The 119,099-nt window shown below is 40.7% G+C and overlaps 2 protein-coding genes across 3 annotated transcripts; both read right to left on the bottom strand.

Moving 5' to 3' along the window:
• Positions 1–11,471: 11,471 nt before the first annotated feature.
• Positions 11,472–98,718, bottom strand: LOC306976350 (uncharacterized protein). 2 transcript variants are annotated; one of them, XM_079574270.1, is made up of 5 exons: positions 73,036–73,084; positions 62,516–62,833; positions 61,969–62,423; positions 57,891–58,005; positions 11,472–12,522 (listed from the first exon to the last, which is right to left on the bottom strand). In XM_079574270.1, exons 1-5 carry the CDS (start codon positions 73,056–73,058, stop codon positions 11,517–11,519), a joined length of 1,917 nt encoding a protein of 638 aa, XP_079430396.1. In that variant the 5' UTR covers positions 73,059–73,084; the 3' UTR covers positions 11,472–11,516. The 2 variants fall into 2 exon arrangements, 1 of the variants encoding a protein (XP_079430396.1); XR_013793765.1 differs by lacking the exons at positions 11,472–12,522; positions 57,891–58,005; positions 61,969–62,423; positions 62,516–62,833; positions 73,036–73,084 and adding exons at positions 94,510–95,091; positions 98,602–98,718.
• On the bottom strand, positions 20,350–24,122 carry LOC306969209 (uncharacterized protein; the record flags this gene model as incomplete). The annotated part of the gene is made up of 4 exons (XM_079564809.1): positions 24,087–24,122; positions 20,927–21,272; positions 20,512–20,835; positions 20,350–20,404 (listed from the first exon to the last, which is right to left on the bottom strand). The coding sequence occupies exons 2-4, from the start codon at positions 21,235–21,237 to the stop codon at positions 20,350–20,352; spliced, it is 690 nt and encodes a 229-aa protein (XP_079420935.1). The 5' UTR covers positions 21,238–21,272; positions 24,087–24,122.
• Positions 98,719–119,099: the final 20,381 nt, after the last annotated feature.

Below are 119,099 nucleotides of genomic sequence, written 5' to 3'. Positions count from 1 at the left end.
AAAGGTTTTCTCACAGGTCGGGCAGCTGTAAGGTCTCTCTCCTGTGTGTGTTCTCTCGTGTGTGTTTAGATGGCCTTTATGATTAAATGTTTTCTGGCAGAAAGAACAACTGAAGGGCTTCTCTCCTGTGTGAACTCTGACGTGGTTTTGTAAATGCTGTTTCGTATCAAATCTCCTTTGACAAAACGGACACGGGTGCTTCTTCCCCTCCTCTCCTGACATTATGTGGACAGTGGTCTCTGGTGCCGCCTCGCTCTGGTTGTGCTGGTCTCCATCAGCCTCTGTCTCCATCTGTGTTAACGGTCCCCAGTCGTCGTCATTGTCGGTGTCAGACGAGTGCTCAGTGTGTCCCTCATGTGTCTCTGAGTGGAAACGTGGCTCTGAGCTGACGTCCTCTTCCTGTGTGGACTCTTCAGTCTTGACACAGACAGAAATATACTCTGGGACAGACCTGAAAAACAAAATCAGCATCAGTTTGTGTGAGTGAAATGTGTGACGTGTTTAACCCCTTAACTCCCACCTGAACCGAGCACATTTTCTCCAGTTTGGCTTTACCCCAGTCCAAAAGCTTCTGGACAAAAGGTGAGAAAATAGCGACAAAACTGAGACGAAAACAATGATGGAAATGTGACAAAAAAGTGACGAAAAATGTACAAAAATGTGACCCAAAAAAATGACAAATGTGATAAAAATTGACGAAAAAATGACAAAAACGTGACAAAAAATGTATGAAAAATTTGACAACAATGTGATAAAAATTTGACAAAAAATTTACAAAATATTTACGAAAAAATGACAAAATGGGACAAAAATATGACAAAATGTGACACAAATTTGACAAAAAATGACAAAAAATTGACACAAATTTGACAAAAGACAAAAATTTGACGAAAATGTGACAACATTTTGACAAAAATGTGACACAAATTTGACAAAAATGTGACACAAATTTGACAAAAATGTGACAAAAATTTTACAAAAAATTTACAAAAATGTGATAAAAAATTGACGAAAAAATGACAAAAAATTGACGAAAAAATGACAAAATGGGACAAAAATATGACAAAATGTGACACAAATTTGACAAAAAATGACAAAAAATTGACACAAATTTGACAAAAGACAAAAATTTGACGAAAATGTGACAAAATTTTGACAAAAATGTGACACAAATTTGACAAAAAATGACAAAAAATTGACAAAAATGTGACAAAAAATTTACGGAAAATGAGATGTGAATTCCGGAGAAAAAAAAAAAATCTGATGACGTGAGGAAAAAGATCCTCTTGGTTCAGGCGGGAGTTAAGAGGTTAAAGTGCTGGAACCTACACTGGCAGCTGCTCTTCCTCCTGTTTGACGCTCTGTTCCTCTGGCTCTTCTTTAATCACTTCCTGGTTCAGGCCGGGACCAGGACTCACGGACGGGTTCTGGACATTCCCTCGGACCAGTTCGACTCTCGAGTGGAGCTGCTGTTTCCTCTGGTTCTCCTCTTTGGAGCGACACAGTTCCTCCTCATACTCCGAGATCGTTCTTTCGATCAGCACAAATATCTCCTCAGCCGCCGCAGCCAGACGCTCATTCACCAGAGCTCTCAGTGTTTGGCTTTTAGACATTTTTACAAAGTCAGACCTGAAGAGAGACGGAGAAAAGCTTTGATAATTTACGTTTTTTAATTGACTTTCAGGCTAATAATAAACAATCAGCCATTACATACTTATCACACTGTCAGATGGCAAATCTTTATTACGTTTCCAACAAGATTCCCCAAATTCTAATCCCTTGCAGTGTGTGGATATGAAGCATGATATAAATATAGTCTTTCTGTTGGAGTTACTGCCTCTTTACAACTGAGAAACAAGTTCAGGGGAAATAAATGTACATAAAAGACTCTAAAATGTAAGATTCAATGATTAATCCCCTCTATGGAGCTCACTCACATTTATTTGACTTTTGTGCCTTGTTTTGAACGACAGAACATTTGAATGTACATTTCTATAGTTTTTATTGTTTATTGTTGGTTCTGGATCTAGAAGAGACGAGCAAATTAAATACGCATTACATTATAAGAAGTATTTTGTTTGTTTGTTTTTTTAGGAGTACATTTCTTTAAAAAATAGTAAAGCTAATGAAAAACACAAACATGACTTTATGATAAGTGTCCCCCGCTCCTGGGGTAAAATGAGCCACAAGACTTTTTTTTTTTTTTTTTTTTTAAAGACAAACATCTTTAACCCTTAACTCCCACCTGAACCGAGCACATTTTCTCCAGTTTGGCTTTACCCCAGTCCAAAAGCTTCTGGAAAAAAGGTGAGAAAATAGCAACAAAACTGAGACGAAAACAATGATGGAAATGTGACAAAAAAGTGAGAAAACTTAGACAAAAAAAATGAAAAAATTGGACAAAAATAGACCAAAAAAATGACAAAGGACAAAAAAATGACAGAAAGTGACACAAAAAAATGATGAAAAGGTGGCAAAAATGTCACAAGAAATTGATTTAAAAAAAAGACAAAAATGCCAAAAAACTTCTACAAAAATGTGACAAAAAATTGACCAAAAAATGTGACAAATGACAAAAAAATGACCAAAAAAAAAAAGTGAAAAATTTGCTTAAAAAAAAATGACAAAAATTTACCAAAAAATGACCAAAAAAAGACAAAATAAAATATGACAAAAAAGTGAGTAGAAAAAAATGAGTTGAATACCCCAAAAATAAAGGATGGAAAAAAAATCTTATGACGTAAGGGAAAAAGATCCATTTAGATGAGTTTTGTAGATCTTAGCTTTCAAATGAGGCGTTACACTGGCCTACAGGATGTGGGTAAAGCTGAACTGGAGAAAATGCTCTCGGTTCAGGCGGGAGTTAAGAGGTTAAAACCATATTTTTCAGACGATTTTTAAAGATGCAAACAACCAGAAAACACCACAAAATGTGTGTAAATACTATAACTGATAATAATTTATACACAATAATCACCATAGTAAAAAAAAACGTAACGTGACGTGAGCACTGTTGCTAATGCTAACGTTAGCCTTCTAGCATAACACTGGTTTCACGTAAAATTTAAACATGATAGTTTTGTATTTTACCTTGACTTAAAATACTTCAGTTCGGTCTGGATGTGAACTGCCCACATAAACGTCACCCTCACGTATTTAAAAGCGTTTTTCAGACGATTAAACAGAACAAACACTGATCTCCGTGAAGCTAACAGCCGATTAGCTTCTTAGCTTCAGCGTCCACTGGGAGACTTTAACTCCATCAAATATCACGATTACGAGCAACAATAAAACGCCGGGTTCATGAAAACACGCTATTATAACCTTATAAAATACACGGTATGAATTAAACACATCTACTCACCCGAACAGTCTCCCAAATCATCCAAATAACTGAGCCGAACATGAGCCACATTAGCAACAAGAGACCTGACTCAATGTCGCCGCCTGCTGTTTGGATCATGTTACTACAGCGTCCTCAGCACATCTTCTGTTCATCCCATGGATCTATCATAATAACGGTTCATCCAGACTGTGTTTTTTTGTTTCCTGACCATGTTTACACTCAAGAACCGGAACATGTTCAATAAAATAACCACCACAGCGGCTGAAATCATCATCGGTCTGTTTACTCCCAGCCTCACAGTTAAACACCAGGGCAATAACACAGGACGACACCCACTGCACCACTGTCCTGCTCCCACAGCCATCAACGCACTTAAAGGAACAGGTTTTTCCACACTGAGACATGTTCTCGCCTGAGCATAGACGAGTTGATGTGTACCTGTCTGGTCTTTGTGTGCGCTCAGTCACGCAAAGTATTCCTAAAGCTTCAAACACGGTGAAGTTGGAAGACATTTGATCAGCTCATAGTGCAGGGGAAGGCAACGTCAGGCCCGGGGGCCAAATCCGACCCTCCAGCACAGAACCTCTGGCCCTCAAGATGATTTTGAGAAACATTATCACACAAATCAGAGAGTACTTTGAACATTATTAGAGTTAAATGGGAGAAACAAAGGTAGAAATACTGTCAATGCACCCAATGAGGTCATATATTCTGTACAACACTGACATTTGAAGGAAGTGCACTGGAAAAAGAATAATCGTTTTAAGGCGAGACGCTGCAGGTGAATAGGGAAAAAATGTATATTTACTGATATCAATTTGAAACTTTTGCTGTAGATTAACTGACATAAATGTGAGAAAAAAATACATTGCAAGTTTTCTGTCATTTTATCTTTTCATATAAGAACAAGGTGTTTTATGCCTAAAAATGCTCCAAATTTCCCATCTTTTCGGCGACGAAATCTGAATAATGGACAGAGCTACATTCAAATGTATGGTTTCATTTTATTGATGAATGAGTTGCCAAGACTTTTTCACAGAGGATTTTGGATTTCTTGTTTAGTTTTAAAATAAGCTGTTTTTTTGGGGAAAAATGTGTAAAAAATTTAACTTTCGCCTTATTTTTTGACATTTAAAACTCAATAAATGAGGCTTAAGGGATTAAATAATAAAAAATCCCTCTGAAAAAAATCTTCCAAATATTGTTCAGTTCAAGGCTGGAAAATGTGAAGTCTTTAGGTCCGACTGACGTGGACATAGTGTCGCCACAATGACAGAAAAATGTGTTTTGAGAAAAAGTCCCTTGAAATTGTCTTCTCCCATACAAGTCTATGGGGGAACATTGAATCAGCGCAATATTTAAACATGTTATTGTGAAGATTAGGCATATTTTCTGTTTCCGGGTGAAAGCTTATATGTTCAGAGACCAATTTGGCCAAAAACCTGAAAACTGAAAAAATGTAGTTTTGCCTGTAGTGTCTCCCCTTAAGGAAGAAATGACATGAATCTACTTGAATTAAGAGATGATTAAATCTAAGGTTTGAGTAGATTTCGTCTGGTCTGAGATGAGATAAAACCTCTAGTTATTCTCTTAATTCAGATAATTTTGTGTCAATGATTTGTCTGATTTCAAGTGGGTTTTATTCTTGTTCCGTTGGCGCTGTAGCGTTTGTATCTTGGGATTCGTTCAAACCGACTCAAATTCAACATAAAAGAACTTTAATTCAAGCAATTTTAAGTCATTTATCCCATTTAAGATGGTCATTCTTCCAGTGTTGTGCTTTACTTTGGGCTAATAATCAGCGGCTTCGGCCCTCGGTTTGTTTACAATAAAGAAAATCGGCCCCTCTGCCAAGAACACAAGCCTCCCCCTGTCATAGTGGCTTTAAAGAACATGACACTTTAGACACAGTTTGTGCTTAAGCATAGTTCTATTAAACCTGTCTTGTTCACTTTAATGCTGTGTCAAAACATGCAGATACGTTTAGGATTTTTACTCTTTATAAATATGCAGTAGAGTAAAAAAAAACATGTATCTTTAACAAGTGGATTTCCCTTTTGTGAGATCAATAAAGTCCAATCTTATCTTACATAAAGTGACGCTAATGCAAGGAGTCAACAATACAGTAAACAACACACACAGAGGAGTTCATGGTAATGGGTCAACAGTCACCACGAACCTCAGCACTTCAGGACAAGTTCCATCTCTGCCTAAAACATCATGCAAAATATAAAACACGAGATTGAGCAGACATTTATTTCAAATACTGTGAGTGTGCATGTGAACGCTCAGTTGATATTTCTGGGCAAACTCCTTGTTACAGATCGAACAGCTGAAAGGCTTCTCCCCCGTGTGTATTCGTACGTGTCTCCTGAGGGTCGAGGCCTCGGCAAAAGGTTTGTTACAGTAGGAACAGCGGTGTGGTCTCTCTCCCGTGTGGATCCTCTCGTGTGTGTTTAGATGACCTTTATGATTAAATGTTTTCTGGCAGAAAGAGCAACTGAAGGGCTTCTCTCCTGTGTGAACTCTGACGTGGTTTTGTAAATGCTGTTTCGTATCAAATCTCTTCTGACACAAAGGACAGCGGTGCCTCTTCTCCTCATCTCTGTCGGCTGCTGACATCTGCACAATGTGGAAAGTGGTCTCTGGTGCAGACTTGTTGTGGTTGTGCCGGTCTCCATCAGCCTCTGTCTCCATCTGTATTAACGGTCCCCAGTCGTCATTGCCATTGTTAGACCAGGGCTCAGTGTGTCCCTCATGTGTCTCTGAGCTGACGTCCTCTCCCTGCGTTTCCTCTCGGTGCTCAGTTTGTCTTTGTTGAAGCAGTGAGGACTCTTCGGTCTTCACACAGACGGCGATATACTCCGGGACAGACCTGAAAAAACAACACGTTTTTCAAAATCAGCGTCAGTTTGTGTGAGTGAAACGTGTGACGTGTTTAACCCCTTAACTCCCACCTGAACCGAGCACATTTTCTCCAGTTTGGCTTTACCCCAGTCCAAAAGCTTCTGGAAAAAAGCTGTGAAAATAGCGACAAAACTGAGACGAAAACAATGATGGAAATGTGACGAAAAATAGATGAAAAAGTGGCAAAAATGTGACAAAAATATAACAAAAATATTACAAAAAATTGACAAAAAAATGTGATAAAAAATAGATGAAAAAATGACAAAATGTGACCAAAATGTGACAAAAATTTGATAAAAATCTTACAAAAATATGATAAAAAATAGACAAAAAAATGACAAAAATGTGACAAAATGTGACAAAAAATGGACGAAAAAATGACAAAAATGTGATAAAAAAGCTGACAAAAAATTGACAAAAAATGACAATAATGTGACAATAATGTGATAAAAAAGCTGACAAAAAATTGACAAAAAATGACAAAAAATTGATAACAATTTGACGAAAAAATGACAAAAAAAAAATGACAAAAAAGTTACAAGAATGAGTTGAATACCCAACAAAAAATGATGGAAAAAAAAAATCTGATGACGTGAGGAAAAATATCCTCTCGGTTCAGGCGGGAGTTAAGAGGTTAAAGTGCTGGAACCTACACTGGCAGCTGCTCTTCCTCCTGTTTGACGCTCTGCTCCTCTGGCTCCTCTTTAATCACTTCCTGGTTCAGGCCGGGACCAGGATGTATTGACGGGTTCTGGACATTCCCTCGGACCAGTTCGAGTCTCGAGTGGAGCTGCTGTTTCCTCTGGTTCTCCTCTCTGGAGCGACACAGTTCCTCCTCATACTCCGCTATCGTTCTTTCAATCAGCACAAATATCTCCTCAGCCGCCGCAGCCAGACGCTCATTCACCAGAGCTCTCAGCGTTTGGCCTTTAGACATTTTTACAAAGTCAGACCTGAAGAGAGACGGAGAGAACAATGAGATTTAAAGTGGACAACAATCTATGGATAGGGGAGAGTGTGGGTAAGTTGAACCACCGTTTGGCCCTTGTGGGGAGCGGCTGAGCTCGGACTCACTCCTGCTGTGGTCGGGTTTAGCTCCGCCCCCGTTTCTCTGCGGCGCGGTTTAAACCAGAGCCTATGGTCTGACAGGCCCTGGCTCTGAACGCGCCGCCTCACATTTAGAAAACAAAACATTTGATAAAAGATTTCTCCTTTAAAGCACAATCATAGTTGAGGCAAATTTCTTTTTAAATTAATACAACTATTTTGGTCTCTGCTCCATAAGAAACAATGAATGAACAAACTATAGAATTGTTTAATGGACATTTCTGTAGACCATTTAATTGTTTGTAAAGAGTCCCATCTATTTCCATTGTAGCTGTTGTCATAGTAACGATAAACAAATGTCGAACTGTTGTTGGAAATATCAGATAAACCTTATTTTATCGTCTCAAATCTAATTCCTCTGGTTCTTGCACCTTAAGCCACGACAGGACCACATCTTTTAGTTGTCGTTTTACACTTATAATCACTAGTTATTTCTCTTGTTCACTTCCTGCCTCCAGCTGATGTCACTGATGATGTCAGCAAAACAAAACGAAAAAGTCAATAGTTTTTGCATTGTATATTGTAGGTTCTGGGTCTACCAGAGACAAGCTAATAGAGTTCGGGAATGTGATGTCATATCGTTAAGCATTACGGGGTTAGCAGCAATTGTAAACTAATGTAGATTTTAAAAGTTAAAATACTGGAGTTATTGTTCACATTAAAACACTTGGACACCACAGTGAGTTAGATGTTTCTACCAGCAGTAACTCTGCAGCTGACGGAGCTGTTCCACAGCTTTTCTCTCCACTTTTTATACTGTTTTTAGCTAATGTTAGTCAATGGAAGGCGATCCGATGGCGGATCTCCATGGTGACTGTGGAATTTCCCGAACTCTATTCAAATATAAAAATAATTCATAATTGTAATTATTATTATTTTTTTAGAGACAAAATGTCATACTGTGCATCATATGAAAAGAAAAATATGTATTATTATATTTTTTTTTTTCCAGACGATTTTTGAAGATGCAAACAACTAAAAAAAAACATCCCCAACTGTGTGTAAATAGTATAATTTCGTATCTATTTTATACTGCTAATACACAATAACCACCAAAGTAAAAAAAAGGTGTAATTTTACCCCCCTCTCCCTGATATGACGCTCAACGTAACGTGAGCACTGTTGCTAATGCTAACGTTAGCCTTTTAGCATCACACTGGTTTAACGTTAATTGTTAAACATAATAGTTTGTATTTTACCTTGACTTAAAAGACTTCAGTGCGGTCTGAGGGTGAACTGCCCACACAAGCGTCACCCTACGTATTTAAAAGCGTTTTTAAGACGATTAGACAGAACAGAAACACATATATCCGTGGTAGTTTCCTGTGAAGCTAACACCGTTAGCTGCCTCCACTGGGAGACTTTAGCTTCATCAAATATCACGATAAAGAGCAACAACAAAACACGGGATTTATGAAAATGTCCTTAACGACCTTACATGACACACGGGAGGAAATAAACACATTTACTCACCCGAACAATGTCTATAATAATAAACAAAGATCACGGAGCTGAACACATGAGCTACAGGAACAAAGGAAGTACAAGAACTACAAGTGTGTCGCCACCTGCTGTATGGAGTGTGTTACTACACCACTCCCTCGAAACTAAACTGTCCAAATTATTATGCAAATGATATTTCAGTGTCATAAAGGTAAAGAAAAAAAAGAAGGAAATTCATGGATGGTGTTGTGTCTCAGGGCTCTTTTAATCCCTGACATAGATGTTGATGCTCCAGAGGTTCTCAGTAGGGTTGAGGTCTCCTTTTGTGGTTTTCTTTACAGCAGGACATGGTGCGTTGTCATGATGAAGATGATTTTGTTCAGGAAAACATGGCTCTTCTTTTTTGTGGCATAGAAGATAGTTGTCAGTCAGAAACTCCACATATTTTTCAGAGGTCATTTTCACACCTTCAGGGATCCTAAAGGGGCCGACCAGCTCTCTCCCCATGATTCTGACCCAAAACATGACTCCGCCCCCGCCTTACTGACGTCACAGCCTTGTTGGGACATGGTGGTCATTCACCAACCATCCACTACTCCATCCATCTGACCATCCAGGGTCACACGGCCTCATCAGTGAACAAGACTGTTTGAAAATGAGTTTCTGCTTCAGCTTCAATGAACAGTTCAGGGGGGGGGTCGGATAGAAGGTTTATGCACAACTGCAGCCTCTGGAGGGTCCTACACCTTGATGTTTGGGAGACTCCAGAGGCACCAGCAGCTTCAAATACCTCTTAAGCTGATGTATTTGTCTAGTCCAAGGCACTTTTCATCAGCAGAGAGATCCTTTTTCTTTCCCATATTGCTTGAAAATGATGGTCTGCTTAAAAATGTGGATCCTTTTTCAGTAGTTTTTCCCATAACTGGGCTTAACCTGAAAACTAATCATCACAGACACGTTTATAATGTTAATGTTTTACTCTTTATAGATGCAGTAGAGTAAAAAAAACATCCTTTCTGATCTTATTTTACATAAAGTGACTCTAAAGCAAGAAGTCAACACAGATATACAACTGGAAATACAGATCACCAGAAGCTGCACATATGGATTAATGATAATGGCCTCCGTTTACGTAGAAATGTTCCAACTATATTACACTTGAAGTAAATCATCACTTTCTACATATGCCAGTGTTGCACATCAAACACACTGGAATAATGTCCATCGTAAATTAGATAAATTACTTAAAATCGCTTGAATAAAGGGTTTTGAACTAATCTAAGATCAGATAAAAACACCAATGCCAATGGAACAAATAGAAATCCCACTGGAAATCAAACAAATTAACTTTTCTTTATAAAAATATTTATTTTTCACTTGAAATTATACAAAATAATCTGAATTAAGAAAAAACTTGTGCTTGTTCCATTGGCAAGAATAGGTTTTATCTGCTTTAAGGCCAAACCAAATCCACTCCAATTTTAGATTTAATCTCTTAATTCAAGTAGATTAAAGTCATTTCTTAGTATTCGTAGAGTATTCTTTTAGGATTATGGCCTATAAGGGTGCTCTGCCAAGACATTTTAAGGAATTGACAGTATTTTTCACATTTCTAGAGTTCTTTAACAGGCATTTCATCTCTGGTTTGGGTCATAATATTTCTCAAAATCATCTCGAGGGCCAGAGTTTGATGATGGAGCAAGGCCGTGGGAACCCAGGGTGCTGAGGGCGCTGCAGCACCCCCTGGTGGATAGTTTGTGAACTGCAGACAATATTAACCCCTTAACTCCCACCTGAACCGAGCACATTTTCTCCAGCTTTACCCCAGTCCAAAAGCTTCTGAAAAAAAGGTGTGAAAATAGCAACAAAACTGAGATGAAAACAAGGATGAAAATGTGAGAAAAGTGAGAAAACATTGACGAAAAAGTGACAAAAAATGTACAAAAAAATTACAAAAATTTGACAAAAAGTGAGAAAAATTACAAAAATTGACAAAAATTTGACGAAAAAGCGATGAGAATTTGACCAAAAAAATATGAAGAATTTGAGGAAAAAGTTACAAAAAATTTTACAAAAAATTATAAAGATTTGACAAAAAAGTGAGAAAAATTTGACGGAAAATTGCAGAAACATGGACGAAAAAGTGACAAAAAAGTGATAAGAATTTGACAAAAAATGCAAATAATTTGACGAAAAAGTGACAAAAAAGTGATAAGAATTTGACAAAAAATGCAAATAATTTGACGAAAAAGTGACAAAAAGTCACGAAAATTTGACAAAAATGAGACGACTGCCCAACAAAAAAAGTGATGAATAAAAATCTGATGTGAGGAAAAAGATCAATTTAGTTTTGTAGGTCTTTCAAATGAGGTGTTACACTGGCCTACAGGATTTGGGTAAAGCTGAACTGAAGAAAATGCTCTCGGTTCAGGCGGGAGTTAAGAGGTTAATAAATAGGATTTATGCACAGAAAAAGTATTTTGGGGTAAATTTTGTCCTGATGTTGCCTTCCCCTGCTGTAGGTTGAGTGTCTTGCCTAAGAACACAACAACAGCTACTGTCACCACGAACCTCAGCACTAAAGGACAGTATTTAAGTAACTGTCAGTAACATCCATCTCTGCCTCAAACATAATGCAAAATATAAAAGACATTCCTTCTTCCGTCAAACTAAAGTCTGCATTAAATCATACAAACCTTTTTTTTCTTTCACTTCAGATACTGTGAGTGCGCATGTGAACGCTCAGCTGATATTTCTGGGCAAATTCCTTGTTACAGATCAAGCAGCCGAAAGGTTTCTCGCCCGTGTGTGTCCTTATGTGTGATTTGAGGGAACATTTCTGGGTAAAGGTTTTGTCACAGGCTAAACAGCTGTAAGGTTTCTCCCCCGTGTGTATCCTGACGTGCCTCCTGAGAGTCGAGGAATCTGCAAAATGTTTATTACAATACGAACAGCTGTACGGTTTCTCCCCCGTGTGCGTCCTCGCGTGTAGATCCCGGTGGCCTTTTCGGGCAAACGTCTTCTTGCACATTGAACAGCTGTAGGGTTTCTCCCCCGTGTGTGTCCGGACATGTGAATCGAGGATGTTTTTTTGGGTGAAGGTTTTGCCGCACGCTAAACACATGTAAGGTTTATCTCCGGTGTGTGTTCTTATGTGTCTGTTTAGATGTGTGACGTGGACAAAGGATTTCTGACAGGTCAAGCAGCTGTACGGTTTGTCTCCGGTGTGTGTGCTTAGATGTGAATCTCGATTTCTCTTCTGGGCAAATGTTTTGTCACAGATCGGGCAGCTGTAAGGCCTCTCTCCTGTGTGAACCGTGTTGTGTCTTTGTAAATCCTGCTTTGACCGAAATCTCTTGTTACAAACGTGACACTGGTGCTTCTTCCTCTCGCCGCCCTCGGCTCCTGACACGTGTCCACTGTGGACGGTGGTCTCCGGTCCAGACTTGTTTTGGGGGGACAGTTCGGTGCTTCGGTCTCCGATCTGGACTTGGACGCACTGGTCTCCGTCAGCCTCTGTCTCCATCTGTGTGAACGGCCCCCAGTCGTCGTCATTGTCAGTGTCAGACGAGTCATTGTGTCCCTCAGGTTCTGAGAGGAAATGTGTCTCTGAGCTGATGTCCTCTCCCTGCGTTTCCTCTCGGTGCTCGGCTTGTCTTTGTTGAAGCAGTGAGGACTCTTCAGTCTTCACACAGACAGCACTGGACTCTGGAACAGACCTGGGAAATAAGTCAAACATAAATGTATTGAAAAATGTACTGTCAATATCAATGTCAGCTTAATTTACAAAGTGCTTTCACTAAGGGATGAACAACAACGACGAATATCACAATAAAGAGTAAATAGACAAATAATAAATAAAAAATGCAGCTCCATTTGAATCAAACTCCAATGCAAACAGACACGTTTTGAGAGCATTTGGATTTAAAAATGTTTCTAGAGTTGGAGCTAATGTTTTGGAGGAGTCTTTTCCAGAGTTTGGGAGCAGCCACATCAAAAGCCCGATCTCCTCTCGTCGGCAGGAACAGGAGCAGCGGATTAACAGACCTCCCTGATCTGACTGGGGCATAAACAGAGAAGAGTATCTCTCTGAGCACACCAGAGAGATACTCAGGGGAAAGTCCATTAAAGGAATAGGCCACCGTTTTTACATACTGAGATATGCTCTTACCTCACTTTAGCCGAGTTAATATTTCCCCGTCTGGTCTTTGTCCGTGCGCTCTGTCACGCAAACGGAGCACATACGCAGCCTCTCCCACATGTCACATAGCTCCAAAAAAGCTCACGATAGAAGCTACCAAGCTCTTCCACGTGTTCCCTATTTAAATAAAGTTACGTGAAGTGTTTTCATGCGAAGTATATTTACACAGAAATGTAGCATGTCGATTTTATAAGTAAATAAAAAGGGGGACTATATTGTGAGGCGTAATGATACGAGGAGCAAAACGTCCGCGCAGTAACTCCTAAAGACTTCCCCCGCTCACTTCCGTCAATAACCTTTAGGAGTTACTGGGAGGCTGCGTATGTGCTGCGTTTGCGTGACAGAGCGCACGGACAAAGACCAGACGGGGATATATTAACTCGGCTAAAGTTAGGTAAGAACATATCTCAGTATGTAAAAACGGTGGCCTATTCCTTTAAGGGCCTTGAACTACAATAATCCAAATCCTTAAAGAAATCCTGGCGCTGACAGGGGCCAATGTCAGGGCCAACAACGGCAAGTGGAAGAAAATGTCACTTACACGCACTAAGTGACACACAATCGTGCAGTGAAATGAAATTCATATATGATTTAGATTTTTAATTTATAAATGAAAAACTGAAAAGTGTGATGTGCAAAAGTATCTCCCCGTTTTCCTTTTAGTGCAAACAATTGCCTTCAGAAGTCGCCTGATGATTTCTGAATGATCACATGTTGACCTAATGACTAAATAGAGTCGACCTGTGTGTTTCTAATGTCAGTTCAGATACAGCTGCTCTGTGATGGTCTCAGGTCTGTTAGAGACTATTGTGAAGCAGAAGCATCATGAACTCACCAGACAGGTCCGGGATCAAGTTATAAAGCAAAGTATAAAACTGGGTTAGGTTATAAAAACATCTCTCAAAGTACAGTTAAATACACCATGCAGGAATGGAGAGTGTATGAACCTACCAAGACCCGGCCGTCCTCCTCAACTTACTGACCGAACAAGGACAGCACTGACCACAGCTGTTAACAAGAAGCCTATGATGACCCTGGATGAACTGCATAAGAAGTCCTGTTTGCTGTTTGCCAGAGGCCACAAACAGCAAACAGGTTTTCTTTTAAAAATGCCACTCTGTCATAAACGCCAGAATGGTTGTTCTGTGGACAGTTTCCCCCACCTGAGCTGTAAAATAACAGGTGAAATGGATGGATTTCGACTGATCAGATACTCACGATTATTGGGACAGCTGTGGGCTTTTGTATCGGCTTGTTGCACAATGTGGCTACGCTAGTTCCTCTGAGCTGAAGCTGTGGGCGCTAGTACTTCCTGTTCGTATTCATTTCCATTAAGATTAGCTTAGACCAGTGAGTTCCTGGTAGAAATATTTCCATAGAGGAGACGTTTATGTTTGTGAGGATCAGAGAGTTTGTCTTGAAGCTAAAGGCTAATCAAACCTCTTAACTCCCGCCTGAACCGAGAGGATCTTTTTTCCTCATGTAATTTTTGTCACTTTTTTGTCATTTTTTGGTCACATTTTTATTTTTTCATTTTTTTGTCAATTTTTTATCACATTTTTGCCACATTTCCATCATTGTTTTCGTCGAGAAAATGTGCTCGGTTCAGGTGGGAGTTAAGCGGTTAATGCATTACACAACTTGAAATAGTGCCTTTATATATATTTTTTTTTTTATAGCATGTTAGCCTTTAGCTTCAAGACAAACTATCAATCCTTCATGATCACAGGCGTCTCTGATCTGAACTTCATGATTTGAACACAGTAAATGATCGTCTACCGGGAACTCACCGCCCACAACATAATCTTTAGAAAATATGATTTTTATTCCAGGAAAAGAAAACAGACAGGAAGTCCAGGCCCTCACACCTTCAGGTCAGAGGAACTAGCATAGCCGCACCGTGCAACAAGCCAATTGTAATGCTAGCTGTAATGCCGCTTTGATTTTGCAGAGTTTACGTTAATAGTAACATCGTAATATCCTGGATGGACTGAGAAGAGGGCAGGGCATAGAATTGAGCCTTGAGGAACTCCACAGTTTAGGGGAGTCACGCTCAACATGTAAGAACTGGACAGAAAAGCTCCCGTCTCTGAGATAAGAAACAATTTTTGAGGCGAGAGAAACAAATGAGATGATCGACTGCATCAAATCTGTAAGTACTAGAACCACAACGAGAACAAATGTGTGAAATGTTCAGAGTGGTGGAGCCTACACTGCCAGCTCCTCTTTAATCCATGGAGTCTCTGTGATATCCTGGTTCAGACCGGGGCCAGGACCCGCCGATGGGATCTGGACATTCCCTCTGATCAGCTCGATCCTCGGGCTCAGAACCTGGTCCAGGAGCTGCTGTTTCCTCTGGTTCTCTTTTCTGGAGCGACACAGTTCCTCCTCATACTCGGCTATCGTTCTTTCAATCAGCACAAATATCTCCTCAGCCGCCGCAGCCAGACGCTCATTCACCAGAGCTCTCAGGGTTCGGCCTTTAGACATTTTTATAAACTCAAACAGGTGGTGATGATTCAGCCCTAAACAGAGACAGAGAAAACACATCAGTTAATCTCTTAACTCCCACCTGAACGGATCCCATTTTCTCCAGTTTGGCTTTACCCTAATCAAAAAGCTTCTTGGGAGAAAACACCAAAATAGCCACAAAAAATAAGAAGAAAGAAAGGATCTAAACGCAACAAAAAAGTGACAAAAATTCAACAAAAATGTGACAAAAATTCAACAAAAATTTGAAAAAAATTCAACAAAAATGTGACAAAAATTCAACAAAAATTTGAAAAAAATTCAACAAAAAATGTGACAAAAATTCAACAAAAAAGTGACAAAAATTCAATAAAAAAGTGACAAAAATTCAACAAAAATGTGACAAAAATTCAACAAAAAAGTGACAAAAATTCAACAAAAATGTGAAAAAAATTCAACAAAAATGTGACAAAAATTCAACAAAAATGTGACAAAAATTCAACAAAAATGTGACAAAATTCAACAAAAATATGAAAAGAATTCAACAAAAATGTGAAAAAAATTCAACAAAAATGTGACAAAAATTCAACAAAAATGTGACAAAAATTAAACAAAAAATGTGACAAAAATTAAACAAAAATGTGAAAAAAATTCAACAAAAATGTGAAAAAAATTCAACAAAAATGTGACAAAAATTCAACAAAAATGTGACAAAAATTAAACAAAAAATGTGACAAAAATGTGACAAAAATTAAACAAAAAATGTGACAAAAATTAAACAAAAAATATGAAAAAAATTCAACAAAAATGTGACAAAAAATCAACAAAAATGCGACAAAAATGAAAAAAAAAAACAGAAAAAAAAACATGAAAAAGGTGACACAACACAGCAACAACGCGAGGAAAAATATCAGTTTTGTGGGTCTTAGCTTTCAAATGAGGTGTTACACAAACTCCTGTTTTCTTCATCTTTCCAGCTTAGTTTCGTTCTTACTTTATACACGGGGGGAAACATTACAACAGCTTCCACTCTGGACCCAGAAAAGAAGATTCCTAACCTCTGTGGCACTTTCCTGGTTAAAAAAAGGCCCCAAAAATAACATTGCCCGTTTTTAATTCTATTCACAATAGAGATTCAGAAGCTTAAAGATTATATCACTGTTTTCTATCCCAGTAAATATTCCTCCGGTCACTGCTTTTGTAATAACGTGGAACAAACCATTAACCCTGCTGTTGTTGTTGTTATGCTAAATGCTAACCCCCGTGTTAGCCTTTAGCATCGCATTAGCTTCAGGATTTAGCTGCCGCAGAAACCGAGTCGACACCGAGCGAAGCATAAGGTTTAACTCACCGTTTTGGTTCAGGGATTATGGTAACATTTGCAGAAGCATCATTGAGATTTACAAAAGCGCGGCCGTGAGATGAAGCACGGCTAATGTGGCTGAAACACAACTTCCGGGAACTGTGAGTCCCCGCCCCCTCTGGGATTTTTGTTGTAGTTTTTTTTTGTTGTTGCTTTTCTTTTAATTGTCTTTATTGAGCTTCTTTTTCCCCATTGTTTTTTCCCTAAATAAATAAAATAAAATAAAATAAAACAAAAAACAATAAATAAATAAATACATGAATGAATAAATAAATAAATAAATAAATAAATAAATAAATAAATAAAATAAAATAAAATAAAATAAAATAAAATAAAATAAAATAAAATAAAATAAAATAAAATAAAATAAAATAAAACATAAAATAAATAAAATAAATAAAATAAATAAAATAAATAAAATAAATAAAATAAATAAAATAAAATAAAACAAAAAACAATAAATAAATAAATACATGAATAAATAAATAAATAAAACAAAATAAAACAAAACAAAACAAAAAATAAATAAAATAAATAAAATAAATAAAATAAATAAAATAAATAAAATAAATAAAATAAATAAATAAAATAAATAAAATAAATAAAATAAATAAAATAAATAAAATAAAATAAAATAAAATAAAATAAAATAAAATAAAATAAAATAAAATAAAATAAAATAAAATAAAATAAAATAAAATAAAATAAAATAAAATAAAATAAAATAAAATAAGGTCCAAGGTCAGAATATTCATGGATTTCCTACTCACACATCTGCTTGCTTGAATTTGAAAATGTCAGAAATCTCCGATCTTTTCTCGTGCTCGTGATCATTTCAATCCAGTAATAAGAAGAGCTGCAGGAAAATTCTAGTCTTTGTAATACTTGTGTTTTTGTTGATTTTTTTGTTGTTGATTTTTCCATTTTTCACCCTCATATACGTCTTGCTTTTGTCCCTATTTTGTGACAAAGAAGCTTTTAGATTTGGGTGAAGTCGAATTAGAGAAAATGCGTTTGGTTAAGGCGTTGGCATTTCTATGAAAACTGACCCGGCAAAGAGACCTTGCAAGTTGTGAAATGTCTCTTTAAACTCGTCCTGTTAAGAATTGGGACACTACAAATATGTTGGGAAAGTTAGGCATGAGTTTGGATCAGAACTTACATTTCCATTTAGTGGCTTCCTCTTTCATTCTTTGTAACGACATTCACATGATGGACTTTTCAGAGCGTTTCAGAAGACGGTAGGAGATGCTACTCAGATGATCTCATTGTCTATGGTAAAACTGTGGAGGACCTAAAATCTAGATACTAGTGATGCACGGGACGGCTCTTTACTGACCCGTCCCAACCCGACCAAACCGGACCCACCCAATGGTCTTTATTTGCCCACAAAGCCCGAACCCCACACATTGAAAAGCTGACCGTCATTGGGTTTGTTTCTAGTTGCTATAGAAACAAACCCATATCAGTGTGTATCATTTTTACTCTTTATGGAAATGCAAAATACAAAATATTACATTTATCAAACAATGTGAAGCTAAAGCTAAACAGCGACATCAAAGCAATAACATCAGCAGTTTTTTACCATCTGAAAAACATGGCTAAGATCAGAAGAAAAGAGTCAAACCCAGACTTAGAGAGACTTATCCATGTGTTTGTCTCCAGCAGGTTAGACGACTGTAACGGCTGCAGAACATCCAGAACCAGGAAATACGACCACATTAGTCCAGTGCTCCGGTCTCTGCACTGGCTTCCTGTCACTCAGAGAATAGAATTTAAAAACATTCTTTTCATGGTTTAGCACCAAAGTCCATCTGTGACATGTTCCAGCCGTATGAACCACCTCAGGGAGGGGTCTCCTGGTGGTTCCCAGAGTCAGGACTAAACACGGTGAGGCTGCGTTTCAGTTTCACGCAGCTAAAATCTGGAACAGTCTTCATGAGGATGTGAGACAGGCCTCAACTCTGACAATGTTCAAATCCAGGCTGAAAACAGTTCTTTTTGCCCGTGTATGTGACACTGAAAGTATTTTATCTGCACTCTTGCCTTTTACTGTAATTGATTTATTTTTATGTTGTTTTGTTGATTTTATCTGTTTTCTTGTAATTTTATGCAACTGTGAAGCACTTTGAATTGCCTTGTGTACAGTGTTAATTTCGTCGACTAAAATATTTAGTCTTAATTTTAGTGATATTTTTGACGACTAAAATTGGACTAAAACTAAATTAAACGTTTTTCATGAGACTAAAACTATGACTAAAACGTCCAGATATTTTAGTCGACTAAAATAAGACTAAATAAAAATGAAAAGGAGAGACTAAAATCATCCAAACTTCTATTGACCGTCTGAAAAAGCCTCAGATCATTTAAATTCTCTGCCAAATGAACAGGTTTGAGCTTTGTTCACGTGGAGCAGCTCCATGAAGCAGAGGAACAAGATTAAATATGATTATAATGAATATTATAAATATAAGTCGACTAAATTAGTCTTAATTTTAGTCGATTAAATTGACATGCAATTTTAGTCAAAAGACTAAAACTAAAATAAAATATGTTGTCAAAATTAACACTGCTTCTGTATGAATTGTGCTCTCCAAATAAACTTGCCTTGCCTAAAGCAAGAACATAATATGATTCCAACACAGACCTGAGATCATCAGAACTGAGCTTTGGGATTTATGGTAAAGGCAAAATGTCTTTATTTACATTTCATTTTTCAACCTACAGCAGAACTAAGGCTCTAAGCACTTCACATCCAGGAACCGCTCACCCATTCACACTCTCACTCACACCCACGTACGCAGACACTGGAGGCAGCGAGGGTCGTGTGTCTCGCCCCAAAACAAAACAACAGCATTCAAGTAACTTTGTGTCAATAACATCCACCCGTCTTAAACATTACACAAAATATAAAACACATTCCTTCAGTTAATCTTGTGCATAAATGAATAATCCTGCGTCAAACCAAAGTATTAAATGATATAAAAGTGCACACACACTGTGAGTGCGCATGTGAACGCAGATAAAACCTGCTTTATTACAGATTACTCAGGCAAAAGGTTCTCCTCTGTGTGCGCTGCTTTCATGTGTCTCCTGAGAGTAGAGGGATCTGCAAACTGTTTTTTACAAAATGGACAGCTGCATGGTTTCTCCCCTGTGTGTGTCCTTGTATGGAGATCTCGCTGGTTTTTCCGGGCAAACGTCTTCTTACAGAATAAACAGCCGAAAGGTTTCTCTCCTGTGTGTAAATGTATGTGTCTCCTGAGAGTAGAGGAATCTGCAAAATGTTTTTCACAATATGTACAGCTGTATGGTTTCTCCCCTGTGTGTGTTCTTAAATGTAAATCTCGATTGCCTTTTCGGGAAAATGATTTTCCGCATGCTAAACACATGAAAGGTTTGTCTCCAGTGTGTGTGCTCATATGTTTGTGCAGATGTTCTACGCAGGTAAAGGTTTTCTCACAGTTTAAACAGGTGTGTTTTCCAGTGTGTGCACTCAGATGTGTGTCGAGATTACTTTTTCGTATGAATGTTTTTGCACAGATTGGGCAGCTGTAAGGTTTCTCTCCTGTATGAAGCCGAATGTGGTTTTGAAAAGGCAGTATCGTCCTGAAACTCTTGTTACAAAAAGGGCACTGCCGCGCTTTCCTCTCAGCTTTTCCATCGGCTCCTGACAAGTGTCCCGTGTGGACAGAAGCCTCTGGTCCAGTCTCGTTTTGGGGGGGCAGTTTGGTGCGTCCGTCTCTGCTCTGGACTTGGTTTTCATGGTCTGCATCAGCCTCTGTCTCCGTCTGTGCAGCTGCAGAGCTGTGTGGTTCCCAGTCGCCATCATTGTCAGTGTCAGACCAGTGCTCAGTGTGTTCTTCAGTCACTAAGTGGAAATGTGTCTCTGAGCTGACGTCCTCTCCCTGCGTTTCCTCTCGGTGCTCAGTTTGTCTTTGTTGAAGCAGTGAGGACTCTTCAGTCTTCACACAGACGGCACTGGACTCTGGGACAGGCCTGAAAATGATACAAACATAAATATATTTAAAAATCTCCAGTCAGTTTGTGTGAGTGAAATGTGTGACGTGTTTGAAGGGGCGGAGCCTACTCTGGCAGCTGCTCTTCCTCCTGTTTGACGCTCTGCTCCTCTGGCTCCTCTTTAATCCGTGGAGTCTCTGTGATTTCCTGGGTCAGACTGAAGTCAGGACTCGATGGGATCTGGACATTCCCTCTGACCAGTGCGATTCTTGGGTACAGAACCTTATCTGGGAGCTGCTGTTTCCTCTGGTTCTCCTCTTTGGAGCGACACAGTTCCTCCTCATACTCCACGATCATTCTTTCAATCAGCACAAATATCTCCTCAGCCGCCGCAGCCAGACGCTCATTCACCAGAGCTCTCAGGGTTTGGCCTTTGGACATTTTTACAAACTCGAACAGGTGGTGACGCTTCAGCTCTGAACAGAAACAACAGAGAAAACTTTGAGATTCAACTTTAACAAGATCGTTTATATTTCTGAGCCTTGATACTTCCTCGACTGCACATTTCCAGTAACTAATGCTGGGCTCTGAGGTTCAAATGTCAGACAGGCTGTATTTAATATGAAATTAAAGACTTTTGTTTTCGTGAGTATATAAAGTCCATACTTTTATCCATAAAGATGACAACAAAAATAAAAAAAGAATGAAAAACGTGTTTAAGATTTAAGATTAACATCCTCATCTGCCGTGGCCTGTCACAGGTGTAGAGTTGGAACAAAACACGCAAAACCAATTCTGCCTCTTCACAGGCACCAGCGTATTGTTACCAGTGTTGGGAATAACGGTGTTAAAGTACGGCACTACCTTTTCGATAATGGAGTAATTTAATGAAATACTCTCCCCATCGTTACAACGGCGTCATCGTTACAGGGAAGACAAAGTGGCCGGTTACAATTCAGCGGAATGAAGCGCCGCGGTGTCAGCTCAGACCAGAGGGTGGGCGGAGTCTCCACTCACGCTGCCTTTGTTGATGTCCTTCACACCTCTCAACTCAACACGACGGTGAGTCAGTGACAAAGGCAACTCAATTACTGTTTGGCCACCGTTTTTACATACTGAGATCTGTTCTTACCTGAGCTGAGACGAGTTCATTTGTACCTTGCATCTTCACGCGTGCCCTCAGTCACGTAAACACAGCGCAGACGGCGTTAGCATTTAGCCTCTCCCTCTCTCCTCTATAGCTCCAAACCAGGTGAAGATAGAAGCTCCCAAGCTCTTCCACGTTTTCCCTATTTAAAAATGGTTACGTGAAGTGTTACACGAAAAAGTATAATTACACAAGTTTCAAGTTTCAAGTTTAATGGTTTTGTATAGCCCAATATCACAACAGAAGTCGCCTCAAAGGGCTGCAACAAACATCAAGGCAATAAAACACAGCAATAAAAATTAAACAATGTGGATTTTCTAGGCGGATAAAAGGGGGAACTATATTGTAAGGCGTAATAATACCAGGAGTAGTTCGAAATCCACACAGTAAAGTGAAGATATTACTGTGCTAAATGCTAACGTCGTCTGTGCAGTATTTACGCACCTGAGGGCACGAGTCAAGACCAGACAGGTACAAATGAACTCGTCTCAGCTCAGGTAAGAATATATCTCAGTCTGTAAAAACGGTGGCCTGTTCCTTTAATGTTATTTGGTGAAAGTAGCCGGGTCCATTATATCTCCCTCAGGGATCAACATTAGTAACAAATTCCATGTAATTTTAGCCCCTCATCATTGTACGTGTGTATATTCAGCTGGTTGTGCTTTTCATTTGTGTTGTCAATCAGCTGTCCTTTTTTTTTTATTAGATAGTAGGTATGTGGATAACATTTTCAAACTCAATAGAAAGGCAAATAAATAGTTTACGTGGAAAGATGCAGTAACCCCCGACAATATGCAATGAAATGTGTGTTTTTATGTTCAGTTTGAAGAAAGTTACAGCGGTTTCTAGTTCAAAATCAGCATCTCTCTTTAGTCCCGCCCCTTCCATTGAAACGAATGGAGGTCAGTGTGGCCTAAAAAGAGAAACGACCAGAACTTTTTCAATATTCAAGAGTCTTTCATAAAAATGTCAGTAAACATTGATGTAACATATTTCCATTGGTTGTATGTGTTAAAGCATCATTTTATATTTTAGTATTAGTATTTTAGTTCCTTAAGTTCATTTAAACATTGGAGTTTGGTTTAATGAGGCTGTTTTCAGTTGTGTCAGTGCAGAGTAAACAAAACTAACGATCGTGGACAGAAAGTGGGAAAAACGAGCAACAAAAGTGGAGCTGAGTAACTGAATGGTGTTGGCTCTAAGGTTTATCTCTTCCACACGTGCTTTGGCAGGAGTGACAAAAAATGTGGGAAACTTTGAGCAGCAAACGACAACAAGAGCCTCTTCATGTCCAGCTCCTTCTCCACAGTGTCCACAGTGTTTGAAAGGTGTTTATTCAATTCTTGCATATTGAAGTTACAAATACATTTTGAATTTGCTGCTGCGGGAGTAAATGAAGACCGACTCTCTCCGTTTCTGCTCGAGACTGAAGACAATTATCCTGACTACGTGACTAGAGACTTACTGTGGGAATGACCGTCTAATTTCTGCCAAACAGGCCATTTGCCGTCCCGCTCTAACAATGATCAGGGCAAAACCCGGTCACAGATACTGGGGACAAAAATGGCAACTCCATTTTCGAACAACTCCACATACCTATAGATTGGTCCCACTCGTGAAGTATGGCTGGGTCACGATTACTCGCAGCTCATTTTAATGTGATGTTACGTGTAGTAATGCTGAGCCTATGAAGCCAAAACATGCACAACAGGTTAATCTTCCAGCCAGGTGATTCTGGCCATTAGCCTGGCTTGACATCTGGAGACAGATCCCCAGATGCTGCAGAGGACAGATCTCCCTAAGGGGACAATAAAGTAAACCTTAACAAGTGTTTTCCAGCTGACTGTTGTTAAGATATTTTAAAATAACAATAATAACATTTTCATTCCAGACTGTGTTCCCACTGTAGAGGTCTTAACGTCTTCAATTCACATTTTACACATGTTATATTTAGGCCTAACAAAGCTAACGTTGCTGAATCTGTCCTTAAAAGACACGTTACTGCAGCTAACGTAACATTAGAACTGCTGCTATTAGCACTGTTGCTAATGCTAACCCCTTTATAGCATCACGTTAGCGCTCAGGGTTCATCTACAACGGAACCAGAGTCGAAATAAAACAAGAAATAAAAGGCGACACTTACTGTGCTCGGTTAAATAATGTTAAAAGATAAAAATGTGTTTCCGAATTAAAAAAGAAAAGCCAGAACGCGAATGTATTTCTCTTTGTTTTGCCATCATGAATGTGAAACGTCATCTGTCTCTAAACCAATCAGCGTAAACCCTGACTCTGCCCTGGCCAATTACCTTCAGGATAGTGGGCGGGGCCTAATCTTAATACATCTCTGATTGGATGAGAAATGTGTACAGTGGTGAAACAAACCTACGAAAAAAAGAATCGCAGCCGGAACAGGAAGCTCGGCCAATGTTGTGGAAGGATGTGGAGCTCGTGAACGAAGCAGCGCCGCCTCCTGGACTGGAGAGGAACTCGTGTGAAAGAAAATGCAAAAAGTCATTAAAAAAACACTTTTAATTTAAATTGAAAGAGTAGGCTTTCCATTGAAAATACACCATATCTGGGGAAAGAACTAAAAACACAGAGGAGATGTGTATTAAAAGCTCAAACAAATCGCTGAGCAGAATTTTATATCAAATGAAATGTATTTATTCAGCACATTTAAAAACAACTGCTGTTAAACAAAGTGCTTCACAAAAGCTAACCGGGACAGAAACATGACACACAACATACAAGAAGCAAAGCTCAGCTCAGATTTTGGCCATGGTGTGTGCGAGTGTTAAAAGCTTTTGAGTGGAAATGTGTCTTAAGCGAGGTTTTAAAATGGAAACAGGGCAGCTGCATCAGAGGTTAAATCACATTCAACATTAGTGAGATTAGTGCCTGATCATATCAGACATTTAAAGGGGAGTATTTTTAAACCTATTTGTCGGTTTTTTATCTTAAGAAACAAAACAGTTACTATGTTGTTTTATTCAAAATAAAGCCAACACTCCTTGCAGTGACTCATGGCTTGCCAGTCATGAGCCCAGGTCAACGGGCTTTGCCGTCTATTGACTTTTAATGAATCATTTATGCTAATGTGACTTATTATGGCATGTTTGACATTGCTACAAGCCCTTGTGCATTCTTATACGAGTCTGTTATTATGTGACAATATTGTGCAAGTCACAGAACGAACATTCAGATATGATCAATGTATGAATTATATCAACATTTGTTATGTAAGTGTAGCCTCAACTTTTAAATAATTTTATGTTTTATAATTGTTGTTGGCATTATACACCTTGCTCAGGGACAACAGCTGAGAACCAGCTTTGCAGCTAATGCTGACACATTTACAGAAATGTTCATTAATGTGTCCCAGGAAAAAATAAAAAATAAAACAATAAATAACTCTCCATGACCATGTACTTTAAACTAAAGGCTCAGCAGCTCATGAGCTGTGAGTCAAGACCAGACGTGTGTCCAAACTTTTTGTCCTGGGGTGGCCCAGGAGTGGCCCAGGGGTGGCCCAGGGGTGGCCCAAGGAGCGGGGTTTTGAAGCACTTTTTATTGTGATGCACAACGTACGGTCTGACGAAAACCAAATTAACCATTTCAGGTTATAAAACAGCTTTAGGTTCAATTTAATGAATTTTATGTTATGTGCGAAAAAAAAAAAAAAAAAGAAGCACAACAAAGTTAAACATTTTGGTTGGTTCTTATTGAACCAATCAAAATGCAAGCAGGGCTAACTAGCTAATGCTAACAAAGTGGGTTGGATTTCGTCTACTACTAAATAGTTTTCAGCATCAATATTTGCTTAGTCATGTTCATTGTGTCTACTTACATAACAGCATATTCATTTCATTTCATATTCTTTAAAAATGATCACACAACGGTGTCTGCAGACAATGCAAAATATAAAAGGCATTATTAAATTGTATAAAACTGCAAAGGCTGAAATTCACTTGTGACCGTGAACTGCAAAGGTTTCGTCACAGGCTGAACAGCTTTAACGTTTACCTCCTGTGTGGATTCTTACATGTTTCTTGAGAGTAGAGGAATCTGAAAACTTTTTAGCACAAAATGGACAGCTGTAAGGTTTCTCCCCAGTGTGTATTCTGACATGTCTCCTGAGAGTAGAGGAATCAGCAAAAGGTTTTTGACAATATGAACAGCTGTATGGTTTCTCCCCTGTGTGTGTTCTTGTATGCAGATCTAGTTGGCTTTTTCGTGCAAATGTTTTGCCGCATAATAAACAAATGAAAGGTTTATTGCCGGAGTGTGTTCTTAAATGTTTCTGTAGATATTCTATGTGGGTGAAGGTTTTCTCACAGACTAAACAGGTATAAGGTTGTTCTCCAGTGTGTGTGCACAGATGAGAATCTAGATTTCTTTTTCGGACAAATGTTTTTCCACAGATTGCACAAATGTAATGTTTCTCTCCTGTGTGAACTCGGATGTGGTTTTGTAAATGCAGCATCGTCCCAAAGCTGTTGTTACAAAGAGAGCACTGGTGCACTGCTTCTTCTTGGTGGACAGTGGTGTCTAGTGCAAACTTGCTGAGGTAGTTGTGGTCTCCATCGGCCTCCGTCTCCATCTGTGCAGCTGCGGAGCTGAATGAAGGTTCCCAGTCGTCGTCATTGTCAGTGTCAGGCCGGTGCTCAGTGTGTCCTTCAGTCACTAAGTGGAAATGTGTCTCTGAGCTGATGTCCTCTCCCTGCGTTTCCTCTCGGTGCTCAGTTTGACTTTGTTGAAGCAGTGAGGACTCTTCCGTCTTCACACAGACGACACTGGACTCTGGAACAGGCCTGAAATATAATTTAAACATAAATATATTTAATATCTCCTGTCAGTTTGTGTGAGTGAAATGTGAGACATGTTTAAAGGGGCGGAGCCTACACTGGCAGCTGCTCTTCCTCCTGTTTGACGCTCTGCTCCTCCGGCTCCTCTTTAATCCGTGGAGTCTCTGTGATTTCCTGGTTCAGACCGGGACCAGGACTCGTTGACCGGATCTGAACATTTGCTATGACCAGTTCCATCCCTGGGTTGTGCTCCTGTTTCCTCTGGTTCTCCTCTTTGGAGCGACACAGTTCCTCCTCATACTCCGCTATCGTTCTTTCGATCAGCACAAATATCTCCTCAGCCGCCGCAGCCAGACGCTCATTCACCAGAGCTCTCAGCGTTTGGCCTTTGGACATTTTTACAAACTCATACACAGGTGGTGACGCTTCAGCCCTAAACAGAGACAACAGAGAAAACAATGAGATTAACAACTAAAGTTTAATCTATAACTGTAACTAATGCTGGGCTTTGAAGTCCAGTTTGAAAAAGTTGTATTTAATAGAACATAGTCAAGAGTGTATAAATCAATCAAAAACATTATATATTGTATAGCACATTAAAACAGCCAGAAGGTACACAGGGCCCATATTAAGTGACTCCTGACAAACACTTTTCCCCATAAAGCTGACAACAAAAGATCGTACAATATCCATATTATCGACAGAAAACATTGAAAATCCTCAATTTTAGTGGTGTTTTGTGAACAAAATGAAGGTAAGATTCTCTCAAATTCAGACCTTTTGCTGAAAAGCATATTTTAAACTATGAGGGGGATCGCAGTGTCGTCACGCCCGAGGCCCGGATGGTGCAACGTAAACGTATTAACCCCTTAACTCCCACCTGAACCGGGCACATTTTCTCCAGTTTGGCTTTACCCCAATCCAAAAGCTTCTGGAAAAAAGCTGTGAAAATAGCAACAAAACTGAGACGAAAACAATGATGGAAATGTGACAAAAAAGTGAGAAAACATTGACAAAAAAGTGATGAAAAATGGATGAAAAAGTGGCAAAAATGTCACAAAAATGTCACAAGAAATTGGCAAAAAATGATGAAAAAATGACAAAAATGTGACAAAAAAAAGGACAAAAAAAGGACAAAAATGTGACAAAATTATACAAAAAAATGAAAAAAAATTGATAAAAAATTGACAAAAAATGACAAAAATGTGATGAAAAAAATGGATGAAAAAATGACAAAATTGTGACCAAACAAAATGACAAAAAAGTTACAAAAATGATGGAAACGTGACAAAAAAGCGACAAAAAATTGATGAAAAAGTGGCAAAAATGTCACAAGAAATTGACAAAGAATTGATGAAAAAATGACAAAAATGTGACAAAAAAAATAACAAAAAATTGACCAAAAATGACCAAAAATGACAAAAATGTGACAAAAAAATAACAAAAAAAATGACAAAAAAGTTACAAAAATGAGTTGAATACCCAGCAAAAAAAATGATGGAAAAAAAATCTGGTGACGTGAGGAAAAAGATCCTCTCGGTTCAGGCGGGAGTTAAGAGGTTAAACAGATATGAACAGTTCTATGGTGGGTCAAAACATCGTTCACAAACACAGCACTGCATCTGTCGAAAGATCGGTGCTGAACATGATCTGTGATTTAAATAAACAGCTCTTCAAGCTCGGAAAAATCAGCTGTTTGCCCACCAGTCACCAAAACATCCGGTGAAAACATAACAGCGATGCTCATATTGCTCATCTGTGTTTGTCGCACTATCCATCCTGGAGTCTTGTCTCTGTACTTTATGATTGTTTCTGTCACCAAGTTGTAATAATAAAAAACATAACATAATAATATCACATGCTTTTATGAATTTTATTTTTGTTTTGGTCCAGTTTCAATGAGATCGGCAAGTTCAAAATAATAATAATGATAATAATAATGTAATTCTAAACCGTGCTGCCACTGTAGAGGTCTTAACGTCTTTAATTCACGTTTTACACATGTTATATTTAGGCCTAACAAAGCCAACGTTGTTGAATCTGTCCTTAAAAGACACGTTACTGCAGCTAACGTAACATTAGAACTGCTGCTATTAGCACTGTTGCTAATGCTAATGCTAACCCCTCGACACTCGTTTTAGTTTCATAGCATCACGTTAGCGCTCAGGGTTCATCTACAACGGAACCAGAGTCGAAATAAAACACGATATAAAGGGTGACACTTACTGTGTTCGGTTAAATAATGTTAAAAGATCAAAATATGTTTCAGAATTACAAAAGCACAGCCAGGACAGGAAGCTCGGCTAATGTTGTGGGAGAACATGACGCTTGTGAATGAAGCAGCGCCGCCTCCTGGACTGGAGAGGAACTTTACAAGAAAATGTTAAAATAAATTAACCTCTTAACCCCCGCCTTACATTTTGTCACATTTTTGTCATTTTTTGGTCAAATTTTTATCACATTTTTGTCACATTTTTTGTAATTTTTTGTCACATTTTTTGTCATTTTTTTGTAACATTTTTGTCATTTTCTTGTCAATTTTTTGTCAATTTCTTGTGACATTTTTGTGACTTTTTGCCACTTTTTCATCAGTTTTTCGTCACTTTTTTGTCACATTTCCATCATTCTTTTCGTCTCAGTTTTGTTGCTATTTTCACACCTTTTTTCTGGAGAAGATGTGCTCGGTTCAGGTGGGAGTTAAGGGGTTAATCTCTAGAGGTTATTTCCATGTGCATCTACTGTAAAATGTAAGATTTATAAGACTGTAAGATTTTATACTACTGTACTATACGTTGCTTAATAAAAAAATAAAATAAAAAAATAAATAAAAAACCCCTTCTTAACCGAGCACATTTTCTCTATTTCAGCTTCACCCGTTCTAAAAGCTTCTGGAGAACTTACAGCCAGTGTAATGCCTCATTTTAAAGCTAAGACCTACAAAACTGATCTATCGCGATGTTGGAACTTTTTTGTCGTAGTTTTGATGCTTTTTCGTCACGTTTGTGTCGCATTATTTATTTATTTAATTATTTAATTAAACATTTATTTAAATAAGAGGGGAATATAAGGGGGAACTATATTGTAAGGCGCAATAATACCAGGAAAAAGAATAAAGTGAAGATATTACTGCGCAGATGTCAAACTACTCCTGGTATAATTACGCCTTACAATATAGTTCCCCCTTTTATCCGCTTAGAAAATCCACATTGTTTAATTTTGTGTAATTATACTTTATCGTGTAACACTTCAGGTAACCATATTTAAAAACATGGAAGAGCTTGGTAGCTTCTCTCTTCACCTGGTTTGGAGCTACAGAGGAGGAGAGGCTAAATGCTAACGCCATCTATGTTTACGTGACTGAGGACCAGACAGGTACACATGAACTCGTCTTAACTAAATGAATGTGAACAGCTCAACTAACTAAATAAACTAAACTTCATTCCAAAGGTCCGTTCAAAAGACTGACTCTTTTTAATCTAAAATTGAAATAGTGCAGCCAGATAATGTGAGTTTTCTAAGACACGATCGATGAAAGGCACTAATATTACAATGGGATTGATTTTCACGGTAAATAAAATAACGGTAATAAAATCTTGCAAATCCTTTTTAGTGCATTTAGCTTTGACTTTAGTGCAAAAAGCTCCTGCTCCTTTGTTGGGCTGATTCTTGTGTTGGTTTGGGTTAGATCTGGGTGAGATCTGGGTGAGATCTGGGTTAGATCTGGGTTAGGTCTGGGTTAGTTTTGGGTTAGATCTGGGTTAGATCTGGGTTAGTTCTGGGTGAGATCTGGGTTAGTTCTGGGTGAGTTCTGGGTGAGATCTGGGTTAGTTCTGGGTTAGTTCTGGGTGAGATGTGGGTTAGTTCTGGGTGAGTTCTGGGTTAGATCTGGGTTAGTTCTGGGTTAGTTCTGGGTGAGTTCTGGGTGAGATCTGGGTTAGTTCTGGGTTAGATCTGGGTGAGTTCTGGGTGAGATCTGGGTGAGTTCTGGGCTAGATCTGGGTTAGATCTGGGTGAGTTCTGGGTGAGTTCTGGGTTAGATCTGGGTTAGATCTGGGTTAGTTCTGGGTTAGTTCTGGGTTAGTTCTGGTTAGATCTGGGTTAGTTCTGGGTTAGTTCTGGGTTAGTTCTGGGTTAGTTCTGGTTAGATCTGGGTTAGTTCTGGGTTAGTTCTGGGTTAGTTCTGGTTAGATCTGGGTTAGTTCTGGGTTAGGTCTGGGTTAGATCTGGGTTAGATCTGGGTTAGTTCTGGGTTAGTTCTGGGTGAGTTCTGGGTGAGATCTGGGTGAGTTCTGGGTGAGTTCTGGGTTAGATCTGGGTTAGTTCTGGGTGAGTTCTGGGTTAGTTCAGTTCTGGGTGAGATCTGGGTCAGCTCTGGGTTAGTTCAGTTCTGGGTGAGATCTGGGTTAGATCTGGATTGAACTGTTCACCTTAACCTCTTAACCCCCGATTTGACCAAGCATAGTTCAGCTTTACCCAAATCTAAAAGCTTCTCGACTGGAGTTTACAGCCAATAGGCCAGTGTGACGCCTCATTTGAAAGCTAAGACCGACAAAACTGAGATTTTCTTCTTGTCCCTCTTTCATCGCTTTTTGGTGGCTTTTTTGTTGATTTTTTGTTGCTTTCTTGTTGCCTATTTTGTTGCTTATTTGTCGCTTTTGGATCCTTTTTTGCTGCTTTTTTCATCCTCACCTACGTCTTGTTTTTTCATAAAGCTTTTAGATTTGGGTAGAGTTGAACTGGAGAAAATGTGCTCGGTTCAGGCGGGGGTTAAGAGGTTAAAGAGCCGCTCGGCCCTGAACGTCACATCACTGGGTTGAACTTCTCGAGTGAGAGAGAAGCCGCAGGAGATGAACAGATAAAGTGTTAAAAACGGGGAATTCAGTCCAGCCCAGCTTCAGTCTTGGCTCAGACGCTTTTAGACATGTCTCTCCTGGTCCTACTCCTCGCCTGGTCCCTTGAAAACGGTAAATGTGGTTTCATTTTAAGTCTTTAACACTGTTCCGAGCGTCTCTTTAAGGCGAGACGCTGCAAAATGAAAAGGAAGTTTTGTGTCATTAGTTTGAACGGTTCAGTTGCAGCGCGGCAAAAAGATTTGTTCAGAGGGGATTTTGTTTAGTCTTTATAAACATAAACATGTGTGCTTATAATCTGTATCAGTTTCATGAACGTACATTCAGATTTAGAAAACTTTATTTATCCCAGGAGAGCAATTAAGTTTGCAAGAATAAAAACCTGAAAAACATATAAATCCACAGCCTGTCAAAATACCAAACATACAGACAGTCATTTACAGGTGACACTCGGAAAACTAGAATATTGTTCAAAAGTACATTTATTTCTGTAATTCAACTTCAAATGTGAAACTAATGTATGATATATATTCATACAGGCAAAGTGACTTATGTATAACCTGTACCTGTTGTGATCATTTTGATGATTAGGAATTTTAATTTGCCGTTTTTACGAGCTGAGCCATAATAATCAAAATTAGAACATATAAAATAAAGGCTTTATATATCTCACTTTGCCTGTCGTGAGTCCATCTCGATCATGTATTAGTTTCACAGTTGAAGCACTTTTCAACAATATTCTATTTTTCACCTGTGAATTTCTCCACTGTGAGACGTTTTAAACCGTTTATGTAAAATAAGAGTTTATGCCATTTAGGATTCATGAAATTTAAACAGTCAATACAATTTATATAATTTATGCAAATTAACCAATTCATGCATTTTACCTGTTTATGCAAATAAGGCAGTTTATGTAATTTTCGGAAATTTCTGCTTTCGCATTTCTAGTTGATGGTGGTGTTTTCACAGACGTCTATGTTTGGTTGTCGAAAGTTTTTTGTTTTTTGTTTGTTTTTTTGTTTGTTTCTTGCCAACTTAACCCTTAATTACATTTTTGTGCTTTTGGACTTTTATTTTTTGCATAACTCCTACATTTTTTAAGCCAATTGAGTGAAATTTCCCCAGGGGGTGTATTTTTCGGTGATCTGTTATTTACGACTGTACTAATATAGGAAATAACAGGCATATTCTTCCTCTTGCCAAACTAGGTAAAAATGACCTCATGGTGCTAAACATATGTCAGGGTGTTAGTTTGAAGCCTGAAGGTTCAGAAAATATGCAGAAGTTTGAAATAACATTTTTAATCTGTATTTTAGAAGCGTTTTGAAAAATAATGATTACAATGTAAGTCTATGGACCATGTAAATGAATGGGGCCACAATGGCAATACATTTTAGTGACTTTACAATTGAAAGTTGGCAATGAAAGGGTTCTAATATTTTAAAAGTTTGATTATTTGTATATGCATGACAAGAGGAGAGGTCAACCTCCACAATGAAACAAAAAGTAAAAAAAAAATCTTGTTCCTTCATTGAGTTATAGCTCTCTAAAGTTACAAACACTTTTTTGTGTCGAAGCTCCCTTAACGTGAGTTTTTTTTACTGAAATCGCCGCTACATAAACAAATTTCAACTTAGAAACAAATCCTTTGGGTCATATTACACACACATCAGGCCACATCAGCCAGAACAGACATTTTGCATTTAAAATTAAAAAAAATTATACATTTTTTTGTGTTTTTGGACCATTGACTATAGTCAGTGTTGGGAAAGTTCATTTTCTACATGAACTATTTCAAAGTTCAGTTCACAAATTTCAAAATGAACTAGTTCGTTCATAATTGTTTATAGTTAATAGTTCGTTCATAGTTCCAAAAATGAACTAGTTCATAGTTCTTTTTTTTTTTTTTTTGTTGCTGCGAGCTGTTATTCAGGCATGAAAACGGGTCAGGGGTGAAAAAGGTGAGAAGTATATTTCTCCTCTCAAGGAAATATGTTAAATTCCAAATCTTAAAGGAACAATCTGAAGTATTTTGAGATGCCAACCTTGGTAGAGCTGGAGAAAGTTGACTTTAGCCATGAGTCAAACATATTATGGCCTCACTAAGTGTTAAAGCTCTTTCATGTCAGCCTGTCACTGTTTTATGAGTGGATTTTGGATCTTTGGATCATATTTTATATTTTATTATATATTTTTTTTAAGTTTAATTGGTAAATTCTTAGTGGAAAAGGAAGCTACAAATATTCAATTGCATTTGTGTTAATTTGGTAAATTAATCATGTGAATAAGATTGTTTTAGGAGCTAATTTGTAGTTTAAAAAAAACTCCACATTGTGTCTTCATGTGGCACCGCGGAGCAGAGGAGTTTGGAGCCACAGACGTTACACAAGGGAAACTCGCTTCGTAGCCTCACTCTGTGGCTGCTGTGGCACCGTGCGGACCCGCTGGTTACCGGTGTGCCAGGGCCTGTGCCAGGGCCATAAACAGCAGAGTTCAGCGCCACAGATCTGGACACAGTCCGGCCGTTGGCGCGACGGCGGAGCGAGCGCGAGCTACACCGTGGACCCGCCAGAGTTTAGAGCCGCTGGTAAACTCTGACGGCGCGGCGGGGTTTTATAATTATATTCACTGATCCTATAGTCACTTTTGGGCAGAAAGTTGGCATTTAAAGGATTAACAATGTTAAAAAGTTATATTTTTATATGCATGAAAAGAGGAGAGTCAGACCTTCCAAATTAAAAAAAAGTAAAAAAAAAAAAAATTCCTTCATTGAGTTATAGCTCTCTAAATGCACATTTTTTGTGTCGAAGCTCCCTTAACGTGAGTTTTTTACTAAAATCGCCGCTACATAAATTTTTTAACTTAGAAACAAATCTTTCAGGTCATATGTCACAGACATCAGGCCACATCAGCCAGAACAGAAATTTACCATTTTGCATTTAAAATTAAAAAATTATTAATTTTTTGTGTTTTTGGACCATTGACTAAATGCACTTTTGGGTAGAAAGTTGGCATTTAAAGGGTTAAAAATGTTGCAAAGTAATAATATTTCTATATTTAGGGAAAGAGGAGAGCTAGACCTTCAAAATAAAAGAAAAAGTTTGAAAAAATATTGTTCCTTCAGTTTTTTTATAGCTCTCTAAAGTTTTAAGCACATTTTTGTGTCGAAGCTCCCTTAACGTGAGTTTTTTACTAAAATCGCCGCGACATAAACACATTTTAACTTAGAAACCAATCCTTCGGGTCATATGTCACAGACCTCAGGCCAGATCAGCCAGAACAGAAATGTACCATTTTGCTTTGGAAAATTTTAAGATATTTCATTTTTTTGTGTTTTTGAACATGCACTAATGTAACTTTGGGTCAGACAGTTGGCATTTAATGGGTTAAAATATTTATAAAGTTATAATAGGTGTATATGTATGAAAAGAGGACAGTCAGACCTTCAAAATAATAAAAAAAAGTTTAAAAAAATATTGTTCCGTCATTGAGTTATTGCTCTTTAAAGTTGCAAGCACATTTTTGTGTCGACGCTCCCTTAACGTAACTTTTTTAAAGGTGTTATTAAGGGTTAATTGCTCTTCTGGAACAAACAAAGTTTTGTGGATCTGAGCGTAAGTTTATGAAATTGATACAGATGTGTTGAAACTCTGTGCATGTAATTGTTTTTCCACCCATGTTTGCAATATATTAAAAGAGAACAAAACATCTCTTTCCACGACTAGAATAAAACAGGTATTGTGCCTTTAAACAAAATGGTCTGATCTTCAGAATAAAGTGTTTAATTATTGCATGTTGAGACTTGGACAAAGTTTGTGTTTTTGTGACCAGTAAATGACCCTGTGAAGTGTGAGAAGAGATCAGATTAAATCTGCACAGCCAAAGATCAGATACAAGGCAGGTCTTATCGCGGCGCTCTGTCCTGTTAAAAGGTCAACGGTTATCGCATCTCCAGTGGAAAATTTGTGGTGAGAAAAGGTCCGTGTGAAATTTTCTACTGGACAAGTGTTTTTTTAGTCTGATCACTCCTGTAAAATAACAACACCCTTTAAGCTCCGGATTTCTTTTAGTACATTTTGTGACATCTATATAATAAGTGAAAAATAAACATTAAATGTGAATGTAGAAACTAAGCTTTGCAGATTGTGATGGGACGAGGAGTGCAGTGTGAAAGTTCACCCTTTTCTTTCTGTGTCATGTGACCGACAGCAGCAGCTACTTTAGTGACGTGACTCTTCTGTTACAGGAGCCCTGGCTGCCGACGGGAACTCAACAACAGGTAAATAAACAAACCCAGAAATAAATGAATAATACACTTGAGCTGACAGCCTCATGAACATGAACAAAGGGAAGTCAAATCTGCTGCTGACAAGAAGAGAACAGCCAAAACCCTCATAAGCCCTGGAGCTGGAGCCGATGGAGCAGAAGAAAAAAGGAAATAAGCACCAATAAAGTATAAAAAAAAATACACCAACCACATGTAAAGCAGCCTTGAGTTGTCCTTGTTGAATTTATAGTTTACTACACAGTCCTCATCAATAAAAAGTCATACTCTAGCACAGTGGTTCTCAACCTTTTGGTGCCGCAACCCCCATTTTAACAGTAAAAGGGATTCGTGACCCCCGCTCGGGTCACACCGTGAGAAATAGAAATAGTAGCCGACATAATTTTTAACCTCTTAACTCCCGCCTGGACCGAGAGGATCTTTTTCCTCACGTCATCACATTATTTTTCCATCCTTTTTTTTTTTGGTTATTCAACTAATTTTTGTATCTTTTTGTAATTTTTTTGGTCAATTTCTGTCAAATTTTTGTGATTTTTTTGTCAAATTTTTATCACATTTTTGTAATGTTTTTGTAACATTTTGTCACATTTTTGTCATTTTTTTGTCCATTTTTTATCATTTTTTGTCAATTTTAGTCATTTTTTTGTCACATTTTTGTCATTTTTTTGTCACATTTATGTCATGTTTTTGTCATTTTTTTGTCATTTTTTTGTCATTTTTTTGTCATTTTTTTGTCATTTTTTTGTCATTTTTTTGTCATTTTTTTGTCAATTTTTTATAATATTTTTGTCACATTTTTGTCATTTTTTGTCACATTTTTGTCATTTTTTCGTCAATTTTTTCGTCAATTTCTTGTGACATTTTTGCCACATTTTTGTCATTTTTTCGTCAATTTTTTGTCAATTTCTTGTGACATTTTTGCCACTTTTTCATCAATTTTTTGTCACTTTTTTTGTCCCATTTCCATCATTGTTTTCGTCTCAGCTTTTTTCCAGAAGCTTTTGGATTGGGGGTAAAGCCAAACTGGAGAAAATGTGATCGGTTCAGGTGGGAGTAAAAAAACAAAACAAAAAACAAATGGCTAAAATGAAATTCATCAAACTACAAACAAATAATGGCACTCTGGTAAAATAACACACACATGCTACAATAACATATCAGATTATATGCTAATGAAAATATGGCTATTGTATCTAAATGATCTGGCGACCCCCCAAATTTGCCTCGCGACCCCCAGGTTGAGAACCACTGCTCTAGCATGATGTGATGTAGCATTAGCAGCTAGCCATGAGTGCTGTGGAGGCTCGCAACTTCCCGCCCTTTTTAGGAACCTGCTCTGTAGGAGGAGCGAGGTTCGACTCCCCACATGGGCCGATAGTGCCTGTCTGTCAGTCTGGGCCAGTGAGCGGCAGACGTGACTCTAAAAATGACACATAAACACTTTATCAGCAGAAAAAAAGTTGGTTTAATCTTTTGTTACCGGGGCGACAGTGGCGCAGATGTTGAGTGGGTCATCGTCTCATGTCAGGACGGTCGGGGTTTGAATCCCGCCTCCCGCAGGTGTCCACTGCCATTGTGTCCTAGGGCAAGACACTTCACCCTCCTTGCCTTCAGTGTCCACTGTGACAGAGGATAATCAGAGGATAACCACTCTGCCATAGAGGATAACCACTCTGCCACAGTGACAGACAGGGCACATGTCCATTCTGGAAGAGCACAGAAGGGCCACTGGCTCTGGGGCCACCGGTCTGGCCTCTCACTTTACCTTACCCTTACCCCCGGGTGCAACCGAGCTTTACCCAAATCTAAAAGCTTAAAAGAAAAGCATCCCAAAAAAAAAAAAGTGCTGAAAAAGCAACAAAAAAGTGACAAAAACACAACAAAATGTGACGAAAACGTGACGACAAAGCAATGAAAAACAAGAGACGAAAACACAAGGAAAAAGTGACAAAAAGTGAAGAAAACACGCCAAAAAGCCACAAAAAAGTAATGAAAAAGCAACAAAAACATGACAAAAATGCAGCGACAACGTGACAAAAAGTTACCATCACTTTTCTAGATTTTAGCTTCCAAATGAGGCGTTACAGTGTTGCTCTCCAGTCAAGAAGCCTTTTGATTTGGATAAAGCCGAACTGGAAAAATGCTCTCGGTGAAGGCGGGGGGTAAGAGGTTAACATATGTATTTGTGGAAGTGTCACATTTACGCTAATTTGGGCCAGGCTGGTCAGAGTCCAAGGCTGTTTTTCAGTCCCAGTCCGCCCCTGGTGACAGAGGATGACCACTCTGCCATAGAGGATGACCACTCTGCCATAGAGGATAACCACTCTGCCATAGAGGATAACCACTCTGCCATAGAGGATAACCACTCTGCCATAGAGGATAACCACTCTGCCATAGAGGATAACCACTCTGCCATAGAGGATGACCACTCTGCCATAGAGGATGACCACTCTGTGACTCTGCTGTTGTTTTCAGAGCCGTACAGTCTGCGGCTGGTCGGCGGTCAGAGTCGGTGCCAGGGGCAGCTGCAGGTGCGGCGGTCGGGACAGAACTGGACCGAACTGGCTCCAAATTACGTGGATCGGTGGTTTGGAGCCAGAGCGTGTGCGGAGCTGGACTGTGGACCGGTTCTGTCTGTGAACCGTAAAAGAGTTTCAGACAGAAACGCAGCTCGTCTCATGCCTCAATGGTGCTCGGACACGTCACTGATCGACTGTTTTGACTCTCACACCAGTCCCTACGACACCAGTCTGGAGCTCAACTGTTCAGGTGAGGCTGAAACACACTTCCTGTTGGCCTGTGTTGGGTACAGACTACTTCCTGTCCACATTTTAGTTCAGTAGTGTGATGTCATATCGCTAAGCATCATGGGATTTGCAGCAGTTTTTTCCCATCTTAAGCTAAGGGAGTGGTTAGCGCTTGCGGTTCACAGCTAGAAGGTCCGGGTTTGATTCCCACCTGGACGGGGCCTTTCTGCATGTTCTTCTCGTGTCCGCACAGGTTTCTGCCAGTTTACCCTACCACTAAAAACATGCACAATAGGTGATCCTCCAGCCAGGTGTTTCTGCCCACTGCTCTCTATGGGTCGTCCAGTGGCGTTAAGGGATGGGTCGGTTGGGGCTACTGCCCTCTCCTAACTGGCCCACTCCACACCCTGGCTTCTTAATGCACCACACTATATTGGGCAAAAAATAAAATAAAAAATAAAACAACCAACACTTGTACATAAAAACATCGTAGTGGCAACAGTAATGACAACACATGTTTTATCAGGATCTCTGTGTCCAGTAAACAAGATTACATTCAATCTCTGAATATTAAATATGCCTGTATAATAGTATAATATTGTAATATTATAATATGACATTCGCAATATCTAGGATGTCATAAAAAATAATTAAAACAAATAATTGTAATGATGGTAATAACATTCATAATATTAATAATAGTAACAAATGCATCTGTTTGTATGATCATAATCCTCATTTTGATGTTTGCAAGAGCATAAATGTAAATCTTAAACACAGTTGTTTGTGCCTGGGTTTGGAAAATCAAACACATGAATTTTCTTATTTTCTTGTTTCTTGTTTAGTTTCCGATAGGAAATGTAAACAATGGAGTCCATGCGTTCCATGTAATCTCATTCCCTTTTTATGTGCAAACGTCTTCTTGGTTGTGGATACAGTCCTCATGTGTTTCTGTAAATGGTAAACGTTTATTATGTTGAACGTGGGGCAGGCGCTCATAAGCTTCTTGCTTCAGCGACTCCTTTTGAGCATCTGTGACTGGTTAATGTGTGTTTGTAAATCAGGAAAATGTAGTTCCTCAAATAAATTAAGCTAAACTAAACTAAACGAAACTAAACCAGCTGTGACCCGGCAGACGGCTTTTTTTCTCCACTTTTTTAGCTAATGTTAGTCCATGGGAAATGTTTGCTAGCCCCCGTAAACCTGGCAGATGTGATCTCATATGTGAACCCACAGACTCCGTGAGGCTGCTCGGAGGGCGGAACTCCTGTTCAGGATCTGTGCAGATCTGGGACCAGTCTTTGGACCAGTCCTGGGCCGGGGTCTGTGAGGGGGCCTTGGACCGTCGCGGGGCAGAGGTGCTGTGCAGGGAGCTGGGCTGTGGGGCTCCTCTCCTCCAGGGGGCGCTCTCTCCTCTGGGGCAGTTGTTCCTCTGTGACGGTAATGAGTCTGCTCTGATGGACTGCCCGCGGACCGGGACCCGCCCTGAGACCTGCTCCACTCTCCAGCTCACCTGTGCAGGTAAAGGGGCGGGGTCAGGGGAAGGGGCGGGGTCTGGAAAGGGGTGTGGCTCACCTGTGTCTTGTGTCCAGAGCCGCTGAGGCTGGTGGGAGGGGCCAGTCGCTGTGAGGGGACGGTGGAGATGGAGCACGATGGAGCCTGGAGACAAATCTGGTCCTCGTACAGTTGGGACCTGGGTCTGGCGAGCGTCTTGTGTCGAGGCCTGGACTGTGGCGTCGCCGTTTCTACAGAACTGAGACAAGGGTTTAACCGGAGTGACAAGTGGACGGTCTGTTCTGACTGTCTGGAGAAAAACGCTGCTCTGAGAGACTGTTTCTGCGGTGGTTATTTAAATGCAGAGGGACATCTGCAGTTGGTTTGCTCAGGTTTGAATCAGAAAATGTTATACATTTATAACTTGAGTTTGGAGAGTTCGTAAAGTTACGTATTAGTGCAAATAGTACAATACGGCTCTTTTTAAAGGGGGGTATTATGCAAAATTGACTTTTTCAAGCTTTCCATCATGTTATTCTGTCATTCCCTCACTAAAAACATGGCTGAAGTGTTGCCTTGGCACATTCTCGTATTTTTGAGTAATCTGTAAAAACTCTGATGGCGGCCATTTTAGGGATAGGTTTGCCTGAGTCCTCCTAGGAACGCCCCCACCTCCTGGAGACGCCTCCGAGCTTTCGTCACCAGCCGAGTAACCAACCACTGCTCCTCAGCAGAACCCCCTCCCCACTGATGCCACAGACAGCGTGTGGAGGGGGCGTGTCCTAAAGGCTCAGAGGTTCTTAAAGAGACAGAGGCCTATTTCAAGACATTCACTACAGCCATTTTGAGAGAGACCTTTTATACAAGGCAGTTATTCTAATTTACTGCATTTACAGACCAACAGAAGGTTTGGTCATCATTGTAGTGTGATATAGACGGTGCTATGGGACTGAAAAAAGCAGAATACCCCCTCTTTAAAACAACCAGCAAAACAAATAAATGAAAACAACTTCTCTGAAGAAAGAAAAAGTAGTAACAAACTCACTATAAATCAGCAGAAGATTACTTTCAAGTTTAGTTCATAGATAGAGCGTAAGGCTTACAAAGAGTAGGTTTAATTTGTTAAAGAGGAATATATAGAGGAAGAAATACTTTGTTTTTGAGGAAATTTTTGGTCTTGTACAGAGAGATCATGGACCCAGTGACTGATATTAATGATCATTCTTTCAATTGATATATTTTCCTTTTAGCTACGACTTGTGAAAGTGTAATGCTGTTTATAGATACAGACGGCATCCCTGGAATCGCCCATACATGGTCATGTTTGAAAACAGTTAAGGGGGAAAACAATTTTGACAACTTTATATAATTATTCAAAAACTTCTTTAACAAATGCTGAATTATGAATCTAGTTTTCTACTAAATAAAAGATACAAAGACATGGGGAGGGGCAAAGTGGTTCAACAGCCCATGGAATACATAAAAAACGGGCATTAGCATCGGGCTAATGCTAACGACTAGCTAGCGATACCTACAACTGCCGTTTTTTCACTTCTACAGAACAATCTGCTGTGAGAAAATATCCATATGGACCTGATTTACACTTGACTTTATGTATGTGATAAATAAGTTCATATTCCACCAGAAAATGGCAAAAAATAGTGAAAAATTGTGTTTCCTAAAAGATTCTATTTTCCCCCTTGGCGAGGCCACGCCCCCTTCTATGACGAGATGCCGTCTGTATCTATATAAGTCCTGAACAATAGTAATAGTAACATGTCCACATCACCCTTTGTCTCCACAGAGCTGCTGAACGTGCCGGAGGTGTCTGTGTCTGAGGGGGTGTGGGCGCCGAGGGCAGAGGGGAGTGTCTGGGCGCCGCGGGCACAGGAGGGCGACTGGGCGCCGCGGGGAGAGGGCGGGGTCTGGGTGCAGACGGGGGCAGACTTCCGTATTAAATGCTCTGTGGAGCCGCAGTACCCGGGCGGCTCCTTCCAGCTGCTCTCGCCCGCTCTCAACCTCACCCTGCCTGCCGTCAATCACTCCGCCCACTTCCTGTTTACCGACGCCGGCCCCGCCCACAGAGGGAACTACACCTGTGTTTACCTCCTGCAGGTGTTCAGCCACAACTTCTCCTCCAACAGCTCCCTCCACGTGTATCCGGGAGGTAAGACCTTTGACCTCTTAACTCCCACATGAACATGTTCTCTCCTGTTCTCCAAGTTCTCCAAATCTAAAAGCTTCTTCAAAACAGTGATGAAAAAGAAAAAAGGAAAATGAGGATGTAAACACAACAGAAAAGCGCTAATAAGTTACCAAAAGCGACAAAAATGACAAAAACTCAACAAAAAGGTGACAAAAGGGCAGCAAAAAAATCACAAAAATCCAGCAGAAAAAATCACAAAATTCCAGCAAGAAAAGACACAAATCCAGCAGAAAAAATGACAAAAATCCAGCAAAAAAGTGACAAAAATCCAGCAAAAAAAGACAAAAATCCAGCAAAAAAAGACAAAAATCCAGCAAAAAAAAGACAAAAATCCAGCAGAAAAAAGACAAAAATCCAGCAAAAAAGTGACAAAAAATCCGGAAAAAAAACATGACAAAATTCCAGCAAAAAAGCAACAAAAATCCAGGAAAAAGTGACAAAAATCCAACAAAAAATGACAAAAATCCAACAAAAAAATGACAAAAATCCAGCAAAAAACAGACAAAAATCCAGAAAAAAAAAGACAAAAATCCAGCAGAAAAAAGACGAAAATCCAGCAAAAAAGTGACAAAAATCCAGCAAAAAAGCGACAAAAATCCAGGAAAAAGTGACAAAAATCCCCCCAAAAAAAGACAAAATTCCAGCAAAAAACAGACAAAAATCCAGAAAAAAAAGACAAAAATCCAGAAAAAAGTGACAGAAGAGCAGCAAAAAGTAATAAAAAAGTGACAAAAACACATAAGGGAAATAAAAAGTGACGACAATGGCATAGAGGAGAGAATGGATTTGGTTTTGGCGGGTTGTAAGAGATTAATGTGTTAATAATTTCTACTCTGGGTCCAACGGATCTGAACCCCATTCACTTTAATGGGGTTTAGGTGATTTTGCCTCAGAGCTTTGTACAAGGCTCTTTTTAACCTTTTAACCCCCACCTGAACCACATTTTTCTGTTTTGTCCCGGCTTGACCCAGTTCAGTGACGTTTTTTTTATGTGTTCCAGAGTCGGACTCTCAGTTCCTCGTCCGAGCGCTGGTCCTTCTCCTGCTGCAGCTGCTGAACTTCATCCCCTACTTCTACTACCGCCAGGTAATCGGGCACTTCCCAACTCGCCCCCTCACTTCCTGATCCCCTGTCCTTGTTTCTTTGTTGCCGTGGTTACACACGGGTCCCTGCACCGCGGACTGAGAACGCCATTAACCCCTTAACTCCCACCTGAACCGAGCACATTTTCTCCAGTTTGGCTTTACCCCAGTCCAAAAGCTTCTGTGAAAAAAGCTGTGAAAATAGAGACAGAACTGAGACGAAAACAATGATGGAAAAAAGTGACAAAAAATTGATGAAAAAGTGGCAAAAATGTCACAAGAAATTGACAAAAAATGGAAGAAACAATTGACAAAAATGTGATAAAAATTTGAGAAAAAAAAAATACAAAAAATTGGCAAATATGTGAAAAAATTTGAAAAAATGACAAACATTTGATAAAAAAAATGAAGAAAAAATTGACAAAAATATGGAAAAAAAAATGACAAAAATGTGAAAAAAGTTGATTAAAATTTGACAAAAAAAATACAAAAATGGGAAAAAATGTGACAAAAAATGACAAAAAATCGATAAAAAATGGATGAAAAAATTGACAAAAAAATGACAAAAATTTGAAAAAATTTGACCAAAAAAATACAAAAATGTGACAAAAAATGACAAAAATGTGATACAAATTTGACCAAAAAATGTAAAAATCGTAAAAAAAAATGTGAAAAAATGACAAACATTTGATAAAAAAACGAAGAAAAAATTGACAAAAATGTGAAAAAATTTGATTAAAATTTGACAAAAATGGTAAAAAATGTGACAAAAATGTGACAAAAAATGACAAAAAATCGATAAAAAATTGATGAAAAAATGACAAAAAATTGACAAAAAAGGACAAAAAAAAGGACAAAATAAATGACAAAAAAGTTACACAAATGAGTTGAACACCCAACAAAAAAATGATGGGAAAAAAAATCTGATGACGTGAAGAAAAAGCTCCTCTCGGTTCAGGCGGGAGTTAAGAGGTTAAACTCTGCCTTGATTCGTTTGTGTGGTGTGGTTTCAGGCCACCAGGGGGCACCAGAGGGCACAGAGAGCCAGGAGACACAGAGCCCGCCCTGAAGAAGACCGCACGGACGTCGTTTTCGAGCAGATTTAATATATACTGCTTTATACTACACTAGTGGCTCGCATTATCACAGCAGAGCCCTAGTTCTTATGTTTTATTATTGTTGTCGATCATGTTAAAAGGAGCTATTGAGCAAAATCGACTTTTTACCACGTTACCATGTTGTTTAGCTTAATCCTTTCATGAACAGATGTGCAGCTCAGGAGGGGTGGATGGGAGGGGCTTAGGATGAGTTCACTTGAAAATCAACAAGTGGGTGGAGGGTTTTTATGTTAATCCTTTTTTTCATTTTTTTTTAAATAGTTTTAATAGTTACTGTATATTGTATCTTCTACTGTTAATGTTCATTCAAAACGCCTCCACGACACAGATAGAAGACGGATAATCGATGGTTCGGCTGATTCTGCTACTTTCATGATATACTTTAATGTGGATCATGTGTTTGACAAATAAACCAATAAGTTTATTTCAAGAGCACTTTAGAACAACACAACTCTTTAAGACAGTACATAGTTTAACCTCTTAACTCCCGCCTGAACCGAGAGGATTTTTCCTCACGTCATCAGATTTTTTTTTCCATCATTCTTTTGTTGGGTATTCAACTCATTTTTGTAACTTTTTTGTAGTTTTTTCATCCATTTTTTTAATCACATTTTTGTCATTTTTTTGTCACATTTTTGTCATTTTTTTGTCATATTTTTGTCAATTTTGTCTTCTTTTTTTTATCAAATGTTTGTCATTTTTTCACTTTTTTTTAATGTCATTTTTCTGTCACTTTTGTCACATTTTTGGTAATTTTTCTTTCTTTTTTGTAATTTTTTTGTCAAATTTGAATCACATTTTTGTAATAAAAAAAAATTGTCACATTGTCCTTTTTTGGTCATTTTTTTAATAAAATTTTTGTCATTTTTTGGTCCCATTTTTGTCATTTTTTTTCAATTTCTTGTGACATTTTTGCCACTTTTTCATCAATTTTTCGTCATTTTTTCATCAATTTTTCGTCACTTTTTTGTCAATGTTTTCTCACTTTTTTGTCACATTTCCATCATTGTTTTCGTCTCAGTTTTGTCGCTATTTTCACAGCTTTTTTCCAGAACCTTTTGGATTGGGGTAAAGCCAAACTGGAGAAAATGTGCTCGGTTCAGGTGGGAGTTAAGGGGTTAACAAGTACATACATGTAGTATCTGTGAGATCAATAAAGTCTAATATTATTTTATCTTATATCTAGTTTATTTACTTGTATACAAAACATAAAATACTTTTGTTTGACAGACATTTATCTCTGAAGTATCTGTGACCCAGACTATAGAGACGACCACACGCTTCTCAGGTTCAGACACGTTTATTTTACAATAGAACAACTAAAAACAAGGACATTCCTTCAGTAAAACGATCAAGTGTTGAGTCAAAGTCTGTATTAAATCATATGAAACTGTCAAACAAGTATAAACTTCTGAATAAAGTCAAATTGCAGAACATTACTTCAAACACTGTGGGTGCTCATGTGTCTTTTGAGGTTACTCTTTTGAGAAAAGGCTTTGTCGCAGACTGTACAGCTGTAAGGTTTCTCTCCTGTGTGTGTCCGTTCATGTTTATCTACGTCGTCTTTTTGGGTAAAGGCCTTTTCACATATCGAACAGCTGTATGGTTTGTCTCCAGCGTGGATTCTTCTAGTATGTTTCCTGAGGTCAGAGGGATCAACAAAACTCTTCTTGCAATCGGAACAGCTGTACGGTCTCTCCCCGGTGTGTCGTCTTTCGTGTTCGTCGAGGTTTCGCTTTTGGGCAAAGGTTTTCTTACAGATTGAGCAGCTGTAAGGTTTCTCTCCAGTGTGAACTCGTATGTGGATTTGTAAATTGTGTTTTGTCCGGAAAACCTTTTGACAAAACGGGCACTGGAACTTCTTCCCTTCGTCTCTGTCGGCTCCTGATAATTCTCCTCTGTGGACTGTGGGCTTGTTCTGGTTGTAATGCTCACCATCAGCCTCTGTCTCCATCTGAGCAGCTGATTCTGAATCTGATTCTGTGGAGCCGGATGGTTCCCAGTCGTTGTCGATGTCAGACGAGCGCTCAGTGTGTCCCTCATGTGTCTCTGAGCTGATGTCCTGTCCCTGCGTTTCCTCTCGGTGCTCAGTTTGTCTTTGCTGAAGCAGTGAGGACTCGTCAGTCGCCACACAGACGGCACTGGACTCTGGGACACACCTGAAAAATGATAGATTTAAAAATGTAAGTATGTGTGAGTGAAATGTGTGACGTGTTTAAAGGGGCGGAGCCTACACTGGCAGCTGCTCTTCCTCCTGTTTGACGCTCTGCTCCTCTGGCTCCTCTTTAATCTGTGGCGTCTCTGTGATTTCCTGGTTTAGACTGAAGTCAGGACTCATTGATGAGATCTGGACATTCCCTCTGACCAGTTCGATTCTCGGGTTGAGCTGCTGCTTCCTCTGGTTCTCCTCTTTGGAGCGACACAGTTCCTCCTCATACTCCGCTATCGTCCTTTCAAACAACGTAAATATCTCCTCAGCCGCTGCAGCCAGACGCTCATTCACCAGAGCTCTCAGCGTTTGGCTTTTAGACATTTTTACAGAGTCACAAACAGGTGGTGACGCTTCAGCCCTAAAGAGAAACAACAGAGAAAACAATGAGATTCAATTTCAACAAGATCATTTACATTTCTGAGCCTTGACAGTTTCTCTCCTGTTTATGTCTTATCATGAAAGCTGGGCTCTGGAATTCAAATTGTAGCAATAGAGTTCGGGAATGTGATGTCATCTCGCTAAGCATCATGGGATTAGCAGCAATTGTAAACTTAACCCCTTAACTCCCACCTGAACCGAGCACATTTTCTCCAGTTTGGCTTTACCCCAGTCCAAAAGCTTCTGGAAAAAAGCTGTGAAAATAGCAACAAAATTGAGACGAAAACAATGATGGAAATGTGACAAAGAAGTGAGAAAAAATTAATGAAAAAGTGGCAAAAATGTGACAAGAAATTGACAAAAAATGGACAAAAAAAATGAGAAAAATTTGATAAAAAATGGACGAAAAAATGAGAAAATGTGACAAAAAAATGAGAAAAATGTGACAAAAAAATGAGAAAAATTTGACAAAACTTTGATAAAAAATCGACAAAAAAATGAGAAAAATGTGACAAAAAATGACACAAATGTGACAAAAATGTGAGAAAATGTGACAAAAAATGAGAAAAATGTGACAAAAATGAGTTGAATACCCAACAAAAAAATGATGGAAAAAAAGTCCGCTGACGTGAGGAAAAAGATCCTCTCGGTTCAGGCGGGAGTTAAGAGGTTAATGGAGATATTAAAAGTTAAAATATTGGAGTTATTGTTCACATTAAAACACTTGGACACCACAGTGAGGTACAGAGCTGTTCCACGGCTATTTTCTAATGTTAGTCAATGGACATGTATGCTAACGGCTGCAAAGATGGCGGATCTCCATGGTAACAGTAGAATTTCCCGAAAAGCATTTGGAGGTTATTATCATTTCAAAGTTTCAGGCTCACAAAAACTCATGAATTCATAATAAAAAATTAAAAAAAACGACGCCTTGGTCACATGATCTCCCGGTTCACGAAACACGGAAGTTAATTTCGTTTGTGAATTTACTAACTCGCTGTTTGGTCGATGTGTAAATGTTTCATCAGTAGAAGTCCGGACGTGTTTAAGTTGCATTTTCCACATGTGCTCGTCTTGAAATAACACTGAATATAGTTGATTCTCGTGCGCATCTGCAGTTAACGTAACATTAGCACTGTTGCTAAATGCTAACGCGAAACGCTAACCTCGTTGTCGACACTTTTTAGCATCACTTTAGCGTAAAAGCTTCAGCTACAGCAGAGCCAGGGTCAGGGTGAAGCCAAACAACAGCTCACACTTACTGTATTCGGTGAGATAATGATGAAAAGAACGGGATACATTTCAGGACAAAGATACAGCCATGACAGGGGGCGTGGCTAATGTGGAGTAGCGGAAACAGGATACGTGGCTTTTGCTTTTCAAAATAAAGTTACCAAAATAAACAACTCTAATAAAACGTTGCATTATCAGTATTTAATACAAGAAATTAGACTGGAGAAAACAACATTTGTGCTTCATTTGCAGTGTTGGGAAAGTTCATTTTCTACATGAACTAGTTCAAAGTTCAGTTCACAAATTTCAAAATGAACTAGTTCGTTCATAGTTCCAAAAATGAACTAGTTTATTGTTCTTTTTTTTCTTTTTTGCTGCGAGCTGTTATTCAGGCATGAAAACGGGTCAGGGGTGAAATAGGTGAGAAGTATATTTCTCCTCTCAGGGAAATATTTTTATATTCTATATCTTAAAGCAACAATCTGAAGTATTTTGAGAGTATTTTGAGCCAACCTTGGAAGAGCTGGAGAAAGTTGACTTCAGCCATGAGCCAAAAATATTATGGCAAACTCTTTCATTGTCACTGTCATTTGCCTGTCACTGTTTTCAGAGTGGATTTTGGATCTTTGCTTATCATATTTTATTTTATTATTTTTTTCAAGTTTAATTGGTAAATTCTTAGTGGAAAATTAAGCTACAAATATTCAATTGCATTTGTGTTAAATTGGTAAATTAATCATGTGAATAAGATTGTTTTAGGAGCTAATTTGTAGTTAAAAAACTCCACATTGTGTCTTCATGTAAATGAGTGCGCACGCGGAGCAGAGAGGCGTTTGGAGCGACAGAAGTTACACAAGGGAAACTCGCTTCGTAGCCTCACACTGTGGCTGCTCACAGGCACCGTGCGGACCCACTGGTTACCGGTGCCAGGGCCATAAACAGCAGAGTTCAGCGCCACAGAACTGGACACAGTTGGCGCGGGGGCGGAGCGAGCGCGAGCTACACCCATTGACAGTACGCGAGCCTCCAGAATAAGGTGAATAAGGAGTTACCTCTATGCTCCTCTATGCTCCTCTATGCTCCTCCATGCTCCTCTATGCTCCTCCATGCTCCTCCATGCTCCTCCATGCTCCCCTATGCTCCTCCATGCTCCTCTATGCTCCTCCATGCTCCTCCATGCTCCTCCATGCTCCTCCATGCTCCTCTATGCTCCTCTATGCTCCTCTATGCTCCTCTATGCTCCTCCATGCTCCTCTATGCTCCTCTATGCTCCTCTATGCTCCTCTATGCTCCTCTATGCTCCTCCATGCTCCTCTATGCTCCTCTATGCTCCTCTATGCTCCCCTATGCTCCCCTATGCTCCCCTATGCTCCTCCATGCTCCTCCATGCTCCTCTATGCTCCTCTATGCTCCTCCATGCTCCTCCATGCTCCCCTATGCTCCTCCATGCTCCTCTATGCTCCTCCATGCTCCTCTATGCTCCTCCATGCTCCTCTATGCTCCGCTATGCTCCTCTATGCTCCTCTATGCTCCTCTATGCTCCTCCATGCTCCTCCATGCTCCTCTATGCTCCTCTATGCTCCTCCATGCTCCTCTATGCTCCTCTACGCTCCTCTACGCTCCTCCATGCTCCTCTATGCTCCTCTATGCTCCTCTATGCTCCTCTATGCTCCTCCATGCTCCTCCATGCTCCTCTATGCTCCTCTATGCTCCTCTATGCTCCTCTATGCTCCTCTATGCTCCTCCATGCTCCTCTATGCTCCTCTATGCTCCTCTATGCTCCCCTATGCTCCCCTATGCTCCCCTATGCTCCTCCATGCTCCTCCATGCTCCTCTATGCTCCTCTATGCTCCTCCATGCTCCTCCATGCTCCCCTATGCTCCTCCATGCTCCTCTATGCTCCTCCATGCTCCTCTATGCTCCTCCATGCTCCTCTATGCTCCGCTATGCTCCTCTATGCTCCTCTATGCTCCTCTATGCTCCTCCATGCTCCTCCATGCTCCTCTATGCTCCTCTATGCTCCTCTATGCTCCTCTATGCTCCTCCATGCTCCTCCATGCTCCTCTATGCTCCTCTATGCTCCTCTATGCTCCTCTATGCTCCCCTATGCTCCCCTATGCTCCCCTATGCTCCTCTATGCTCCCCTATGCTCCTCTATGCTCCTCTATGCTCCCCTATGCTCCTCTATGCTCCCCTATGCTCCTCTATGCTCCTCTATGCTCCCCTATGCTCCTCTATGCTCCCCTATGCTCCTCTATGCTCCTCTATGCTCCCCTATGCTCCCCTATGCTCCTCTATGCTCCCCTATGCTCCTCCATGCTCCTCTATGCTCCTCTATGCTCCTCTATGCTCCTCTATGCTCCCCTATGCTCCCCTATGCTCCCCTATGCTCCTCCATGCTCCTCCATGCTCCTCTATGCTCCTCTATGCTCCTCCATGCTCCTCCATGCTCCCCTATGCTCCTCCATGCTCCTCTATGCTCCTCCATGCTCCTCTATGCTCCTCCATGCTCCTCTATGCTCCGCTATGCTCCTCTATGCTCCTCTATGCTCCTCTATGCTCCTCCATGCTCCTCCATGCTCCTCTATGCTCCTCTATGCTCCTCTATGCTCCTCTATGCTCCTCCATGCTCCTCCATGCTCCTCTATGCTCCTCTATGCTCCTCTATGCTCCTCTATGCTCCCCTATGCTCCCCTATGCTCCCCTATGCTCCTCTATGCTCCCCTATGCTCCTCTATGCTCCTCTATGCTCCCCTATGCTCCTCTATGCTCCCCTATGCTCCTCTATGCTCCTCTATGCTCCCCTATGCTCCTCTATGCTCCCCTATGCTCCTCTATGCTCCTCTATGCTCCCCTATGCTCCCCTATGCTCCTCTATGCTCCCCTATGCTCCTCCATGCTCCTCTATGCTCCTCTATGCTCCTCCATGCTCCTCCATGCTCCTCTATGCTCCCCTATGCTCCCCTATGCTCCTCTATGCTCCTCTATGCTCCTCTATGCTCCTCTATGCTCCCCTATGCTCCTCCATGCTCCTCTATGCTCCTCTATGCTCCCCTATGCTCCCCTATGCTCCTCTATGCTCCTCTATGCTCCTCTATGCTCCTCTATGCTCCCCTATGCTCCTCCATGCTCCTCCGTGCTCCTCTGTGCTCCTCCGTGCTCCTCTATGCTCCTCTATGCTCCTCTATGCTCCTCTATGCTCCTCTATGCTCCCCTATGCTCCTCCATGCTCCTCTATGCTCCTCTATGCTCCCCTATGCTCCCCTATGCTCCTCTATGCTCCTCTATGCTCCTCTATGCTCCTCTATGCTCCCCTATGCTCCTCCGTGCTCCTCTGTGCTCCTCTGTGCTCCTCCGTGCTCCTCTATGCTCCTCTATGCTCCTCTATGCTCCTCCATGCTCCTCTATGCTCCTCTATGCTCCTCCATGCTCCTCTATGCTCCTCTATGCTCCTCCATGCTCCTCCATGCTCCTCCATGCTCCTCCATGCTCCTCCATGCTCCTCTATGCTCCTCCATGCTCCTCTATGCTCCTCCATGCTCCTCTACGCTCCTCTATGCTGGCTCGCTGTGACCCGTGAGCCACAGGTGACAAGTAGAAACACCGTGAGTAAAAGGTAAAAGGTCACTGACAGTTTAATCTGCTTTAGTCTTGTTACGTCAGAAGAATAAACTCGCCTCTTCGTGTTTTCTGCAGAATCGTCAATCCATGAATCCATTTCGTTTTCACTGTTTACATTCTAAACATGTTTGCTGCGCACGTCTTCGTCACAGCGCCTCACGCAGGCCCGGCAGGTGAATCGCGGCGGTTTTACACACAGGCCTGGCTTCATGTGGACGCACACGTTTACTGAGCCTTTTGTCTTTGTGTGGATGTCGCCACAGAGATGTTTATTTTACAACACTAATAATTACGCAACTAAAAAACATTGTTAAAAATAAAAAGTCCTTCTGTGAATCGTGTGCATGAACCAAAGTCTGTATTAAAACATAAAAACTGCTGAAGAAATAAAGTCAAATTGCAGAACATTACTTCAAACACTGTGGGTGCTCATATGTCTTTTGAGGTTACTCTTTTGAGAAAAGGCTTTGTCGCAGACTGTACAGCTGTAAGGTTTCTCTCCCGTGTGTGTCCGTTCATGTTTATCCAACTCATCTTTTTGGGTAAAGGCTTTTTCACATATCGAACAGCTGTATGGTTTGTCTCCAGCGTGGATTCTCCTAGTATGTTTCCTGAGGTCAGAGGGATCAACAAAACTCTTCTTACAATCAGAGCAACTGTATGGTCTCTCTCCACTGTGTCGTCTTTTATGTTCATCTAGATTTCCTTGTTGGGCAAAGGTTTTCTTACAGAGTGAACAGCTGTAAGGCCTCTCTCCTGTGTGAACTCTTATGTGGTTTTGTAAATTCTGTTTTCTCCCAAATCTCTTGTTGCAAAACGGGCACTGGTGCTTCTTCCTCTCAGCTCCTTCATCGGCTCCTGACGTGTGACCAGTGTGGACGGTGGTCTCTGGTGCAGACTTGTTTTGGGGGGACAGTTTGGTGCTTCCGTCTCTGATCTGGACTTGGTTGTCGTGGTCTCCATCAGCCTCTGTCTCCATCTGTGTGAATCGTTCCCAGTCGTCATTGTCAGTGTCAGACGAGTGCTCAGTGTGTCCCTCATGTGTCTCTGAGCTGATCTCCTCTCCCTGCATTTCCTCTCGGTGCTCAGTTTGTCTTTGCTGAAGCAGTGAGGACTCTTCAGTCTTCACACACACAGACCTGGACTCTGGGACAGGCCTGAAAGATGATTTAAACATAAATATATTTAAAAACATAATGTCAGTGAAATGTAATCAAACTGAACTTTACTGAGGGATGTAATAAGTGTATAAGTGTTGGAAGATCCCGTCCCTCTCCACGCTGGGCATTATTACCCTGCAGAAGTTCATTTATTATGTTCAAAACGCACAAATTATCATTCAAGTAGATTTTTTCAAAAGGTTTCATTTATAATTTTTGCTTGGGGATATGAAAAACGTAGATTGTCAAAAAAAAAAGCACCAATTCAGATGTTCACATGACGGGAGCTGGGCCCTCATGTTCTATAATTACTACTGGGCATTTAATATGAAGCATTGGCTTATTGGCAGATGGGGAAAGACGGACAGAATCACTCAGTTCTGGTTCCTTGAGGCTGAAAATGGAGTTGCCTTTATTAATTAAAAAAGGGGTGTTATGCAAAATGGACTTTTTCAAGCTTTCCATCATGTTATTCTGTCACTCCCTCATTAAAAACATGGCTGAAGTGTTGCCTTGGCACATTCACGTATTTTTGAGTAATCTGTAAAAACTCTGATGGCGGCCATTTTAGGGATAGGTTTGCCTGAGTCCTCCTAGGAACGCCCCCACCTCCTGGAGACGCCTCCGAGCTTTCGTCACCAGCCGAGTAACCAACCACTGCTCCTCAGCAGAACCCCCTCCCCACTGATGCCACAGACACTAGGTGCGTTTGAGATGCCGTTGCGGCTCGCCTGGATGGTTGGCGAGAGTAGCCGGCGCAACGGGGGCGGAGAAAAAAAGTCTGAATTCAATCCAACCGCTCCACATGCAGAGAAGAGCGAGAGCGGCCTCAGATCACGCAGCGTCTCGTTCAGATATCGCGTTCATTTAAAGTTTATCCAAAATAAAAGTCATTCACCTCCTGCTCTGTTTCCTTTACTCCAGAGACATCATTCTTCATCAGAGAAAACTTTCCCATTTGTTTGTTTGTTCAAGTTTGTGAGATAAAATACGTCCTTTTAAATAATTAGTTTGTTCTGTAAGAGCATCAGACATGAGCTCTATTTTAGGGGGCGATGCATAACTTTAATAGTTTCAGTCATAGTTTATTTGTTCAGATCTAAAGGGGAGAGGGGAGGGGGCGAGGAGCACGTTTGTGATCACAGCAGACTCGTATCCAATCACCTGCGCGTGAGCCGCGGACAGGTGGGCGTTTTCCCGTCATGCACGCGGCCGTGGAGCCGCTGCAGTACCTCTGGAGAGATGCAGCGGCTGATCCAGTCGGCTGCTCTCGTTGGGGTCCCACGATCTTTCCGTGCCCCACGTGCCCGTGACATCAGAGCCCGTCTGGAGCAAGTCGGACAGAAATCTAACCGGCATGCACCGTGCGTCTGCAGTCGGCTGTCAAAACTGCGTCCGTCTGGCTCATCTCAAACACACCTAGCGTGTGGAGGGGGCGTGTCTGAAAGGCTCAGAGGTTCTTAAAGAGACAGAGGCCTATTTCAAGACATTCACTACAGCCATTTTGAGAGAGACATTTTATACAAGGCAGTTATTCTAATTTACTGCATTTACAGACCAACAGAAGGTTTGCTCATCATTGTAGTGTGATATAGACTGGTGCTATGTGACTGAAAAAAGCAGAATACCCCCTCTTTAAAACTTTCTGCTATTAAATCAACATGCAACAGTATCACGGTGGAAAAAATATACATCTCAAATGATGTAATATCTCTAATATAATGATTTATTCAGCCTCATGGAGAGACTCGGGCGCCACGGTTTGAGAGCCACTGTTGTAGCACAACTTTACACTCTGAGATGTGTCAAATGTAAGATAAGATAATCCTTTATTGATCTCACAACGGAGAAATGTACTTGTTACTTGTTGTATATGTGTGAATGCTGTGAGTGACGTGTTTAAAGAGGCGGAGCCTACTCTGGCAGCTGCTCTTCCTCCTGTTTGACGCTCTGCTCCTCCGGCTCCTCTTTAATCCGTGGAGTCTCTGTCATGTCCTGGTTCAGACCGGGGCCAGGACTCATCGATGGGATCTGGACGTTCCCTCTCACCAGTTCCATCTTCGGCCCCAGAACCTGGTCCAGGAGCTGCTGTTTCCTCTGGTTCTCCTCTCTGGAGCGACACAGTTCCTCCTCATACTCCGCTATCGTTCTTTCAATCAGCACAAATATCTCCTCAGCCGCCGCAGCCAGACGCTCATTCACCAGAGCTCTCAGGGTTTGACTTTTAGACATTTTTACAAACTCAGGCTTCGGCCCTAAACAACGACAACAGAGAGAAACAAGAGATTCAAACTTAAACAAAATCATGAAAGCTTAACCCGCTCCATGATAAACCTGCTCCTTGCTCTCCGTGGTTACTCACCTTTTACATCCGCAGCTGATGTTTTGTCGATATGTGATGATACATTTAGCCTCTAAGTTGCATTAACTCAGGATTAACACTGCGGATATTGTTGAACGTGTCCTTAACCTCTTAACTCCCACCTGAACGGATCCCATTTTCTCCAGTTTGGCTTTACCCTAATCAAAAAGCTTCTTGGGAAAAAAACACCAAAACAGCCACAAAAAATGAGAAGAAAACAAGGATGTAAACTCGACAAAAATTCAACAAAAATGTGACAAAAATGTGACAAAAATTCAACAAAAATGTGACAAAAAATCACAAAAAAGTGACAAAAATTCAACAAAAAAGTGACAAAAACTCAACAAAAAATGACAAAAATTCAACAAAAAAGTGACAAAAATTCAACAAAAATGTGACAAAAATTCATCAAAAAAGTGACAAAAATTCAACAAAAAAGTGACAAAAATTCAACAAAAATGTGACAAAAATTCATCAAAAAAATGACAAAAATTCAACAAAAAAGTGACGAAAATTCAACAAAAAAGTGACGAAAATTCAACAAAAAAGGGACAAAAATTCAACAAAAATGGAAAAAAAGAAAGAAAAAACATACAAAAGGTGACACGACGCAGCAACAACGCGAGGAAAAAGATCAGTTTTGTGGGTCTTAGCTTTCAAATGAGGTGTTACCCAGGCCTATGTAACAGCCAAAGAGGACAGAATGCATTCGGTTTAGGCGGGTGGTAAGAGGTTATTACGTGACTCGCCGCTGCAGCCAACGTAACGTTAGCACTGTTGCTAAATGCTAACATCGACGTCGACGTGGACGCTCGCGTTAGCTTTAGCATCACGTTAGCGCTCAGGACTCAACAACAGCAGAGCCAGTGTCGAAGTAAAGCAGATCAAACGCAGTGTCTTCGATTTAAAATACGTAGAAAAAAACTACGTATGTTTTAGAAATACAAAGGTAGAGCCATGACCGGAAGCGCGGCTAATGTTGTGGTTGGAGAATGAGGAGGCGCCGCCTACTGGACCGGAAACAAGTGAAACTAAACCAGAGAACAATAATATGAGGTTAAATTTGAATAGAAGGTTGTCCATTAAAAAAAAGATACCAGAGCCATTTAAGTTATTTTAGATATTTATTATTAGACAAACATAAATAATCCAAGTAACCTCTAAACCAGTCCAAGACACTGTTATAGACACACTTCAGCACTTTCCCACAGGGCTTCATATTTAAAAATGTATTTGTCCACATGATCTTTACTTAACCAGGCAAAATGTTTGAAGAGGCAGGAAAACATTCAACACAAAACATACTGAAGACATCGACAGAAACAACAAAACAAAACAAAAGTTTAATCTCATGTTAAGCCTAATTTCCTTCTTTAAACACAAACAAAACAAAACTGTTTGGTCAAAAGTGCCAACAGAAATTTGCCTCTAATGTTTCTAGGAATCAATAACATAATTTCAACACAATGGAATGTGCTGCTATCATGTATTTGTGATGATGATGATGACCCGAGACTAGATAAAAACTATTGAACTTAAATGAAATGAGGCCGTAAATGCCGCTGAGATTCAACAGGAAACTGAAGTTTAGGTCAGGTTCTGTGGGTGCTGATGTGAGCATTGAGATGGTCTTTTCTGGCAAATGTTTTCCCACAAACTGTACAGCTGTAAGGTCTCTCCCCTGTGTGAGTTCTGGCGTGTAAATCGAGACTACTTTTCCTGGCAAAGGTCGTCTCACAAACCAAACAGCTGTAAGGTCTCTCTCCTGTGTGCATCAATCTGTGTCTCTTGAAGACAGAGTAATCTGCAAAATGTTCATTACAGACTGTGCAGCTGTAAGGTTTCTCTCCGGTGTGTATTCTGGTATGTATATTTAGGTGACCTTTTTGGTTAAAGGTTTTTGTACAGACTGAGCAGCTGTAAGGTCTCTCTCCTGTATGAACTCTAATGTGTGTTTGTAAAGCCTGTTTTCTCTCAAATCGCTTGCCACAAACATGACACTGGTGCTTCTTCCTCTCAGCTTCTCCATCGGCTCCTGACACGTGTCCGCTGTGGAAAGTGGCCCCTGGTGCAGACTTGGTGCTTCTGTCTCTGATTTGGACTGGGTCGTCATGGTAACCATCAGCTTCTGTCTCCATCTGTGCTGAGCTGCAGTGATCATTGTCCGTGTCAGACCAGTGCTCAGTCTGTCCCTCAGGCTCTGAGCTGACGTCCTCTCCCTGCGTTTCCTCCCGGTGCTCAGTTTGTCTTTGTTGAAGCAGTGAGGACTCTTCAGTCGTCACACAGACAGACCTGGACTCTGGGACAGGCCTGAAAAAAACATTTGAACATTTATATTTATATATATATATATATATATATAACGTGTGGCATGTTTGAAGTGGTGGAACCTACACTGGCAGCTGCTCTTCCTCCTGTTTGACGCTTGGTTTCTCTGGCTCCTCTTTAATCCTTGGAGTCTCTGAGACTTCCTTGTTCAAACTGGGGTCAGGTAGTGACCGCTTCAGCCCTAAACAGAACAAACAGAAAAAACAATGACATTGATCATTTACATTTCTGGGCCTTTCTTAAATTCCTTTCACTAATGCTAAAAAAATCATATTTAATGTTATAACACCTCGTGTGACTTAAGGGCGTTTTCACACAGGTTCCAGTTGGGTCGACCTGAGAGCGCCCCCTTCTGGCTCAGTGTGAGTCCAAACGCAGCACTTCCAGCTGCTCCGAGTGTTTCTTAATGGAAACGCGCTGCATGAGGACGTTTGTATTACTACCGCTCGGGCGAACTCGGGTCGACCCACACGGCTCCAACATGTGTGAAAACGGCCTCGACTCCAGAGTATTACGTTACATATAAAAGGTTCTTCAAAGAAAAACAATAACTGTGTCAAGGGAACCTCTTTAATATGAGGAGCCGCCAGAAAACTGAAGGCCCGGCTTCACAAGCGTCACAGCGACGGCTGCAGCTGCAGTAACGGATTCATCTGCTCATTATTTACATCAATTAAGTATTTTACTTATATAAAAACATAACTTTAGCGTTTAACAGTTTTAAACAAACAAGGATCTACTAGAAAAAACAGCATTTATTCTTAATTGCTCCTCAGTTTGTTCTAAAGTCCATGTTGATGAGAGCGAGCACCTTCACACTGTCTTTTCTCTCGGTGCTTTTGCTCTTATTTAAGTGAAGCCGGTCCTGGATGAAGACGGGAAGTGGAAATGTTCTGCAGTTCCGGTGATCCATTTGTTTCAACTCAGGCAGAAATGGGTTTGCTGAAACAAAAAAGAGTATTTTACTTACTTTTGTAGGAAATAATATGTTAAATTCACATGATTCACAAATGTATGAGTTGTGAGACGCCCCGGCAGCATCGGAGGATGAGTCAAATACAATAAAGTCGTCCATTACGCAACTTTTAATGTGGATAAAACTTAGTATTTGCCCTTTTAATGACCCTGTGGCTGTACGGGTGGTGAGCGTGGCCTCTGTGATGCTCCAGGATACATTTTACTTAATGTTTTTTAGGGTTTCTGGTAGGTGGAATGTATGCGTAGCCATGGAGACGGTTCAATCAACAGTGAACACCTAAAAACAATTGATCCTGAAAGTATCTTAAAACCAGTGTTCAATTCAAACACTTGATTTCAACCTGTTTCTCCCAGTTACAGACATTTCGCCAAACAAATGTGAGATGTTTAATGTTCTTTACCCAAAACTGGCTTGTATAAGGCTAATGCATGAGCAAGAGTTGTTCTTATTATTCTAAAAGCAGGGACTCTCACACTTTAAGGGTTTTAAGACACTAATAAATAAGTTCATAGACTCTTGTAATTCAGAAAAATCCCAGCACCAAAAACGCTCCTGCATTCACGGACTTTGAGGGACAGACTTGACAAACTGCAGTTGTTTTTTTTCATAGATCAGGCTTTTTATCCCAAAACAGAAACTTAATCATTACAACTTTGTGACACTGGGGACATAGAGAATATATTACAACATATTACAGAGCAGGAAGAAGCAAAAACATGGCCTCTCTTCACACTTCACAGGACACAATGAAACAGTAATTTTTCACACACATTTATGAAATCTAACAGCGAGGGAGGGGGAGTAGCGTTTAAAAGTCTGAATGTGGTGAGGGGGGAGTAGGAGACGAGTTCACCGACATTGGCTTACCTTGTGTTTTGCTTTGAACACTGGATCAGTCGTTCTGATGATAAATTCTTACTGAGCTGGCGCTGCTGCGTCTTTCGCCTCGTTTCGCCTCCGCCTGGTCTTCTCCACTCGCTGCTGCTTCTGGTTTGAGCCATGTTTGGATGATTTACTGCGGCCGTGGTTCTCAGCTCTGTTTGAACCCAACTCCGCTATTCAGAATCAACCGTGGGAGAAACTCTTCACGTAAAGTTCTGTGCGCATCGCGGTCCAGGTTCTTGTTTAATGAATTCTATTAATTAAGCGACTCATGGAAGAAAATCATATTAGAGGATTTTTTTTTAACCCTCATTTTGACTCGCTGTCATGTTCCGGGCATTTGGATGCAAGGTGACACAAGGGGGCGCCCTCCAACCTTCTCAGTGTAAATGTGAGTTGACTTTCTTCAGAGTCAGACTTTAGGTCAGACACCATGAGTGACATGAGGCTAAATACAGTGAGCTCTTTGTTTGCAGTAAAAAGGCTGAGGCCTCGTTGCTCTTCAGGCACAGACTGAGAAGTGAAGAAGGAAGTCATGGAGATTCTGCTTTAGACAGAACTTCAGACTTCTGCTGCCTGTAAGAGTCATATCATATTCTGAAACTCAAATATGTAGCAAAAACGTAATATATGGAAAATTATTATTACAACTACAAAAAGGGAATATTTGAAAATCCTGTATCTAATCACAAAATGTTTTTATTTGCTCTCATTCTAAAACAAAAACCCAAACAAACCCAGGTCATTTGTATCTGCTGTAAAGTCATGTTTGTCCCAGTTCCTCTAGTCGTGGTGGGTCATGGTGGACCATGACAGATGTGGACAGGACTGTGGTAGATCTACTTTTACTTTGGAGAAAATAGTTACTATAGTAACTGTTGAAGAAATGAACCTCACGAGCTTCTTCTGTGACATCTGTCCACATCAGTCCTGCTGCACCACGACTCAGAGGAACTGGGACAAACATGACTTTACAGCAGAAACAAACGACCTGGGTTTGTTTTTTTTGTTTTTAGAATGAGAGTAAATAAAAAAACAAATGTTTTGATTAGATACATGATTTTCCAATATTCTCTTTTTGTAATTGTAATTATAATTTTCCATATATTATGTTTTTACTACAGATTTGAGTGTCTACATGTTTGAGAATATGATATGACTCTTACAAGCAGCAGAAGTCTGAAGTTCTGTGTAAAGCAGAAGCTCCATGACTTCCTTCTTCACTTCTCAGTCTGTGCCTGAAGAGCAATGAGGCCTCAGCCTTTTTACTGCAAACAAAGAGCTCACTGTATTTAGCCTCATGTTACTGTCACTCATGTCTGACCTAAAGTCTCACTCTGAAGAAAGTTGATTCACATTTACACTGAGAGGGTTGGAAGGCGCCCCCTTGTGTCACCTTGCATCCAAATGCCCGGAACATGACAGCGAGTCAAAATGACCCGCGAAGGCAACACAAGGGTTAAATGGGATGAAAATATTGAAATATTGCAGCCCTCTCCACCATAATCCTAATTTGCTTATTACTGTCATCACCAATATAAAATTGTTAGACTGATTGATGGCACTAAAGTATTTTCCCACCACAGGATCCTCATTTATAAAGCTTCATCACGCCCGACACAAGCCGTGAGCCGCCCACTCCATCACACGTGGGATTCATAAAACTCCTACTTGGCTTTGTTCATCTCCAGGGCAGCTCTGACCCCGGCAGACGCTGCACGCAAAGGGAAAAGGCGACACCGGCGGAGAGTTGATCAGGGAGGGAGATCTGCCACGTACTGATGGAAACTCCAATGCTGTTCTTTCTTTCAATGACAATGACGATAAACGTTGATTGACTGAGATGTTCATTTTTAAGTTGCACAGAAAATACCATGAAAGGATTTAAGCGTGTACGACGTGCAGATGAGCAAAGTTCCAAGCCTGGTCTGCAGTTTTATAAATCCCACGCCATGTGTAGGGTATGAGAAGGCTTTATAAATGAGGACCCAGATCTTTACCTTTTTTAATGCAGAATATATTCTTTAAAACTACTCTACATTTGAATGTGCGACTTGCTTTCATTTGTTAATAGCTGTGTAAATGCTGCTGTAGATTTAACAGAGTGCTGAAGATAAAAGTCTTGTTGAAAACCACTTCAAACCACGTGGCTGCTCATGTGGAACTTCAGGTTACACTTTTGGGCAAAGGCTTTGTCGCAGATGGGACAGCTGAAAGGTTTCTCTCCTGTATGCGTTCTTACGTGTTTATGTAAATAATCCTTTCGGGTAAAAGTTTTCTCACAGATTGAGCAGCTGTATGGTCTCTCTCCAGTGTGAACTCTAATGTGGGTATGTAGAGTCTGTCTTGTCCCGAATATCTTTTGACAAAAGGGGCACTGGTGCTTCTTCCTCTCAGCTCCTCTGTCGGCTCTTGCCGTGTGTCCCGTGTGGACAGAGGTCTCTGGGGCGGACTTGTTTTGGGGGGACAGTTTGGTGCTTCCGTCTCTCATGTGGCCCTGGTTGTCGTGGTCTCCATCGGCCTCTGTCTCCATCTGTGCTGAGCTGCTGAGAGGTTCCCAGTCGTCGTCATTGTCGGTGTCAGACGAGTGCTCAGTGTGTCCCTCGGGCTCAGAGTGGAAATGTGTCTCTGAGCTCATGTCCTCTCCCTGCGGTTCCTCTCGGTGCTCAGTTTGTCTTTGTGGAAGGAGTGAAGACGCTTCATCCTTTACACAGACAGCACTGGATCCTGGGACCGGCCTGAGAAATGATATAAATACAAATATATTTAAAAATGTAATTCCTGCAAGACACAGTGAAATGTGTGACATGTTTAAAGGGGCGGAGCCTACACTGGCAGCTGCTCTTCCTCCTGTTTGACGCTCTGTTCCTCTGGCTCCTCCTTAATCCATAGTGTTTCTGTGATCTCCTGGCTCAGACCGGGACCAGGACTCGCTGATGGGATCTGGACAGTCGCTCTGACGAATTCCATCCTCGGGTTCAGAACTGGCTGTTTCCTCTGGTTCTCCTCTTTGGAGCGACACAGTTCCTCCTCATACTCCAGGATCGCTCTTTCAAACAGCACAAATATCTCCTCAGCCGCCGCAGCCAGACGCTCATTCACCAGAGCTCTCAGGGTTTGGCTGCGAGACATTTTTACCGGTTCAGCTCTAAACAGAGACAACAAAGAAAACAATGAGACCCTGTTGTGACCACACGCGTCATGTGACCGTCGTCTGTGAGCCGGGGACTCTACAATTATGTGTTTAAACAAGTTATGTTTGTTAAATAACATTTCAAGTGTCTATTTTTTTTTGTATGTATTTGTGGCTTCTCTACATAAAAAATGGGGGCGCAACCAAGTTCTCAAATTTAAAGCTTCCAATATACTGTATATATCATTGAAAAGTGTTGAAAATGTATTTAAATGTTGGATTTTTTTTAAACGAAAATATGCACAAGTCATTGACCCATTTACAGCACTTATCGCTGCTCGTTTCAGACCCATCAGACATTAACCTCTTAACTCCCGTCTGAACCGAGAGGATCTTTTTCCTCACGTCATCAGTTTTTTTTTCCAACCTTTTTTTGTTGGGTATTCAACTCATTTTTGTAACTTTTTGTCATATTTTGGTCATTTTTTTAATCACATTTTTGTCATTTTTTTCCGTCAATTTTTTGTCACATTTTTGTCGCTTTTTTGTCATTTTTTTTGTCATTTTTTCGTCCATTTTTTATCACATTTTTGTTATTTTTTTGTCATTTTTTCGTCCATTTTTTATCACATTTTTGTCATTTTTTTGGTCACATTTTGTCAAATTTTACGTCAGTTTTTATTAATTTTTTGATCATTTTTTAAATACATTTTTCGTCACTTTTTTGTCACATTTGAAAAAAAAAAAATCATCAATTTTTTGTCATTTTTTGTCACATTTTTGTCATTTTTTCGTCATTTTTTTGTCAATTTCTTGTGACATTTTTGCCACTTTTTCATCAATTTTTCTTCACTTTTTTGTCACATTTCCATCATTGTTTTCGTCTCAGTTTTGTTGCTATTTTCCAGAAGCTTTTGGACTGGGGTAAAGGTGGGAGTTAAGGGGTGAAAAACCCAATCCAACTTTATTTATAATGCACTTTAAAAACAACATACTTGACCAAAGTGCAGAACACAACAGCAAAAGGTCACAGTAAAATAAAGAGCACATAGGCCGCTGCACTCACTGGTTAGTCATTAATCTAACTCCTGAATATGTTTTTTTAAGTGGCCTCATATTTCTCAGCCTCACTTGCCTAATGCTGACCAACCAGAGGCCCCGTCGGACAGTCCCCCTGTCATCCTGAGTAAACACGCTCCCCATCCGGAGTGTATTGGGTGAAATCGGGTCACCCTCAGATATCACATGTGGGATTTAACAAATGAATTTACCCAAACTATATTAATGGATAACATCACAGCAAATCAAAGTGGTCAATGAATAAGATCAGGCCTCCCTTGTAGCCCGTGCAGTGTCGTTTAGCCCAACATTCTTCCCTGTTGTTTTGTTCATTCACAGCGAGATTCTGACGCTTGAAATGATATTCTTACGTTTTTCAGTTTGAGTAACATTTCTCCTGTGGTTCTAAGCCTTAAACTGTGCGGACGCTGGCCGTGAAGAAACTTGTTACAGGCCATAAACCCGAGCGCTGCTGTTGTTGCTTTGCTAATGCTAACCTCGCGCTAGCATCGTTAGCCTCGTTAGCCGTTAGCATCACATTAGCGTCTGGGGTTTTCGTTACTGCAGAGCCAGAGAGAAATAAAAGGTTAAACTTACTGTATTGGGTTTAAATTATGACTTAAAATATGAGAATATCACTCGGAATCACAAAAGCACTGCCGTGACAGGAGGCATAGCTGGAAAATAGGGCAGCGGCAGGGTTGCCAGATCCTAAACACCGAATTATCCTTTTCTTCTTTGGAAGACGTTTAACCTCTTAACTCCCACCTGAACCGAGCACATTTTCACCAGTTTGGCTTTACCTCAGTCCAAAAGCTTCTGGAAAAAAGGTGGGAAAATAGCGACAGAACTGAGACGAAAACAATGATGGAAATGTGACAAAAAAGTGATAAAACTTTGACAAAAAAATAACAAAAAAATGACAAAAAATGACAAAAATTAGACAAAAAATGACAAAAAAGACAAAAAATGAAAAAAAAAAAGAAAAAAAAATGAAAAAAAAATGAAGAAAAAAAGACAAAAATTGACCAAAAAAAATGACAAAAATTGACAAAAAACAACACAAAAATAACAAAAAAATGACAAAAAAAAGACAAAAATTGACAAAAAAAATGACAAAAAAATGAAGAAAAAAAAGACAAAAAATTGACAAAAAAATGACAAAAAAATGACAAAAAATGAAGAAAAAAAGACAAAAATTGACCAAAAAAAATGACAAAAATTGACAAAAAAATGACAAAAAAATGACAAAAAACATTGACAAAAAAAGACCAAAAAAATGAAGAAGAAAAAAAGGACAAAAAAAGATTTAAAAAAAAAGATTAAAAAAAAAGGTCAAAAAACTTACAAAATGAGTTGAAACCCCCCCAAAAAAGATGGAAAAAAATTTGATGACGTGAGGAAAAAGGTCCATTTAAATGAGTTTTGTAGATCTTAGCTTTCAAATGAGGCGTTACACTGGCCTACAGGATTTGGGTAAAGCTGACCTGGAGAAAACGCTCTCGGTTCAGGCGGGAGTTAAGAGGTTAACCCCCGCCTTAACCAAGCACATTTTCTCCAGTTCAGCTTTACCCAAATCTAATTTCTTCTCGCCTAGAGAGCTTATATAGCCCAGCGGAACGCCTCATTTGAAAGCTAAGACCTACAAAATTGAGCAAAGATTTTTACTTGTGTTGATGCCGCATTGTCGTCACTGTTTTTTCCTTTTTTCTCTTTTTTCGTGTTTTTATAATTTTTTGTTGCTTTTCTGTAATTGTTTGGTTACGTTTCTGTTGCTTTTTGGACACTTTTTTTTCCAAGAAGCTTTTAGATTTGTGTAAACTACAGATGAAAAATAGCTCTTAGGCTAATTCTGGCTTCATGGCACTGGTGGAAAAACTGGGACAAATCAATGTTTTTGGATAACTCCTGGTCATACAGGAGTAGTACATCTTCAATGAAGGTTCTTGAGTCGTCTTCTATACTCAGTAGTTACAGGTTGCGTCCGAAACGAGCAGATTGGTCAGAGCTCTTACGCCAAACCGGATGTGCGTCAGCGTCCGCCATGACAAGAGGCTTCCGAATTGGTCTGTCAGTTAGGAAGGAGTTAGGAAAAGGAGCCTCGATGCTAACGATCATAGCCACTTTAGCATAGGGACCTCTGGTGCTAACTATCATAGCCACATGCATATAAATATGCAAATAAAAACATTAGAATAATAAAAAAATATGTTTATAAAACTAACTAAAAACGAGTATAATAAGATAATTATAAACATAAATAATAATAAAAATAACTAAAAGAATAAGTAAATAGATATCAGCTAAAAGCTAAGCTAAAAAGGTGGGTCTTGAGCTGCTCTTAAAAACATGAATGTTCTCTGCAGCCCTGAGCTCCTCCTCAGGTCTGAGCTCCTCCTCTGGTCTGAGCTCCTCCTCAGCCCTGAGCTCCTCCTCAGCCCTAAGCTCCTCCTCAGGTCTGAGCTCCTCCTCAGGTGGTTCCAGAGGGCCGTAATATTGAGTCTTTTTGTTGACTTTAGGAATAACTAGGAGACCCCTGAGGAGGAGCGAAGGGGCCGTGAAGGTTCATAAGGTAAAAGCCGTTCTGAAAGATAAGAAGGACCGAGACCATCAAGACATTTAAAAACCATTAAAAGAACTTTAAAATCGATCCTGAAACACACGGGGCCAATGCAGCGATTCTCAAACCGGTGTAATGTGGTCCCGCCTCCTGGTCTTCGTCAGGACTCGAGCTGCTGTAAACCTGAGATGCTCTTTTTGGGAAGAGCAGAGAGCAGGACATTACAGTAGTGGATACGACTGGTGATAAAAGCATGCATGAGCGTCTCCGTGTCGGCCCGAGAGAGAATGGGGCGACTCTGGCTTTGTTCTTTAGATGTAAAAACCCATCTTTGTGATATTCTTAATGTGTGGAATAAACGCCAGCTCAGAGTCAAAGATCACGCCCAGGTTCTTCACCTGTGAGGAAGGATTAAAGACAGTGACTGTCGTTTGGGTAAAAGTCTCTCTCTCTGGGCCACAGGACCGATGACTAAAACTTCTATCTGTGAGGTAGGAAGTAAACCATTTGTGTACAGCACTGGAGAGGCCGATGTGTTTTAAAGTACCTTCAATGTAAATGTACCCGAGTACTTTCCACCTCTGGATATGATGGTTTATTATAGTTTATTGTCTCTTCATTGGGCTGTAAGATTCTATTAAGGATGGGACAACCTACTAAAGTAAATATTCTATCGTTTACAAGATATTACTGAACAAGCTGGTCAGGAGAAAGAATGTAACATGAGTGATAATTGGAAATACACAGGACATTCCTGCAGTAAATGCTGAGCATGAATGAAGAACAATAATAACTAGAAAATTTGCGGATATGTAGGCTATTAATGCAGAAATTGCAGAACATTGTGAAAAATGTCATAAAAATCCCAATTAAGTTGTATCATGCTGCATTTATTGTGAAAATCCCTTTTAAGTTGCATTATAGTGCTTTGAAAAATGACAAAAAAGTGACAAAAAATGGATAAAAATTTGATAAAAATTTGACAAAAAAATAACAAAAATGTGACAAAAATTTGACCAAAAAATGACAAAAATTAGACGAAAAAATGACAAAAAAAATTACTAAAATGTGATAGAAAATTGACAAAAAATGACAAAAAAATGAGTTACAAAAATGAGTGCATTATAGTGCTTTATATGTGAAAATCCCTATTAACCCCTTAACTCCCACCTGAACCGAGCACATTTTCTCCAGTTTGGCTTTGACCCAGTCCAAAAGCTTCTGGAAAATAGCAACAAAACTGAGACGAAAACAATGATGGAAATGTGACCAAAAAAGTGAGAAAAGTTTGACAAAAAAAGTGACGAAAAATTGATGAAAAAGTGGCAAAAATGTCACAAAAATGACAAAAGAAATGACAAAAAAATTTACAAAAATGTGACAAAAATGTGACCAAAAAATGACAAAAAAATGAGTTAAAAAAATGAGTCGAACACCCAACAAAAAAATGATGGAAAAAACATCTGATGACGTGAGGAAAAAGATCCTCTCGGTTCAGGCGGGAGTTAAGAGGTTAAGTTGCATTATAGTGCTTTATATGTGAAAATCCCCATTAAGTTGCATAATTGTGTTGTAATTGCAAAAATCCCTATTTTGTTGCAGAAATTGTAAAAACTGTTGAAATTGCAGAAACTCTTCACATTGTATAAACTCTTCACGTTGTATAAACTCTTCACGTTGTATAAACTCTTCACATTGTATAAACTCTTCACATTGTTTAAACTCTTCACATTGTTTAAACTCTTCACATTGTATAAACTCTTCACATTGTATAAACTCTTCACATTGTTTAAACTCTTCACATTGTATAAACTCTTCACATTGTATAAACTCTTCACATTGTATAAACTCTTCACATTGTATAAAGTCTTAACATTGAAGAAAAAAAAACTGGAAAACTGCAGAACTCAAATTTTTCCTGAAAACTGACAAGTTGTGGAACCTGAACAAGCACAAACTGCAGAAATTGACAAAAAAAAATGGAAAAAGTTGCAGAAAACCATAGATTTGCGGAAGCCCCATTTTAAGTCAATGGGAAAAAATGGCCGATTTTTGGCCGATTGCGGAAAAAACGGAAGTTGCAGAATTCCCAAAAGTAATAGCACCCTTCTTTTTCCGCAGTCAATCAATAAGAGCTATTTCAATTTAATAGAAAACTGTGAGCAGATCTATTCCTAAGTCATATTGTATGGGTGCGCATGTGTTTATTGAGATGGTCTTTTCTGGCAAAGGTTTTCTCACAGATTGAACAGCTGTAAGGTCTCTCCCCTTGTGTGCGTCCCTTGATGTCTCTTGAGGGCAGTGTGTGTTGCAAAATGTTTCTTACAGACAGGACAACAGTAAGGTTTCTCTCCTGTGTGGGTTCTTTCATGTACACGTAGTTTTGGTTTTAGGCGAAAACCTCTGTTACACACTGTGCAGCTGTAAGGTTTGTCTCCGGTGTGCAAGCTTTTATGTATATCCAGATTCGTTTTTCTTGTAAAGGTTTTCTCACAAACTTCACACCTATAAGGTCTTTCGCCTGTGTGTGTTCTTATGTGCACACGGAGACCTTCTTTTTGGGCAAAGGCTTTCAAACAGATTGAGCAGCTGTAAGGTTTGATGTGGGCTTTGATGTGGGCGTGTAACTGCTGTTTTGTACCATATCTCTTGTTACAAACATGACACTGGTGCTTCGTCCCCTCATCTTTATCAGCTGACGTGTGACCAGTGTGGACAGTGGTCTCTGGTGCAGACTTGCTTTGGGGGGACAGTTCGGTGCTTTCGTCTCTGATCTGGACCTGACTGTCGTAGTCTCCATCGGCCTCTGTCTCCATCTGTGCAGCCGCGCAACAGTATGATTCCCAGTCGTCATTTTCAGCGTCAGACCAGTGCTCAGCGTGTCCCTCAGAGAAATGTGTCTCTGAGCTGATGTCCTCTCCCTGCGTTTCCTCTCGGTGCTCAGTTTGTCTTTGTTGAAGCCGTGAGGGCTCTTCAGTCTTCACACAGACGGCACTGGACTCCGGGACAGGCCTGAAAAATGATTTGAACATAAATATATTTAAAATCTCCTGTCAGTTTGTGTGAGTGAAATGTGTGACATGTTTAAAGGGGCGGAGCCTACTCTGGCAGCTGCTCTTCCTCCTGTTTGAAGCTCTGCTCCTCTGGATCCTCTTTAATCCATGGAGTCTCTGTGATTTCCAGGTTCAGCTCGGAGCCGGGACTCTTTGGGATCTGGACATTCCCTCTGACCAGTACGATTCTTGGGTACAGAACCTTGTCCAGGAGCTCCTGCTTCCTCTGGTTCTCCTCTTTGGAGCGACACAGTTCCTCCTCATACTCCGCTATCGTTCTTTCAACCAGTACAAATATCTCCTCAGCCGCCGCAGCCAGACGCTCATTCACCAGAGCTCTCAGCGTTTGGCTTTTAGACATTTTTTACAAACTTAAGCAGGTGGTGACGCTTCAGCCCTAAAGAGAAACAACAGAGAAAACAAAGAGTTAACTTTAACAACATAATTTACATTTCTGAGCCTTGACAATATTTCTCCTGTTAATTTTGTGAAATGAATGATGGGCTCTGAAATTCCAGTATATTGTCAGTGCAACATTTACAAAAAAAAAGCAAGAAATCCTGACATTGTGTTTAACAGAATCATAAAGTAAATGGACTATTCTTGTTTTTCACTTAATAGAGCAATCCATTGATTTTAGAACATCTTATGCATTCCTCGGCCCGCACATTGAAAACCATTTAACCTCTTACCACCCGCCTGAACCAAATGCATTCTGTCCTCTTTGACTATAGGCCTGTGTAACACCTCATTTGAAAGCTAAGACCCACAAAACTGATCTTTTTCCTCGCGTTGTTGCTGTGTTGTGTCACCTTATGTACGTTTTTTTTTGTCACATTTTTGTTGAATTTTTGTCACATTTTTGTTGAATTTTTGTCACTTTTTGTTGAATTTTTGTCACATTTTGGTTGAGTTTTTGTCACTTTTTTGTTGAATTTTTGTCACACAAGGACCTTCAGCTGCTCTGGGGCGGTTTGCAGCCGAGTGTGTAGCGGCCGGGATGAGGATCAGCACCTCCAAATCTGAGGCCATGGTTCTCCTTCCCCTCTTCAGGTCGGTGGGGAGTCCTTTCCTCAAGTGGAGGAGTTCAAGTGTCTCGGGGTCTTGTTCTCAGTGAGGGACGGATGGAGCGTGAGATCGATAGACGGATCGGTGCGGCGTCAGCAGTGATGCGGTCGCTGTATCGGTCTGTCGTGGTGAAGAGGGAGCTGAGTCGGGGCAAAGCTCTCGATTTACCGATCGATCTACGTTCCCCACCCTCACCTATGGTCATGAGATTTGGGTAATGACCGAAAGGACGAGATCGCGAATACAAGCGGCCGAAATGAGTTTCCTTCGCAGGGTGGCTGGGCGCACCCTCCGAGATCGGGTGAGGAGCTCAGTTACCCGGGAGGAGCTCGGAGTAGAGTCGCTGCTCCTCCACGTCGAAAGGAGCCAGCTGAGGTGGCTCGGGCATCTGTTTCGGATGCCTCCTGGTCGCCTCCCGCGGGAGGTGTTCCAGGCATGTCCTAGTGGGACAAGGCCTCGTGGAAGACCCAGGACACGCTGGTGGGACTATGTCTCCGAGCTGGCCTGGTGTCGCCTCGGGGTCAGAACAGCTGGAGGAGGTGTGTGTGGATCGGGAAGTTTGGGCATCTCTGCTGAGACTGCTGCCCCCGCGACCCGGCCCCGGATAAAGCAGAAGAAAATGGATGGATGGATGGATTTTGTCACATTTTTGTTGAATTTTTTTTCACATTTTTGTTGAATTTTTGTCACTTTTTGGTTGAGTTTTTGTCACATTTTTGTTGCATTTACATCCTTATTTTCTTCTCATTTTTTGTGGCTATTTTGGTGCTTTTTTCCCAAGAAGCTTTTTGATTAGGGTAAAGCCAAACTGGAGAAAATGGGATCCGTTCAGGTGGGAGTTATGGGGTTAAATGAATGGGATCATGCAAGGGCGAGGCTTTTTAAATCTTTAAAAAGGACTCAAAACGTGAACACATGTGTGTAAAGTGTTCAGTTAAATGCCTTTATCTCCTGTGGGGCTCTACAATGTATCTGGCTTTTGTGTAAGTCCATTTTCTATGTAGTAGTTTAGTTCAGTTTATTTGAGCGTTAACATTTTTTTTTCTTCTCAAAATTTCACAATCATACAGGTAATGGAAGCTCAAAGGGAGTAAACAGAAGCTTATAAGTGCCGACCCCCTGTTCATGTAAATAAAATCTGCATTTCATGATGTTACAGTTAGACATTACTTTTACATTTACTTCAGAGAAATAATCCTTCCTGAGTTTTCTGTATCAGTTTCAAAACACAAATATAAACCTGTACATGTTTGTGAGTCAACTTTTATCCTAATGTAGTTACAATTGTCAACATACAATCACCAAACTTATTTGCAGCACTGGCAAACAAGGAGGGTATGTGGATAAAATGTTCAAACTCAATAGAAAGTAAATAGTTTAAATGGAAAGATGCAGTAACCCCTACAATATGCAATGAAATGTGTGTGTATCAGTTCAGTATGAAGAAAGTTACAGCGGTTTCTAGTTCAAAATCAGCATCTCTCTTTAGTCCCGCCCCTTCCATTGAAACGAATGGAGGTCAGTGTGACCTAAAAAGAGAAACGACCAGAACTCTTTTAATATTCAAGATTCTTTCATCAAAATGTCAGTAAACATTGATTTAACATATTTCCATTGGTCGTACGTGTTAAAGCATAATTTTATATTTTAGCTTTAGTTCATTTAAACATTGGAGTTTGGTTTAATTAGGCTGTTTTCAGTTGTGTCAGTGCAGAGTAAACAAAACTAATGATCGTGGACAGAAAGTGGGAAAACGAGCAACAAAAGTGGAGCTGAGTAACTGAATGGTGTTGGCTCTAAGGTTTATCTCTTCCACACAAGCATTGGCAGGAGTGACAAACATGTGGGAAACTTTGAGCAGCAAACGACAACAAGACCCTCTTCATGTCCACATCCTTCTCCACAGTGTCCACAGTGTCTGAAAGGTGTTTATTCAATTCTTGCATATTGAAGTTAAAATTACATGTTGAATTTGCTGCTGCGGGAGTAAATGAAGACCGATTCTCTCCGTTTCTGCACGAGACTGAAGACATTTATCCTGACGACGTGACTAGAGACTTACTGTGGCAAAACCCGGTCACAGATACTAGGGACAAAAATGGCAACTCCATTTTAGAAATCTCCACATACCTAACAGTGGTCCGTTGACAGTGGGTGGTCGCCCCATCCAGCTCAGCTCAGCTGCCCTGAAAAACAACACTACGTGATCGGGAAGTATGAGTTCCAAACTGTGCGGCCTCCGTACATGTCCGCACGTGTTCAGTTTATATTTTACACATGTATTCATTTGGGAAAAACAAAGCAAATATTGTCGAATCTGTTCTTAATGACGCGCAGTGACGTTAGCATTGTTGCTAATGCTAAAGCTAACAACAAACCTCGACACTCGCGTTAGCTTTAGCATCACATTAGCGCTCAGGATTCAGGAACAACAGAGACTGAGTCGAAATCAAAGCGAAATAAAAGGCCACACTCACTGTATTCGGTCAAATAACGTCATAAAAGATTGAATATGTTTCTGAAATGCTAAAAAGCGTAGCCGCGAAAGGAAGCGCGGCTAATGTTGTTGTGGAATGTGAGGAATGTGTGAAGATGGAGGAAAACAGCGCCTCTACTGGACCGGAAGAAACTCGTGTTTAAGAAGATGGAAATAAAACAAAATAACAAGAGAAGATTCTATTTATTGAAATTGAAACTCTAAAATAAACATGGCCATGAAATAAATAAAACACAATCCTTCTTTAGACTCAACTGAGACACTGTTATAGAGACACTGTTCACTCATCGCTGGTGCTTCACTGCCTTCAACGACTTACAGAACTTATAACACTGGGCTTTTAACCTCTTAACTCCCACCTGAACGGATCCCATTTTCTCCAGTTTGGTTTTACCCTAATCAAAAAGATTCTTGGGAAAAAGCAACAGCCACAAAAAATTAGAAGAAACCGAGGATGTAAACGCAACAAAAATGTGATAAAAACTCAACCAAAAAGTGACAAAAATTAATCAAAAATGTGACAAAAATTAATCAAAAATGTGACAAAAATTCATCAAAAATGTGACAAAAATTAATCAAAAATTCAACAAAAATGTGACAAAAATTCAACAAAAAAGTGACAAAAATTAATCAAAAAAGTGACAAAAATTCAACAAAAATGTGACAAAAATTAATCAAAAATGTGACAAAAATTAATCAAAAAAGTGAGAAAAATTCAACAAAAAAGTGACAAAAATTCAACAAAAATGTGACAAAAATTAATCAAAAATGTGACAAAAATTCAACAAAAAAGTGACAAAAATTCAACAAAAAAGTGACAAAAATTAATCAAAAATGTGACAAAAATTAATCAAAAATGTGACAAAAATTTATCAAAAATGTGACAAAAATTCATAAAAAATGTGACAAAAATTCAACAAAAATGTGACAAAAATTCATCAAAAAGTGACAAAAAATTCATTTGCATTATTAATTGCAAACTTTATCTTTTTTAAATGTATTTAATTATTTATTTCTGTATATATTTATTGTTTTGGCAGCCACGGTCCTCCATACGTCTTAACTTCCTCTGTTATGTATAAGACCTTGTTCTTGTCTATTTTACATTGATGCATATTTGCTTCTGAGCTTTGATTACAGCCTTTTTCATATTGTTTTTAAAGCCAGTTTAATTTTTTGTATTATTAATACACGATTTTGTTCGACCAAAGGCACACACAGAATTCAAGCAGAAAGGTCATTTCTCCAATGTTGAATTTACAGCTTGTTTCATTTGTAAAGATAATGTCAAGGTTTCAAACAGGATTTATTTGCCTGAAAATGGTAGTTTGATTTACACGTTTTATAATATAAACATAAAGAATATAACAGGCATAAGAATGATGATCTAAAATAAACAAGACATTCCTTGAGTAAATGTCGAGGATGAACAGAGAACAGTAATGTGTCAAGTCTAATGAAACTGAAAACTGGCAGCAGATCATTTACAAAGTCATGTTGTGTGGATGCTCATGTGTCGTCTGAGATGATCTTTTCTGTTAAATGTTTTCACACAGACTGTACAGCTGTGAGGTTTCTGCCCTGTGTGCGTCTCTCGATGTCTCCTGAAACCAGAGGGGTCTGCAAAATGTTTCTTACAGACCGGACAACTGTAAGGTTTATCGCCGGTGTGAACTCTTGTGTGTGAATCTCGCTTCCCTTTTGTAAGGAATGCTTTCTTACAGACAAAGCAGCTGTATGGTTTCTCTCCTGTGTGTATTCTTGAATGTGAAATGAGACTGCCTTTTTGGGTAAAGGTTTTCTGACAGACCGAACAACTGTAAGGTTTCTCCCCTGTGTGAATTCTGATGTGCACTTGTAACTGCTGTTTTGACCAAAATCTCTTGTTACAAACATGGCACTGGAAGTTCTTACTCTCAGCTCCATCAGCTCCTGACGTGTGACCAGTGTGGACAGAGGTCTCCGGTGCAGACTTGTTTAAGGGGGACCGTTTGGTGCTTCTGTCTCTGATCTGGACTTGGTTGTCGTGGTCTCCATCAGCCTCTGTCTCCATCTGTGCAGCTGCAGGGCTGTGTGGTTCACTGTCGTCATTATCAGTGTCAGACTCAGTGTGTAGATCAGTCTCTGAGTGGAAATGTGTCTCTGAGCTGATGTCCTCTCCCTGCGTTTCCTCTCGGTGCTCAGTTTGTCTTTGTTGAAGCAGTGAGGACACACAGACAGCACTGGACTCTGGAACAGGCCTGAAAACGAATTAAACATAAACATATTTAAAAATCGACAGTTTGTGTGAGTGAAATGTGAGACGTGTTTAAAGGGGCGGAGCCTACATTGACAGCTGCTCTTCCTCCTGTTTGACGCTCTGCTCCTCTGGCTCCTCTTCAATCTTTGGAGTCTCTGTGACTTCCTGGTTCAGACCGGGGCCAGGACTCGTTGGTGGGATCTGGACATTCCCTCTGACCAGTACGATTCTTGGGTACAGAACCTTGTCCAGGAGCTCCTGTTTCCTCTGGTTCTCCTCTCTGGAGCGACACAGTTCCTCCTCATACTCCACGATCGTTCTTTCAACCAGCACAAATATCTCCTCAGCCGCCGCAGCCAGACGCTCATTCACCAGAGCTCTCAGGGTTTGGCTTTTAGACATTTTTTACAAACTTTAACAGGTGCTGATGCTTCAGTCCTAAACAGAGACAACAAAGAAAACAGAGATTTAACTTTAGCACAGGATCATTTACATTTCTGAGCCTTGACAGTACTTCTCCTTTTTAGTTTGTAAAATTAATGATGGACTTTGAAATTCAAAGTTTACAGTCAGTGCAACATATTGGACAAGATCGATCAGTATGGGGAAAATAAGCATGATTGTTTTTTTCCCCATAATCGCCCAGCCCTAAGTAGACTGATATTATTAAATCTGTTTGACCTGCATGTTAATAGTGAGGGCGGTCCTCTCTCTCAGTGGCCAATCAGAGGCCAGAGTCTGTTCACGTTAGTCTGTTAGTTCAGTGCTTTGGCCACAGCCAGAGGTCGATGTTTACCTTAGTTTACCTGGACCAGTGTGGCCCAGGTCTCGGCAGTCGGAAAGCTCGCCCAGCTGTGTCGACCAAGCATTGGGCTGTCATTTTTTTATTGAGTGTTTGTCACATTTTTGTTGAATTTTGTCACATTTTTGTCACATTTTTGTTGAATTTTTGTCACATTTTTGTCAATTTTTTGTCACATTTTTGTCACATTTTTGTTGATTTTTTGTCACATTTTTGTTGAATTTTTGTCAAATTTTTGTTGAATTTTTGTCAAATTTTTGTTGATTTTTGTCACATTTTAGTTGAATTTTTGTCACATTTTTGATGATTTTTTGTCACATTTTTGTCAAATTTTTGTTGAATTTTTTTCACATTTTTGTTGATTTTTTGTCACATTTTTATTGAATTTTGTCACATTTTTGTTGAATTTTTGTCACATTTTTGTTGCGTTTACATCCTTGTTTTCTTCTCATTTTTTGTGGCTGTTTTGGTGCTTTTTTCCCCAAGAAGCTTTTTGATTAGGGTAAAGCCAAACTGGAGACAATGGGATCCGTTCAGGCGGGAGTTATGAGGTTAAATAGTTTCTTTCCCCAAGCTGTGATGACTTTAAAGGTGCACTATGCAACTTTTTATGTGAAAATAAAGTTGATAGTTGTGCGTATTTGACCTTGTAGTGACCCAGTGGCTGTGTGAGTGGTCAGCATGGCGCCTTTACTTTTGATCATAGTGGTTTCTTCAAGGTCAAATGCGTACAAATATCAACCTCTTTTTCCCACATAAAAAGTTGCCTAGTGCACCTTTAGACAAGGCATTTTAAATTAAACACTTTAAACTTTTGTATAGACTTATGATACAGCATTTTACCCGTGAGCTTTATATGTGACATGTTTTTATGTTGTGTCCTTTTATATGTTGACATTGCACTTGGAGCTCTTTGCAAAAAATGTTTTACAAAGTGGTTTAACCTCTTACCTCCCGCCAAAACCAAATGCATTCTCTCCTCTTTGCCTTTGTCGTCACTTTTTATTTCCCTTATGTGTTTTTGTCACTTTTTTGTTACTTTTCTGCTGGATTTTTGTCATTTTTCTGCTGTATTTTTGTCACTTTTTTGTTACTTTTCTGCTGGATTTTAATCTTTTTTTGGGGGGGATTTTTGTCACTTTTTTCTGGATTTTTGTAATTTTCTGCTGGATTTTTGTCATTTTTCTGCTGTATTTTGTCACTTTTTTGTTACTTTTCTGCTGGATTTTTATCTTTTTTTGGGGGGGATTTTTGACACTTTTTTATGGATTTTTGTAATTTTTTTGCTGTATTTTGGTTATTTTTCTGCTGTATTTTTGTCTTTTTTCTGCTGTATTTTTGTCACTTTTTTGTTACTCTTCTGCTGGATTTTTTGGGGGGGGATTTTTGTCACTTTTTTCTGGATTTTTGTAATTTTCTGCTGGATTTTTGTCATTTTTCTGCTGTATTTTTGTCTTTTTTGGGGGGGGATTTTTGTCACTTTTTTATAGATTTTTGTAATTTTTCTGCTGTATTTTTGTAATTTTTCTGCTGTATTTTTGTAATTTTTCTGCTGCATTTTTGTCTTTTTTCTGCTGTATTTTTGTCACTTTTTTGTTACTTTTCTGCTGTATTTTTGTCTTTTTTCTGCTGTATTTTTGTCTTTTTGTCATTTTTTGCTGCCCATTTGTTGAGTTTTTGTCATTTTTGTCACTTTATTTGTCACTTTTTAGCGCTGTTTTGTTGTGTTTACATCCTCATTTTCTTTTTTTTCTTTTTTATCGCTGTTTTGAAGAAGCTTTTAGATTTGGAGAATTTGGAGAACAGGAGAAAACATGTTCAGGTGGGAGTTAAGAGGTTAACACTGCAAAAGGCTCATACAGTGAATCTGAATCTGATTTAACAAATCCTTTCTCCACCACCAGTCTAGAACCATCTTGTTTTGGGATTGTGTAAATGAGGAACAAGAATGTGTGAAAAGTGTAAAAATAAACTATTCCCAGTGGAGCGCTTAAAGTTTATCTTGCTTTTGTCCTAAGTCCATTTTCAATGTGATCGGGAAGTTTGGGATAATGTTATAAATTGTTCTGTCCTATTGAGTTCCAAACTGTGCGGCCTCCGTACATGTCCACACGTGTTCAGTTTATATTTTACACACGTATTCATTTTGGAAAAACAAAGCAAATATTGTTAAATCTGTTCTTAATGGCGCGCAGTAACGTTAGCATTGTTGCTAACGCTAAAGCTAACAACAAACCTCGACACTCGCGTTAGCTTTAGCATCACATTAGCGCTCAGGATTCAGCGACAACAGGAGGCGGAGTCGAAATAAAAGCGAAATTAAAGGCCACACTTACTGTTTTTAGTCAAATAACGTTATTAATGATTGAATATGTTTCTGCAAAAGTACAAGTAGCCACGAAAGGAAGCGCGGCTAATGTTGAAGAATGTGTTGAGATGGTGGAAAACAGCGCCTCTACTGGACCGGAAGGAACTCGGCTTTAAGAAGATGGAAATAAAAACCAAAAAAGACAAACAATCGATTCATTGAAATTAAACTGTAGTTTGTCCTAAGGCGAGACACTGCAGGTGAATAGGGGAAAAATGTATATTTACAGATATCAATTTGAAACTGTTGCTGTCGATCACTGGCATAAATGTGAGAAAAAATACATCGCAAATTTTCTGTCATTTTATCTTTTCATATAAGAACAAGGTGTTTTATGCCAAAAAATGCCCCAAAATTCCCATCTTTTCGGCGACGAAATCTGAATAAAGGATAGAGCTACATTCAAATCTATGTTTCATTTTATTGATGAATGAGTTACCAAGACTTTTTCACAGGGGATTTTGGATTTATTTAGTTTTAAAATAAGCTGTTTTTATTTTTTGACATTCAAAACTCAATAAATGGGGCTTAAGGGATTAAATAATAAAAAATCCCTCTGAAAAAATCTTGTGTGAATCTGAAGTCTTTAGGTCCGACTGACGTGGACATAGTGTCGCCACAATGACAGAAAAATGTTTTGAGAAAAAGGGCCTTGAAATTGCGTTCTCCCATATAAGTCTATGGGGGAACATTGAATCAGCGCAATATTTAAACATGTTATTGTGAAGATTAGGCATATTTTCTGTTTCCGAGTGAAAGCTTATATGTTCAGAGACCAATTTGGCCCAAAACCTGAAAACTGAAAAAATTGAGTTTTGCCTGTAGTGTCTCCCCTTAAAGGAATAGGCCACCGTTTTTACATACTGAGATATGTTCTTACCTGAGCTCTGACGAGTTCTTTAGGACCTGTCTGATCTTCACCCGTGCCTTCAGTCACGTAAACACAGCGCAGACGGCGTTAGCATTTAGCCTCTCCCTCTCTCCTCTATAGCTCCAAAACAGGTCAAGATAGCGCAGTAAAGTGAAGATTACTGCACGGATTTAAAACTACTCCTGGTATTATTACGCCTTACAATATAGTCCCCCTTTTATCCGCTTAGAAAATCCACATTGTTTAATTTTGTGTAATTATACTTTGTAGTGGAACACTTTATGTAACCATATTTAAATAGGGAAAACGTGGAAGAGCTTGGTAGCTTCTATCTTGACCTGTTTTGGAGCTATAGAGGAGAGAGGGAGAGGCTAAATGCTAACGCCGTCTGCGCTGTGTTTACGTGACTGAAGGCACGGGGGAAGATCAGACAGGTCCTAAAGAACTCGTCAAAGCTAAGGTAAGGACATATCTCAGTATGTAAAAACGGTGGCCTATTCCTTTAAAGGAAACCTTCATTGTTTCACTTTATTAATGAGCCGACAGCCTCCCACCATAATCCCACCCAGGAGATGCAGAAGCAGTTTAACAATTTATTTGAACAGAGTGCCGGGGCACAGACACACTGGCCATTTGTCTGAAACAAACACAACAAAGGCACAAACTTAAATGTACACACTTCAATTATTACTAATTAAATATTCATTTGGGCAAAAAAAAAGTGTCTTAAAGCAGCCGCCCTGTGTGAAGACCAACAACATGATGCAGCCTCTGAACAGGTGGAAGGAATCAGACTCATTTCTTATTATTCTTTTTTTATTACAATCTTCGAACTCTCTTTTAACATTGTCCTGGTACAGAATAAAACCTTTTCTCTCTGCTGTTGATTCCCCCCCAATGCAGAACAACAAGCTCAACTGTTTCACTTTCTTTACAAACCTCACACTCTCTTGTTCGATGTCTCCCAGTAAACTTCAGAGTCCGGTTAAGTCCAAACTTTAACTGTGATGAAACGTCCTCCTCCCTCTCCCCAAACACCCTGATCCCAACCAATTACAAGAGGGGCAGGAAGGGAGGAGTAAATGGAGGAAGTAAAGTGAGGTAGGTTCTATATTAAGTGTTGAGGACAGACGCAGGCATGAAAGCCAGAAGAAGTGACCTTGAAATCAAATTAAACTGAAAACAAGACTTAAAAGAAAACTGGCAGCAGATCATTTAGTCATGTTGTGTGGATGCTCATGTGTCTCCTGAGATGATCTTTTCTGTTATATGATTTCATACAGACTGTACAGCTGTGAGGTTTCTCCCCTGTGTGCGTCTCTTGATGTCTCCTGAAGTCAGAGGGGTCTGCAAATTGTTGCTTACAGACTGAACAACGGAAAGGTTTATCACCGGTGTGTGTTCTTGTGTGTATTTTAAGAGTACCTTTCAGGGTAAATGCTTTCATACAAAAGGTACAACTGTAAGGTTTATCACCGGTGTGAATTCTTGTGTGTGAATTAAGCCTGCCTTTTGTACTGAACGCTTTCTTACAGACAAAGCAGCTGTAAGGTTTCTCTCCTGTGTGTATTCTTGAATGTACAATTAGACTGCCTTGTTGGGCAAAGGTTTTCCAACAGATTGTACAGCTGTATGGTTTCTCTCCTGTGTGTATTCTTGAATGTGAAATGAGACTGCCTCTTTGGGTAAAGGTTTTCCGACAGATTGTACAGCTGTAAGGTCTCTCTCCTGTGTGACCTCTGACGTGTGTTTGTAAACCCTTTTTTGACCGAAATCTCTTGTTACAAACATGGCACTGGAAGTTCTTACTCTCAGCTCCATCAGCTCCTGACGTGTGTCCAGTGTGGACAGTGGTCTCTGGTCCAGACTTGTTTCGGGGGGAGCGTTTGGTGCTTCTGTCTCTGATCTGGACTTGGTTGTCGTGGTCTTCGTCAGCCTCTGTCTCCATCTGTGCAGCTGCAGGGCTGTGTGGTGCTGCAGGGCTGTGTGGTTCTGCAGGGCTGTGTGGTTCTGCAGGGCTGTGTGGTTCTGCAGGGCTGTGTGGTTCACAGTCGGCATCATTGTCAGTGTCAGACTCAGTGTGTAGCTCAGTCTCTGAGTGGAAATGTGTCTCTGAGCTGATGTCCTCTCCCTGCGTTTCCTCTCGGTGCTCAGTTTGTCTTTGTTGAAGCAGTGAGGACTCTTCAGACTTCACACAGACACTGGACTCTGGGACAGACCTGAAAAATTAATTAAGCATAAACATTAGGGGTGTAATGATTCATCTATTTAATCGATGTATCGATATGTTATGTCTTGGATCCGCTACATCGATCCTGGCCACACATCGATGTATCGCTCTTAATTAATAATGATCAATTTGTATCGATATATTGGAAAGAGGCATTAAATCAAAATACAATTACAGTATTTTCGCTTAAAATATTGGGCTAAATGTTACTTTATTCGTGACGTTGCATCATCATGGAGCGCCTGCAGCTCCAGTAGCCACAGGGGAGCTACGTCAGAAGCACGTTGAGCGCGTTCATCGAGGAAGCGTTTTGTTTTGCAAGAAAGATGATAATCATCAGACAACGGGTCGCTGGTGGTCGACTGTGTAAATGCCACGGGAAATCTAACGGCAGCCTGACAATCACGCGTTTACAAGAGCCTCCACATCGGCGGAAACGAAGGAAAGCTCCTCACAGCAGCAGCCAGGTGAGAGAAAAAGTTCTGTTTCGGGTCTAAAGCTGAGTGAACACAGATCCTTTTGTCTTATATGATTTTTAGATGTTACATTGTAAGACGTGGTGATTGTAAAATGAACGAGCCTGCAGGGCCTGGGCCTGTGGATCAAAGTTTGAAGTCTGTCGTAGCATTTCAGGCCATGGATGAACTGGAGGTGCCTGATAACTCTATTTATGAGAGAAACTGGTGGAAAGTCAAAAGCAGTCTGGTTATATCTGGGTGTTGTTGCTTTTGGCTCTGGTGATGCTGCTCGTGTTGTATTTTGTTGGCATTGTTGTTCACAGAAGTTGTAGTGAGGATGAGGCGCTCTGCGTTCAGAGTCCAAACATATACACGACAGTGTCTGTGTGTGAGACGTGACGGTCAGAATCATGCAGTGACACCCAGGTGACTTTAGGTAACTTGTCATGTGACAGCGGCCCTTTGTTTGTCCTGTCCCACTCACTGAAAGGCTGCATAAGCTGTATTTGGGGGCTTCACTCAAGAAGATGTAAAGCCAAAAGAAGAGAGGTCTTAAGGTTAAAGGTTAAAGGTCCCACCAGCACTGGCTCTAACTGAAAATAAACTGAAGATTATGCTGTAGCTAAAATATATATACAGCTCTTTATCTCAGCTGTTAATGCACTTTTGTGAGTGTATTTTGTCCACTGTTTGATTCAACAATCAGCAAATCTGAAGTGAATTCTTCAATAAAATCCAGAGCAAATGCTTCTGTTGTAATTATGTTCAGTTACTTGTAATAATTATTGCTTGATTTGCTGAAAATCCAGTGTTAAAAGTATCGAATATGGTATCGAAAATCCACTGTATCGCTCGAATCGTATCGGTCCAAAAAAAAAAGATATAGCGTTTTATATTGAATCGTTTGGCCTCAAATCGATACGTATCGTATCGGTCAAAAAATGTGTCGTTACACCCCTAATAAACATATCTAAAGATCTACAGTTTGTGTGAGTGAAATGTGTGACATGTTTAAAGAGGCGGAGCCTACACTGGCAGCTGCTCTTCCTCCTGTTTGACGATCTGTTCCTCTGGCTCCTCCGGCTCCTCTTCAATCTGCGGAGTCTCTGTGATCTCCTGGTTTAGATCGGGGCCAGGACTCGTTGATGGGATCTGGACATTCCCTCTGACCAGTACGATCTTTGGGTACAGAACCTGGTCCAGGAGCTCCTGTTTCCTCTGGTTCTCCTCTCTGGAGCGACACAGTTCCTCCTCATACTCCACTATCGTTCTTTCAATCAGCACAAATATCTCCTCAGCCGCCGCAGCCAAACGCTCATTCACCAGAGCTCTCAGCGTTTGGCTTTTAGACATTTTTTTCAAACTCAAACAGGTGTTGAAGCTTTAGCCCTTAATAGAGACAACAAAGAAAACAAAGTTTAACTTTAACAAGATCAGCTACATTTCTGGATATGTGATGAGTGCGTATGGCTCCATATACAACACTGTGAGGTTCCTCCTTTATTTAACTCGTGAATATGACAAAACTCTTCCATAGACTGATGAAACTTTAAGCGACTTTTTATACTGTTTTTAGCTAATGTTAGTCTATGGAAATGTATGCTAACAGCTGCAAAGATGGCAGATCTCCATGGTAACTGTGGACATTGCCGAACTCTATACTGCAAAACTACAATAAAAAAATAAAATAAAACATCCTTTGGTCACGAGGAACACTTCCTTGCTCAGGTTTTAGGGATTTTTCTGTTTAAAAAGATTAAAACAGACAGTTTGAGTTCCACACCTCTGTACATGTCCGCACGTGGTCAGTTTATATTTTACACATGTATTCATTCGTTCTTAATGACGCGCAGTAACGTTAGCATTGTTGCTAACGCTAAAGCTATCTATAAACCACAACACTAGCGTTAGCTTTAGCATCACATTAGCGCTGAGGATTCAGCAACAACAGAGACTGAGTCGAAATCAAAGCGAAATAAAAGGCCACACTTACGGTATTTTTTCAAATAACGCCATAAAGAAATGAATATGTTTCTGGTTTGCTAAAGTGTAGCCACGAAAGGAAGCGCGGCTAATGTTGTTGTTGAATGTGCTGAGATGGAGGAAAACAGCGCCTCTACTGGACCGGAAGGAACTCCTGTTTAAGAAGATGGAAATAAAACAAATGTATTAATTAAAACAATGGTTTGTCCTCTTAAAAGATTATTATTATTATTATTATTATTATTATTATTATTATTATTATTATTATTATTATTATTATTATTTATTGATTTATTTTTTATTTTATTTTTTTTACTAGCTGAGACCCGGCCTTTGGCCGGGCCTCGCTAGTCTCCACATTTGATATTCAGAGATTAAGAGTTATTACACAGAAATGTCCAGTATAGTCCCTATAACCCGTCAGTCAGAATAGCTGTAGACCCGCAGTAAGTAGACCAGTGGTTCCCAACCCATTCCTAAAACTATGGCCACTACAAATGTGTAAAATAATGAATGCTAAAAATAATTTCAAACAAACTGCAATTGGAGTGTGTGATGCACCTGTACTCCTTTCGTATATACTACAACGACAATATGTTCCATAAACTCAGGGAATAGAATTCAAGAGACAGTGGAACATGTAGGCCTATGGATTAATATTAGGGGTTCAGCTGTCACGGTTCGGTTCACGGTGCAGGAGACGGGGTTTGGTGCATCACGGTGTAAGTGCAATCTAAAAAAGAATACGTTGTTTTTTATTAGACAGTATTTATATCCTTAGAATACAATTGGCAATGCTTTCAAAGCCGCTTTATAGAATGTAAAGGAGGGAAGGAAAAATAGAGAAGAAATGGTACAGCAGCAAAGTAAAAAAAAAAAAAAAAAATTAAAAAAAACGCTACAGTGCAGGCCATGCGCTCGTTAAGTGGTAGTTTCACTTTCACTTTCTGCACACGGAGGCTGAAGCTCTCGGAGCAGCGCGTTTCATTTGAAGCTCTTGTTTCTGCGTGTACTTTTTTTCGGAGACATAACTTTGGAGACCGAATATGGCCAGGATTTGATCTTACGCATTTGTGTGCGCTCTGACATGACGCAGCACTGGATCTATAACGAACCACAGCCTCGGTCACTGCAGGAGAGACGTAAACAAAGAGACGCAGATGTGTTTTGGAGGAGGTAACTGTACCTGTGCGGAGCGTCTACAGCTGCAGGTTAGCGGTGAGTGACGATGACACACATCGCCCTGTTTGGATGCGGGCACACGCACGGCAGTCAGATCTCGTGCACTCGCGTTGTTGTGACGGCGGGTTGTCCTCGGACAGCAGCACCGCGGTCCATATGGACCCGTGTCCAATGCCCGCGGCCGGTGGGACGGTCACGTGGGGGCCGGCCGCGGATTGTTGGGAAATGAACATGGCAAGTCTTATATAGCGCTTTTCCAGACGCTCGTCGGTGTACAATTGGTTGCAGTATTCATTCAGTCCACTGCGCACCTCAGCCCCCACCACCAACCACGCACACAGTCACGACTGTCGCCAGGCTTCCTGGTGTTCCCAAACGGTCTCCCATCCCAGTTCTAACCAGGCCCGTCCCTGCTTAGCTTCAAAGTCGGTATGGGAAATAAAAATGGCGGCGCCCAGGCGTCGGCCATTGAGATAGCGTTTTCTATTATAGATTAAGAAGTCCATGCATTGTTTTCTGGTTTTATTATCCATATTCTTTACATCCTGCTTTGTCCAAGATACTATACCAAAGCTATAGGTAACCACTGGTACTGCTAAGCTATTGATGGCAGCAATCTTCTTCTTCTTCTTCTTCTTCTTCTTCTTCTTCTTCTTCTTCTTCTTCTTCTTGTTATTATTATTATTTTTATTTTATTATTTTTAATCAACAAATAGTCTACAGCCTTAGTTCCACCAGACATAATCTTACCAAGACACTGTTATAAACACGTCGTTTAAAAAGTAGAAATGAAGCGTCTGTGTTTTTGTTTAGTAGTCGACTGCTTCCAGAACACACAAGTGTCTCCAGCAGCGTCTCTTTGTAAGACACAAACACTTCACTTTGGGGGCGGTGCACCAAAGCTGAGAACTTTGGTGCCTGTTCTTTTAGGTGTTTCATGGTGAGAGTTATTATTTTTATTTTTATTGACCTTTATTTAACTAGGATAGTCCCACTCAGATTAAGAATCTCTATTTCAGGGGAGTCCTGGCCACAGGGCGGAATCTATTGTACATGTTTTTAGTGGGAGGGGTTCCGGAGTACCTGGAGGAAACCTACGCCAACACGGAGAGAACATGCCAACTCCACACAGAAAGGCCCTGTCCAGGTGGGAATCAAACCCAGGACCTTCCAGCTGTGAGGTGTGAGCGCTAACCACTGCGCCAAGGCCGTAGCTCCTTTGTAGAGGTATCGATACTGTTAATAGCGCACAATACCACAATAAATCGGGTGAGGAGCTCAGTTACCCGAGAGGAGCTCGGAGTAGAGTCGCTGCTCCTTCACGTCGAAAGGAGCAGCTGAGGTGGCTCGGGCATCTGTTCCGGATGCCTCCTGGTCGCCTCCCGCGGGAGGTGTTCCAGGCATGTCCTAGTGGGACAAGGCCTTGTGGAAGACCCAGGACACGGTGGTGGGACTATGTCTCCGAGCTGGCCTGGTGTCGCCTCGGGGTCAGAACAGCTGGAGGAGGTGTGTGTGGATCGGGACGTTTGGGCATCTCTGCTGAGACTGCCCAAATTACGATTTAAACCCGTAATTTCGAGATTTAAACTCATACTACGAGTTTAAATCTCGAAATTACGAGTTTTAAAAGTCGTAATTTCGAGTTTAAATCTCAAAATTACGACTTTTAAATCTCGAAATTACGAGTTTAAAACTCGTAATTTCGAGTTTAAATCTCGAAATTACGAGTTTAAATCTCGAAATTTCGACTTCCTGTTGGGCTTTTATTTTTTTAACATGGCGGAAACGGGCTTCCATAATTTGTCCAATACAACTGTAATCTGAATTCTTTCACCTTGATTTGCTATATATAGGCTATGTATAATTACACACATGTAGGCTACACATTTTACATATAGCCTACCATTAAGCAGGAATTCTAAAACGCAATTTTTCTTCTTTTTTTTTAATTCTAAAACGCAAATGCACAGGAGCAGATCATATGGCACACATTTGCATTAACTTGCATATAGAGGGTTTTAAAAAAAAAATAGTCATTTCATTTTAGGGGATAAACAGGCCATCAAGTTCTTTGTTTACAATGCTGTGCAATATGAAGCTAAAATATAAGATGGAGTATTTTGATGTATTCCATTGATTTTAGTAAGTATATTAATAATAATAATAATGCATTGGTTTTATATAGCGCTTTTCTGGACACTCAAAGACGCTTTACATTGCACTATTCGTTCACTCCATACTCGGTGGTGGTAAGCTACTATTATAGCCACAGCTGCCCTGGGGTAGACTGACGGAAGCGAGGCAACCAGTCTGTGCCATCGGCCCCTCCGACCACCACCAACCACTCACTCACTCACTACATTCGCTAGGCTTCCTGGTGTTACCAAACGGTCTCCCATCCAAGTACCGACCAGGCCCTTCCCTGCTTAGCTTCCAAGATCTGACGGGATTGGGCATAGAAAAGGCGGTATGACCACAATATTCTCAAATTAAAGTAGCCTAACTGTACCTGAAAACAATTACGCTAAAGTAGTATTCTAAATACATGTTCAATGAAAGAAAGTGTTTGAATGCTATACCAGTTTTTATGTAGCTTATTTAAAGGATAGCTTCATTGAGAAAAGTAGCGGCTCAGAGCCACCAGATGGAGACAAATGGAATTAATTATAACCATTTGCGTCATTGCTTTATTTTGAATTAATTAACTCTTATGTAATTTGAGGTGTTATACATGGAATTGGTTGACAATGGAAAAACAACCCAATAAAACGGCACGAAGGTTTATTTAAAACAAATGTAAACATGCAATTAAAAAAGCAGCAACACAAAGAAACAGACATAAATATTCAAAAACAGACAGAGATACAACTGAAACATAAAAATAAAATATAAAAATGGTCAAAAACAATATAGTGCAATCGTTAAAAAGTTCACAAAGTGCAATTTGAACAGCAAAACAACAACAAATTATAGAACTAGAACATGGCCCTTCTAGCTTCCGTAAGTGGCTGAGGAGACTGCTGCTGGAGGTAAGTGGGTGAGGAGACTGGGCTGATGAGACTACTGCTGGAGGTAAGTGGGTGAGGAGACTGCTGCTGGAGGTAAGTGGGTGAGGAGACTGCTGCTGGAGGTAAGTGGGTGAGGAGACTGCTGCTGGAGGTAAGTGGGTGAGGAGACTGCTGCTGGAGGTAAGTGGGTGAGGAGACTACTGCTGGAGGTAAGTCGGCTGAGGAGACTGGGCTGATGAGACTACTGCTGGAGGTAAGTGGGTGAGGAGACTGCTGCTGGAGGTAAGTGGGTGAGGAGACTGCTGCTGGAGGTAAGTCGGCTGAGGAGACTGCTGCTGGAGGTAAGTCGGCTGAGGAGACTGGGCTGATGAGACTACTGCTGGAGGTAAGTGGGTGAGGAGACTGCTGCTGGAGGTAAGTGGGTGAGGAGACTGCTGCTGGAGGTAAGTCGGCTGAGGAGACTGCTGCTGGAGGTAAGTCGGCTGAGGAGACTGGGCTGATGAGACTACTGCTGGAGGTAAGTGGGTGAGGAGACTGCTGCTGGAGGTAAGTGGGTGAGGAGACTGCTGCTGGAGGTAAGTGGGTGAGGAGACTGCTGCTGGAGGTAAGTGGGTGAGGAGACTGCTGCTGGAGGTAAGTGGGTGAGGAGACTGCTGCTGGAGGTAAGTGGGTGAGGAGACTGCTGCTGGAGGTAAGTCGGCTGAGGAGACTGGGCTGATGAGACTACTGCTGGAGGTAAGTGGCTGAGGAGACTGCTGCTGGAGGTAAGTGGGTGAGGAGACTGCTGCTGGAGGTAAGTGGGTGAGGAGACTGGGCTGATGAGACTACTGCTGGAGGTAAGTGGGTGAGGAGACTGGGCTGATGAGACTACTGCTGGAGGTAAGTGGGTGAGGAGACTGCTGCTGGAGGTAAGTCGGCTGAGGAGACTGCTGCTGGAGGTAAGTCGGCTGAGGAGACTGGGCTGATGAGACTACTGCTGGAGGTAAGTGGGTGAGGAGACTGCTGCTGGAGGTAAGTGGGTGAGGAGACTGCTGCTGGAGGTAAGTGGGTGAGGAGACTGCTGCTGGAGGTAAGTCGGCTGAGGAGACTGCTGCTGGAGGTAAGTCGGCTGAGGAGACTACTGCTGGAGGTAAGTGGGTGAGGAGACTGCTGCTGGAGGTAAGTGGGTGAGGAGACTGCTGCTGGAGGTAAGTGGGTGAGGAGACTGCTGCTGGAGGTAAGTGGGTGAGGAGACTGCTGCTGGAGGTAAGTCGGCTGAGGAGAATGTCGGTGGATTGTGCAGGGCTGAGGGGGGCACAGGTGGATGAGCCAGAGGAAAACAAGCCGCTGGTGGAGGTGACGATGCTTGAGGCCCCAATGACACCCCATAGTAGCCTTGCACCTGGTGATGTGCGTATATTTTTGCTGCTTGAACACATAGATTTTTACACATTTTATGGCTAACATGTTACTTATAATAATTACTTTGCAATATGTATCGGATCGGCCCCTGAGTATTGTGATGCGTGTCAGATCGTGACAAAAGTGGATCATCCGAGCCCTACTAGAAGTTGCCTTAAGGGTCTGTAGAATCTTTTTTTCTACCATATCCTCGTTCTTCAAGTGTCTTTTTCCACTCAGTAAACGTTTCTTTGGCTGTGGCCTGGCAATACCAGTTTCCAAAGTACTGGTGGTGGGTGGCAGTGTCACGCTCCTTGCTACACTGATGGCACTTTATTTTGTCTGTTTTTCGCACATATTTTCTTTTTTTCCTTCCCTGTTCCTCCTCCTGTAATTTCTTTTTTCTGCTCCATTGTGTGGTGTAAGGCACATCCACAGGTGTAGAGGAAACCTGTGCCAGAGAAGAAGAGGGAAGTGGGCTTGGCCTGATTAGAAATGGTGGTGTGGCAGGGACTTGCTGTAGAGGCTGGGTAGTGATGAGGATAGTGCTTTGGACGGGGAACAGAGGCTGGGCAGTGACTGAAGTGCTTTGGGCAGGCAGCAGAGGTCGGACGAGAGGCGCAGGCAGTAGGGGGCGTGGGGTTGGTGCAGTGCGCTGGTGGTTTGGCTGTAGACTCTGGGCGGCGGGCGGCAAGCTGGGTGCAAGAAAGAAGGGTGTGGAAGCTGTTTGTTGCTGAAGGGGTGCAGGTGGAGGTACTATGCGCCTCCTTTTCAGTTGGGCCATCCCTGCAGTGTTAGGCGGGAGCATGAAACGATGAAGATCTTCCTCACTGCCAGAAGGCGTGCAGAGCTTTCCCTTCACCTCCACTGCAGATGGCAGGCTCTCGGAGCTGGTGGAAATGCCGCCCGGAGCCTTGATTCCCTGATTTAAAACAGCCCGCTCATGCTGCCTCTCTCTAGTGCGGTACCTAACACAGATGAATGTTATTATTTAACATGTATAATATAAAACAACTTTATCATTCATCATTGCTGAAAATGAATAGAAAAAATACAGAATAAGGGAAAAAAGATGCAAAGGTGGAAACGCACCAACTTGAAATTGTTGCTGTATTAACTTCTGGCAGCTGAATAGTCGTCTCCTCCATCACCTTGCAATTATTTAAAATAATTTGCCGGATATGGCGGTAGGCCAACATGATGAGGCTCCATCTCTCCTTTCTGACTCCCTCTAAACTCCGGGGACCAGGATACTCTGCACATAGCTTGACAAAAAGTGCCTCACACACTCGATTGCAATCAGGCCATTGTGCAGGACTCTTTCCTGCTGCAAAGGCTCTAAAAAAGTGATAAACACAACTTAAAATAGTCAGGTAAGTAGAAACTATACTAACTCCATAATTAATAATTAAGTAATACCGTTTTGTGCTCTCCACACCAGGTGCAACATCTTTTTTTGTTGCTCTGAATCTACCCTTTGGGAGGCTGTCCTGATATCGCCTGGGATATTTAGTTTTTTTTGGGTCAAAATCAGACAAGCGCTTCCAAAGGGCAATAATGTGGGCAGACTCCTCCCTCGTCAAAGCCAGGCTGTGGTCTTTCAGACAGAACAGGTATTCTGCCAGGTCCTGAACTGCTCTGAATCCCTCCGCATTGTCAGGTCCCACAGAGTCCTACAAAGCACATTAAAATATCAACAGCATTCCATTTCAATCTACTGTATTCAATCTTTACCTCGAGGAATTCTTTGTTATTTCTCTACAGAGATTAATAAAGTAAAGTGCAACTTATTTAAGAATTGACAAATTATGAATGCTCATGTCAAGTAAACGTGTTCAGATACTTACATCGTGACTGGTGTGGCCTGTGGATGGACCTGGCTCAGGATGAAGGTGAGCAGATGAGCCTGGAGCAGAATGGAGCAGGGCAGAGGAGACTGCTGCTGGAGGTAAGTGGGATGAGGAGACTGCTGCTGGAGGTAAGTGGGATGAGGAGACTGCTGCTGGAGGTAAGTGGGGTGAGGAGACTGCTGCTCGAGGTAAGTGGGCTGAGGAGACTGCTGCTGGAGGTAAGTGGGATGAGGAGACTGCTGCTGGAGGTAAGTGGACTGAGGAGACTGCTGCTGGAGGTAAGTGGGGTGAGGAGACTGCTGCTGGAGGTAAGTGGGGTGAGGAGACTGCTGCTGGAGGTAAGTGGGATGAGGAGACTGCTGCTGGAGGTAAGTGGGATGAGGAGACTGCTGCTGGAGGTAAGTGGGATGAGGAGACTGCTGCTGGAGGTAAGTGGGATGAGGAGACTGCTGCTGGAGGTAAGTGGGATGAGGAGACTGCTGCTGGAGGTAAGTGGGATGAGGAGACTGCTGCTGGAGGTAAGTGGGCTGAGGAGACTGCTGCTGGAGGTAAGTGGGCAGAGGAGGCTGCTGCTGGAGGTAAGTGGGCAGAGGAGGCTGCTGCTGGAGGTAAGTGGGATGAGGAGACGAAAGGAGGAGATGAAAACAATGATGAAGATGTGACAAAAAATGACAAAAAGAGACAAAAAATGGACAAAAAATAGACAAAAAATGACAAAAAATCTACAAAATGAGTTGAACCCCCCCCCCCAAAAAAAAAAGATGGAAAAAAATCTGATGACGTGAGGAAAAAGATCCATTTAGATGAGTTTTGTAGGTCTTAGCTTTCAAATGAGGCGTTCCACTGGCCTACAGGATTTGGGTAAAGCTGAACTGGAGAAAATGCTCTCGGCTCAGGCGGGAGTTAAGAGGTTAAACGCACAATATAAACGGAATGTAAAGAAAGTCTTAGTGTTAAACATTAGTTTATTGATATGCCAGTGGGATGTACAGACTGAAAGCTTATTCTATAACACTTTAACACATTGGCTGACCAAAGTGCTTTACAGAAAAAACTCAAGAACTTCATTAGACCTTTAAACATGCCAACCATTCAAGTTTAGACAACCCTCACCCATAATAAAAACAGAGCTATCGGGCTCGGGTGTCGCCATTTACATTTTTTGATCCATGATTATTGTGAGAGAAAATACTGCGTTTTTACAATTATTCACAATTATTGACCGAATGAAAGGAAACAACTGATGTTTTTGTATTTAAGATGCTTTATAATAGGTGGCGTTCATGTGAGATCACAACATTCTAAAGAGCCTATTGTTTAAAGGTCCTATATCATGCAAAATCGACTTTTTGGAGCTTTTAGCCATGTTGTTCTGCTATTTCCTTATCAAAAACACCCCCAGAGTGGTTTGTGGCTTCATTCACGCAGCTCTCAGTAATCCTCCTGAATCCTGCTCTCTGAGGCTCCGCCCTCTCCTGGTGAACGACTGAGTGTTCAGTTGTGTCGTCACAGCGGAACGGAAGTGCTCGACGTCTGTAATGTAATGTCTTAATTCTATGCTTACAGACAGATTATAATTTGTAAAACAGCCTTTTCATTATTTTTGTCGTAAGAGAGATGCAAAGAGAAAAAAAAAGGGAAAAAAATAATAAAAAGGATGTGCCCGAGGTGCTTCCAGGTCAGCTGAGGCCAAAACAAACACATCGCGTCTGAACAGATCAGTCATGTTTGCGCTGCAGCTGAAGATGGAGCTCGTTATAACTGGACACACCTGTTCTTTATTCTTACCTAACGATAATGTCACGGAGAAAAAGAAGCGCGTTTGGCTACGGAGTTTATTCAACCTTTTTGTTTTTTTTCTCTGGGATTCAGCGACTATCACCAAAATAGTGTTTTTCTGTGACTGTCACTGATGAATGTTTGGTGAACCTTCGACTGAACCAAAGTGGATTAACTTTTATAACCAACGCGAGTCCCACAATGTAAAAAGCGATGGACCAGAGGGTGAGTCAGTCCAAACGCGGGTTAGCTTGTGTGTTAGCATATTAGCATGTGTGTTAGCATATTAGCATGTGTGTTAGCCATTTATGAAGCTGTGTTGCTGATGTCAACTCTTTATAACTGCATCGTGAAGCAATTTCACTTATTGTTGTTTATTTATATTACGGTAAAGTATGTGCGGAGAGAGGGGGCGGAGTTAACTGAATCGAAGCGTTGTGTCTTCCGGGTTTGAAAAATACCTCCTGAAAACACTTATATTTATCACAAAAATTAGTGCTCCATAATGGTAGAGGTACAATATATCATATAAATGCCTGTACTTAACTTTGGAATGGCTAAAATAGCAGGATATAGATCCTTTAAAGGGACTAGATGCAAGTTGGCCATTTTATGCAGGCAGTTGTGGTGAACAGGTCTGAGCTCATTCTACATGTAGGGGGAGGAAAATACTTCATTTGAACATTTTCAAACTCTGTATAGTCCCTTTAAAATTGAGGTGGAGGGCAAGATTTTTTTGTCTTAGTTTTTGGTTAACCTCTTAACTCCCACCTGGACGGATCCCATTTTCTCCAATCCCAAATCAAAAAGCTTCTTGGGGGAAAAAGCACCAAAACAGCCACAAAAAATGAGAAGAAAACAAGGATGTAAACGCAACAAAAAATGCCAAAAAAAAAAAACATGAAAAAAAGGTGACACAACACAGCAACAACGCAAGGAAAAAGATCAGTTTTGTGGGTCTTAGCTTTCAAATGAGGTGTTACACAGGCCTATAGTGAAAGAGGACAGAAGGCATTCGGTTTAGGCGGGTGGTAAGAGGTTAATATCTCAGTCATTACTGGGGGAATCTACACCGAACAAAAACTGTCTCCAAGTTCATCGTCTTCTCTGCCAGCTCATATAAACTAATGTCTAACTCTTTTCTATGAACGCCGTCCACGAGTTTTATGTTGGTCAGTAGAAAGGACTTTCAGCCATAAACATAATGTGGCAGGTGTCTGAAGCCAATCACGGTCATACATTGATGAAGAAAAAGCATCCATTTTCTCCCATAGAGTAGTATTGGCCCCTGCTGTTTTCCTGTGTGAATTCTTGTGTGTGAATCTTGCCTGCCTTTTGTAGGGAACACTTTCTTACAGACAAAGCAGCTGTAAGGTTTCTCTCCTGTGTGTATTCTTGAATGTGAAATGAGACTGCCTTTTTGGGTAAAGGTTTTCCGACAGATTGAACAGCTGTAAGGTCTCTCTCCTGTGTGAATTCTGACGTGTGCTTGTAAACCCTGTTTTGACCGAAATCTCTTGTTACAAACATGGCACTGGAAGTTCTTACTCTCAGCTCCATCAGCTCCTGACGTGTGTCCAGTGTGGACAGTGGTCTCCGGTGCAGACGTGTTTAGGGGGGAGCGTTTGGTGCTTCTGTCTCTGATTTGGACTTGGTTGTCGTGGTCTCCATCAGTCTCTGTCTCCATCTGTGCAGCTGCAGGGCTGTGTGGTTCACTGTCGGCATTATCAGTGTCAGACTCAGTGTGTAGCTCAGTCTCTGAGTGGAAATGTGTCTCTGAGCTGATGTCCTCTCCCTGCGTTTCCTCTCGGTGCTCAGTTTGTCTTTGTTGGAGCAGTGAGGACTCTTCAGTCTTCACACAGACAGCACTGGACTCTGGGACAGACCTGAAAAATTAATCAAGCATAAACATATCTAAAAATCTACAGTTTGTGTGAGTGAAATGTGTGATGTTTAAAGGGGCGGAGCCTACACTGGCAGCTGCTCTTCCTCCTGTTTGACGCTCTGTTCCTCTAGCTCCTCTTTAATCCTCAGAGTCTCTGTGATTTCCTGGTTCAGACCGGGGCCAGGACTCGTTGGGATCTGGACATTCCCTCTGACCAGTACGATTCTTGGGTACAGAACCTTGTCCAGGAGCTCCTGCTTCCTCTGGTTCTCCTCTTTGGAGCGACACAGTTCCTCCTCATACTCCGCTATCGTTCTTTCAATCAGCACAAATATCTCCTCAGCCGCCGCAGCCAGACGCTCATTCACCAGAGCTCTCAGGGTTTGGCTTTTAGACATTTTTTTTCCGAACTCAAACAGGTGTTGAAGCTTTAGCCCTTAATAGAGACAACAAAGAAAACAAAGTTTAACTTTAACAAGATCAGTTACATTTCTGGAAATGTGATGAGTGCGTATGGCTCCATATACAACACTGTGAGGTTCCTTTATTGCACTTGTGAATATGACAAAACTCTTCCACAGACTGATGAAACTTTAAGCGACGTAAGAGTCACTAAAGCCGGTTGTTCTACTGTGATAGTCTGGTTTTAATGGGCTTTGTTGACACCGCGGGTCGGTGTGAACTTTGACCAGAACATTACCGCGCATGCGCACTGACTGCTGATTTGGGTTATTATGTTGTTTTGTCTTGGATACCCCTGGCTATGTTGTTTTTTCCCTATAAAAAGAAGGAAAATAAAATGTATACAATACTGCAAAACTACAAAAAAAAAAACATCCTTTGGTCACGAGGAACACTTTCTTGCTCAGGTTTTAGGGATTTTTCTGTTTAAAAATATTAAAACAGACAGTTTGAGTTCCAAACTGTGCGGCCTCTGTACATGTCCGCACGTGTTCAGTTTATATTTTACACATGTATTCATTTTATAAAAACAAAGCAAATATTGTTAAACCTGTTCCATTGTTGCTAACGCTAAAGCTAACTATAAACCACAACACTCGCGTTAGCTTTAGCATCACATTAGCGCTGAGGATTCAGCAACAACAGAGACTGAGTCAAATCAAAGCGAAATAAAAGGCCACACTTACTGTTTTTAGTCAAATAACGTCATAAAGAAATGAATATGTTTCTGGTTTGAAAAAGTGTAGCCACGAAAGGAAGCGCGGCTAATGTTGTTGTTGAATGTGCTGACATGGTGGAAAACAGCGCCTCTACTGGACCGGAAGGAACTCCTGTTTAAGAAGTCAGGGATAATGTATAGAACGCTGGTCATTATCGGGAAAACTGAACACACACAACATAAACTTCGTACACTTTTATGAAGGCCGAAAGGTTTATTTAATGACTTCCGCGACAAATAGTTCCCAAAAGTTTGCGCGTTGCTTGGCAACGTTTGGCTAGGCTAGAAGCAACAAGGCTAGTAGCTAGCCTAGCTCCTTAGATGAAGGTGCAGTTGGAGGAAATGGTGGTGAAGTTGAAAGTCGGACTCCCGCTAACTTCACAAGCGATTCCCCCGACTTCTCTCGCAGTGACGGGACAGAGATAGTGTCCGCTGCTACGTACGCGCGGAGTGATATGAAAGCACGAACTCCGTTGATGGTGGAAAGAAATCAAGAAACGGAGCACCGACACCAGCAACCGTGACACCTGGGACACCCTCCTCCAGTGATGACACCCTCTGTCGCCCTGAATCCACCGGGCGGCAGGGGGCGTGGCCGTCAGACTGGTCACGCCTCGGAAGTAGAAAACAGCTGATAAGTGACACGTGACCGCACGCCGGTGATGCTTCTGATGGCGGCCTGCAGATGGCGCTGAAACATGTAAAGGTAAAAGATTTTCAACATCTCTAACCCGAGTGTCTGACAAAATGAACCCAAAAAGTGATACTGTAACACAAGTAGACACAATGAACGTTACGAAGTTTACACGTGGAAGGTCAGGGGTTTGAATCCCAGCTCCCGCAGGTACACACTATTGTTGTGTGCTTGGGCAAGACACTTCACCCTCCTGCCTCCAGTGCCTGAGTACATCGGTGCATGAATGTGAGCGAATGGGTGAGTGTTCCTTTCCTGTAAAGCGCTTTGGGCCTGGAAAAGGTAGAAAAACACTACACAAGTTGAGACCATTTACCATTTTTATTGTGGTTCTTCATAAAGCATCGAGACTTGGCATTACAGATCTGATACTTTGTCCCAGCCCTACACGTTTGTTCAGTGGTGACGTCATAGCTCGACTCCCGGGTCCACAGATGTGCGAGAAACTACACAAAACTCTTTGAAACCACAATCAATATTTGTGAAGCTCAACAGAGAGTTACTGAACAGACTTATTTATCAGAACCATGAGCAAAAATGCTGAACCTACTGTTATAAAAGTCATATTCCCCAAAACCAGAACATCCGGGTTAGCGGAGATAAATGCTACGCTAACTCCGGAAGTAGCGACTTTAGTAAATAATACTTTTTTAGCAGAAGGTGCAGCATGTTTGGCCAATGGTTCTGATAAATAAGTCTGAATTATACATACATTGAATAATATAAAACAATGTCAACTTTATAAACTGAATGAAAACAAATGAAACTGAAAATAACAGACCATTAAGGAAGTCATGTTGTGTGGGTGCTGCTCATGTGTGATCTGAGATTATTCTTCCTGGTAAATGTTTTCTCACAGACTGTACAGCTGTAAGGTCTCTCCCCCGTGTGCATCCTATTATGACTCCTGAGGTGAGAGGGTTGTGTAAAACGTTGCAAACACACTGAACAGCTGTAAGGTTTCTCCCCTGTGTGTGTTCTCGTGTGTATATCTAGAGTGAATTTTAGGGCAAATGTTTTCGAACAGAAAGAGCAGCTGTAAGGTTTGTCACCCGTGTGTGTCCTTGTGTGCAAATTTAAACTGCTTTTTTGGGTAAAGGTCTTCTTACAAATTGAGCAGCTGAAGGGTTTCTCTCCTGTGTGGACTCTGAGGTGGGCTTGTAGCTGCTGCTTTGTGCCAAATCTCTTGTTACAAACGTGACACAGGTGCTTCTTCCTCTCGTCCGCATCGGCTCCTGACGCGTGTCCGCTGTGGACGGTGGTCTCCGGTGCAGACGTGTTTTGGGGGGACAGTTTGGTGCTTCCGTCTGCGATCTGGACTTGGTTGTCGCGGTCTCGAACAGCGTCTCTCTCCATCCGCGTGAACGGCCCCCAGTCGTCGTCGTCGTCAGTTTCAGACGAGTCATTGTGTCCCTCAGTCTCGAAATGGAAATGTGTCTCTGAGCTGACGTCCTCTCCCTGCGTTTCCTCGCGGTGCTCAGTTTGTCTCTGTTGAAGCGGTGAGGATTCTGTCGTCACACAGACGGCACTGGACTCTGGGACAGACCTGAAAAATGATTTAAACATAAATATATTTAAAACCTAATGTCAGTTTGTGTGAGGTAAATGTGTGACATGTTTAAAGGGGCGGAGCCTACACTGGCAGCTGTTCTTCCTCCTGTTTGACGATCTGTTCCTCTGGCTCCTCTTTAATCTGTGGAGTCTCAGTCATTTCCTGGTTCAGATCAGGGCCAGGACTCACTGACGGCATCTGGACATTGGCTCTGTAGGGCTCCTGCACAGTTTGAAATGAGAAATTCAAGACCACAAGCTCCTAAAGATGACTCGTAGTTTATGTAAAATTAACCTCTTACCACCCGCCTAAACCGCCTTCTGCCCTCTTTGGCTATAGGCCTGTGTAACACCTCATTTGAAAGCTAAGACCCACAAAACTGATCTTTTTCCTTGCGTTGTTGCTGTGTTGTGTCACCTTTTGTATGTTTTTTTTTTGGTCACATTTTTGCTGAGTTTTTATAATTTTTTTGTTGAATTTTTGTCACTTTTTTGTCACTTTTTGTTTGAGTTTTTGTCACTTTTTTGCTGAATTTCTGTCACTTTTTTGTTGAATTTTTGTCACTTTTTTGTCACTTTTTTGTTGAGTTTTTGTCACTTTTTTGTTTATTTATTTTTTGTCACTTTTTTGTTGAATTTTTGTCACTTTTTTGTTGAATTTTTGTCACATTTTTGTTGAATTTTTGTCATATTTTTGTCATATTTTTGTTGAATTTTTGTCACATTTTTGTTGGGTTTTTGTCACATTTTTGTTGAATTTTTGTCACATTTTTGTCGCATTTTTGTCACATTTTTGTTGAATTTTTGTCACATTTTTGTTGGGTTTTTGTCACATTTTTGTTGAATTTTTGTTGGGATTTTGTCACATTTTTGTTGAATTTTTGTCACATTTTTGTCGCATTTTTGTCACATTTTTGTCGCATTTTTGTCACATTGCATTTACATCCTCGTTTTCTTCTCAATTTTTGTTGCTGTTTTGGTGCTTTTTCCCCAAGAAGCTTTTTGATTAGGGTAAAGCCAAACTGGAGAAAATGGGATCCGTTCAGGTGGAAGTTAAGGGGTTAAAATACCAGATGTTTTTTTGTAGTTATAGAATGAAATCAGTTTATCCTCCCTCATTATTGTAAACAATGTGATGAACTTGAGGAGAGTTTTCTAGCATTTTTGCGAAAGTGATCCTGTGAAGATTGGGGATGACTTTCTACTTATCATTGTGTCTTGAATATGTTTGAATATAATCATCTTGGTGAACTTAACCACACTAAACTACTGATCTGGACCCCGATTTCTCCAGTCTGATGGTAAACGGGGAGGAATGAGCAGAAGACGTCCATTATCTTTTACAGTCTATGCTTTTTACGCACAAACAGGAACCAAACTGCTGATTAATCCACTATGATAACCTGAGATAAAGAGTGAATAGTGATGTTCTCTGTGTTGCGCTGGTATCAAAGGTGCCTGGCCATAATTCTGCACGTGCGCCCGCCCCCTGCACCACCTCCCTCCCTCCCAGCGCCGCAGGAATAAGTACAATCATATCATGTAGCCAATAAACGGAATAATTCAGAGCAGAATCAACAGCAGATGGTTATGGGAATAGGTGTCAGGGATGGAGGCATTTTCTTTCACATAATGCCTTAATTTGCAATTTTATACAGAATATTTATGTGGGCACTAGATACTGTTCTATATGAATTATAATATTTTTTTATTCCAAATGAATGGACGAGATTTAAACTGAAAGAATCCAGTGCATCCGACTCTTAGATGAACCGACTGTGTCAATCATCTTTAACACCAGTTTGTCTCATGGCACCACTGAGTTCACTGTAGTTAAAGCAGACTTTGTGAGAGGCCCCGTCCCCCTCACGCCCCGTCCCCCTCGCGCCCCTGTCCTCCTTACGTCCCTGTCCTCCTCACACCCCTGTCCCCCCACGCCCCGTCCCCCTCACCCCCCTTTGTCCAGTACGAGTCTCAGGTACAGAACCTGGTCCAGGAGCTCCTGCTTCCTCAGGTTCTCCTCTCTGGAGCGACACAGTTCCTCCTCATACTCCACGATCGTTCTTTCGATCAGCACAAATATCTCCTCAGCCGCCGCAGCCAGACGCTCATTCACCAGAGCTCTCAGGGTTTGGCTTTTAGACATTTTTACAAACTCGAACAAGTGGTGATGTTTCAGCCCTAAACAGAAACAACAGAGAAAACAATGAGATTTTAATTGAAAAAGATAATTTATATTCTGAGCCTTGATTTCCGGTAACTAATTCTGGGCACCAGGCAGGGACCAAATCATTTGAAAAATCTGCATTTAATATAAAATGAAATAATTTAGTTTTGCGAGTATATAAAGTCCTGACATATACTTTTATCCATTAAGCTGCAAACAAAAATAAAGTATGTGTTCAACATTTTGTATCGGAGACAGATTGGTCCAACTCGTGAAGTATGACTGAGTATCGCAGCTCGTTTTAATGTGATGTTACGTGCAGTAATGCTGGGCCTATGAAGCCAAAACATGCACAATAGGTTGATAGAGTTCGGGAATGTGACGTCATATCGCTAAGCATTATGGGATTAGCAGCAAAGTGTAAACTAATGTAGATTTTAAAAGGTAAAATACTGGAGTTATTGTTCACATTAAAACACTTGGACACCACAGTGAGTCAGATGTTTATACCAGCAGTAACTCAGCAGCTAACGGAGTTCTTCCACAGCTTTTTTCTCCACTTTTTATACTGTTTTTAGATAATGTTAGTCAATGGAAATGTATGCTAACAGCTGCAAAGATGGCGGATCTCCATGGAAACTGTGGAATTTTTCCCGAACTCTATAGGTTAGGGACAAATCTCCCTAAGGGGACAATAAAGTAAACTAAAGAGGTGTTTTCCAGCTGACTGTTGTTAAGATACTCTCAAAAAGCAGATTTTCAATGATCTTTGTTTTTGTCTCACCGCACATCCGGGCAATTTGTCTCTGCACAATTAAATTAATGATAATTCGGTCCAGTTTCAATGAGATCGGCAAGTTTAAAATAACAATAATAACATTTTAATTCCAGACTGTGCTGCCACTGTAGAGGTCTGAACGTCTTTAATTCACATTTTACACATGTTATATTTAGGCCTAACAAACCTAACGTTGCTGAATCTGTCCTTAAAAGACACGTTACTGCAGCTAACGTAACATTAGCACTGTTGCTAATGCTAATGCTAACCCCTCGACACTCGTTTTAGTTTCATAGCATCACGTTAGCGCTCAGGGTTCATCTACAACGGAACCAGAGTCGGAATAAAACAAGTAATAAAAGGCGACACTTACTGTGTTCGGTTAAATAATGTTAAAAGGTCGAAATATGTTTCAGAAATACAAAAGCACAGGCAGGACAGGAAGCTCGGCTAATGTTGTGGAAAGATGTGGAGCTCGTGAGTGAAGCAGCGCCGCCTCCTGGACTGGAGAAGAACTTGTGTAAAAAGTCAATTAAAAACACACTTTTAATTTAAATTGAAATAGTAGACTTTCCTTTGAAAATATAACATATCAGGGACTAGAACTACAAAGGATTAGATGTGCATTAAAAGCTCAAATCAATCGCAGAGCACAATTTCATAATATCATATATCAAATGTATTTGTAAAACACATTTAAAAACAACTGCTGTCGACCAAAGTGCTTCACAAAAGGTCAGCCATACAAAAATATAAGACAAAACACAATATACAAGCAGCAAAGCACTAACGGGTCAGATTTAAGCCATGATGCGAGACAGTGTCAAAAGCTTTTGAGTGGAAATGTGTGAGGTTTTAAACAGGTCCAGGAGACGGGCAGCTGAAAAACACACACTAGTTAACCTCTTAACTCCCACCTGAACCAAATGCATTCTGTCCTCTTTGGCTATTATGTAGGCCTGTGTAACACCTCATTTGAAAACTAAGACCCACAAAACAGATCTTTTTCCTTGCGTTGTTGCTGTGTCGTGTCACCTTTTGTATGTTTTTTTCTTTATTATTTTCTTTATTTTTATTTTAGTCATTTTTTTGTTGAATTTTTGTCACATTTTGGTTGAATTTTTGTCACATTTTTGTTGATTTTTTGTCATTTTTTTGTTGAGTTTTTGTCACATTTTTGTTACATTTTTGTTGCATTAACATCCTTGTTTTCATTTTTTGGGGCTATTTTGGTGCTTTTTCCCAAGAAGCTTTTAGATTAGGGTAAGGCCAAACTGGAGAAAATGGGATTTGTTCAGGTGGGAGTTAAGAGGTTAATAACTGTCCCTTGTTGAGAAGCATTGTCTGCATCATGCCTCACTTCAAAGAGCTCTCTGAGGACCTACATAGATTTGTATAAAGGTGGAAAAGGTCACAGAACCATCTCTAAAAGTCTTGATGTTCAAAAATCCACAGTTAGAATTTGTATTTATAAATGGAGACAGTTTGGCTTCACTGTTTCTTCACTTCCACGGAGTGGCCATCTTAATGTGTCCACAGGCCCCGGCTAAAACAGAATTCTAGGCCCCCACCCCCCCTCAGCGCAAACCGTAACCCCAACCCTAATGCTAACCTATAACCCTAATCCTAAATCCCACAAAAACCCTAACCCTGCTACTCCTACATGCTCCCCTCTGTCTTGACACTATTTTTAAGTCTTGTTTTGACTCGCTCTGTCTTGAGCACTATTTTTTCTTGCTCGTTCACACAAAGTTACCAAACCTCTGTTTTGTCGCTCCTTCTCCTCTGGACAGCAACATAAAAATTTATCAATTACAGTAAAAGGCAAGAGTGCAGATAAAATACTTTCAGTGTCATATTCACGGGCAAAAAGAACTGTTTTCAGCCTGGATTTGAACATTGTCAGTGTTGAGGCCTGTCTCACATCCTCGTGAAGACTGTTCCAGATTTTAGCTGCATTTTTTTTGCATTTTTGTCGGATTTTATCAAGCCGGTTGTTTCCAATTTGGGTGTAAGAGTCGATCCTGAACTCAAATTTGAGAAACAAATCAACGCAGTCGTTAAGTCCAGTTTTTTCCACTTAAGAAACTGTCGAAATTGAAGTCCATTTTATCAAGGCAGCATTTTGAGACTGTAACACATGCCAGGTTGGATTACTGTAACTGTTTATGCTGGTGAGAGCCAGGGGGCGCTCTCTCTCGACTGCAGCTCATTCAGAACGGCTCGGCTTTTAACAGGGACACGGAAACATGACCACATCTCACCGGTTTTAGCTTCGCTCCAGTGGCTCCCAGTCAGATTTAGAGTTGATTTCAAAATTCTTCTCTTTACTTTTAAAAGCCTGAATGGCTCCGCCCCCTCCTGTCTGACCTGATTCAGCCTTACGCCCCCTCTCGTGCTCTCAGGTCAGCGGATCAGCTGCAATGGTTGTCCCAAAAACCAAGCGCAAACTTCGGGGAGATCGGGCCTTCTCTGTGGAACCAGCTCCATTAGAGATCAAACAGGCCCAGTCCCTGTTTTTAAATCTCTCCTAAAAACCTTTTTTCTCTGGCGTTTAACGCAAATTTGCCTGCTGTTGTTGTTGTATTTTTTTCCTCATATTTTTTACTGTAAATATTTGTATCTGTTTCTGTGTGCAGCGCTTTGGACAACTGTACAGTTCTTAAAGTGCTTTATAAATAAAGTTGGTATCTGAACTACAGGAAACGTCTGGATGAAGTTATCGCTGCCAACGCTACTGAATCTGAGGGTGTACTTACTTATTCCACGCTCTCCTGTGAATGTTTACATGTTATTGTCAATAATGTGAATGTTTGGGAGGTGTTAGTTCAGGCAGACACTGCAGATTCATTCCTGTGATTTTGATCAGACCATGTTTTGTGACCAATTTGGGCAGAAATGTGAGAAATATTTTTCTTTGTCAAAGACCCGGTGCAGTGTCCTCTGGGCCCTTTGTCTCTGTAGCTCTAGATCAGGGGGCGTCAGGCCCGGGGGCCAAATCCGGCCCTCCAGCACAGAACCTCTGGCCCCCAAGATGAACTTGCTCATGTACTTGCCAAAGTCGGGGAAGTGGGGGAAGATGAGCCTCTTTTTGCTTTGGTGGTTATTGTGTAAAAACAGTATAATATAAATTCAAAATTTTACTTTTTATATATATTTTGGATTGAAAAATCGCAGTGAGTTTGTTTTTAAACCTCTTAACCCCCACCTGAACTGAACACATTATCTCCAGTTTGGTTTTACCCAATTCTAAAAGCTGCTTGCAAAAAAAAAGCATCAAAATGACATCGAAACACAACAAAGTGACGAAAAAGGGACAAAAACACAACAAAAGAGTGACAAAAGAGTGACAAAAAGTGACGAGAAAACAGGGCAAAAATAAATAACAAAAAACTTCAAAAATTTGACAAAAAAGCGGCGACAACGCAACAAAGTTACGAGTTTTTGTCGGCCTTAGCTTTCAAATGAGGCGCTACACTGTTGCTCTGCAGTTGAGAAGCTTTTAGATTTGGTTAAAGCCGAACTGGAGGTTAAAAAAACAAAAACATCCCATATAATGGAAAACATTGGCATTTGCAGAAAATGGTCCTTTTCTTTGGGCTTCAGTGGTTCGGCCCTCGTGATATGGCGATGATGAAAATCGTCCCTTCACCACAGACTTGCCCAGACCCCCCCCCTCTCGATCCTCGCTTAGGACGATCAGCACAAACAGCACATGCTTTACTGCATTGGGCGACTCGTTGCATTTTTAGAGTTTTGCAGAAAATTAACCATTAAAGTTGTGCTCAAGGCTGTTCCTTTAACATCAGCTCGCAGTCTTTTGTGGTCCTTGTGGCCATCATGGGCTCTGCTAAAGTTGTTGTACAATGTGCTGAGATGGTGGAAAGCAGCGCCATCTACTGGACCGGAAGAGAAGGTGGAAATAAAACAATTATAATTATGTATTAACCCCTTAACTCCCACCTGAACCGAGCACATTTTCTCCAGTTTGGCTTTACCCCAGTCCAAAAGCTTCTGGAAAAAAGGTGTGAAAATAGCAACAAAACTGAGACGAAAACAATGATGGAAATGTGACAAAAAAGCGAGAAAACATTGACAAAAAAGTGACGAAAAATTGATGAAAAAGTGGCAAAAATGTCACAAGAAATTGACAAAAAATTGACACAAAAATGATAAAAAAATTGATAGAAAATTGATTAAAAAAAGGACAAAAAAAGGACAAAAAAATGACAAAAATGTGACAAAAAATGATAAAGATTTGATAAAAATTGATGAAAAAATGATAAAAATTTGATAAAAATTTGATTTAAAAAAATGACAAAAATATGACAAAAAATGACAAAAAATTTATAAAAAATGACAAAAAATTGATAAAAAAAGGACAAAAAAAGGACAAAAAAGGACAAAAAAATGACAAAAAATTTACAAAAAATGACAAAAATTTGATAAAAAATTGACAAAAAAAGGACAAAAAAGGACAAAAAAAAGACAAAAAATTTACACAAAATGACAAAAAAATGACAAAAAATTCACACAAATTTGACCAAAAAATTACTAAAAAATTACAAAAAATGACAAAAAATTGATAAAAATTTGACAAAAAATGAAAAAAAAAAAAGAAAAAAAATTAAACAAAAAAAAAAAGACAAAAATGTGACAAAAAATGACAAAAAAGAGTTGAATACCCAACAAAAAAATGATGGAAAAAAAATCTGCTGATGTGAGGAAAAAGATCCTCTCAGTTCAGGCGGGAGTTAAGAGGTTAATAGTCCTCTAAACAGAACTCCTTATTTATTTTTAAACTCACTCTTAAATAAACATTTATCCTCCAGTCTTCCACCAGACATAAACCAAGACACTGTTTAAGACTCTCTTCATTCATTGTTGGTGCTTCACTTCATTTTGTGCTAAAAACAATACCTCAGAGCTTTGAGAGAGAGCTAACATCTTTTCCCCCTAAGACGAACAGGGGGATTGTCTCAAAGGGGAGGTTTACCATTATCTTATCTGGCAACACAGACTGACACAGGTGTGGCCTCATGGTTCATCACCTAAAGCAGTGTTTATACGACCAGAGCTCAGCCTCAAAGACCAAACTGAGGATGAAACAACATCAAATCAAAACAAAAAGTCCAGTTGAAGTATTTATTTTTGAAACATGCATAAGAAAGATCATTGAAAATAAGCAGGACGTTCCTTCAGTAAATATTGAGCATGAACAGAGAACAATAATGTGTGAAATCAAAGTCTGAGTTCGATCAAATTAAACTGAAAATGCTGCGAGATTCAAGAGAAACAGGTCATTTCTGAAGCTCTGAGATGATCTGCTCTGGTGAATGTTTCTCACAGGTTGTACAGCTGTAAGGTCTCTCCCTTGTGCGCATCCCTCGTATGTCTCCTGAGGTAAGACGGGTCTGCGAAATATTGCTTACAGACTGAGCAACTGTACGGTTTCTCTCCTGTGTGTGTTCTTGTGTGAACGTCTAGAGTACATTTGAGGGCAAATGTTTTGGAGCAAAAGGCGCAGCTGTGGGGCCTCTCCCCCGTGTGCATCCTCTGGTGTCTCCTCAGGTGAGACGGGTCTGAAAAGGCTTGATTACAGACTGGACAACTGCAAGGTTTATCGCCCGTGTGCGTTCTTTCATGTAACACTAGATGAGACGACTGGGCAAAGGTTTTCTTACAAATGGCACAGCTGTAAGGTTTCTCTCCTGTGTGTGAGCGCGTGTGTATAGTCAGACAGCTTTTTTGGGCAAAGGTTTTCAAACAGATTGAGCAACTGTAAGGTTTGTCTCCTGTGTGAACTCTGATGTGTCTCTGTAAATCCACTTTTGACCCCAATCGCTTAAGACAAAACGGGCACTGGTGCTTCTTCCTCTCGTCTGCATCGGCTCCTGACGTGTGACCAGTGTGACCAGTGTGGACAGAGGTCTCCGGTGCAGACTTGCTTTGGGGGGACAGTTCGGTGCTTCTGTCTCTGATCTGGACTTGGTTGTCGTGGTCTCCATCAGCCTCTGTCTCCATCTGTGTGACTGAGCTGCCGTGTGGTTCCCAGCTGTCATTGTCAGTGTCAGACCAGTGCTCAGTGTGTCCCTCATGTGTCTCTGAGCTGATGTCCTCTCCCTGCGTTTCCTCTCGGTGCTCAGTTTGTCTTTGCTGAAGCAGTGAGGACACACAGACGGCACTGGACTCTGGAACAGGCCTGAAAAGTATTAAACATATGTCAGTTTGTGTGAGGGAAATGTGTGACATGTGTAAAGGGGCGGAGCCTACACTGGCAGCTGCTCTTCCTCCTGTTTGACGCTCTGCTCCTCTGGCTCCTCTTTAATCCACGGAGTCTCTGTGACTTCCTGGTTCAGACCGGGACTCGTCGATGGGATCCGGACATTCCCTCTGACCAGTTCGATTCTCGGGTACAGAACGTTATCCGGGAGCTGCTGTTTCCTCTGGTTCTCCTCTCTGGAGCGACACAGTTCCTCCTCATACTCCGCTATCGTTCTTTCGATCAGCACAAATATCTCCTCAGCCGCCGCAGCCAGACGCTCGTTCACCAGAGCTCTCAGCGTTTGGCTTTTAGACATTTTTACAAACTCTCACACAAGTGTCGACGCTTCAGCCCTAAAGAGAAACAGACAGAAACAATAAGACTCAACTTTATAAAGATCATTTCCATTCCTGAGCCTTTATAGTTACACTCCAGCCATTGTTAGCTATAACCCGAACGCCTGACAGTCACTTTTATACGTCGACTCATATCCCTCCGGCAAGAAATAAGATGGTTCCTGACAAGTACAATAAAATACCTCTAGTTACTATTACTTGATTGCACATTTTCCTGTGAAAGTGTTGAAGTGTCGAAGCGCTCCTATGGTGTTGTTACGCACTGCAATATAGTTCCCCTTTCTCACTTAACCGTATTTAAATGGGGAAAACATGGAAGAGCTTGTGTAACCCGTTCATAAGTAATAACGGTATAATTACACAAAATTGTCCTTTTGTTTACTTGAATTTTGTCCATACCTGGCGTTTGATACACTGCGCAGACTTGGTCCTCCAGCCACTTCTTCTATGTTTTTGTTTTTGTTCCTTCTTCGTTGACTTTTGAGATGCCCCTCGTATATATTCGGGGTTTGACACCTGCCTCTTCCCTTTGCAAATCTGATATTGGGAAGAGGTCAGTCATCCATTGTAATCCAATGTTTTAAGAGTCCGTTTGTCAATATTTTGCATTTATTTTCTTCTGGGAACATATTTCATTTGTATTTACGTTGATATTGAGCTTCGTCCAGACCCCGATGTTTTAATTTATTCATGTGAAGAAATGCGGGGAGATGCTAATATTGTCCATTGTCTTCTCCCCTTTAGTTTGGGCTGGATCTTGTTAGCGGCTAGGGCTGCTCGATTATTGAAAAAATAATAATCACGATTATTTTTGTCATAATTGAAATCACGATTATTCAAACGATTATTTGTTGCCTTTAAAAAATCCATCAAAAAAGTGACAAAAATCCAGCAAAAGTGAAAAAAAATCCAGCAAAAAAAATGACAAAAATCCATAAAAAAAGACAAAAATCCAGCAAAAAAATACGAAAATCCATCAAAAAAGTGACAAAAATCCATCAAAAAAGTGACAAAAATCCATCAAAAAAGTGACAAAAATCCATCAAAAAAGGGACATAAATCCAGCAGAAAAATACGAAAATCCATCAAAAAAGTGATAAAAATCCAGCAAAAAAAGACAAAAATTCCATCAAATAAATTACAAAAATCCAGCAGAAAAAAAGACAAAAATCCAGCAAAAAAGTGACAAAAATCCAAAAATTAAAAATGAGAAAAAAATAATTGGAAAAAAAAATTGGAAAAAAAAAAAGAAAAAAATTGAAAAAAAAAAATTATAATAGATTTTTTGCGATTATGCTAATTTTGTAATCGTTTACTGTTGTAATCGAAATCGTAATCGAATTTCGATTAATTGCACAGCCCTATTAGCGGCAGCTGCTAATTGTATTTTTGTATAGATTTTGCCAGATTTTGTCAGAGTAAACGGAGACCGCCTCCCAAAGTTACCGCTGTGTCTCGTGTCTCTTCTTCATATCGGTGTCGGACCCACAAATCGTTACACATTTTGTATAGAAATAAGATGGAACGTGTTAATATTACATATCGCTATTATCAGAAAACACTGAAATTGTGGAATCTGCTTTGCCCGGTCACAGCTCAGACTCTGAAAACAGAAAACGCAGAGAAGCAGCAAATCCACATCGATAACTCAGGTGTGAATAATAACTGGTTCTTTATCATTTCAGATGGAGTTAGAATAATCACCTCGACAACCACGAACATGTGAATCTTGTTCTCGGGTTGTGGAGGAACATATACATTAATATACTATTGGTGTTTATTTTGCTTCCTGCTTTAAGTCCATTTTCAAATAGATCAAATTACATCCATCAAACTGCTGACTCTGTAGAAGTATCGCGTCTTTAACCCCTTAACTCCCACCTGAACTGAGCACGTTTTCTCCAGTTTGGCTTTACCCCAGTCCAAAAGCTTCTGGAAAAAAGCTGTGAAAATAGCAACAAAACTGAGACGAAAACAATGATGGAAATGTGACAAAAAAAGTGAGAAAACGTTGACAAGAAAGTGACGAAAAATTTATGAAAAAGTGGCAAAAATGTCACAAAAATTGACAAAAATTTGATAAAAAATGACCAAAAAATGGCAAAAAATTGATTAAAAAATGACAAAAATGTGACAAAAAACGACAAAAATGTGACACAAATTTGATAAAAAATTGACAAAAAATGACAAAAAATGTGACAAAAAAATTGACAAAAAAATGGCAAAAAATTGATTAAAAATGACAAAAATGTAAAAAAAAAAGACAAAAAACGACAAAAATTTCACACAAATGTGACAAAAAATTGAAGAAAATATAACAAAAAAAATGACAAAAATTTGATTAAAAAATTGACGAAAAAATGACAAAAAAGTTACAAAAATGCGTTGAATGCCCAACAAAAAAATGATGGAAAAAAAATCTGATGACGTGAGGAAAAAGATCCTCTCGGTTCAGGCGGGAGTTAAGAGGTTAACTGACGCAGGTACCGAACATTAGCACTCTCGCTAATGCTAGTGCTGGTCTCATTGCGAACACATCAGTCAACATTAGCTTTAGCCTCACATTAGCGCTCAGGATCCAGCTAAAGGGTCGAAATCAAAGTGAAATAAAAGACTAAACTTACTGTATTCGGATAAATCAGGTTCAAAAGTAGCTCCACGTCAGGAAAAGGGTGAACGTTGTGGAAGAATGTGGCGTTGGTGATGATGCCTGTTACTGTGTCGAAGTCCCAACTGCGCATGCGCTTCACACGCTGCGCTGAAGTACCATTCAAAGCGATTGTTTCAGAACCCTCCGCTAGGGGGCGTCTGTGCGGAACCTTGGTCGAACCCTGCATTTGTGTTTCAGTGCGATGCGTCATTCACTCTGAGACAGGGGCGGACTGGCCATGGGTCCATTCTGGAAGAGCACAGAAGGGCCACTGGCTCTAGGACCACCGGTCTGGCCTCTCACTTCACCTTACCCTCACCCCCGGGCCTAGCCGAGCTTTACCCAAATCTAAAAGCTGAAAGGAAAAGCATCCGAAAACAAAAATGTGCTGGAAAAGCAACAAAAAAGTGACAAAAACACGACAAAATGTGACGAAAACGTGACGACAAAGCGATGAAAAAACTACAATAACATGAAAAAACACCGAAAAACAAGAGATGAAAACACAACGAAGAAATTGACAAAAAAGTGACGAAAACACGCCAAAAAGCCACAAAAAATCATGAAAAAGCAACAAAAACATGACAAAAATCGTTAGCCACATAGCATAACTGCCTGAGTCATTTTGTATTGTTAAAATGGCAATAAGAGAAAAACAATGTGTTTCCTATAAAACATCTTTTTACATGTTTTCCAAAATCAAAACAAAAATGAGTTAGGCAATTATGCCATGTGGCTAACGAAATGCAGCGACAACGTGACAAAAGCTTTCAAATGAGGCGTCACAGTGTTGCTCTCCAGTCGAGAAGCCTTTTGATTTGGGTAAAGCCGAACTGGAGAAAATGCTCTGGGTTAAGGCGGGGGGTCAGAGGTTCACATATGTATTTGTGGAAGTGTCGCATTTACGCTAATTTGGGCCAGGCTGACCAGAGTCCAGGGCTGTTTTTCAGTCCCAGTCCGGCCCTGCTTCTGCTAACAAGTGTTTGATAAATATAGATGAGCAGAAAGAAGCGTTGAGTTGGAGGGAAATTGTTTAATCCATTTATTTTTCTAGCACCACAGTAAGAATAACATACTGTACATTCAGGAAAAGTCCATATTATAATGGAAAATAAAATAACAGTTGTTTGTTTGATACACATAGTCACGCTCCAACTGATTCAGCATTTATTTCATCACTTATTTTATTCTTTACTTCTGACCAATGACAAGGAAAATCCAAAAGCAAAAAATAAAAATTCACCAATTAAGTTAAAGTTAAAAAGTGAAACAGAACTTAAGACTTTGATCAAACACAAACCGCGTGTCCTTCTGTCCAAGAACGGCTACAATCCATTTTCAGTTATTTTATTTACATCACGGAGTCTATGTCCGTGTCTTAATCCAGCTGATCATGTGACTTTTCATGCTGCTGCTGTTTCCTTATTGCACCACAGTCAGTGCTGCTACAGATAAACTATTGCTCTGAATTGGACATGCTAAATACAAATACTTCTGTACAGTGACAGTACATTTGTCAGCTGAATGTTCTTGTAAATCTAGGACATATTTACAGACAGACTGTAATGTTTCTCACATGTGTGTCATGGTGTGAGCTTTCAAACCATTTTTAAGGACAAATGTTTCCCTACATGTTGAGCAGCTGTAAGGTTTCTCATTAGTGTGTGTTTTCCTGTGTTTTTTTAGACTAGAGGAATCTGCAAAATGTCGATTACAATTCAAACAGCTGAATGGTTTCTCGCCGGTGTGTGTTCTTTTGTGTCTCCTCAGAGTAGAAGGATCTGCAAAATGTTTGGCACAAAATGGACAGCTGTAAGGTTTTTCTCCAGTGTGTGTCCGCACATGTAGATCAAGGGTATATTTTTGGGCAAAGGTTTTGTTGCAGGTCGAGCAGCTGAAAGGTTTCTCTCCTGTGTGTGTTCTTTTGTGTTTGATTAGATCCCTACTGTTCACAAAGGCTTTGTCACAGGTCAGGCAGCGGTACGGCGTCTCTCCTGTGTGAGCTCTGATGTGTGTTCGTAAAGTCTGTTTGGTCATAAATCTCTTGAGACAAAACGGGCACTGATGCTTCTTCCTCTCAGCTCCTCCGTCGGCTGCTGACGTGTGTCCGCTGGTCTCTGGTGCAGACGTGTTTTGGTTGTACTCGTCTCCATCAGCCTCTGTCTCCATCTGTGCAGCTGCACAGTTGCCAGAATAGTCCGACCAGTGCTCAGTGTGTCCCTCATGTGTCTCTGAGCTGATGTCCTCTCCCTGCGTTTCCTCTCGGTGCTCAGTTTGTCTCTGTTGAAGCAGTGAGGACTCTTCAGTCTTCACACAGACGGCACTGGACTCCGGGACGGACCTGAAAAATGATTTAAACATAACTATATTTAATATCTCCTGTCAGTTTGTGTGAGTGAAATGTGTGACATGTTTAAAGAGGCGGAACCTACACTGGCAGCTGCTCTTCCTCCTGTTCGTCGCTCTGTTCCTCTGGTTCTGCTTTAATCCGTGGCGTCTGTGTGATTTTCTGGGTCAGAACTGGGCCAGGACTCGCTGATGGGATCTGGGTATCTGGGGATCCTCTCACCAGTACAATCTTTGGGTACAGGACCTTGTCCAGGAGCTCCTGTTTCCTCTGGTTCTCCTCTTTGGAGCGACACAGTTCCTCCTCATACTCCACTATCGTTCTTTCAACCAGTACAAATATCTCCTCAGCCGCCGCAGCCAGACGCTCATTCACCAGAGCTCTCAGCGTTTGACTTTTAGACATTTTTACAAACAGGTGGTGATGCTTCAGCCCTAAATAGAGACAGAGAAAACAATAAGATTCAGCTCTAACAACACATCTCATGAAAGCATCATCTGTGAGTTGTGTCACTTCCAGCTCTGCTGCTACTGAGAGATTCTATTTTATAACATAAGCAAAATCAAAGGTTTAAGACCAGTTGAAAAAGGGCTGGATCATAACAAGGTTCCAAGTAGAACTTCAATATCCATGTACTGGAGTCACTGGAAGGACTGGTCCTAGAACATCTCCTCAGTGTGGTTGAATCAGAATCAGACCGCCTGCAGTTCACCTCCTAGCCAAGCATTGGAGAGGAGGACACGACCATCTTCATAAGGAGGAGCCCAAAAACACAGCGAGGACATCAGACCTCAGGAGGAAGGAGTGGGACTCACACTTCTGTAGGACTGAGCTGTAGGACTGTGAGCTGTAGGACTGTGAGCTGTAGGACTCCCACTTCTTCTTGTCGGATATTAAATGTCATGCAAAATGTTTGATCGTATTGTTTATGACAGAATCAAACTGAAGGTCTGCAATTTGTAATATGACCAAAGGATAAATTACAGATAAAAGGACAACTGTGGTGTGAGATAAAAGTCTGAGGCTCTGAAGGCAGATTCAAAGTCCTTTAGGGCAGAGCGACGCCAACGCGTTTTGAGCCACAACAAGACTTTCGTCCGGACACAAAGACTGAAAGACACCAGTGTGTTTAAATACACATAAGTCATGTGACAACTAAACATCACGGCACAGGCGGCGCGGCAGCGGTTTGCACTTGTGCTTCACAGCTAGAAGGTCCAGGTTCGATTCCCTATATATTAAGTTCTTCTTCATGTGAACAGACCACATGAGATAACAAACACAAAGATACAGTGTGATACCGGCGGTCGACAACAGATCACTCTTCCTCACCCTCCGCGGGCGCTCTCTCTCTTCTTCCTCCTGCTCGGGTCCTCTACCAGAGGCCTGGGAGCTTGAAGGTTCTGCGCAGTATCTTTGCAGTTCCTAGAACTGCACTTTTCTGGACCGAGAGTCTGATGTATTTCCTGGGATCTGCTGGAGCCACTCCTCCAGTTTGGGGGTCACTGCCCCGAGTGGCTCCACTGATGCTTCACCCTCCAGACCTTCTCCAGCTCTTCTCTCCCTGGTATTTCTCTAGTTTCTCCTGTTCCTTTATCCTGATGTTAGACTTATGTTTATTGAAACACACCAGTGTCTTATTCTTTATGTCCGACATAGATCCTGTGTGGATGGAAACGCGTAGACGTCCTTCTGTAATAAAGGACTTTTAATTTACCTTCGGAAAGCCTCGGATTTTTGCCCATCTCACACGACAGTCGTAAAGGCATTGATCAGTATTTGATCATTGTCTTCATCCTTTATTGTTACTGCGTATCCTGACCCAGGGCAGCCTTAAGCTCACGGTCGCAGGAGCTTTAACTTCATTCAAGATTTCACATTGAGCTTTATTTTTGTCAGACTTTTCCCCTAAACCAGGCGACCAAACAAAATGAGCTCAAATCCAGCTTCCCAGTGCAGGGCCCTGGTCTCTCATTGTTAAATGCGCTGACTTTACTGCCTGTGTAGGCTCTCAGTTGTACAGGAGTTGTCCATCTTCAATGAGAGGAATTCATCATAATTCACGGATTTGTTTCAGCAATATTTTTTTTAAATAAATTTTCATTTCACTCCTTGTGGCCCTTTTTGCAAACATCACATGGGTGGAAATCAGTGACATATTTTAATTATTTCCATGTTCTTTGTTGGAAGACAGTTTCTGAGTCCTCAATTACAAATCTCAACAAGAACTTTTCATTTTATTCAGGAATTATTTGGCTCCAACATTGTGCTTTAACCCCTTAACTCCCACCTGAACCGAGCACATTTTCTCCAGTTTGGCTTTACCCCAATCCAAAAGCTTCTGGAAAAATAGAAAATAGCGACAGAACTGAGACGAAAACAATGGTGAAAATGTGACAAAAAAGTGAGAAAAAATGACCAAAAAAAAGACCAAAAAAAAGACAAAAAAGGAAAAAAATGTGATGACGTGAGGAAAAAGATCCATTCAGATGAGTTTTGTAGGTCTTAGCTTTCAAATGAGGCGTTACACTGGCCTACAGGATTTGGGTCAAGCTGAACTGGAGAAAATGCTCTCGGTTCAGGCGGGAGTTAAGAGGTTAACATGACCCGTTTGGGGGAAAGGATCCAGGAACAGTTTGACACAGATGTGAGATGATGTAATGGTCCTGTAAGGCCTGTTCGTCCATCACATCTGTCCAAACGTGTTGGTTCAAACACTCATTTACAAAATCTTGTATTAATCTACCCACCAATGTCTGTTATATTTGTAAAACCAGGCTGTTGATCCGACCATATGAAAACTCATCGTAAACGAACCCTGGTTTATAAATGAAATCGCTTTGTTTCACATGAGCCAAAGGTTTTTTTTCTTTGTTCAGACATTTGTGGGTCGAGTTTTTCACTTATAGCACTGATAATCCACAGCTGATGTATTTGAAGATTTAAAGTCTGTAAACCTGCCTCTGTAGAAGTCTGTAAATCATTTAACTACACAGCGCAGGAAACAGCGTTATTGTTGTTTGCTAAATGCTAACCTCGTGTTAGCCTTTAGCTTCACGTTAGCGTCAATAATGCGCCTCAGCGGAACCAGAGTCGAGGCGTGCAAAGAGTTATACTTACTGTGTTCGTTCAAATTAATACTAAAGTTCGTAATATCACTCAGAATGTTGATGAAATGATGTCCGTGAAGACGCAGAGCTAACGCAGGGCAGGGCTAACCCGGAGAAACAAAACAACCTTAGACATAAGTGAGCGTTGCCATGGCAAATGTGGCGGCCATCTTGTAATGGTCTAAAAGCCAGATTCTACTGCGGAAAAATACTGCTGCAGGAATCACAAACAATGCAAAACAATATGAAAAATGTCATTAAAAAATCTCCATTTAGTTGTGTATTATACTGCTTTTATTGTGATTTTTTAATATATTTTTCTGCGAACTGCATTTGTGGTTTTTGTTCCGCATTGTTTTTCTGGATACTTTTGTACGTCATTGCTGTGTTTTTGTGGAGGTTTGGTGGATTTGTTTATTTTGAGAGTCCAAAATGGTTCTGAGGAAGCAGCTTTTTAAAGGTAAACAAAATGCTAGCTTATCAGCTAAACCCATTTGAGACCTACACGTTTCTTCTTCTGAGACACTGATGAGGCACCAAGAGCCCCCACACCTGCAGCACAGGAAAGCGACAGGAAACAAGGAAGGGACAAACGAGAAAATGTTGAAGGACTGTTGTGGACGGAGGGAGCTGCAGGAGGAAGAGGAAGAGGAAGGTGAAGCTGACCAGTGCAGGACACCATGCTCTGAAACAGGGACAAACCCAGGAGGCGCTGCACCGTCTCAGAGGATCAGAGGAGACAGAGGCCAAGCCGGGTTTCTTCCGAGTGCTACAGTTTCCCCGACCTCCAAGGTCATGGGTCAGGTTGACCCACAGTGGCAGCTCAGGACTGACACCTGAATACTATTTTGTTGTACGCTTGTACAATGACAATAAAGCTCTTACTTATAATAGTGCTTTTATTTTGAAAATCCACATTTAGCTGTATTATACTACATTATATGCAAAAATCACTATTTTGTTGCAGAAACTGTAAAAACTGTTGAAATTGCATAAAATTGTTCACATTGCAGAGACTCTTTTCTTTGCGTCAAGACACGAAAGCTCCTAACCATGCACGGAGGGTTCACCCCAAATCCAGCACCCTGAGGCTGTACGCTCGCCGTGAAGGAGGCCGAGGACTAGTGAGTGTGAGAGCCACTATCCACAAGAACATCAAGGACAAGGCTCCGACAGATGACGTGCTCAGTGAATGTCTCAGATTCAACACCTGCCGTGTTGAGGACAAGCCCCAACACGGCAGGTACCACCCAAACATAACTGAAGTGGCGGATATTCAGAAATCCTACCAATGGCTAGACAGAGCCGGACTAAAGGACAGCACAGAGGCTCATCATGGCTGCACAGGAGCCTTGAGCACCAGAGCAATAGAGGCCCAGATCTACCACACCAGACAAGAGCCCAGGTGTAGACTGTGCAAAGAGGCCAATGAGACAATCCAGCACATAACTGCAGGTGTAAGAACATAACTGCAGGATGTAAGAACATAACTGCAGGATGTAAGAACATAACTGCAGGATGTAAGAACATAACTGCGGGGTGTAAGATGCTGGCAGGGAAAGCTTACATGGAGCGCCATAACCAAGTGTCTGGTATAGTGTACAGGAACATCTGTGCAGAGTATGGGCTGGAAACCCCAAGGTCAAAGTGGGAAACACCTCCAAAGGTGGTCGAGAATGACCGAACCAAGATCCTGTGGGACGTCCAGATCCAGACGGACAGAATGGTAATGAACCAACCGGACATTGTGGTGGTGACAAAGAGCAGAGGAGCCATTGTGATCGACATAGCAATACCAAGACTTCAACATCAGGAAAAAGGAACACGAGAAACTTGAGAAATACCAGGGGCTCAGAGAAGAGCTGGAGAAAACCTGGAGGGTGAAGCATCAGTGGAGCCACTCGGGGCAGTGACCCCCAAACTGGAGGAGTGGCTACAGCAGATCCAAGGAAATACATCAGACTCTCAGTCCAGAAAAGTGCAGTTCTAGGAACTGCAAAGATTCTGAGCAGAACCTTCAAGCTCCCAGGGCACCGGTAGAGGACCCGAGGTCTTAGAGGAAAAAACAGACCGCCCGCGGAGGGTGAGTAAAAGTTTTATTTTTATACACAAAAACCCGGTGGAGACTCTTCTCCTCTATTCTAGAACATGAAAACAAAAATCAGTTGCGTTAGTGACCATGGTATTGTACAAGTTAAACAGATGATGGTACAGATGACAGCTCAAGAACCTTTGTGTACAATACAGAATATATAAAGCTTGGTAAAAGTATTCAGTGTGTCCATCTGTCACATACTGTGGGTGCTCACGTGTGTCTGAGATGACTTCGTTGAGCAATGGCTGCCTTGCTGTAAGGTTTATCCCCTGTGTGTGTTGTTGTGTGTATCTAGAATATATTTACGGCAAATGACCTTTCACAGACTGCACAAGTGTACGGTTTATCACCTGTGTTCTTTTGTGCACATTTAGACCACTTTTATGGGTAAATGTTTCTCACAGATTGAACAACGATAAGGTTTTTCACCTGTGTGAATTCTTCTATGTCTTCTAAGACCAGAGGGATCTGCAAAATGTTTATTGCAGTTTGAACAGCTGAATGTTTTTTCACCTGTGTGTGTTCTTTGATGTAGTTTTAAAGTACTTTGATGGCCAAATGTTCGTTCACAGATTGAACAGCTAAAAGGTTTCTCTCCTGTGTGAACTCTAATGTGGTTTTAAAATGCATTTTTTTCACAAATCTCTTTTGACAAAACGGGCACTGGTGCTTCTTCCTCTCGTCTACATCAGCTCCTGACGTGTGTCCAGTGTGGACAGTGTGGACAGCGGCCTCTGGTCCAGACTAGCCTAGCGACACGAAACTCTTCAAATATAAGAACTGCTTGAATTACAAAAAAAAAAAAATCTCCAGAAA

The sequence above is a fragment of the Gobius niger genome, assembly GCF_951799975.1.
Source record: "Gobius niger genome assembly, chromosome: 1".
NCBI lineage: Eukaryota > Metazoa > Chordata > Actinopteri > Gobiiformes > Gobiidae > Gobius > Gobius niger.
This window is presented reverse-complemented; position numbering and strand designations above follow the sequence as displayed.

Bases quoted from the DNA above. Each gene is read 5' to 3' on its own strand.
- LOC306976350 (XM_079574270.1), bottom strand. From the start codon at position 73,058: ATGACGTTATTTGACCGAATACA. The intron at 62,834-73,035 runs GTGAGTGTGGCC...GTCTCTGTTTAG, and splicing joins ACGTTATTTGACCGAATACA to AGCTGAACCGGTAAAAATGT. The intron at 62,424-62,515 runs GTAGGCTCCGCC...ATCATTTCTCAG, and splicing joins GAGGAAGAGCAGCTGCCAGT to GCCGGTCCCAGGATCCAGTG.